Genomic DNA, 115,601 nt, shown 5'->3' with positions numbered 1-115,601 from the left:
AGCTTTAGTACAACTCAGATGATGAACCTTTTCGTGGTGGAATCTACACGAGCATATTCAAGTTCTCTGACTGAACTGCCGGGTTCGAGTCTCTGGCTGCTCATCACATTTACTATCGGATTGTCTAGTGCACTGATTTCCGCTGTGAAGACCTACGAATGCCTCCCGAGAAGAACCACATGGGAAGAAACACTTACGCGGATCCTCTTGCTAAATTTTAGCTAGCTAAACTTTAGTCACTTTAGTAGCTAAAGTTCCAAACACATTGACTAAAAGAAGCTAAAATAGTTTAGTTTCATTAGTCACCCAAGAGTAGCTAAAATAATTTTAACTAGCTAACAGACCCTTAGGGTTGTTCTAAGGTAGAACGTCCACAAATCCTGTTGAGAAGCTTGCAAAACAGTAGAAAGGGATTTGGAGGAGATTATATGGTAAAAGGAGAGTAAAAAAATGATGGCAAAAAGATGAATTTTGTATTGATTCATTGATTGGATCCCTAATTCGATCATGGCCATGAGAAGACTATCCCCGGGTGAGAGGTCCTTGTTTGTTTTTGGTAATTGAGTGACAACTTAGGTGGACTAATAGTGTTTATGTGAGATACATAGGAGATTAGTCCACAGGTGATGATGTGATGATGGAGGAGCTCATTGCATATGAGACATGACATGGAGTCATGTGACCAAGGTGGAGAAGATCAAGATGAGGATTGGCTTGATGGACCGGTTGCAAGAGTGAAGGGCAAGTCGAAGGCTTTGAAGTGAGGGACCGCGTGTGACGGTGAAGCTTGAGCAAGACTTGGCGCCGATGGACCGAGGCAACGGTGAAGAGCAAGTGAGGTCAAGATCGATGAACCAATACGGTCACGTGATGATATGAAGTGGATCATATCATTTTGTGATTGGTTGATGCATGTGTTGCATCAACATTGGAGGAGATGGAATGGAAAGCGCAAGGCAAAGGTATAACCTAGGGCATTTCGATTTCACCGGTCATAGGTGTGTAGAGAAGTTTATGACCGGATTTAGGATAGATGGCCGTACTATCAAGAGGGGCAAACTTGTTTGCATATCGGTCATCTAATGCCACTTGAGCGATCTAACTTTGCATACGTGTTAGGATCGAGTGGCGTGGCAAGTTTGAGAGGCTAACTCCTTTGGGAAAATGTTTATGAAAAGCTAACACACTTGCACATGGTGGTGTACACTTGGTGGTGTTGGCACATTTGCAAAGGAGGTAGAGTTCCAAGTGTTGAGAGAGGTGTGGGTTCGGCGCTTTTGAGAAAATTAAGTGCATATTTTCTATTGCGCCGGTGGGAAATTTGGAGAAGTCGCGGGAGTGTTTCTCAGTTGGAAACACTCACCGGACGCTCTGCGTGGAGGCACCGGACGCTGGCCTTTAGCGTCCGGTGTGCTGTCGGGTGCAGCAAGTGCACCGGACGCACCGGAGAGAGTCCGGTGCTCAGCGTCCGGTGTGCGGGCGGTCTGGCGACCCTCTCTGCGCATGAGTCCGGTGAGCAACGGACGCTCAGGGTGCGTCCGGTGGCTTGCGTCCGGTGATCGTGCGAGTTTGCGGAGCTCTCTGCGCACGAGTCCGGTGTGCACCGGACGCGTCCGGTGTGGACTAGTTGAGCGTCCGGTGGTGCTGTGTCAGGCGCGAGCGCGAGGTAGCCGTTGGCCGCAACGGTCGTTTTCAAACGGCTAGTGACACGTGGCCAACGCCTGAGCACCGGACGCTGGGAGTTGAGCGTCCGGTGGCTCCCTGTGAGCGTCCGGTGCCCACGTGTTTTGCCCAGTGAAGGGGCAACGGCTAGTTTAGCCCTTGGGGCTATAAATAGAAGTGGTGGCCAGCCTTGGCTGGTGCTGAGCACCCTTGGGACTTAGTGTCCATGCTTGGGGAGTGCTAGGAAAGCCTCTAACTCACATATGCTTGATAGTGTTCATCCGATTGTGTGAGTGAGCGATTCTAGTGCGTTGCATTGAGAGATTGCATCGAGTGGCACTAGGTGTTCGTGTTGCAAGCCGGTGGTGCTTGTTACTCTTGGAGGTTGCCACCTCCTAGACGGCTTGGTGGCTTGTGACTCCGTAGAAGCACGCAAGGAGATTGTGCGGTGCTCCGGAGAAGAGATTGTGAGGGGTACGGTGCTCACCCCGTGGGGATCGCGAAGAGCAACTCTAGTTGAGTGAAACGTGAAGAGCGACAAGTGGTCCGGCCGGGTCAAGTGCTAGAGCTTGTGGTAAGCACTCCACGTGGGAGAGTGTGACTTGCGGGTCACCACTAGCAAGAGGACCGGCGGCAACCTTGGAGCTTGTCTCAACGGGGACGTAGCTTGGTGGCAACCAAGTGAACCTCGGGAGAAAATCATCGTTTCAACATTTGTTCTTCCCGTTGGTTTGCAAGTCCCTAACACAAGCTTGTTCTTACATTCATATATTTGTGCTTGTGTAGTTGCTCTTGTAACTAGTTAGCTTGTGTAGCTTGCTAGTTACCTTCTTGCTTGTGTAGCTAGAAGTAGTTCCCTTGCGTGACTAATTTGGTTTGTGTAACCTTGTTAGTCACTTTGCTTAGTTTGTGTAGCTAAGTAAGTTGCGCTCTCTAATTTGGCATTAGTTGCCTTGTTATTGAGCTTGCTAGTGAGCTTAGGCTTTGTGCGCTTTGCCTCACTAGTTTGTGTAGGAGCTCCCCCAGTTTGCAAAGTACTAGTGGCATAGGTTTGTGTGACCTTGCTCCTAGAATTGGTTAGGTGAGCTCTTGCTAAGGTAGCACCTTGCTTGCTTGTTTAGGATCTTTTCAAGGTGCTAGAGAACTTAGATAGAGGGGTGTAGTCTTGGCTAGACCGATAGTTTTAATTCCGCATTTGTTTCGGTTAGCCGGCGCGTTATTTTTTTTAGAAAGGACTATTCACCCCTCCTCTAGTCCGCCATCTCGACCCTTCACCGGGGTAAAGTTCAGATATATAATATGAATATTTTTACAATGGTTGGAGAGACGATGAGAAGCAATTTGTGTGTCTATGACCGGTGGACCCAGAGCATGAAAAGCGATGTGAGGCGATGAGAGGCGATTGGTGTGTCTATGGTCGGTGGGCCATAAGCGTCCCGTCGCCTCCCATCGCCTCCGAAATTGAGAGGATTAGGGCTCTAATTAGAGGTGTGGTAATTCCTTTTTTTGTAGTTTTGTATTTTAACAAAGGGTAAAAAGGTAAATGCATAATTGTAAAATGTGTAGTACAGTTGTGTATGTATAATTGAAGTAATATAGTTTGATGAGATTCTAAATAGAATAACATTTTATTTCTAGGGTTCATCAGGCCACAACGGTGCCGATGACATCCAGACCGCCGCATCCTCCTCTGCCGCTGCCTAGGTCCCGCCGACGCTCCCGACCTCGCGCGAGGACATCCAGGACGTCGTTGTCAAGGCCGGCGAGCTGCGGGCAAGGAGGGGGAGTTGGATCCGAAGACGCGATGTACGTGAAGAAGCCGACGGCGGCGGCGGTCTCGCCCGCACCCAAGCCGTCGCCCCACCACCGTTCCTGGATCGTCTCCGGCACCGTTGTCTGTCGTCGGGAGGACCTCGACGCACTGCGTCGGTCCTGCATCGTCTCCGGCGAGATCCAGGCCTGACCCCTCCTGACCAACCATCAGCTCCCCAACCAGGCACATGGAGGCCGCGGCGAGTACCGGCCCTCCTTCGTGGACGACCTCCTCCTCGCCTTCTTCCGGAGGAACATGGTGGAGGTGAGCTCCACTCCATTCACCGATTCCTTCCTTCCCTCCTCCGGTTAGCTGATGCTAAACATGTTACTAGCTTCTTTTTCCTTAAGACAAAATGCTAGAACTGTACTATTATCTGACCGGTAACACATTGGATTGAATCTCACATTGGATTGAATGTCACATTGAATCTCACATTGGATTATCTGACTGGTAACTGTGTCTGAAAACTAAGACAACATTGAATCTCACATTGGATTGAATCTACAAAATGGCCATTTAGTTTTGTTAAAGTCTGAGCTGAATGCTCAATTTGGTAACAAAGTATTTGTTTTCAATCAATTTGGCCATTCACCTTGGCCGCCCATGTAGGTCAAACCAAGCAGTCCCTAGCCGGATGCAGTAGCCACGCCATCGGCTTACCTGAGCTTCATTCTGCACTGAGCAAACGTCAAACATGCAACAACGTAGTAGGTAAGCATTTTTATTTTAATTTCAGTAATTCAGTATCTCATATTTTGTTGTTTTGGTCTGACATTGTGCTTGAGCTATGGTTACTCTGCACCGCCCTCCCTCCCTTGTCATCATGAATTGATGCTCAAGTAGTTTGATCTGAGTTTTAGTTTGCATCACTTTGCTATAGTGACATGATCTGAGTTTTAGCTGCTATATAGTACTGTTGTTGGGGAAGAGATCATTATTGGCCAAACCATGAAACCAGCTTGGGCAGCACGGTAGTCATAGGATAGCAGCTAATTAGGTCCTTTTGTTGTGTCTCCATTAGTTGATTGCCTGATGGATGCTACCTTTGGGTTCCTGAAATGCTGAGATGTTTAACTCAAAAATGTGTTTAGTAGCTTAAACTAAGTGTAGGCCCGTAAGTGCATTAGTGTAAAACCAGCTTCTGTTTAGATGGTGAAAGGGCTTGATTGCCTGATGGATGGTACCTTTTAATGGGATATGTCAATAATTGGTCCTAGCTCTGTGTTAGCTAAAGACTAATTATTTTATTTTCTACGTCGTTGTGTCTATGTCGCAGGTGTTGGAAGAGCTGAAACAGCTAGAAGATGCCAAATATGGTTCACCATTCAGATGTCGCCCCAAATACGCCAATGAGTTCAACCTTTACCACGACGCTCACTTGGAGCAACAGCAGCATCCCCATTGGCAGGATATCGCACTGCACAAGTGCGCTAGAACTGGATTTAGAGAGGCCACACCCTGTAGGTTGTATATTTGTTGGTTCAAAGCAGTGAGCGCTGAGCAGTGTTGTATAACTTTTACTTCCACTCATGTTTTGGAGATTGTGTATGGCAGTTGAATATGACCATGTGAACCTATGAGATACATTTATGTGGCATCAATGAATATCACCATTCAGATTTTGCCAAATATGGTTCACATTTAACTTTGACTTGATCTCTTTTTTTGCTGCAATGGAATTTCACAATTGAGTTGCACAATTATCAACAGCAGAATAGATGAATGTGGCAACCATACATCATCGTTTTTGTTCAAAACGACGTTTGTAGAGTATGTCATCGAAACAATCATATTTTGACAAATGAACACGAAGCATATTAGCTGTCGTAGCAGAACATGGTATTCATAAGTTATTCGATACTTTGGAACAATAAGCATGTCTTGCAGTCTCGTTATTCATAGTATGTTTAAGTGCCACAAGAAATCTAAAAATTCAGAGAAACACAAAGTAATGTTGCTCTCTAAAACTTTATTTTTGAAAGAGTTGTTCCATAAAACATCACTTTTTGTGATGTTTCTTTGGCTTGGCATCCCCTTTTCAAGCTTCTCGATCTTCGCTTCCATGGTGAGAACCTTGTTTTCAAGGTAATTGATTTGTTTAACCATGGTGGCCGAGTTCTCTTGGAGCGTCTGGATACGAAGGTCCTGCATGATTGGGCAAAACCCGAGCTATGGAAGATAAAGTTAATTAATTAGATAAAATTCATGAATGATTGCGGACTGCTTGGATATGCTTACTTACTAACAGGTAAATTTGTATAAAAAACATGATAATCTATGCGGCCAGATCTAACAACATGTAGCAATAAAATAGCACGTACATCTTCGGGTGACGAGGCGTCTGAGCTGGAATCAGATGTGCACGCACAGCAGGGAAAACCTCGATTGATCTTGCAGTCATGGCAGTTCCTATCGTAGTCGCTCCTCAGGTCGTATCGCTTGTTGACGCGGGAATTTGTGTTCTTAAATGGATCATTGTTCATCGCCTTCAAGGATGATGCCGCATCCCCCTTGTTCTTAGCGGCCGAGCGTGGATTCCCGGCGGCTTTTCGTGTTTTGGTCATCTCGCGCCGAGTTGAATCCCGGCGACTCTTCTCGGACGGAGGACGAGCAGGGGAGATGACGAGGAGGAGGATAGAAAGGAAGAGAGAATTCTACGTATTAAACAAGTAGAGATCCTATCCAAGAGATAAAGCAAGTAGAGATATATCAGGAAAGAGAGATACGATCCTATAATTTAGGAGGAAGAGGAGGTTATTTCCGTTTTAAAAAAAAATCAGAGCACGGTATAATCACGGTCGTTCCTATAATCACGCTCGGCAGTGTTTTTTTTTTATCACGCTCGGTATTGGTTAGCAGGCAGTTTCCAAGAGCACCCCAGCGGCCCAGCCCATGTAAGGCCATCAGACATGCTGCACGCCTTAAGTTTATTTTTATTTGCCATTATTTATGAAGAAAAAAATAAATTACCCGTTCATGCATGTAGTATATTATTTTTTAAAAAATGGCACTTCACACTCGTTTTAAAATTAATTATATTAACTTATACTTCCAATTTGTGATCATTTAGTGCACTTATTGTCCTAACACGATACATACTCAATGGATACTCTTACGTTTGTCTATGTAGTGTCAAAAACCTAACTTGGAAGAAAGTGAATTGATCACTCTCATGTGTCACCAGAGTGAACCACTCTGACGTGTCGTCCGAGTTGAATAATAGGCTAATAACATAATAAGACAGTGAATTGATCACTCTCATGTCTCATGTCGCCGCTATCATGTGTCGTCCCAATCCGGACCTCTCTAAGATTAGCGACGATGAAAAATAAATATATTACATAGGATTGGATATAAAAGCTCATAGCCTCTCTACCAGCAGTTTTAACAAGAAATCAATTTTGCAATAAATGGTTTGTAAAAAAACAAATTACTAAAAATAATTCAATTTCAAAAATAAATGGTTTGGCAAAAAAATAAATTATTGTAAATAATTCAATTTTTAAATAGATTGTTTGGGAAAAAATAAATTATACAAAAAATGTCAAATTTAAAATAAATAGATTGGCAAAAAATTATATTAACTTATACTTCCAATTTGTGATCTTTTAGTGGTTCGATCCCATGTCTTGACTGAGTGGACTTATTGTCCTAACACGATACATACTCAATGGATACTCTCACATTTGTCTATGTAGTGTCATAAATCTAACTTGCAAGGAAGTGAATCGATCACTCTCATGTGTCACCAGAGTGAACCACTCTGACGTGTCGTCCGAGTTGAATAATAGGCTAATAACACAATAAGACAGTGAATTGATCACTCTCATGTCTCATGTGAGTGGACTAGTACTCTTAGCCCTAACATGTCGCCACTATCATGTGTCGTCCCAATCCGGACCTCTCTAAGATTAGCGATGATAAAAAATAAATACATTACAAGGTTTGGATATAAAAGCTCATAGCCTCACTACCGGCAGTTTTAACAAGAAATCAATTTTGCAATGAATGGTTTGAAAAAAATTCAAATTACTAAAAATAATTCAAGTTCAAAATAAATGGTTTGGCAAAAAATAAATGATTGTAAATAATTCAATTTTAAAATAGATGGTTTGGGAAAAAATAAATTATACCAAAAATTTCAAATTTAAAATAAATAGAATAGATTGGCAAAAAATTATTTATGGCCCAAATAAAAAAAATGGAACCCGTGGGCAAAGGAGATGGCACAAGCTAGGTCAGGCTCTACCATAAAGGGAGCCCAACAACAAGCCAAACCAGCCCAATCGGCCCACGTGATTCGTTTTTCTGATCCAATCTGACAGTGTAATATACAAGAGTTCGGAAGTTGCCGGGGGTCCTGCGATTTTAAGCTGAGTTCTTCGTTGGATTGCAAGCGAGGTGGGACTAAACATTTGGCGCAGACTGCTGTGCCTTGGCTTGGTCAGGACCACGCAATGGGCCTTGGTCCAGCCGCGGCCCGCTATCTCCTCTGTGGAATCAACATCCTGTGCTTGCGGCAGCACTGGACCATAACTGTTGCCTCCGTTATCTCCTCCATTTGGTGGGATCATAGCAGCTTCCTCATGCAGAACATGTTTCAGACGCTCATATGCTTCAGGTGACCGAGATGCTACAAAGGATGTCGTGTGACTGATATTGCGTAGCTCACGGTACCTCTGTAGGCTATCAGAGTAGTCATACATGGTGCTCTTCCTTATAGGAGCGAATGCAGCTTTGGCGCCCCTTGTCCACCTTTTCAAAACACAACATCCTGGAAGCTCGCGATCTTCGCGATAGCCCAATACAAAGAAGATGTGTGAGCAGGGGGTTCCAAGGGATTGTAACTTAAGACAAGAACAAGATATTCCCTTCACATTGCCTTCATCTACACATATCTCGCATTTCACAAAGTATTTTCTACCTCCTTTATCAACCTTTAGCCATCTAGGTGCTCAATCATAAAACACTTGCTGGCTGCTCTTATGCTGAACTGCACCTTGGAAAAAACTCCTGGTGTGAACGATTTCGCAGCCTCTTTCTCAATAATTGAAGCATCTGGTTGTAAGCATGGCTCAGAATTCTCTGCTTCAAAATCCAGATGCGCTTCATTACTACGCAGCCGTGAAAGGCAGTGGTCAAAGTGTTGTACCAGCTCAAACAGTGTCATTTTACGATCTAGATGTACCTGAAGCCTAGAGTTTAGGCTCTCACTCCGTTGGTTGCTCCTCAGTCCTAAATAGCAGTTACCAGCATGATACGCAGCACACCAGATTTCCCTCCTCTCATACATCTGATACAGCCATGACTCCTTATCTGTAACATTATGTTTATCCAAGAATTCTAGCCATTTCCTCTCAACCTCTTCTATGGACCAACAGTCATAAAGAAAATGTCTGAAATCATCCTTGACACCATCTTCGTGCAGATTACGCACAATGTTCTGCTCAATATGCCATATGCATAGCCTGTGCGATGAATTCGGCCACACCAGCCTGATTGCTCTCTGCATAGCAAGATCTCCATCAGTGATCACAGAAACCGGATGCTTCTGAGCCATGGCATCAGAGAATGTCCTTAGCATCCACACATAGGACTCAATTGTCTCCTGTGCAATAATTCCACATGCAAAGAGAACGGTGCTGCCATGGTGATTCACCCCAACAAAAGGAACAAGGGGCAGGTTGTATCGATTAGTTTTGTACGTGCTATCAAATACGACGACATCACCAAATGCTGCATAATCAAACCGACATTGACAGTCACACCAGAGTAGTCCCTTCAGGTGCCCTTCCCCATCAGTCTTGTATTGGAAAAAGAAATCAGGATCCCTACATTTGCATTCCGTGAGGTAACTGATGACTGTTTGAGCATCACCAGCGGCAACTGTCTCCACCTTATTGCGATGGCAGAAATTGTACAGGTCCCTCATTGTATATCCAACCTTATCGTACCCACCATACTGCTTTTGCATAATATCCATTATCTGGTATTTACGGATCCCAGAAATCTGCATCTCCAAAATCTCAGCTTTTTGATCATCGCTGATTCTTCTATGTGAACGCAGCAGACAAGCAACGTCTGGTTCCGCCATCGGATGGTTGTGTTCACCGATGAAATCCTTCACATACCACTGCCCTGTGCTCTGATCCCGTGCAATCACAAGTTTAGCACGACATCCAACACGAGTAATATTCTGTGGTTTCCGCTTCTTACTCTCCCTCTTCAGCTCCTTCTCTTCTCGGAAACCTTCACGACTGCAGACAAACTTCCGAAGGGTAATCTCATTATGGCCACTATCCCACTCACAGTAGCTTCTCCTAACACTAAATCCTTTCTCCTTACCATATTTGTTATAAAACTGAAATGCTTCTTCTTCATTACCAAACATATGCCTAACAATTTCATTGTACTCCAGTAAAGAATCAAGACCCGACATTTCCTCCTACCTCAATCAGCAACATTAAACAAATTAAAATTCCACAAAACAAACTAAAGAAATCGAACAAAGACATGGTCGTAGCGGCGCAACAGAAAGCCTCATGTCCATGTTAACATTTTCAATTAAAAAAGAAATAAGTATGCCACGCTGAAACAATACTAGTGCTTGCTATAAACCAATATAAATAGTAACAAGGATAAAAAAATTACTCTAAAAACTAGACCAAGCGACCTGCTAAGAGTAATTAAAGAGCAAATAGAGTTAAGTGCACAGCAAGATGCATGAATGACAATATGCAAAACCTCTACATCAACAGATAGGCTTGCACACTATATAACAAATCAGTGAATGATACCAGGGCTTCTTAAGATTGTCTGTGGCCTACTTATATGTGCATAGTCTGAGAGAGTACCACTAGTTCCTATATGATTATAGAACCTTAAGTATCATGTATCCATGTAGCTTGTGGCTCAGTCCTGCCCCATAGTGGTCATGTTTGGCATGATAGCTAACAGCCTTGTGGCCTAGCTGCTCAATCAGTTGGATTTTATGTCCAGTCATATTTATATGCCTAAAGACCTAAACCTTTGTACTAGAGTAGTAATCTGGTCCTTGAAGTTGAACGACTAGGAAGCTGTGGAAATGCTAGTTCATGTCATCTCTGCATGCTTGAATAATTCTAATAGTTTGTTCAGATAAATGTAGTAAGTTGAAATAGCATATGGTTTAGAAAACTGTCATTTCACACTTATTCTTCATCAATCCATCTCTTTTTAGAAAACCTCTGCATCAACATATAGGCTTGCACACCATATTATTATTTTTAATTTCATGAGCCCACAATGTACTACTGGTTCTTTAATAGCACAAAAAAACATGGAGGCCATGGAACAATAATTTAATAACATAAACACACACATCTTTCAGACATTTCTCCTCTCTGAATATAAACAAGCCACTGATTATCAATAGATATTTATTGCAAACATTCTGTGCTAAATCATGCATTGTCAAATGGGTTTCGGTACCTATTGGCATGAATTGACGATAGTGGCGCAGCGGTTCCGGTGTCGCTAGCGGACAGGTCGCGCCGGTCTCTGTAGGCCGGGTTGTTTTAGAGGGGAAATCCACCGACGACCGACGAGCAAGGACAATGGTGAGGAAGGAGGGAGGAGCGAAGGGATCCCTAGGCCTCACGCGGGGGAGGGCAGGCCAGCGGCGGCGGCGCTGCACGAGGGCCGGGCCAAGGCAGGCCACACAATGGCGAGGGCGACGCAGCGATGAAGCAGGGAGCCTGCGGCGCTGCACGAGGGCCTCCGGCTCGACGCTGTGCGGTGGTAGGGAGCAGGGCGGCGGCAGCAGTGGCAGGGAGCAGGGCGGCGGCGCTGGCCTCCGACGCAACTGTGTGCGGCGGCAGCAGTGGCAGGGAGCAGGGCTGCGGCGGCAGCAGGGGCGAGAGCGATTTGGGGCCGTGGGCCGTCGGGGGGAGGGGGTGTGCGTGGTGGGGGTGAGGAAGTGAGATGGAGAAATGACCCTTTTGTCCTTCAACGAATTAAATCAATACAAATGATTATTTTGCGGAGGCGATGGGAAGCGATTGGAAGCGATTCCAACCATTGTAAAAGGTCTCAATATAATATAAATATGAAAACTCAACCCCAAAACAAACATGAAAATTAAGTCCAACTCGGACCCGATCTGAAGTACACGCACCGAACCGTCTAGCATAAGGCACTGGACTATAGGTGCTTGTATTTGATGCGACCTGTCGGTTTTGGGTGCGAATATGTGTACCATGTCGAAATGTAAAAATAGTAACTACGACCAATTTTTCCATGTATGCATCTCATTAGCATAAATCCATGCATTCACAAGACAAGCAGATCCCTTCCGGTTTGCTTTAGCTCCTGTCCATACTTGCTCTGTCTAAATGATGAACTGCTCGTTACTTCACTTTGACAGCCCATATGTGCAGTTCAACCTAAATAATGAACATAGGTGCATGAAAATTCCCCTTTCCCATTTTCCTCCATATTCCTGCACTTCCGTGGCATAGACGTTTTTGTAGGCTGAAAAAAAAATTGTGTTTCCTGCTGTTAGTTGGTACCTTACAAGAGGGTCATGCAAAATCCATGAACGCGAGAGAGAGAGAGAGAGAGGGCTAACGTTTTCAGGAAGGTGGTTGCTTCTATGCAAAGGAAGAACTGCTCTGCAATAGGTCTAGACATAGAACCTGTCAGCAAAACAAATAGTGTAATGCAGCCAGTTGGATCAGATGAAACCCTTGTTTCATACGAACTGGGCTACCCAGCCGCAACTGGTAGCTAGAGCATGACGCAAAGCGAGTGACGAGATGACTTGTTCGTTGACATCCTTTGTCCAAAGCATGCACGCATGGGATGGGAATTTGTTAGATGGAACCGAAAGCATGTGAGCAAGATATGCTACAAATGTCAGGCTTGCAATTGCCAAGAACTTCCTTGGGAGTTGGGAAGACTCACAGGTCTTTTTTGGACCAAGTCCATAAGGATCTGTGGCCCATTCATGGCTGAAGGCTCAAGGCAGCGTACATCTTTGTTTGGATCAATGCATATTCAAAACTCTAAGGGCACTCACAATGCAGACTCTATCATGGAGTCTAAAGTTATTTATTACCTCGAACAATGTGAATTTGGAGTCTAAATAAGACTTGGAGTCTTAGTTTTTCTACCTCTTTCTTCAATAAATATGGTGCCACATCAGCAAAATACCATAAATAATATGTAATTAATTGTCTTGGACTCTGTGATAGAGTCTTGCATTGTGAGTGCCCTAATGCTCCATTGCTCCCTCTTCGAGATTTCCTAGGGTACAAATCGGCCGGCTAATCACGTGTACTGGCATTTATTCTTGGGCTTCACTCGACCCCGACAGCTCAATGGCAATTACACTGTCCATTTGCACTGGTGCTAGTACGTAAGGAGTTACGTAGGAAAACTAATGTCATACGCCCTATCGGCCATACTCAATATAATATATAATGTGATTCTCAAGGGGTGGTTGACTCTGGTTGTCTACGGTTCCACAAGTCAATTCGCGCCAGCACAACACAATCACATAGAGATGCCTATCAAACAAGAGATGAGATCATGAAATTCTCAACTACCAACGATGGCATGGGGTGAAACATTCCACATAGGTGCAACCAACCCACCACATTCCATGGTCATTCCCCCAAACTAAAACACAAGACTACAGAAATGTACATCGGTGTTGTTTCTACAAGGCATGCGTCAGCTTTACCTACATCCACCCCGGTAGCAATGGTACATGTACAACCAATCTGGGGGCAAATTCTGCCCACAGAACCGCTCTAATAAGATTCAAGAATCAAAAACAAATGATGGTATCGGCATGGCACCAATCATGTTTGCAGGCCACAGAAGATGAAGGCATGAATCAGGCTCTGTGCCTTCTTTGTTTGTTCGGGATCCCCACATATAACAACTATTGAGTTTGTGTCGCCAGGTTTCGGATCATGAACTGTAATTGAAGCACCTGACATCTGGAAAATAAACATTACCAAAGAGCTTTAGGACTTTGGATAATCCAGAAAGAACTAAAAATTTACGACATGATTACAGGGGGGTGTTTAACTAGTACGATCCTACAAATAAATACGACTATGCATGGACTACATTCTAGCAAAAGGACAAACTGACATGGTGACAGGGGGTTTCTTTAACTTGATGATCAAGTTAAAAGCTGTGCGGCATATCCTTGTTGCTTTGATGAGCACAAGGCAACAAGAGACGAGCATAGATTAACTGGATGTTAGATAAATAAAAGAAAAGACTATGTACCTGTCTTATTTCTTCAATTTCACTGCCACTGTTTCCACAAACAAAGCCTATATACTTGCAAGGAATAACAACTTCAGTTGTTGTACTTGTTGGTGTAGCCACTTGGTTTTCACTGGTGAAGTAAAACAGACAAACAGTCAGTATTTAGGATAGAAACCCTAATTTTTAGAAGAAAGTTTATAAGAACTATAATCCAAAAGAGAAGCGTCAAACATGAAAAGAACACTTAGCAGTTAGCTTACCTTGCCACTGGTCCCTTTCTCAAATCTGTGGCTAGCACTGCATCAGGCATGTTTCTGGGAGCTTCACTGTTTGTCCTCGGTGCCTGTCCATGAAAACGAACTTAATTCTAAGCAATTCAACCACTACAGCCCCTAAATTGGAACGAAATGCTATGTGAAAATGGTAACAGCCTAGTAGTACAGAATTCTATAAACTCTGACAATAGCCATTCCAAATTAGGCTGCAAATGTCAAAAACTAATAAAGAAGGCATTTGTGAACACCGCAGCTAAAAGAAGTGGTAAACACCAGTCCCCTATAATCCCCCACGTTAAAAATTCTTCTGAAAATGAACACATGCAGCTTACCTCAGGAGGCCAGGTTCTTGGTGAAGGCTGTTCTAGAAAAGGGCGAGGACCTCCTTGTTCACCACCATACGAGTATGGCATCCTATCAGCACCCATATATTCCATCGAATGTACAGGAGGTGGTCGATGATCACCCGTTTCGAAGTGGCCCATGGGAGCATCAGGTCTGAAAGAATGCATAGGGTATGGAGGCATACCCCCACTGGGATGTAGGTGCGGCGGAGGTGGTTCTTGTCTTGATTGGTGAACTGGGATGTTTCCAACAGGTGGGTATGGAGGCATGCCTCCACTGGGGTGTGGCTTGGGAAGGATGACATCCCTAATCCTTCCAGTTATATGGAGTAATGCATCCTGAATGGATTGGAAGCTACCAGTGACCTGCGAAAGAGGCACTCCAGATGAGAATAATATGTTTCCCTTTGCAAGATCTTTACTTGTTCATCACCTGATCAAACACTAGTATGAATAATCAAGTACTTTTTTTAAGGGACAATTCAGGTGAAATTTAGAAAACTAATTGATTTAGGCAATGTATAGCGTGCATCATTTTGACATGGAGGATCACTACAGTACAACAAAGATTGGAAAAATTAGCACAAAAGAATTACAAAATATGCAATAATGTAAAAGAAAAGAAAGCCAATTCTTCTTAAAGGATTCCTGCTTTGAACCATGCATTGTTTTTCCATAGAAAAAGCATTCTAGATATTCAAGAACTGGACATCTTAAACTATTAGCTGTAAAACTCATTGCTAGTAAATGATCTTCACCGTATAAACCTATGTGGCTTGAAGGATAACATAGCACAACAGGCAAACTATTTAATGTCATTCAAATCACGTCAGAGCTTATTGGCATTTTCCATCAAGTGTTTTTAGTTATCCAACTTTGCATTTATACCACACAACTAGATTAAAAAACACCCTCCAATCTGATGCAGCAAGTAGCTTCCATGAATATTAGTGAAACCTTCAAAAGGTCAAGCAGACTTACGTACAACTGTACCATAGAATGCATAGAGTACAGCATCGTTTCTAAAGATTCAGAACAAAAAATAGGGTGGTTTACTACAACTGTGGTATACCTGAACCATCTCATCATTTCGCTGTGCGCATCTTGGAATTTGTTCATTCCCAAAAATTCGAATGCTAGCTCCTGTAATCTTTCTCATCTCTGTAATAATGGATCCACCTTTTCCTAGCAGGCAACCAATATGTTGTGATGGAACGAGAAGCCTTGCAGGTGTAGGAGAACTTCTATCCATAGATGCCTCTGAGATCCTAGAGTACACCCGAACAACTGCATCTTGCGCTGGAGAATGCATCATGTCAGAATTCTGCACCAAGAGACACACATGCATCAACCACTATTACAGACAGCAGATAATATAATTCTTAGGGAAAAAATTAATCCCAAATCCCTATTATAATTTGGCAGAATATAGTGATTGATGTCACTAGCCAGGCATTTGGGTGACATGACAGTTCTCGAAGAGGAACATACACAAACACCAAATTACCATAAAAAAACTCTTGTTCAATTGTTCCTCATAAGGAAAACAAAGATTTGTGATCACTTCAGACAAGACACTGAAACAGGAGTAAAACCTTTTTTGGCCCATAGACATACCTCACGTGCAGATATCGCAACAACACGCTCATCTGAATCAGCAACAAGCTCTAAAATCTTTATACAAGCACCAGTTTCACTTTGCAATGCCCGAATAGTGGAACCACCTTTTCCAATTATGCTGCCCACCATTTCATTCAGAATTATCATCCTGAACACTATCTCTTGTTCAAAAAAGAATCTAGGACCAGGGGCACCAGCATTATTTGGATAATTCCTTGTGTGGTAATCAGGTATGTGTGGTGGTAAATAACTTCTTTGAGAATGAGGATCCATGCCAGGCGGACATCCAGGACCACTACCTGGAGGCCCAAATGGTCTTCCCATCGGAATATTATGTGTGTCTGGCCTAGGATTATCTTGGAGGCAGGTTGAAACTGCTAACAGTGCTTTCCGTACTTGAGGAAAGCTCCCACTTATCTAACAAAAAAAGGTTATCATATCAGAAAGACCTGGATTTTGAAGATTAAATAGCCAAGTGAAAGAAAGATTAAATAGCCCCTAGAATGAAAAACTTGAACTATGGATTGCCCAACTACTGAACTTTCTGACAGCAAAGTATAAAATAGGAAATATTACAAAAGTTAGCTGATTTCAATCTAATCTACTCATATGTTCTGATAGGCATATGAGCAGATTACTAGGGTGGTGCTGAACCTATTCTGTTATATGCTATACAAAGCACCATGCTCTCGAAGTATTGTCTTTTCACAATTCTGTCCTATCAGTCTATCACAGCGCTGTACTTGATATCATTTTCTGATTCACAAATCACAAGAAAGCATCAATATTTCCACCAATATCACAAGCATTTGCTAGCCCACCAATATCACAAGCATTTACTAGACAGGGAATTCCAAGTTTCCAGCTCAAGGTGGTCTAATTTCCACGAAGCAAAATTGAAGCATCTGTGTTAAATCAAGAAGGGCAGACGTACATGGATAAGCTCATCCCCCGGCGGCGCGAAAGGGGGCAGCTGCTCCCTATTCCGGAACACCCTGATCTGGGCGCCACTCTCCTGCCTCATCCGCTCTACCGTCTTACCGCCCTTCCCCAGGACGCATCCCACCTGCCCACCGGCGGCCAGCATCCGGCAGCCCACGGCGCCCGTCACCTCCCTCTCCTCCTCTTCCCCTCCCATCGCCTCGTCGCCCTCGACTCTGTGGCCCACCACGTGCTCCCACGCCCTGACCGCCGCGGCGGGGGCGTCCGGCCCGGAGATGACGAGCACGGCCTCATCCCCCACGGGGGGCTGGTCCACGTGGAGGTCCCGTGAGGGGCGGAGCGCGGCGGCGCGGCTGGAGGGGCAGAGCAAGCGGAGCGTGGTGGTAGGGCGCCTGGTGGAGGGGGAAGGGGTCGAGGAGGAGGAAGAAGAGGAAGCGGCGGCGCCGGCGCCGGCCGGGGTGGAGAGGACTTCCATGGGGATTGGACGGTTAAGCTAAAACCCTACTGCTACTTGTGTCTATGTTCGCTGATCGCCGCAATTTGTTACGGCAACTGCCGTGGCGGAGCGCACGGATTCGCACCGTCCGATCGAACATGGACGGCACAGTAATGTCGAACACACTATGGATTTCTTGATCATCTGCAGCCTTCAACATTGACACCATGATGATGTTATGGTACCCTAGTGTGTTGATGAAACTAAGATTCCATGCACACGAGCCTATTTCGTTTGAGCTTATCTGTCGAATCTTCTAGTCATTCAATAATATTTTTCTCTTACAATAAGCTAGCGAATAGTACTTTGCTTTTTAGCCAAGCGAACAAGATCTACATGTTCTCATGTTTACACAAAAATATCACCTATAACATAGGAAAACAATGTTTGTTCACTAAAAAGTAGTGCTGAAGTAGTGCGGCAGAATATGGCTATAATATTTTTTTCCATTTTGTAGTGATGACTAGAACTAGTTCGATAATGGGACCAAGAGAATTGGTCTCCCTCTTTACACCCTTCTCCAAATTGCTGTCAGATTCAGTGTTGGAGGGTTTCTCACTGTCACCAGCGATGAGCCACCAAAAACAAGAAAGAATAATGAGGTGGAGGTGCCATAAACAAATAAGATAAGACGAAGGAAAGAAGCGCTTACAACTTGTCAAAGCAAAGGGGAGGAAACTTATAAATAGCAAAATTCAAGTGCCAACACCAGAGTTTCTTACCTTGTGAGTCCCAATTACTTGCATAGGAGGACGAATTTCTTGCATGGGCGGGCGATAAAATGGTCCATTTCTATGGCAATTCTTCATGTTCTCAAAGGTATATCTAGCGGGATCTAGCAATCTTGATTGCGGAACACCCGGGTTACTTATCTTGTGAGTCCCAATTTCTTGCATAGGCGGACGAATTTCTTGAACCGACGGACGATAGAATGGCCCACTTCTATGGTGATTCTCCATGATCTCAAAGGTATTTCTATCCTGATCTGGCAGTCCTGATTGCGAAACATCCGAGTTTCTTACCTTGTCAGTCCCAATTTCTTGCATAGGCGGACGAATTTCTTGCACAGGCGGACGATAGAATGGTCCACTTATATGGTGGTTCTCCATGCTCTGAAAAGTATATCTAGTCAGATCTGGCAATGCTGATTGTGAAACACCCAAGTTTCTTACCTTATCAGTCCCAATTTCTTGCATAGGCGGACGAATTTTTTGCACAGGCGGACGATAGAATGGTCCACTTCTGTGGTGATTTTCCATGCTCACAAAGGTATATCTAGACGGATCTGGCAATCCTGATTGCGGAACACTCGAGTTTCTTACCTTGTCCGTCCCAATTTCTTGCATAGGCGGACGAATTTCTTGCATAGGTGGACGATAGAATGGTCTACTTCCATGGCGATTCTCCATGCTCTGAAAGGTATATCTAGCTGGATCTGGTAATCTTGATTGTGGACTCTAAGATGTAGAAATCGATTGTGAGAGCAAATACAAGGGAGGGTGGTAGGCAGCGGCACACAAACAAGGCAAGACAAAGACAAGGGAAGATTGTTTAGAGGTATATGCCAAGTGGTTTGTAAGGTAGGCGGCAGCCGCCACAATGAAAGTTAGGGTTAGGGAGGAAGAAAGAAGAGGATGCCATATATAAAGGGGAAAGAGATCACATGATCAAGATCTAACGGTGGGAATTTAGAAGAGATGAAGATCTGACGGTAGGAATTTAGAATAGATACGACATTCCAGTTGCACTTATTACTTTAGGTTTTATGGAATAATTTTGCTTCTAATGTTGATCTCTATTCACATATATAGACAAATTTCAAGCATTACATTATATTGGTCACTTTTTACACTCTTGGATAGCTAATTCTTCATCCAGTGGGTTAGTCTATAGTTCACACACCTTGAGTTTGCATGGAACGGGATTAGTAAAAATTCAAGCAATTTATCCCTAATATTAAAGAGAAAGAGGTTCTTCCAACAGTCATTTTGACTTTTCAGAATACTCTCACACTTCTCCATTTATCGTATGTGATTTAGACTCACGAATCATGGTTATATGAGTTAGAACAACATGTATCCAATGACTGTAATGAGTTGGATTCCAATTTGAGTCAAACGACGATACATAGTTCAATTTCAAGATCTATTAAGGACAAAGTTAAATCATTTATTTTAAATATTTGTTCAACATGTGTTCAAAATCAATAGTTAAATCACAAAGCTAAAAAAATCAAGGGTCAAATAGCAATTGGCTTTCAAAGTGGCAAGAACACCAATCTTCAAAAATAAAAATATAGATCTCTTGGTGCCGAGAATTTGTAGCTCCGAGAAATCATGTAGCTAAATATGAAGATATGGAGAGAATTTAGATCATTTATTTTGTTTTAAATTTAGTCTAGATATTACTATTTAAAGAACTTTAATTTAATCTACAAACTTCTTAATAAATTCGGCCTGGATCTTCCAGATATCCTAGAGCTAGAACTATACAAAATAGGTCCTAAATAAAAGTTTGACCCATCAAGCCACTATTCGGGTAAGGATGGCAGCGGAGTGGTTTCGGGTCAGATATTCGCGGGTTTTCGATTCTCGTGGGTTCAGATTTGGGGATGATTTTTCATCTACGGTTTTTGGGTTCAGGGCCCCGAAACTTATCGGGTTCGGTTTCGGGTTTGGTTTTCCACCCGTGGATATCCAATGGATTTCCGAAATAAATTATTAGAATTAAATTTCATATTTTATAATATACTAATAATAACTTGTTTACTTAGATTATTAAATTATTCTAAGCTAACTCATGAAAGTATTTATTTTTTATTTCCTCTTATTTATACATGTAAATATGTGTATATATATCATGTATATGTTTATAGAAAGTTCTTATTGCTATTACTATGTTGCCATAGAAAGCGGTTTTCGGGTATTCATTCGTGTTTCGGATATCCACGGGTTTGGTTTTGGGGATAGATTATCAATCGGTGTTCGGTGTGGTTTCGAGTTTTAATTTCGGGTTTCGAGTTTGGGTGCGCAGAGACTTCACCCGATCCAAATCCACAACGTCGCCATCCTTACTTTTGGGTGGGAATGACAATTTGCGTTCATATGACTAGAGCCTCTACCTCAACAAACTACAACGAGCCTTTTGATTATTGTCATTTGTTTTCTAAGACTAGAGAAGTGTAGTGGAGTTCTTATATATTTCATAGGAAACTCATTTATCTTACAACAAAAACAATTATAATACCCCAGCCCATTAGCAGCTTGTAGTAGTTGTGAAGTTAGTCTGTGTAGCCCAGGTGCCTCATGTATGGTTATGGTTGGTAGGTTTAGTACTACCTTAGAAGTTTAAGAGAGTGAGAGCCAACTTATAAGCCTTGTCATTCTAAATGTAGCACTTGTAGCACGAAGCGAGAACGAAAGTGTAAGAGAGGTGCTATACGTATGCAGGCATGTTCCACGTGCGGAGTATGGCCATATAAGTAGTTTTTGGACGCGGAGTGTTACAAACATCTGCCTCATGTGTGGTTGTGGCACCATATAAGCAGTTTTGGGACGCGGGGTGTTACAGACATCTGCCTCATGTGTGGTTGTAGCAGTTTTTGGACGCGGGATGTTACAAACATCTATATGTGTGGTTTTGGTTGGTAGGTTTAGTACCATCTTTTCATGTGTGGTTGTGGTTGGTGGGTTTAGTACCACCTTGAAGTTTAGGAGGGTGAAGGTCAACTTATAAGCCTTGTCGTTTCAAACGTAGCATATTCGGGTTAACCTTTTTACACAAAGCACATTTGTATGTGTGGTTGTGGTTGGTGGGTTTAGTACCACCTTAAAATTTAGGTGGGTGAAGGTCAACTTATAAGCCTTGTCGTTTGAAATGTAGCATATTCGGGTTAACCTTTTTATACAAAGCGAGAATAACGCCATAAAATTAACATTGTCCTCACCAATAGTTAATAGATCGCTTTTATGATACTCTTTTACACAAAGCGATGACGACACTATAAAATTAGCATCCTCCTCACCAATGGTTAATATGTCAATTTTACGATACATTGGTACGAGATAACTCTCCTCAAAGCACGTCACTTACATTTATATCATTGTTTAGAAAAATCAGTGCATAGTGGGCATATTGTACACTAACGTCATGCCCAGATCACAAATTGAAGGTAACACCCTCTAGTAAGTTTTTTCCTGGCTGTCTTAATTAGCATTTTGGCGAAAACATCTAGAACAAGATTAAAGACCAAAGGGAAGGATACCTTATCTCAACTCTTTGCTCGGATTAAAGGCAACGCGTTGATAAAAATATTATCTTAACTCTTTGCTCGGGTTAAGAACTATTTTTCATCATTCAATAAAAAAAGTGACCACTTCTATAATGTAGCCTCTCCATCTGGCAACAAAAGTCTCTCGAAGTCGATCAGCATATCTTCAAGGAACTGCCAACTCTGTATCATATGCTTGATAAAAAAAAAATACTGTATCATATATTTTTTTCATGATTTTTTTTTTACATTTTTAGAGAGATCCACATTCGAGTAAACCTAGGAGTTGTCAAACTGAAACCTAGGACAATATCGCTGAGGGACATGTTTCACATGCTCTTATGCATTTGAGATGTGATCTGCTGTCCAACAAAATATACAAATTAAGGTGTATATGCACATCAAAAAAAAACTTTTATAGGTGTAGGCATTTTGACCAGCGTCTTGCTAATGCTTGCAAAAGATTAACGAAGAAAAGGTGAGCGGTGATTCACCGAGGCAAAGATGATGCAATCATGAACACACGATACATGTACGCGCGCCGGTGCACTGTGCGGCGTGGAGCGTGCGTGGGCCGTGGCCGGACGTGGTAGACCCGCAGCGCGCACCCTCTTTCACGTTTCGATCGGGCACAAAACGGACGGCTGCAATGATAGCACGCTAGCTGGGCGCGTGCATTTTGGCCCCATGCACCTCAGGGATAACACTGCCACTGCAGGGCTCATCCATTTCGGTCAGCATACGTCGGCTTCAGTACTTGCCAGCACACAGCCTACTCAGCGCCAAGAGGCCTATCTTCTTTGCTCAGTCAGTGCTTATCAAGCTATCAAACGGGCAAAGTTGTTGCACATTTTCTAGGACGGTTTTTTCGAACGCCGGGAATTTATATACATCGTAGTTCTTACTTTTTATGACTGTCAGTACAAAAATTCTCCTACGTGTTGGGCCTTGAGTTTCGGATAGGAGTATTTGTCGATTCTTCATCTGTACCATTCATTTTCTTTTGTAATGTATGATCGATGTGGTTTTAGAAAAGCCAAGATCCATCATGCCTAGAAGATGGGGATCTCCTGTTGCTAATTAAGCAATAAGACACGACAAGCTTCTTTGTCCCCTCCGTGCGCTGTCTTGTGTGTCTCTCTCACTCTCACCAAGTCTAGCTAGTCTAGTCTAGTCCTACATTACACTAGCTAGCTCTCCCTAGCACAGCGAGCAGCACAGCCACGCACAGCGGTCAGTCGCCTCGAGGAGCTTGTCGAGAGCGCGACCGCGAGGAGGAGGGAGCATCAAGCAAGCAAGCAAGCGCCATGGCGGCGGCGTCCAACGGCGAGGGCGGCCACGGCCAAGGCCGGTTCGACGTGATCGTGGTGGGCGCGGGCATCATGGGCAGCTGCGCGGCGTACGCGGCGTCCTCCCGCGGCGCGCGCGTGCTGCTCCTGGAGCGGTTCGACCTGCTCCACCACAGGGGCTCCTCGCACGGCGAGTCGCGCACCATCCGCGCCACCTACCCGCAGGCGCACTACCCGCCCATGGTGCGCCTGTCGCGCCGCCTCTGGGACGAGGCCCAGGCCGACGCCGGGTACGCCGTGCTCACGCCCACCCCGCACCTCGACCTGGGCCCGGCGGACGACCCGGCGCTCGTCGCCGCCATCAGGAACGGCGGCGCCACCGAGGTCGCCCTCGCCGCCGCCGCAGCCGGGGATGATGAGTCGGCGTCGGCGTCCTGGCCCTGGGCGGGCGTGTTCAGGGTCCCCGACGGGTGGACGGCGGCGCCGAGCGAGCTGGGCGGGGTCATGAAGGCCACCAAGGCCGTGGCCATGTTCCAGGCGCTCGCCGTCAAGAAGGGCGCCGTCCTCAGGGACAGGGCTGAGGTGGTGGACGTCACCACCAGCTCCAAGCGAGGTGAAGGTGAGCGCGCGCTTTGTCTCGTGCACTGTCTTCTTCCTCGCTCCACGTACCGTACCCGAACTAATTCTCTTGGAAGCATGCGCCATGCGCGGATGCGCGCCTCGCTCCTGCATGTGAGTGACCGTGACGCTCTGACGAGTCACTGGCAAGCTAGCAAGCAAGCAAGATGGAGTTGGGTGTGACTTGTGAGCTCGATCGTCATCTGCCTCTAGGTTCACACACGTTCCTTTTGCTGTCATGGTGTACGTACGGATGGCTCTGCCATGCATTTCGCGTCTAACCAATTAATCATCTGCGTGCGTAGCGCGTGAAGCATATATATCCTTCGTGACTCATCAAGAGTTAGCAACTTAGCATATATAGTTGTAAGTAGCATGCGCAATGTAAAATAGTAAGTCGATGCGAAGGATTTGGACGAGGGGCGGTGTTTAGGGTGCATTTGTCCTTATAGAGCTTGTAGTTTTTTGCAAATTCCTTTGGAACCTTAACTAGAGTCTAGAGGTTTCAAAATTTTGAAAACTTGATGAAGATATATCGGTCTGTGACTGTGTACGTGTTCTCATCATGATTCATGATATATAAGCCTGCACACATTGACGTCACACTAGCTCCTTTGCAATGTTGATCTGCCACCAAGCAACTCCGTTCTCTTTTTACATCATTTTGAGTAAAGAGTAAATATCATCACTAAGAAAAGTTGTAGCTAGAACATATGCGTCGTTGTTACAATAAGTAGCAACATATCACAGAAAATGTACGATCACTCGCAAAATGCAATTTAAACATGTTGCGCCTTTTCTCTTTCCCTTTTAAGTGGAAATTGTACAACTATTGCTGCACCGTATCTCTGTGTACATGATTGCCAATTATTGTAACAGATATTCCCGTTCAGTGCACTCGCTCCTTTTGTTTTATAATAGTATCGTTTGTGGAATCTGTACCAATACAGCACCAAACGACAGTCCAACAAACAAGTCCTTGAATGCTAGTACTATTGTTTGAACGGCACAATAATTCAGTTTATCTTTTCTTTCTGCTTATACTCTCTCTCCATTCTAAATTATAAGTTTTTCTAGCTACATAGTTTTTCTAGACATACATTATATTTTTGTTATGTATCTAGAAATATCCTACGACTTATAATAATTTGGAACGAATGAAGTACGCAATCGAAATGCATATATACAAAGTGATGAAAAAAATCCATAGAAAAACTAGAGCTCTCTGAATCTTTACATACTTCTTGTGCTCCATCAGGAGAGGGGTCAATAATCTCGGTGAGGACGTCGAGCGGCGAGGAGTTCCATGGCACCAAATGCATAGTGACAGTGGGCGCTTGGACGAGCAAGCTGATCAGGTCGGTAAGCGGCCTGGACCTTCCCGTGCAGCCGGTGCACACGCTCATCTGCTACTGGAAGGTGAAGCCGGGGCACGAGCAGGAGCTGACCCCGGAGGCCGGCTTCCCGACGTTCGCCAGCTACGGCGACCCCTACATCTACGGCACCCCGTCGATGGAGTTCCCGGGGCTGATCAAGATCGCCATGCACGGCGGGCCGCCCTGCGACCCGGACGGCAGGGACTGGTCCACGGGCGGCCTGGTGGAGCCCGTGGCGCGGTGGATCGACGCCGTCATGCCGGACCACGTCGACACCGCCGGCGGGCCGGTCATCCGGCAGTGCTGCATGTACTCCGTCACCCCCGACGACGACTACGTGGTCGACTTCCTCGGCGGGGAGTTCGGCAAGGACGTCGTCGTCGGCGCCGGGTTCTCTGGCCATGGCTTCAAGATGGGCCCGGCCGTCGGGAGGATCCTGGCCGAGATGGCCTTGGACGGGGTGGCCAGGACGGCGGCCGACGCCGGAGTAGACCTCCGCCCCTTAAGGATCGGCCGGTTTGCGGAAAATCCCAAAGGAAACCTGTAGGACTCGTTCAAGGCTGATGGCAACCGCGGGTGGCTTGCTGGATCGGCGACGGGGCTCCATTTCATGTTTTTATGTCAGAAAAAGTGTGTTCTTGCCATCTCGTTCCCTTGTTTATTGTCCTTTTGGATTCTTGGATTTTCAAAGATTGAAGTGGGCGCATCTCCTCAGTTTGTTGTAGTCTTGCAGACGAATGTTAATAAACTGGTCTGATCAGCTGTATTATATTATTGATAGCAAATCAAGTTCGTTATTGTGCAGAATCCTTTTATTTTTCCCTGTCTTTCACTTTGGTTCACATAGCGCAATCACTTGGCGTAGCGACCTATATCTTTAGTCAAGTATAATCATGGAATCTCCTTGATCTAAAAAACTATTAATGGATTCCACTTGATCTAAAAAACTATTCATGGAATCCACTTGATCTAAGAAACTATTCATGGAATCCAGCACGAAAGAGACCTGCCCCTCAGCCATTTGCCCGATACAGACGGTACAATGGAAGGACAGTGAAGGAATGTGCTCGAATTCAGATACCTCCAAAAAACACGTCTTTCTGACCCGTGACCAATGAAAAAAAGAACAGTGGAGGAGTCAATTGTGTTGATCCATGACTTGGTGAAAAGATGAACACAAAGTATAGTCTTCATTCTACTATACGGCTGATGATGTAATGTCTAGTTGATCCTTGGCCATAATCAAGTCGCTCAGGCCAACCACACGCACTGCTTGTCCGATTAGGTGGCATCTCCATCTTCCCTAAAAAAAAGGCTGCATCTCCATCACGATTACAGGGATGGCAATGGCACAGCAGGTCCGGAATCTCCTGTTGATTGTCTGTTTGCCGTTGGTTGTCGTTTTTCCTTTGGGCCTTGTTTAGTTCCAAAATTTTTGGCAAAATGAGCACTGTAGTAATTTCGTTTGTATTTGACAAATATTGTTCAATCATGGACTAACTAGGCTCAAAAGATTCGTCTCGTCAATTCTGACCAAACTGTGCAATTAGTTTTTATTTTTATCTATATTTAATACTTCATGCATACGTCTAAAGATTCGATGTGACGGAGAATCTGAAAAATTTTGTAAAATTTTTGGGGAACTAAACAAGGCTGGTACAAAGTCCCGGTCAAGTCGATTGTGCCACTCTGAGCACGTACGTGATGCCTGAATTTCGCCTCTGAAAAATACTGCTAGCGCCATTGCCATCCATCTCTCCGAGACCTTGACCAATGACTCCGAAGGTTACTCCAGGTCGTGAAAGGAGATGATGCACTGTTACTGTTCGTCAGGCCTTTGTGGATAATATATGCTCCCAGCCTCCAGATATTGGATCAAATGATAAGGTATTCGACCCGGCTCAGGAGACGTGTCCAAGTCTCCAAGCTTTGCGCTGTCGTCTCTGTGATATGATCCCGCAAAGTACTCATAAAGCAAGCATCAGTGATCAAGCTAATTCTTTCAGGCCTTGTTTAGTTCACCCAAAAATCTAAAAATTTTTAAGATTTCTCATCACATCGAATCTTGTGGCACATGCATAAACATTAAATATAGATAAAAATAAAAACTAATTACACACGCGAGACGAAACTTTTAAGCCTCATTACTCCATGATTGGACAATATTTGTCAAATAAAAACGAAAGTGCTATAATGATATTTTTCTAAAAATTTTGGAACTAAACAAGACCTCAGTTGATCATGAGTACGAGACTAAGAGTGTGGGCGCGTGGATATATATATATATAGAGAGAGAGAGAGAGCGTGACGTTTGGAAAGACGCAGCCTTTGGAGCTATGTTGAATTCCAGCGTGTTCCTCAGCAACCTTATGGCGTGCTACCCGTGTCCGACACATGATGGATGAGCTGATAGCCAGGTCTTTTTTCTGCTAGATTGCATAGACAAGACTGAGATACTTAGCAGCTAAAGCGACAATGTTGCGATGTGATGTGAGCCAAAATGGAAGAGCAAAGGGGTGTGGAAGAACTGAACATGCATGCGGATGTTTTGACAGCAAATGATCTGAAACGGCATATCGCAAAGTTCACAACAGATACCTTTAGGCATTGTTTGGATGTTGTCGGATTCACTTCAATTCATATATGTTGGTGTGGGTTAGGGTGGAATTTAGTTCAAGTTCCACTTCAATCCACCTCAACACATGTGGATTGATGTGAATACGACTACATCCAAACAAGACCTTATGAGTTTCTGAAATGGTCATCTATAGCTGAATGCCGTATAACTGAATACTGAATACAGGTGAGCTGGTATGGTAGGTTTTGCTAAGCATGCAGAGCAGATGCACCTTTTTTTTTTGTAAACATGGAGAGCAGATGCACTTCAATTTTGCAAGACTCGAGAAACATAATGGAGGTATATAGAAAGTCTCACAATGCCATGTTCAAAAGATTATCACAGTGAACAGACTTTGACACATGATTCATGGAAGGAGAGCTTGTATTGAGATAACTCTAAAGACTGTTGGAGGTAGGATCCCCAGCAGGGCACGGTGTTCATCCTGCATTAACAATCTCAAGAACCCTTGAGGTTCCCCTTCGGGTTGTCCACAAACCTGTCAATGCTGAAGTACCCGAGCTCCAAACCAGCCCCCACAGCGGTGCCCGCCTCCCCGTCCATAGCCATCTCGGCCAAGATCCTTCCAACGGCCGGTGCCATCTTGAATCCGTGGCCGGAGAACCCGGCGCCGACGACAACATCCTTCCCGAAATCACCGCCCAAGAAGTCCATAACGAAGTCCTCGTCGGGGGTCATGGAGTACATACACGGCACTGCCTTGAGCGGCCGCTCCACGGTGTCGATGTGGTCCGGCATGAAGTCTCGGATCCACCGCGACACGGGCTCCACCAGGGCAGCGTCGTCGTCCGTGGTCATGTCGCCACGGCGGCTGTCCGGATCGCACGGTGACCCGCCGTGCATGGCGATCTTGATCAGGCCCGGGAACTCCATCGACGGGGTGCCGTAGATGATGGGGTCGCTGTAGCTCCCGAACGTTGGGAAGCTGGCTTCCGGGGTCAGCTCTCGCTCGCGGCCGGGCTTCGCCTTCCAGTAACACAGGAGGCTGTGCCATGGTTGCACAGGCAGATCCATGCCGGTGACCGACCTCACCAGCTTGCTCGTCCAGGCACCGACCGTTATGATACTTTTTGCTCCATGGAATTCCTCACCACTCTTTGTCTTCACCAGGATTGATCCATCTGCAAGATAAAATTGTGTGAAAGATTTCAGAGCTATATATAATTGGCTGGTGGAGTATATACTTTTACAATGAAAAGAAATTAAAATCGAATCACACAATCTTAAAACGGCAAAGCAACTTGCGAGAACACAAGAGCATGTAGCACTTGCAATTTACACATCCCCTCAGCCTTCGAAAATCGATTTTTTTTTCAGTCCAATTTAAAAAGATCTACAATCCCAGTATTTGATTGGTACTCTGTTAGATTTTTTATGACTCCACAATCGAGCCAACACAAGAAACAACATGAGCTCATTGCTAGGAACTACTCTACCCCAGGTGCGGTTTGAAATGGGGGAAAATTTGACATTGAAATAAGCTAAAAGTACTTCCATAACAGAGGGCCCTTTTTTGCGAATTACAACGAAGGGCATCTTTAGATCTTTAGGCCAGTTTCAATGGGAATTTCATGTGAGTTTCATTTGCATTAAATAGGTTGCCACATATGATTTTTTGATGACATGACAGTGTATTTAAGAAGAGAGAGAAGAAATAGGCTTCATCTAGATGAAACTCTCTTGGTACGATTACCAACTCTCTATGAGTCTTGAAATTAAATGTCTATGAAACTATGAAATAAAACTCTCCATTGAGAGTGGGTATTTCATCCAAGTTTCATTTCATTTCACATGACATGGCAGCCTTAGAAACAACGCCATAAAACTCCCCACTGAGACTGACCTTGCAACAAATAGCTACTCCTTTTGTTATATGTGTCGTTTATCGTTTTAGCTTTCTATCAAGTATTACAAAGATTCTCTAAACCTATTAACCTAGACATAGAGTGTGTCCACATGCATGCAACATGCTGTGAATCGAGAAACATCCAAATGAAATGCCAAAACAGATATAGTGGTATAGAGGGAATAATCACTAAAAATTAGCTAAGGACAGCTAATACGTCCAACTAATGTCTTACCTATCACCCAACTGACAATTAGCTATTGGCTAGTTTTTTTCTTTCTAACACAGTAAAAGTTAGCTGGATGGAGAATTGTTTAGAGGGTTTAGTACGTGTAGTGACAGTTAGCTGTACAATTCCAATTGAAAATACAGGGAATTGACCATGATAGAAATAAAATTGCAATTGCAAGTGATGGTACGGTACACGGGGGTAAGCACCAAGCGAAAAGCAAAATTTTAAGTATTAGTGAAGTCACTCAGGTTGATCATAAGTTCTTTGCATTTAGTTCGAATTTTGGTTTTCGAACTTGCCAAGAAAATCTTAACCGCCCGCGCTCACCTCGCTTCGTGACATCGATCACCTCCGTCCTGTCCTTCACGACGGCGCCCTTCTTGCTGGCAAGATCCTGGAACATCTTAACCGCCTTGGTCGCCTGTATCACCCCACCGAGCTCGCTCGCCGCCGCCATCCACCCATCGGGCACCCTGAACACGCCGGCCCCCGGCCAGGCCGAGCCCTCGCCGACCACGGTGGCGCCGCCATTCCTGACGGCGGCGAGAAGCGCCGGGTCGTCCCGCGGGCCCAAATCGAGTTGAGGCGTGGGCGTGAGCACGCGGTCCCCAGCCTCGGCCTGGGCCTCGTCCCAGAGGCGGCGCGCCAGGCGCAGCATGGGCGCGTAGTAAGCCTTCGCGTAGGTGGAGCGGGTGCCGCGGGACTCGCCGTGCGAGGAGCCGCGGACGTGGAGGCGGTCGAAACGCTCCAGCAGCAGCACGCGCGCGCCGCGGGAGGCCGCCGCGTACGCCGCGCAGCTGCCCATGATGCCCGCTCCCACCACGATCACGTCGAAACGGCGGTGGCCGTCGCCGTCGCCGGCGCCGTCGGAGTCGGACGCCGCCATTACGCACGCTATGCTCGTGATCGCTCTGCTCTCTTTTTTTTCTCGTTTCGCCCTGATATCTGATCGCTCTAGTGGGCTTGTGGGGTTGGTAGCGCAGCCCGGCCCACTTTGGAGCATCTCCAAGAGTTTGCTATTTCTAGCTTGCCAAATTGTGATGTTTGGCAACTCCGTAAAATAAATGGCAAGTGAAATATTAGAGCATCTCCAAGAGTTTGCCAATTTAGACTTACCAAACCACAAAAAATGGGCCCAACAGTAACCGTCAGTGAGACTAGTGTTGCTGACCTGCACAGCAACCAAATTGATCTCTTCACACCGTATCATTGTTGTCTTGTTGACATGAGATGTGCTATAGACAACTCTTGATTAATCCCTCCTGTGTCGTCACCCCAAAGAGACATATCATTGAACATTTTGCAGGCAACTGTCTCAGGCGTCACCACATCAACAGAAATGTCACAAGCAGGAAAAAAAAACCCAGGTCTGTATCCTTGGATTGGATAGTGGAGATGTCCATCACCAGTTGGTATACTACAATCATAAAGTAGGACTCAGAAATATCACGCCATATATTAAGGTTGCTCCTCTGCTTGGATGGCGGCTTCAAATGGATCAAGTATCCTCCTCTGCTTCGACTGGACGGACACCTGCTGCGGCCGGCAGGGAGCAGGTGCCGGTGCTTGCGGAGGCATGTGGCAGGCGCGTACCGCCGGTGGAGTCGGCAACGGCACCTGCTGTTTGGGTGGCCGCGGTGGCGCGCGGTTGTGCCGGTCCGAAGTACAACTTCTGAGCAGCGGTGAGCGGCGATTTGATCGGAGCTGGCGGCGCCGGAGGCTTTGGTGCCGGCGAACCGCGGAGAGGCGCGCACGGCTGTGGCGGTCCGAAGTACAACTTCTGAGCAGCGGTGAGCGGCGATCTGATCGGAGCTGATGGCGTCGGCGTCGGTGTCGATGTCGCCGGCCGCGGCGGCGTCCATGCTCCTGTGCGCGTCGGTGGCGCTCATACTCTGCGGATCCGTCACCTTCGCCATCGGCTTCTTCCTCATGCCATGGGTCGCCGGCCTCGCGCTCCTCTTCGGCTTCGCCGGCGCCGTCCACACCCTCTCCTCGGGGCTCTTCCTCTGCACCAACACCAAGCAGCCCCCGGCCGCTGCCGCCGCGGCGGTCCCTTGCAAGCACCCGCGGGGACGGATCATCGGGCCCCCGACCACAACCCCAGTGATGCGCTCCGAAGCTGGGTTTTCCGGCGGCGACATCGGCTTCCTAGGGAACGCGCGAACAGAATCACCGCGTGGGTGATTTGGCGAAGGAATCCGCCGCGCGGAAAACTGCACGCGCGGAGGAAGGTTTTGGCAAGTGAAGGATTTTGGCAAGTGCGAATAGCAAATTGTTGGAGAACGTTTTTTGCAACTTTTGCCAAATTTTGTAGTATACCAAGTGGAATAGCAAACTCTTGGAGATGCTCTAACAGAGTTACAGAGTTTGACACGGGCGTGCTTCGTGCTGACGGCAGAGTACGGAAAACTGAAAAGTGAAGACTGAAAAATCATCTTCTGCAGAAGCAGAAGGAAACATCCTGCGTGAGTTTATCTCAATCTGTATGCAATTAAAATGAATCAATGATTTACAAATCCGTTACAATCTATAGAACAGTTTTCCCTTGTATTCACTAGCATAGCATCTAATCCACTAGTTAGACAGACAATTTTACAACCGCTATTCCGCTAATAACACGAATTGAAGCCAATGCCAGAAAAGACTTAATCTGTCTCTTGGGTCTTTTCCTCTCGATCCATAATTGCTACCATGTGTTAGCTGAGCTCAGATGTTCCATTTCTTCACTAAATTGCCAAATTCTTCGAGAAGGCAATGCACGAACAAGGTCAACCGAGCGCCGTCAGAAAAAGAAGACGAGCACCAGCAGTAGCAGGAGCCACGGCTGGCTGTATCGTGTGCTCGCTGACGAGGTTGTCGTCGTCGGCACACGAGAACCTCCGCCGCCGTAGTTGTAGATCGGCGGTTTGAAGCCGCCGTTGTTGTAAATCGGCGGCGCATTGCCATTGCCGGTGCTCTGGCCGTCGTCTATCTGTGCTCCGAGAAACTTCGCATCCGACCTCTTTATCCTGCAGAAACAGGTGATGAGAACAACCAAGCAAATGCATGCGTGATGACATGGCCGTTGTACATTGACAATGGCAGGTCAGGTCAATCTGGGGAGGTCTAATGAACACAGAAATTACTCGGAGGTCGGGAGGCAGAAGGCGATGGTGTAGTCCACGGCCCTGCAGGTGAAGGTGCTGGTTCTGTCGTCGTAGGCGTAGCTGTACGCGCGCGGGCACGCCGACTTGAAGATGGACGAGTACACCGTCGGGTGGCACGCGTCCGGCGTCCCGTACGCGCCGCTGCAGCAGTACCTGTCCTGCCCGAACGCCTCGCACGCGCTCCGGCACGCGATGGCGCCGCCGCCGCAGTCCACCTGGAGCTCCCTCGGGCACGCTAACACGGAACGGAAGGCCACGGTCAGTCAGCCGGTAAAAGCTTCTTGTCGCCGGAAGAGTGGCGCGCAGCGGCGGCGGCGGCACTCACAGCGGTTGAGGTCGGCCATGCACCCGGTGGCGTTGCACGCGCCCTGGCGCGCACGCGGGATCGCGACGACCGGCAGGTTGTAGCCGTCGACGAGGCTGACGTCGTAGAAGTCCTGACCGCCGCCCTGCCCCAGGGTGACCTCGAACAGCGTGGCCGGCGGCGTGGCGCCGGAGCCGCGGCACTCCATCCGCCCGCCGCAGTCGCCCGTCTGGCACACGCCCGCGCCGTCCGCGTCGAACACGCACCCCGTCCGCGCCCATATCCGCCCCGACCACCCCACCGGCGCCGCGAGCTGGACCGTCTGCCCAGGCTCAAGCCTGAACCCCGTCGTGGAAAGCTGCGACGTGCCGGAGCCGGCGAGCGTCCCCGGCCAGATCGGGTGGGAGCAGTAGTTGGAGATAGTGAACGTCATGGCCATCGAGACTTGGTGCCATTGCGCGAACACCAGAGCAAGCAGACACAGCTGACGAGTTCTTCTTGGTTGTTCTCCCATCCTATAGCCGTCAACTGATGTGAATCCGAGGGAGAAAGGGGAAGGCGCTGGAGGCATCCTTGAGAGATTTAAAGCTCGAGGTAGGCAGGCAGGCGACTGATGGCGAGGGAGGCAAGCCAAGTGCTACCAAGACAGCTTTTCTTGGTGAGCTTGGTTTAGCATGTCGCATGGATGGGGTGGCCTGGGAAAGAAGAAATACCTTTTGGGATGCGGCAAGCTGATGATGTTAACATGATGAGTTGTTTTGCCCATGCTGATAAAGCTTGTGATTGTGTATATGCCTTAATTCCTGGCCAGATATACTTTGTGGTTGCCGGTCTGAACCAATCCACGGTGTCTATAGAGGCTGAACATTACTGAAAACTGAACTTTTGTCTGATGAAATAGGACAGGTTGCAATTATCAGTACTGCTGGACGCGCAGAGTAACATTGGATGCAGGAATTGATCATCATAAATGTTGGAATATTGCAGCGTCAATCCCTACCTTGTTAGTCAGACTTGCAGTTCTCTTGCACTACACTGGAATCATGGCATCCAGGAATTTCAGTTTCTTTGGTGGTATAAATTCATATGTAACAAGCCTTCAATCAAATTCCATGTGTTTTGGGCATAGCCTGTGAATTATGAATCTACCATACAATCCTGAGAAGATACTTCAGGAGGCAAACATGGCTACGACAGTAAAACTTAGAACTACAAGTAAGGAATCCCACAAGAAAGCATCTGCGTGAAAAACAGGCACAAGGATGACGTTTCACGTAGCCGCATCAGTCTGATTGGACAAGACATAAAATAGATCATACAGGATCTAGCAAACTTATATTATGCTTTCCCTGAAGAAATTGTTAGTGCTACTAGGTAGAGCATCTCGCCTATCTTCGAAGTCACCTCAGCATGCATAGCATCGTTTCATAAGAGAGCAAACATATTAGCAGTCTCAATTTAAACAAGCGTCCAGAAAGTGATCACAAAGAATTCATCAAGGCTCGACTTATCATGCATATTCCATTTCACATGCAAATCTTATTAGCCAAGTATAGAGAACTTAAATGCAAGGCAGAGCTCCTGCCCTTTTTCTTTCAAAAAGCGCAGAGAATACTAGAGACCACAAGCTGATGGTGCTGCAGAACAAAAGCTAAAGATGCATACAATGGCATTGGTTTTACATTTTCTATGAGAACAAACAATGGCACTGCCATTTTTTAGAAGAAAATCGGATGAAAGATTACCTGTCTAAAAGTTTTGCCACATTGTACTAGTACTCAAGTCTTGTCAGAAGCACAACAAACAAGTTTTCTTTTGCAGCACCACTACATATGCTAAATAGAAAATACATCATATTTTCATATGCTAATATAAGAGGCTTATGAAGCCACCTCATCTGTAGGCTCTTCAGCGTCGCCTTCAGGAGCATTGGAGTCATCGACAATTGTGACGCCCTCGAGATCCAAGGGGCGCCCAGTCATTGGATGAATGGGGCGCCTATCGCGTGGCCCACCCTTCCGTGCCATAGCTAGCATTGGAGGTGGTGGCAGAAGTCCGGCACGAAAGAGAATACTCTGCACAGGATCTGATGGCTGTGCCCCAACTGACAGCCAATACCTACAGCAGAAGAAAGTTGTTCTTTGTTACATGGACTTCAATGCAGGAAATAAATAAAGGAAAAAAAAACAGCTCGACGTAACTTTTTCTTAAAGAAACATACTTAAATATAACTTGACTAAAGATATCAATGTTGATAAAATTCCCTATTTGACACTAGAAAAAACTTCTCCTTCCCTATTTGACATCGAAACTTAAAATCTTCCCTACCAGTCACCTATTTCAATTTTGTTCCCTGTTTAATACTTCCATTACCTTTTGGCTATAACGACGTTAAGTCCAAGGTAAAAAGACCATCTTACCCCTCCAATGTGTTTTTCTAGATGGTGCTGTGTTCAGGTGTACCGAAAAAAAACATATGCAAATAAATAAATGAGACAAAAAATATGCAGCAACATGACATAGCACACATGAAAACACACTGCAGTAGGGGTAAATGGTCTTTTCACTTTGGACTTATGTAAGTGTCAAATCGGGAACAAAATATGAAAAGGTAACAGGTAGAGAAGATTTAAGTTTCGGTGTTAAATAGGGAAGAAGTTTTTCTAGTGTCAAATAGAGAATTTTCTCATGTTGATATGCTTGAAGATTCTTGACCAAATGATAAAACATTGAAAGTAGATGATATAGGACCAAAGACGTTATCCATACTTCCAAGTGCATCTTACACACTCCACATATAAATTTTACTTTCTTAACCTATCATCTTGATTCTTTCCACTTGAGTTTCACTAGAAAAAAAGAAACAAATGTACTTCCCAGAGAGAGGTCGGTACAGCAATGCTTGGCAATTGGTACAGCATAATCAACTAGAAGGGTGAAGCTCCGGCCTTCCTAACATCCGCAATTGTAAGGTCTACCACCCTAAGCTACGTATGGTTAATATGACTGTCTGAATTAATCCCTGTTAAATTTTTTATATGCTTGTAGAACCAACAATCCCACGTTTAGTTCTAAAATGCTTGACTGAAGATATACGAGTTAAATTTTGACTAGGTGCAATAATAGCTGCAACAAACCCAAATTTAAGCAAGTGAAACTTACTTCACCCGGTCGAATTTCAGGCCCATCCTCTTGCCTCCATCCTTCCCTGCACACGACAACGAGGAAAAAAGATCCATCTTTCATAAGGTATTCGGGCCTTGTTTAGTTCACCCCAAAAACCAAAAAAAATTTCAAGAATCTTGCGGCACATGCATGGAGCACTAAATATAGATGAAAATTAAAACTAATTGCACAAGATGAACCTTTTAAGCCTAGTTACTCCATAATTGGACAATGTTTATCAAATAAAAACGAAAATGCTAGCCCGAAAACCAAAAAGTTTTCGGAAGTAAACAAGGCCTCAGTAACCAATAAGCAGGCCAATAGCAGCAGCAGAAAATGGTGCTTGAGGCGGCAAATAAGTGGATCAGTCAATCTTTAAGGGAGAAATCGAGGGCACGCGACTAGAGAGGAAGGAGGGCAGTAGCGTAACCCAACCTGGGAGCGGGTTGTAGTAGCCGAGGACTTCGAGGTGCTTGCCGTCGCGCGGGGAGCGGCTGTCGGCGGCCATCACCCGGTAGAAGGGCCGGTTCCGGCACCCGAACCGCGCCAGACGGATCCGTACCACCATGGCTCTAGCTTCCTCAGTTTCCTATCCGCCGCCGCCGCGCCTGTCCTAGCTCCTCCGGCTGCTGTGCTGTCGTGTGGGCCAAAGGGTTCAATCAAGGGAGATGGGACGATGCCAGTGAGACCAACAGAGTGGGCTTCAATATGGGCTGGGCCTGTACGCGTCCTCGGCTTAAAGGCTTCCCAATTAGTTACTGTTGGGCCAAAAAGGGTGGCACCCAGAGTTCCTATGCTAACTTTGGGCCCACTCAAATATATCCCCAGTTTCTGTCCTTTTTCTTGATAGTTTTGTGATTCCTTTTGCATTGACAAAATAATCTGTGATACTAACATTGTATTGTGTCCTTGATAAAAGTTGAAATTCAAAAAAGGAATTGTTTTGATTAAACATCTCTTTCTCAACACAGCAACTCGAAGTATTAATCTTATGTTTAGGATACCAAGAAGGCAAGAAATCACATCATATCAATATATTATAATATGTATCAATAAACTCTATCAATACCCCCTTATTTTATATGTTCAAAACCAAAATAATAGTAACCAATCCTATAAATGTATGCAGTTCCTCAAGAATTAACTATTCTTCTTAATCGACCATTTCTTATGTATATAGAGAACGTCTCTAAAAATTTGCAAATAAATATGTTAATAATTAATTGAATTTAAAAAGGTGTCATCTTGGCACAAATCATTATATTCATAAGAGTTGGATCACAATTTGTATCAACTAAAAAAACAGTAGGAATTCCCAAAATAGAATGTTCCTGAAGGGCTATATACTCTTTTTTGTTGGTCGGTCAAGGACGATGACAGTGCCAAGCAACCTCATCATACATTTGATCCCATAGAGATATCTTTGCAAGGTAGATAAATTTATCTTTAATTTTTGCATCTATGTTTTGGAAGATTTTGGAATTTTCTCATTTTTCTTTTGCTCTTTAGTCTCTAAATTTAGAAAGTCTAGTTTTGGTAATCGATCAATTCACTAGCATACAATTGGACCACTTTTTATTAATAATGATAACAAGACCTTGTTACAACTAATTTTACTAAATCCGATACTCTTCTTTTGCACCAATAATTAATAAACTTTTTTCTTGACTTGTTGCATTAAAAACTAAACCACAAGCTTTTGATAAAAACGAGTTGTTGTAGCAAGATTTGTAATATGAGTACATTTATGCTTTGCCAAGATGTAAGGCACCATTTAGGATTTCATTTCTTAATGCCATTATGAAAATGAACTCTAGCTCTATCCTCTGTTTCAAATTGATGTTTCAATATCTCCTTGTTGTTTTGTCTGCACTTTCTTTTTAATTTTTCTTTTTGTCTCACCACTACAAAATTGATTTATTTCTAAGATTAACAGAGATTCGAAATAGCTTGAAATAAATAATTATCGTTCCAACTGAACCTTCTATTCATAATTGACCATTGATACACTATATGGTATAAACATAGCTTTAATGAATTAATTGACTTGTTTTACTTAACAAAATTAAATTACAAATTAAATGTAGAACCTATTAGCATTCTAACATCAAAAGTTTTACAATCAGAAGAAAGTAATTTATGGCCTTGTTTACTTCCTACCAAAAACCCAAAATTTTTCAAGATTCTCCGTCACATCGAATCTTTAGACGTATGCATGGAGTATTAAATATAAGTGAAAATAAAAACTAATTACACAGTTTGGTCGAAATTGACAAGACAAATCTTTTGAGCCTAGTTAGTCCATGGTTGGACAATAATTACCACAAACAAACGAAAAAACTACAGTGTAACGAAATGTTTTGGTTGAGGAACTAAACACGGCCTATATGTAGAAACAAAATATCTCCCATTTTAGGCATGATATTTTTTTTCAATTTTGAAACAAAGGCTCATGTTTTGTGGGAAACGTTCTTGAATCCAGTACCAACAAGTAAATACCCCCGATTCAACCAAAGCTCACCCCGCTCTTTTTCCCCACAATAGTCCTAGGCGTTCCATTTTCTAAAACACTTACTTTTGATGGTACTTAGCATATAATAATCTCTATGTCTAGTTAAAGGATCTAGAACCCAAGTATGTGTTTTGGTGAGTTTTGATGATTAATAATAACCGGATGTGCAAACTGTGAGAGCATATTCTATCGGATTTGTTGGGTCTCTTCGAGTCTTGATAGTTGGTGTGATTATCATGGAAAGAAGCTGGTCGGCTTTCTATGTCTTCTCAGCCTGTTCAATTACTCTAACACTCACTAGTACGTGTAGCTGGTCGGCCATGTTACCATGTAGCCCGGGTAATGGTCGTATAGCTCCATGTTAACGGTTTAGCGTTTTGGTGAACATTGCCTCTAGATGAGTTTAAAACGACAGCAACCCCCTCGTGTCCTGCGAGAAACAACGGGTCGAGCCAGCGCAACGGCAGAATTTTTCTCGACCGTGCCATTGACACGTATTTCTCTAAGAGAAAGTATAGTAGTTATAGATAAGTCCGGAACGATAATGGCATATTACCAAACCAACTCATCACCTCACCCAGAAAACTAACTTCCTATTACACAAAACAAAACTAGTAGTTTGCGACCTGCAGGTGAGCCCAAAACTCAACCCAAAAAAACAGTGGTGAGTATCATCCAAACCCTATTAGTGACAGTAGATGCCTATATCCTGCCCCGATCCAGTCGTTGGCTTCCTCCACTATTTTGTGCACCAGATGTAGCGCCGGTGTGGCCTGGTGTCCAAAGTTCTGTCATTGTGTTCTTTCCAGATCATCCAACTAACGAGAAAGCACATTGAATCGAAACCCCTTTGCGACGCCTTGAGGTGAATGGCAGAATGGCAGCTCGTAGGGAAACATTGGTGCTGGTCTTTGGCACTAGCTGGAGTGAGCATATATCTTTACCTTACCTCTCCGCTAATCACTCACTCCAAGCGATTTGTCATGTTTGGTCAGAGACATGTTTTTCCTGCCTGAAGGACAGAAGCACAAATGCAGGTTAACCTTTGTCCAAGAATACGAGATGGGAAAATTATTGAACAAAAAACAATTGGCTTTCTTGTTCGCATTGACATTGTTCTCTAGCAAATGGCAATGTCATCATTGTTGCTGTCTAACAAGTGTCAAGATGCCTGATTCTATGCATGTTTTTCTTACCTACGAACACCTAAAAGCGAAATGACTAGCTAGCAAGGACAGCCGTTTCTTGCTGTGATCAACAACTAAGAGGAAATCTGTTGATAAACTAGAAACTCCTAGCAGCATTGGCTTCAAAGACACTGTCTAATCACTGATGCATTGTCTGCATCCCGGAAAACCTACACACTCGAGCGATACCTGTCAGAAGAAAAATATGGATTTAGTCATCTGAATACATTAAAAGTGTAATTCTTCAACAAAACCAACTTTTCATCGCATAAATTTGCCTAATATGAGTCAGAACAATATTTCCCCAGCAATCAAGAAATTCAAGAGGATGCTTTGCAAAGCAAAACTTGTGTCATTGGTTCATCTAACTTCCTAGTTAATCGTAGTTGTGAATTACAGTTGTCTAGACAACACAAAAGATCCATCAAGTCAGAAACAGACTATAATCAATAAACACATTCTGAAGAAACCGCACATAGTGTGCATGTTCTATGCATGCAAAGGCCACAGTATAAATCAATATTTGCAGATCAGATGAGGTAAAGTTCAAAGAAACCAGACCAGGACCAGGTAAAAAATGTAGCAATACCAATTAGATCCTAGGCAGGACAAACTATTTGGATACTTATAAAGGCACCTGTGCTTCTATGATAAAATCTGAGCCAATTGTACCGATTGTGAAAACTGAAAATTTCTTAACAGAAGGTGTGAAGGAACACCTTTCAGTTTATATGTACAATTCTAAATCAGGAAGATGAAAATTATACAAACTCTAGTTTCAGTTTCTTCTTTGTTCCTGTTTGAAGGGGTTCATATACAGAACACCTAGAAATTATACCCAGAGCAGGAGACTCAATTAAACGACATTCTGAAATCTGAAGCGACAGACACTAGCTTCCATACTTCCAGAATGCTTCAATTGCTACAACAGTGAGTGTACCATTGAACAAGAGAGATGATTGACCCCTCTCCCCACAACAGAGCAGAGCTGCATTATACCTACAATTACTTAGGGCATATATTTCACTAGTAACTGATATTAACATTTATAGTAAGAAACAATGCTACTTGGTGGCTGTGAAATGTTGTTTTTGTTGCAAGTGCAGCTTCTAACCAAGCAAAGTGCAGTGGGAACAACACTCGTGGCATGTGGATCAAACAAGATAGCAAAACAGTATTACATACAAGAAATATGCATTCCTTTGTAGTGACGGAGAAAACAAACTTGTACCCATCTTTCTTAATCATGGAAGGTACTGTACGCCTGTGGAGTGAATTCATCTAGAAGAAATATAGCTTCTAGCTACATACTTCAATTTTCCAATCAGATGACCAATGTGGAATGTGTAATTTTATAGGCCAGTTAGTTCTGCTATGAATATATGAATGCTTAGCTAACAAATCTTGGTCATGGAGTAAGGATGTCGACAATAAGTGATTGCGTGCCTAAGTTTCTTACAAACAACTTTGATGTGAATGGATTAATTGATTTAGTCGTTGTTTGGACACTGACATTGAATGACATTACAAGTTTATCAGCAACCCAAATTGACGCGTTTCCATCAATCAGTCACCAAGAGTAGTTACGGGTCAATCTCTCTCACATATCAATGACGCAGTATTGATCTATTCAACTTCAAAGAGCACAGCTAAGGCCCGTTCCTACTCTGCAGTTTACTCCAGCAATGTCTTTAGCATCCAGTTTAATAATGATGTGAACACAAACGTGACACTGTGTAATTTCATATTATGAAGTGCTTCACAAGTAAACCTTTTTTAATTTTGCAGAAAGATCTTTCACTAAAGATTGGAACTTATCTACACATTACTGCTGCAGATCAGGGGGCAACTACCCAAAAATAATTGTCGATTGCAAGAATAGATGAGTCGTTAAGGTTTTGCTGTGCACATGGTTACCTTGAGAAAATGGTTGGATTGCCTTTGAACCATTCGCGGTATAGTATGTCTACTGGCACAAAATATGAAAGTTCAAAATGCAGAGGAAAGTAACCATACTTTCCATTGATGTGCATCCAGATGGATGGGGAACAGCTTCAAATGTTTGAATCCAGAAGATGAGGATCTCATTTCTTTTTTACAAATGTAAAATTTTGCTCCAATTTGAACAGGTAAGAAAATGATACTGAAACAGAGAAAATCATTTAAAATTTTGAGTGTCAACAATCTGAACGTTCATTTTTTTCTTGATATTTGTACAGGTTTGTTAAAACTTCCAGAAACAGAGATAGTCATTTTGTGCCTCCACCACAAGTCTAGATCTTAGGCTTCTGTGATGTTTTTTTCTGTAAGCATAGACCTGACTATCTGAGTACCTACATTTAATCCCTTGGTTGTCAGTTCACTTTGTTTTACTTCAAAAGGATTTTTTTTAATTAACACATGTTCCTTAAGAATAACCAAAAAATTAGAAAATGTGCTTGCACCATGATAGGCACCAAATACAAACTGCTCCTACTGACAAAATTTCAATTATATTTCATCTTTTCCAGCAAAAAATTCAAGGCACAAGATTGAATAGTTTAAATTATAAAACCACTGAAGAATGTGTCCAGCAAAGGTACCATACTAGAGTAACTGTATCCAAGTTGGCATCAATCCAAGATATTGGTGAATTATCGAATTGCAACTATTCTATTGTCAGAAAACTGCCAAGACGTTTCCGAAATCCAAGCACATTGATTTGTTCTTTTGGAGTTTAAGTAACATCAGAACTTCCTTCGTTTAAGATGTGGCTACACAAAACAGATATGAAGAAGTTCCGCCCTTGAGCAAGACACTATTCATCTTGAGTTTACAAACTCATTGTAAACAAAAATATATATTTCACATTTAACTAAAAGACATGAACATTAAATTGTTATAAGGAGCTTTTGACATTAGCATAAATCAATCATACATGATACAAACTAATTCCACCAGCAGAAGCAAAAGATTGATATATTACCTGATCAGGAATGGGAGGTTGTCTTAAGTCTGTACCTCACTTTCTAGAGAAGCCCTCTTGCTGCCCTTAGAGCACCCAACAGTCTGAAACTAGTCAGCAAGCAGTGACCATCAAGCTGAAGATAGAAAGTTATTTAGTTGGCTGATCAATTATTAGGCCACCAAATGCAAGCTTTAAAAAAGAACTGACAGCTGTCACTAGTGTTTAAGGCAAGCAATAGATTAGAACTAAATAATATGTACAACATAAAATTAATATCAATAATAACAATATGCAGCCCAACTGAATCTTTCTTGTTTTTGCTAGAGTACTATACCAATGCTTTTCCTATTGACAAAAAAATCATTTCTCTCAACAACAACAACAACCAAAAAAAAAATCACGTCCAGAATCAGGTGAAGCAACTCAAATGAGAAATATTCTGAAAATTCAACCACCTATTGTAACAAGGTTTCAGCTGATTCAACGAGTTCAAATTACGTTTGTCATTCCAGGAACACAAATTAAATTTCATAACACTTTGTCCAAAATAATGTCATATCTCTAACTGGTCCAGTAAATTCTGCACCACTGCTGCTTGCTGGCTTGCCACAGATGCTTTAAGCAGATGCCCAAAAGGTTTGGATCATAACTGCTGAATTCATTGAGCCATATAAAAAAAATTGCTATTGTATACAAAATTTGTAGTCAATGTTCAAAATGTAAAATGGGCAGAATCCTATGCTGAGAAGCTACATAAAAGAAGTTATACATGATTATGTGTTTCCATAGGCAGTGGGGTCAACAATGCAACACCTCATAGCCATTAGCACCTCAGCATGCAAAAAAAAAAAAAAAAAAAGAATCTATTATGGTGAGTCGCATGAGCACCCTTTTCCTTCTTCTTTTGAACAAAATACAATTATTTGGGCAACTAGAATAGCTCAATGTACTACGAAATCGGCACTGCAAAAGACCACTATTCAAACTATATTCCAGTGATATATACTTAAAAAAAATAGAAACTGCAACCTACGACTCTATCTGTCACACAGATGGCAGGAGGTCAGGAGCTCTGCCTCTTCATTCAATAAGGAATAAATTTAAAATGTTACAGCCACCCCATGTTTAGACACCAAGAAACACCAACTACGACCCAAAACTGTCACACAAAACACAAAAGCACCCTGAACCTGGGACACACCATGGCGCCAGCCACAAGAAACTCTTGCGATCATTTGACATCGACAAATGAGAATTTCCTTCTACAAGACAGCATCACGTTGGATTAAGTAAAAGGATTAAACATGAAGCTTCCAACTATAATATAGTCCAATGTCCACGCTCCTCACGTAATTCTACAAGGACATCGCTGATTATGATGGGATACGGCAATGTGAACATGATCTTTGAAGCTTTCCGCCTGTTAGCAGTCTTCCAGGAAAGCATATAATAGATGAGGGAGGTAGAAGCTACCTTTCACGAGTCATGAGACTGTTTTCATCACTAGTGGCAATTAGCTCTGTTTCTATATCCCTTGATCTTTGCAGTGTTAGTTATATTTCTTTTCTTGCACTCAACCACCATTAACTTCCATACTCAGCCAAATGGAACAGCACAATAACCTCCTGCATAGTAAAAATCTTAAATGGCTTGATAAAATATTCAAAATCCTAAATGAATTCGAGATGATCTGAAGATTAACATGGTTATTGCAACTACCATCAGACTCCTTTTTGAAACCTATATGAAGCAATGAGAAAAAATGTATTCATCCACACCATTCTTATCCTATCAAGGTTTTTGCAATGACTGGGTTTGAACAAGTTTCACAGACATTCCTATCATGCAAAGCAGTCAACTAAAATGTAACATCCTGGCCCCCTTTTAGGTGTGCAGTTTCAATGGAAGATATCCATACGTGTGGAGAATTGCAGATTTTGGCTGCGGAAAGATTGATGGTGGTACAAAGCTTCCATGTACTTTCTGCTGCTGAAGTGCATCACAAGTAATGGGTGATTCATTGAAACCAATCTTACTAATGTCAAAGGGTTGGTTTGCCAGATGCGGAGTTTCGCTAACGACAATTTGTTAGTGGTGGCATAGCGATGACAGGATGATACTCAAAAAGGATTTTTCAACCAAACTAACATTCCTGCACAATTTTTTGACCTGTAACGCTTGTGAAAATTGGGCGTTATTAATTAAACAGTGCATTTGGAAAAGCTGAATCCTACAGTAAGCCATAGGGCAGTGCAGTTGGAAAAGCCCAATCCTACACTAAGCCATAGGGCATTACAACTTACACAAATCCCTTCTGGTCTACGAGTAATCAAAAGATGAAGAGATTGCTTATAGTAAGCCCTAACAAAATCACGGAGTGAAAGCTGAATCCCACAGTAAGCCATAGGGCAGTGCAGTTGGAAAAGCCGAATCCTACACTAAGCCATAGGGCATTACAACTTACACAAATCCTACGAGTAGTCAAAAGATGCAGATTGCTTATAATAAGCCGTAACAAAATCACAAAGTGCTACCCTTTCTACAGCGAAATAGAAACATTGCAATCTGCCCACCACCAACAATAGTGGCAGGCCGGCAGCGGAGACCGCGCACCTTTCCGCCGTTGCAATCTACCAGGGCGCGCTGCCGTGCCTCCTGCGGAGACATGCTTCTCACGGGCCAGAGGCTTGCTCCACAGCGAGCCTGGCTCCGCCGGTGGCTCCGCCCGACGCGTCCGGCGAGGGAGCCCGCCGGCGCTGGGGCAGTGGGGGCATGGACGCGCGCGGTGGGGTTGGGATGCGAATTGGTTCGGTCGGAGTGTGAAGTTCGGGTGCGGACAGGGGTCCGGTCAACTTGGAATTTCTGTCAAATCCAATTTCTCAAAAAGGAAAATCTGAACATCAATAAATCAACACAGAAAATTACTCCGTTTGTTCGAAATCATAGTTCACCTTAAATTTCTCCAAAGTCAAGATTTTTTTGAATTTGCCCAAATTTATAGAAAAAAATGGACAAACATCTAGGAGACTACAACAAATTAGTATTCATAAAATGTTTAAACTTGTAAATGTTTATATAATTTTCTAATAAACTGATCAAAGTTAGAATGGTTTGACTTATGTTAAAGCTAAAACAAATACTCCCTCCACTCTAAAGTGTAGGTCATTTAGTTTTGTTATTAAGTCAAATAAATTTAACCAAGCTCATAGAAAAATATATTAACGTCTACGAATCTAGTTTAATATGTAGATGTTTGTGCATTGTTTCTACAAATTTAGTCAAAGTTAGATAAATTTAACCCAAAACGAAGCTAAAACAACCTACAGTTTAGAATGGGAAAGTATGAATTAAAATGGTTGGAGCAGCGAAGAATCCAGCGTTATTCTGAGTTGACAATGTTGTGCACCTCACGTGGTGAGCCCAAAAGAAGAAGCCGTCCATAAAAAAAATGCCTTTTTGTTGAACTGCCTGATTTGCATTTTGCAAAGTTGGGCCCAGATTTTTCCATAGTCAAGTACATTTTCAAGGTTCATAGCAGCCAGTCCTGGGAGCAAATACAAGTTGCACCATGTTGTCATATTTTATCTTCAATGACAGTGAAGCTGCAGCTCAGGATATGCCAAGAGAGGGCGAGAAAACTGAACCCACAAGAAACCAATCCTAAACTTAGGAAATGATCAAACCTGGAAAGAAAACCAAGAGGGATTTTGGCCCACAAGAACTTTTACCTATTCCTGTTAATCACACTCCAATGCAATAACATCAGCAACCAACCTTTTCGAATCATCAATTCCTCAACTTTATTTTCATGGGGCCATTTTCAGAGAACAGTAATATCAATAGTTGTTCGTAGGCAGGCAGCAACCAGTCTTCTCAGACCGCTGCATGTTGCTTTGATTATACCCATGAGAACCACGCATGGTTCATTAAGAGAAACAGGTTACTTACTTCAGGCGTTTAATGATCCGATCGCTTGAGTTATTAGTTATTGCTACAAGAAATTCAGAAACTCCAGACACAACCAAAACCAGTATCTTTCAGCAGAGATTTAGTCAATGTACAGATATTCAGCTCTACTCAACTATCAGTGTCTGCACCCCCGGACAATTTAGTGCAAAGAAAATGAGAGGGCCTAAACATGACAAAACCGGGTATTTTTTTTCTGAACGAATATAAGTATGACAGAACTGGTCAGACTCAGAGAGCACTGCAATTTGGGTGGTCAACATGAACAAGAGCCCTAGATTTAGGCAAGAATATTAAAGAAGAACTGTTTTTAAGGGAATAATCTGAGGTGCTGTACTGCTGTGGCATGTGAGTGATGACTAATATTCAGGTTATTAGAACCTGTGCCTTTTGGCCAAGCCAACCGTCCTGCTTGAATTGCTGTCCTCCTATATACTACACCCCTCAGTCAAGATTGCATCCTGCTGTCATTGTCTTGATATTCACAAGACCTGAATCAGTCTGATGGACTGCCACAATGCAAGGTAGTGTCTTTCTGTCTTTCAAGTGGACAAGATCGATGACAGTTTGGTATACTCTGTTTCCAACCTTTGAGCTGATCAACATGGTGCTTGCCACTCCTGCATCCCTCTGCTAATGGGCACAATTCAAGTCCCATTAAGGCACTAACCACACATGATCTTTGAGTTGCCGAGCCTTAAGGATTACTAGTATCATAACAAACTGCATGCGCCAATTGCAAAAGGAAACGAAAATTCTCGATTTTTTATTACAAAGAACAAACAGGCCGGCTCAACTCTTTGTCTGAATCCACAAAATTCAAATTGTGCCACAAACAGCAACTAGCCATTTCTGTGCCAATGATTAAGGAAGACCAAAGGAAAAGACACCACGAGCTAGCTACAAAGTGAACAATAACGCAAGGGAATAATCCTAGAGTAGGCTTGTACTGTGTAGATGACTGTGAAGTGCTCAACAGTTTGCTGCTGCAATTTGTTTTCTACGCGTTGGTTGGGGTCACAGGGAACCCAGGCCCGGCGCCCCTGCCTGACTGCCGCTCCTCCTCTCCTACTACCCCGGCCCGGCCGGGTCAAGGGGAGCGCGGGCCCCTGCGGACGTGGCCGTATCTGGAGCCCGGGCCCACCCCGCACGTGTCCTGTTTTGTTTTTCCAATGCGGTTTGCTGCTAGAGTTTTGCTGTGCTCGAGTACTGCTGCTCGGTCTCTCTTCGTTGCCGCGTCCATCTATCGCCAGGTGTTTCAAAATTCCGTGTCCAATCCTTTGTAATTAAGTTTGTATAACCTCTCCACTCGGAGTATATATATGTAAACTAATTCAGTTACGTTGCAATCGGTCGAAATGGTACATGTACTATTGACTTCCGTTATGAAATTCTGTTCAGATAGCGGCTATACTTGCGTATACGTATGTATGTGTGTGTTATCTCCCTGCGGTAGTTTTGCCTATATTTCTTTTCTAGGTCAAATGATGAGTTGATTTTTTGTCAAGGATTTCGTAACGCGTTCAGTTTTCAAGAGGTAATTTTGTCGTGGATTTCGTACGACCAATTGAGTGATGGGAGTATGGGACTCAGCTAGATAATTGATCATTTGGTATATGCACATGCAAACGGCAAAAATCTATGGCAGCTAATAGCCAGAACATACTTACGTGATGTTTATTATTTTGAACACACACGGCCGGTGAGCTGAGCTCCATATATATATAGATAGAATGCAATTGTTAACTGCTGCAAGCTATTGAGCTGCATGGGTACAGCTCAATCGAAGCTATATATGAAAGAGTATATATATTATATTAACCAATAATTATATATCTCATAATAAATTAAATTGACTACTAGCAGCTAGCAAGAAATGGCGCGGCCATGAAAAGGCGTGGCGTACTGCAGACTACTGGCTAGTACGACGTACGGTCATATCCCTGGGGCACTGTTGCGATGAAGATGACACGGCGAGTTGAAAGCTACAACGGCGAGCGCGTGGAACAAGACGCGCGCGACATGCGACGACGCATGCACACACACACACCCGGCCCGGCGGCCCGCCACAGCAGCTTGTAGCTCACGACCCCTGGTAGGTAAAAGCTTCTCCAAGGCGTCTCGCGCTCGCTCGTCAAGCCCGCCCTCATGGCGCTGGCGGCCCCCCTATATCTCTGCCCCTCTTGCGTGAAAAAACACCCCAGATATCTCAGAAAGGGCAAGGAAAGTTTAACCAGCAGCTGGGGAGCGAGCTAGCGAGCTGCCGTGTGTGCAGTGTGTTCTTCCTCCTCCTCCTGTCGTCGCCTATAGCTAGCGGCTCCTTATCAAAACCCTTTTTGTCAAATCATTTCGTTCTTGAATCCGTTATAGCTGCCTGCTGCCGTCCTCTTCAAGTAGTGCAACAAGAAACCGGAAGAAAACCGAAGAAGCTTTATCTTTTGCGGCAGGGTAGGGTTAGGGTTTTTTCGGTTCTGATCTTGTAGATCATCTGAGTAGTATGGAAGCAGGAGGAGGTGGTGGAGGGGGAGGGGGAGAGTCGAAGAAGAAGGAGGAGAGCTTGCCGCCGGGCTTCAGGTTCCACCCAACGGACGAGGAGCTCATCACGTACTACCTGCGGCAGAAGATCGCCGACGGCAGCTTCACGGCGAGGGCCATCGCCGAGGTCGACCTCAACAAGTGCGAGCCGTGGGATCTCCCGGGTAAGGATCGGAAAACAATTGTATATATATACACGCACATGTATGCATGCATATATACTCACGATCAAATGAACTCCATATATATAAATGATTGATCATCAAAATTCAGCTACACTTTTTTCTTAACAATAACATCCGCGTGTTTAGCAATCCATAATTATTATATACTACTTTGCTCTCTCTCTCTCTCTCTCTCTTTCATTTTTAGGGAAGAATTGCATATTTATCTACACATAAAAATCTGGTGCATCATATATATGTTATTGTTTACTTATTTGTTATATCCACCGAACCAAATATAGATAGAACACCTATAGGTACGTGTAGATGTGGGCATGGTTAATTTCCAAGCATCTACCTTACCTAGGAAAAGAGTTTTCCAATTGCCATGCTTTTGGTGCAAGTTTTTCAAAAGCTAGAAAAAGCCTCAAACCACCACTACTCGTTCAGATCGATATCCTACATGAATGGGTCTCAAAGTTTTCTTTATTTGTTAAGTTTTTTATACTCTTGCTGTCTAATCTGTCGTCCTTAGTTTAGCTTGGTTTGCTATACCTATAATCTATGTTAAATGTGTATTTTGTCTCATCTTCGTCTCTTTGCATGCATATTTTCTCTTCTAAAAGAGGTATATGGAGATTTCAAGCTCTCATGGAGTCATGGTCTTAATTAGTTATTTGTTCTCAAAGGCACAACTATTTTTCATCCTTGATTTTACTTTAATTCTCAGTATATCTAATTCGAAATTATTGGCGACACTGGTGAACGACTGGATGTGTCATTAATAATACACCTTCTCTATATCTTAGGTGCCTGATTTTTTCTGTTGTTCAGAAATCAGAAAACATGCAATTTTGTCATTGTTTGGCTATAGAAAAAAATATTTTTATCTCTTGTGAATTGTTCGTTTCATTGTAATACCAATTGTCTCTTGTTAGTTGTTGCCTGAAATTTTTAAAAAATTGAGGCACCTAAAATATAGCAACTACTCCCTCCATCCCAAATTGTAAGTCATTTCAAGAATCTTGGAGAGTCAAACTTTTCTAAGTTTGACCAAATTTATATGATAAAATAATAATAATTATGATACCAACTAAGTTTCATTAGATTCTTCCTTAATTATATTTTCATAGTATATATACTCACTTTACGTTACAAATCTTAGTATTTCTCTCTATAATTTTGGTCAAACGTGAAAATGTTTTGACTCTCCAAGATTCTTGGAATGACTTAGAATGTAGGGAGTACCTAATAATGTTGTTTTACATCTTCGTGTCAACAAATATGTCCACTATAGCAATATAAACTATCTGCAAGATATGGCAAAATTGTATAAATTGTTTTTCATGGTCTTGATGGTCAAAGTCTTTTTAAATGGGTGTATTGCATATAGAACTCAGATGACAATATTTTGTGAGAGTGGATGAAGCATTTTTTTTAGAGGAAGATATCTACGCTTATATATTTTATTTAAGTTCTAGATCCAAATATATACTTATAATTTGTCCGTCCAGAAAAAGTAAAATCCAGAGAATAATAGTGAGATCAAGTTGGATACCATGATATACTATCTCTTGTACATGTCGTTTTGGAGTTTGGACATGCTTGCCGACTTGTGCTCTCTTGATCACTGGACCGTAGAGTGAGAGAACTGCTCAGCCCAAAGTTTTTCAACTTTAACTCTTAATAACTAATACCTCCGTGTGGAAAAGAATGCAATTCTAGTTCCGTCTTTAGTGAAACTATTTAGAGTTTAACCAAATTCATAAAAAAAGAGCATTACTATTTGACACTAAATAGACGTATTATGAAAATATATTTCATAGCGAATCTAAAGATACTTGTATGGTATCACGAACATTGATATATTTCTGTATAAACTTGGTCAAACTCAATATGGTTTGGCTCGATACTGATATATTTTTGTATAAATTTGGTCAAACTCAATATGGTTTGGCTCGATACTAAACTAGAATTAATAGAACTAGATTCTTTTCTTTTCTTTTCTTTTCTTTTCTTTTCTGGAAGGTGGGCATAGACCGGAAACATGAATTTTACTATGGATACCTTATGATAATATACTTCTCATGGGCTATCATCAATATATATATAACTGGTTAAAAGTTAGCATTGAAAAATAAAGTTGCATTTATTTATTCACGAAAAAAGAAATTTGTATTTATTTGTTAAACTGATGCCAGAGAGAAAGCGAAGCTGGGAGAAAAAGAGTGGTATTTCTTCAGCCTATAAGAGACCGAAAGTACCCAACATAAAGTTGCATTTATTTATTCACGAAAAAAGAAATTTGTATTTATTTGTTAAACTGATGCCAGAGAAAGCGAAGCTGGGAGAAAAAGAGTGGTATTTCTTCAGCCTAAGAGACCGAAAGTACCCAACAGGCGTTCGAACAAACCGTGCCACTAACGCCGGATATTGGAAGACAACGGGGAAAGATAAGGAAATCTACACCGGTCAGCTACCGGCCACGCCAGAGCTAGTAGGGATGAAGAAAACCCTGGTGTTCTACAAGGGAAGAGCTCCTCGGGGCGAGAAGACAAACTGGGTCATGCATGAGTATCGCCTGCACTCCAAATCAGTCCCCAAATCTAACAAGGTGCGCTAAATTTCACGAAGTTAATTTAATTTTGATCCTAATAGATAGACAAAATTAATTAATGAAGATGTTTTATTTGATGATTTGTATGGCACGCATGCAGGATGAGTGGGTGGTGTGCCGGGTGTTCGCCAAGAGCGCCGGCGCCAAGAAGTACCCGTCCAACAACGCGCACTCGCGGTCGTCGCACCACCACCACCCGTACGCGCTGGACATGGTGCCACCGCTCCTGCCCACGCTGCTGCAGCACGACCCCTTCGCGCGCCACCACGGCCACCACCACCACCACCCGTACATGACCCCGGCCGACCTGGCCGAGCTCGCGCGCTTCGCCCGCGGCACGCCGGGGCTGCACCCGCACATCCAGCCGCACCCCGGGACGTCGGCGGCGGCGGCGGCGTACATGAACCCCGCCGTGGCAGCAGCTGCGCCACCGTCGTTCACGCTCTCTGGCAGTGGGCTCAACCTGAACCTCGGCGCCTCGCCGGCCATGCCATCGCCGCCGCAAGCACTCCACGCGATGTCGATGGCGATGGGCGGCCAGACGGGTAACCATCATCAGGTGATGGCAGGTGAGCACCAGCACCAGCACCATCAGCAGCAGATGGCGACGGCGGCGGGGCTCGGCGGCTGCGTCATCGTGCCCGGAGCGGACGGAGGGTTCGGCGCGGACGCGGCCGGGGGCCGGTACCAGAGCTTGGACGTGGAGCAGCTGGTGGAGAGGTACTGGCCTGCCGGCTACCAGGTCTAGTAGCTGTGTGGATGGCTGCCCGAAGTGCCGCGAGCGACGTGACAACGTAATGTTGGTCTATGGATCATGTAGGAGGACAAGATTTGAGGTGTCTTTAATGTAGTCCGTTGTTGTATCAGTACCAGTAGCTGAAAATTATTCTCTCTCTTTTTTTCAGTTTTTTGTTGTGCTGTAATGTTGTCTAGGGATTATTATTAGCTGTTGTCTCTTGGCTTTGTAGAAATCGGAGCAGGATAGGTTGATAACATGCATGAGCTCATACAGGGCTCTGTGTACTACTCGTCCGTGCGATTGTTTCTTATAAGACCTTGTTAGTTCAAAAAAAATTGCAAAATTTTTCAGATTTTTCGTCACATCGAATCTTACGACACATTCATAAAACATTAAATATATATAAAAAATAACTAATTAGACAGTTATTTATAATTTGCGAGACGAATTTTTTGAGCTTAGCTAGTTTAGAATTGGACAATATTTGTCAAATACTAGCGAAAATGTTATCGTGTTCATTTTGCATTTTTTTTTGAAACTAAACAAGACCTAAATGTGCATGTTTTCTTCAAACCTAACAGTACCTAAACTTTGAATTTTGAGCTATGGTTTACGTGACTTGGCGTTACAGGAATGGACGAATGGTCATCACGAAACCGCCCGGCCCAGTGGTGGCAAAATTTCTCTTCGACAAGACAAGACAGCTGGGACGACAGCAGGGGAGCCCGCCTGCCGGATTTGCTCCAACACCGGGACATGCCCGCAGCTTTGATTTGGATTTTTTTCCCCTTGAAGAAACATCAAGCAGATTCGAGGTAGATTAGGGGCTTACTTTCTCCCATCCCAGAATAGATGACGTGACTCTATCTAATGATATTAATTATATATTATAAATATCATTATTTTTCATATATAATTAGACAAAGTTTTAAAAAATTGACTTATCGGGAAGCACAGACTCACAGCTAACACAAATATATACGGAGTACTATGTGCAGCAACACGCTGTTGGGTGCTTTGTAAAAAAAAAATACCATGGTTTTGTAAAATACTTTGGTTTTGAAGTGCCATGAAATATTTGGATCGTACATTCAAAAACTATAGTGTTTTAAAACTGTAGCCTTTTTGAAGTTTTAATAACTCCACTCTAGACCTCTTTTCCATGTCTCTTGTTTCTAAAAACTATGTTTCTAGGTACTAGAGGTCCTCCAAACCACAGCATCCAAGTGTCGAAGATAAACTTTTACAGCGAGTGGAAGCTACAGCTGAAGTGATCAACAAATGGGAGACAAAATAACTACGGAGTACACAAGCTCAAACACATGCACAATGCTACAACAAATAACCTATGAAATTAACACCCACAAATTTAAGCTCGCGGTCCCTGATCTGATGAAAAACACAACCACCACCACAACTCTTCCCACACAATGGGGGCAGAAACCCAGTTCTTGTGTGTATTGTAGTTCATAGATACACAGCAAGGTTCAGCGATGGCGGATCAAAGTGTCTATACCTGACAACGAACTCATCAGTGAAAGGTAACATGGTCAAACTTCCATGATCTGCATGGTACAAAATCAAATACTCAAGTCAAGAACTCAAAATGCCCTGGAAAGCCAAACAATATTTATACAACAATAAAATCATTTTGTTTTCAAACCAGCAAACAAAATGGATCTGTATTACAGGGAACCAATAATGGCCGTACCTTCTTCAACTATAATATGGCACACCAAAGACAGCGTTTATCAATGGTTTATTTCTCAGCATGCCGGCGCTTATGTCTACGATGACCATGGTTGGCATTACTGCTCCGTGATGTTTTCTTCTTTTGCTTCTTGATACTACAAGCAAATGAAAATATTCCAATTAGGTGGCAAACGAAGTCAATTTGTATAAAGTGACGCTATTAAAACAAGCATCTAAAACTAGCTAGTGAGAAAAGAAAACACAAACCCGAATATTTCAATTAGGAGTGTGTACAAAATAAAGACAGGCATAACCAACAAAGCAGAAGCCTGTAAAGAGAGACAATATGTAAGCCTGTTCGTATGTACAAAACAGCAAGATAAAGTAAAAATAAATTTTAAAAAATAACTGATGGTTATTAGTTGGTGCCTACCAGATACCACACCAACTCCTCAGTTACAAATTGTTTTGTAAATTCATGTTGGTGAAGGTAATCTGAGATAGTTGCCTGAGCCTGGAAAAAAAATGGTTGAGATTCTTGCATATGATTATTGATCTGAGAATTTGATTATAGTAGTACCAAATGCAAAATGTTTAGGATCAATGAAAAACGAAAGAGTTAATTAAATTTATGGACAGTAATCTATCATACAGATGGGAAAATGTATTGCATTTAGCAGTAGTTATGATATGTTTACTAACACAAAAGAAAGTAATCAAAGACCTCAGCAACCAATTAATAATCAATAGTTTTGACACATAACAAAAAGGGGGGGGGGGAGGGGGGGACACTTGACCTCAGTGTTAAGGTTTTTCAGCAGAGAATACAGCAGAAGCTACATGAAATACTGGTGAATGGATATAAAAGAACATAAGAACTAAGCTCAACTAAAAGTGCGCGAGAAATCCAGCCATGGTTTTCAAATTTGGAAGCAATAAACATAGACAAATAAGAACTACAAGCACAAATATAGATAGCAATTGAATATTAAGAGGGACCAAAAATCTTGACTGGTGATGGGAAAAGGAAACAACAAATACCTGCTGATGATATGTAGTAGCTGTCTCAAGAAACTGCCCATATACATGGCGTGCTCTTTTAGTATAGGGCTTGAGAGTAGTTCTAATTTTCTTGACATGTGGTTTAGTAGCTGTAGCAATTTGATCAATATATGGTTTGGATAATTTCTTGGCTTCCTGAAAAACATAGGACCAAACAATTATATATCAATGATTTTGCAGGATTACCTGGTGAAAAAACTGTGCTACGGAACCATAAAATCTTAAATGCTGGAGATGCACCTGGAAATACGGGTCAGCAACTTGATGTGCATTTACAAGATGAGGCCTGATGAAGTCACTTGATGTTTGATAAACCTCCAATGATTTCTCTGAGACCATTTGGACATAAGGCTTTGCATTTTTCTTCAAGTTAACCAATTTTTCTTTAGCGACAGGCATCCATTTCTTCAAGAAGGGAAATGCCATTTTTAGTGGAAAATGAATCAAGATGCCAAAAAATAGAAATATTATGAAAATATATGGCACGATACCATGCTATGTTGTAGTTTTAACATTTCAAATACATTTTATTCAACTACAGATTCACAAACATGATACATGTCAGGAATTTGCTACAGATGCATGAAGATATGATTCATATTTAATGCTCCAAAAACACCTGCTACATCATATTTCAGTAACTACAGATTCAGGAATTTGTAAGAAGTAAGAATATTACTGTCTTAGCAGTTTCCAGATGGGGCTCAGCCCATTTCTTTGCCTGTGCTGATTTTTCTGATGCCTGCAAATTTAGTTCACAGGGTATAAATGTTAAATGGGTAGATAAAGTGTCAATTTACAGAAGTTTCATCCATAAATAAAAAGAACTATAAAAAATATACACGGCACCTTCTGCAAGAAGCTGTCAAAGGCAGGTTTCCCATGTTCATTCCAGTAATTTGACATCACCTCCTGCATAGTAACACAACAGATGTGATGAGAGAAAGCAACTAAAGAGGAATAGTCTTTAGGTCCACTCGTACCATAGTGTGGGCTGCATGTGTTGCTAACCATGGTGGCAACCAGGCTCCATGAACCTGCCAAAGAAAAAACATTCAGTATTAATATGCATTGCAATAATCATAAAAAAAGAGCAGCGCGCGCAGGGCGGGGGGGGGGGGGGGGGGGGGGGCATGAAACACATAGGAGGATCGTGTTCAACTGCTCATAGCAACTACATGCCCAAGAACTGGAGTATGGTAGGGTTTACCAAAAAGGGACTTTATTATTCCATTCAGCTTCCTCACAATCAAGCAGTTCAGTTGAAAAGTTAAGTTCCATTGAATTGTGTTGTCACGAAGGTCATTGGAACACATCACCAAGATGCGAAGCCGATATACTTACTACTAAACGTTTACAATCAATTTACATCAACCTCACGAACATGAATTTACTATTATATGCAAGTTCATCACAAATTCACAATTAGAGCAACTGAGCTGACAAACTAAGTTGCATTCGAATTATGTTTTTAAAAGATTGATATACTGCACCAAGATGTGAATCAAATAGTTTCACCAAAAAAACTTGCAATGAATTTACAACGACCTGGCAAACCTTGATAGGATAGCAGAGAGTTAAATACATATTTACCTCTCCCAGCTGTTTAGCTTTTCTGGTTGCTTCCAACTGCACCTTCATCAGCTCCTCCTAGAGACATAAGAAACAAAGGTTGAATGGAATGCAAACATGCTACATCAGAACAAAGCATCACAGTAGTCACATATTCTCAAACCTCAGCAACTTTAAGAGCATGTTCAGTCTTCTGAATCCTGCACTTTTGATCACTGCTTGTCCTCTGGAGCTATTAAGAAAAGTATAGAAGTAAGGACACTGCTCGGTGCTTGCTAAATAAAAATGGAGTAAAACCCTTTTTTTTCCCCTTTTGAGAGGCTTACCCTACTTACACAGAAACTGTAACAGGTGACAAGAATGAAAGAAAGCACACAGGATCTGAGTTAGAGGCAAATTTGGGTGCCTATTTTCTTAATATAAAGCACACCTACTTCCTCCTAGGATAGTCTCTCTTTTTTCATTCCATGGAACTCTGACAACTATCAAAACTTCTCCTATCAAGTGCTACAATCACTAGTGATAAGAGGAATTCAACCACAAATTTTCATGACTCATCACTCATGTGTAGTATAGTTACATATTCACTTACAATTAACATGGACAGAGAAAAAAATGGGGAACTTTTCAACACCTATCATACCACTGCCAGTAATGGAATCTCACATGAGGAAAAAATAGCAGTAAGCATAACACAGAAAGCACGCACTCTGTTCAACCACAGAAAATTCATCATGACCGCTAATCAACGAAGAGTAATTGCAAATTTAGTGAAGTAGAGAAAAATTGTAGTCTAATGTAGTAGAAAAGAAGATAACTCCGCAACCACAGCTTACTTTCTCCAGCTTCATATTCAGTTCTTGCACCTTCTTATCAGCATCGCCAGCCCTAGCCTCCAGAGCTGCTTTTTTTATTTTTTGTTCTGTAATATCTTTCTTGAGCTTCTCGATCTGGAAGAAGTTAGATCAGAAACCACAATATTCTGTCACAGTAACAGTTCATGGAATTCTACCAGCCCACTACCTGCTTCTCGAGCTCAATAGCCCGTGCATTGGCCTTGCTAGCCTGCTCCTCTGCAGCTAAAGACCCCTTGGCCTGTATAGGCAGCAGGTATTAATATTACTACTCCAATAAGGTATAAAACAATGCTTCAATAGTATATTCATTGTTATTAAATCACCTGGAGGGAAGTTACTTCATTCTGCGTAGTAGCTATCTTCTGTGACTTTTCCTTGACAATCATATCCAGTGTTTCAATTGCATCATTCTTGGTCTTCAACTCCAGGTTCTGCTCTGCAATGCGCGACTCTGCAGAACGAAAACAATCATGCCAGTTTCTCAGTATTCAAAATCTGAAGAAGAAAAACGACAAATCATTCTGTCATGATTAGAAGTTGGTTCAAATTTGCACTCAGCTACAAAAGCTATTTCCCCCAGATTGCTTCAATCTCAGACTAAAGCTGAAACTGCAGCTTACAAAACACGACAAATTGGTATGAGCATAATGCGCTCTAACTTGCAAGGGGAATGTAGGCACATTGACAAGACTTTTGCTCTAAATTGCAAGGTTTGAACAGAATCATTTGAAATCGTGTCAAGTTGAAACGTACACCCAGGGAAACAGCAGCCAAACCATCAGGTACTCACCAAATCCCTCCCCAAACCGAACTCGTCTTATCTCGCATTACCCCGTTCCGTCACAACATAATTTTGAATTTCCACCTAAACCTAGCGAGTCAACTAAACCCCACCGACGACGCAGCAGAACAGCACGAAGCGGAGCCGGAATCCGGTAAGCGAGCACGCACCTAACGCGGAGATCTTCGCCCTGAGCTGCCCCAGCTCGGCGGCCAGCACCGCCGCCTCCTTGGCCCTGGCGTTCGCCGCGATCTCATCCGCCGCCGGCGCCACGCCCTCAACCGCCGCGTCCTGCGCCGCCACCGGCCCCGCGACGAGCAGAAGCAGACCCATCAGCAGCGCCGGCGCCGCGACGAAGAGCCGCCTCGCGATCCGCATCCTCACGAGGCGAGCAGGGCACGAACCACGAGTTCCTCGCTCGCCTCGGCGCCGAGGTGAGAAGTCGTGGGAGACAACCACGAGGAAGGGAGAAGTCGTGAGGTCTGAGGTGACAGGGCGGCGTGCCGGTCGCTCGCCTACTTCTTCTACTTCTACTCGCCAGTCGTCTACTCGCCCCAAGCCCCCAACCCCAAGCCACACGTCATGGCGCGCTGCTTCGTCCAAGAGGGATGCACGTGGGCGCGGCTGCCTCGGCCGGTCGGCCGGCCCTGGCTGCCTGGCTGGCCGCGGAAGGGACGACGAGGTGGGTGTCACGTGGTCGCCGTGCCCGTGCCCCGTCGTGCCCCGTGCCGGCCGAGCTGTTTTTTCTTTTTAGGCCTTGTTTAGTTCCCCAGAAATTTTACAAAATTTTTCAGATTCTCCGTCCCATCGAATCTTTAGATGTATGTATGAAGTATTAAATATAGATAAAAATAAAAACTAATTGCACAGTTTGGTCGAAATTGACGAGACGAATCTTTTGAGCCTAGTTAGTCCATGATTGGACAATATTTGTCAAATACAAACGAAATTGCTACAGTGCTCATTTTGCCAAAAATTTTGGAACTAAACAAGGCCTTAGACCTTGTTTACTTCCCACAAAATTTTGCAAAATTTTTCACATTCCCCGTCACATCGAATCTTTAGACGTATGCATGGAGTATTAAATATAAACGAAAATAAAAACTAATTGCACAGTTTGGTCGAAATTGACGAGACTAATCTTTTGAGTCTAGTTAGTCCATGATTAGACAATATTTATCAAATACAAACGAAAGTGCTACCGTGTCCATTTCCCAAAATTTTTCGGAACTAAACAAGGCCGAAATGCCGTGGTGTTGTGCGGTGGGGGCCATGCGAGTATGCGACGAATTGATGCCGGCCATAAAGCCAGTCCGTGGGTGGGCCTCAGAGGCTCCCAATCAGACAGAGACAGCCCACTACACGCACGGACCGTGGCAAGTGCGCTACAGCCCAACAGGTTGGGCCGGTGAGCCCAGCCCACGCTAGCCCGGTGAGACGGTACGCGCCCCCAGGTCAGGGAAGGATGGTACACGAGAAGACGACAGCGGAAAGCGGAGCCGTCAGTGTCTGCACCTCCTCGGCTCCTCATTTCCACCTCTTCCACCCACCCGACTCGGCGGCCTCCGCTCGTCCGCCCGTTCCTCGCCGGCGCCGTCTCTCCCGCAGACCGGTCTGTGGGTCCAGGGAGCCGCTTCTGCCCACCAGGTACTCGCTTGGTTCTTGCAGCCTGTGGCAGCGTCTGATTTTAGTTCAGCTGTCTGGATGAAGTGTGGTTGTTTGATCCCCATAGACATGCTCCCGCTCGTCCCGGACTCAACCTGAAGTGAGAGTCTTGATCGGATTCCGTGACTTCTGACTTTGTGTGGATTTGTGGCTAGTATAAAGTTTCTTTGTGGTTGTTGTTAGTTGGTCAGTTAGGTACTCAGCTCTGCTCGGTCGGTGCACCTTGTTTGTATGTGTATGTTCAGGTGATGTTCTTCTTGTTTCTCATAGGGGTCAATCTTGGTAAGCTTTCATTTAGCCTTATAGGACCGGTGCTTGACCAAGATGACTATCGTGGCTAGTCGTTGTACTTACGGGGTCTCATATTTGTTGGTGTGGATGTATTGGAAGCCAGCCCACTACTGGAATTTGATTCCTCTAATTTTGATCAGTCATAACCTTTTCAGATTGAGTGATTAACATAGGATTCTTATGGTATGCTCATTTTGTTGATCGGTGTGGCACTGTTTTTAGACTGTAGTGCCAACTGCACAACTACCATACGTGTCTAGCCTAACTGTAGTTGTAGGAAGACAGGGAGTTGAGTTATGTTCTTTAGTTGCAAAGGGCACTGATTCTTGGCTTCTTGGGCATAGATTCAGCAAATAATTTGGAACATTTGAACTTTTTTTTACAGGTTCACTTTGCTTTATTAGGTTACTAATATGAGAAAAGGGAGCTTGCAAATTGCAATCACTTTGTCTTTCACACAAGCGTGGTACAATGCATTTCTGTTTGTAGGAGCATTTTTAGCATGCTGGGCAACTTCCTTGGGTCCCTTTTGCTAAGGGAAGGGCATCGAAAGACAATTTTCTGCTGTTTTGTCCACCATTAATTAAATAGAACACAGGCTGTTAGGTTTTTCCTGCAGACTGCAAATGCAAATTTTATTTATTATCTGATGCATCTTGTTCCAAAGTCTGTACATTTGTTTTTGGCACCTGGCATTCAGTGTATTATGCTGGCAAGCGAATTTTAATGATTTATCTTGATGTTGAACTAGGCATGAAAGCATGTATGCTTAACCTTCATTTCTGTTTGACAGACTTATGGCAGACAGAAGTGATGGGCCAATTGGGAGGCTCCCAGAACATGTTATCGTAGAAATATTCATTCGTTTACCGGTCTATGAGTGGGTGCAATTAGCATGTGTCAACAAGCATTGGGCAAGCATATTTCAAGGAGACTACATGTGGCAAACTGCTATTGCAAGGAACTGGCCGTCTGCTGGTCTCCAAAAACGCTGGCCTGGGCCAATTCCTAGAGGTTCTGCCAGGAGGTGAGTTCTGCAATATAACGTTGTTGTGTCCTACTGTCCTCTCCTAAATGTTGGTGTTGAAAACAGTCAAACTACTGCCAAATGCTGCTCTCTCTAGTTTCCATGAATTCCTGAATTCTGTTCCTTGCCTTATTAGATTACATGTTCTTTGAATTTCATTTTGGCAATTTCACTTTGAAGTGAAGTAACGCAATAAGCTGGCATGTTCTCCCGTTCAGGAAAAAAAAGTAAAAGAAAACAAAGAAGAACTGGCTTATGCAATACATACTCGCTCGATCAGAATTCAGAACTTCACTCTTGGGATATCATCTAGCTCTAGTGTCTTTAACATCCAATGAAAATTGTTTCTTGGGTCCTTTTAGGAGATTTCAAGCACTGTATGTCAGTGAGAACTTAGTACAATCTGGTGGGGAGATTGATGAGCTTGTTGGTCACACTTATCTCTACTTAAAAGAACAGCTTGAGCGCCCTACCATGCCTCCTTCCAGCATACTTCATGGCACCATCATTGGTGAGGTTTTCTGTTCCAACTTGCACAAGAGTGAAGTTCATCTGTTTGTTTTTTTTTCAGTGGCAGTGCGCTTCCAGTGTTTAATGACGATAGTGGATTAGTGGTCAAAGGAATGCTCGAAAGATAAAAAGAAAATGGTATCCTGCAATGAAATCATACCAACTAGTGGAATATTTTGATAGAATATGCCTGGTGCCACAAGAAGAGTTAATGTATAAGCATACTTCGGTATGCTTTAGACAGTATTTATCTGCTCCGGTCTAGGGTATGCTGGATGGATTCTCGAGCAATATGAGGTGTTCATGAGCTATATGTACACCACAGCTTATTAGCAACTGCAGGTGTTTTAGGGTTGTGAGGACAGGACACACTGAGCATTCATGTCCCTTCCCCTGTTTTATATGAGCTGGTTCGGTGGAAATATTGGAGTTCACAGTACTTCTCTGTACTTAATGTAAAGATAATCCTCCCAGAGGATTACTCATGCTTATGCTAACTCTAAATTAACACACCTTTTCTTCTCCTCCGTACAGATCAGTTCATTGCTTGTGGTAATACAGGAGAAAAGGCCCATGATCTTGCTTCAAAAATATGGCTTGCAGTCATTGACAGCTTGGAAGAAAACCAGCAAACTTTCATGGTGTTAAAACGCATTGCACAAGAAGGAGAAGTAAGATAATTTTGTTTGCATTTTCTTTAACTCACAAAAAACAATACCCGCACTTCCCGAGTTACAATGGACACAGGCATAAAATTCCCCAGAAGTACTACTCTGATGCATGGCAGTTCATGTTTTAGTACTGGCATAATAGTATGATAAGGCATATCATAGACAACTTATGATTGACTTTTGGATATGCTAGTATTCATAGCAGATCACTTATGTACTTCTTTCATGTGCAGTTTTTCCTTCCATTTCCATACTCCAGATCATATAAGGTATTGTGGAGGGTGTTTGACAAGCTGTTCACCGACTTCCGTGATTGTTTCAGTGGGGCTGAGTACCATGATGCTCTATCAACTGCTAAGTCTAGGTTTCAGCCGGTGCCTTCTACATGGCTTGGCCATTAATGCACTGTTGTTGCTCCTGTTGTGCACTTTACAAGTATCAGATATTCAGATAAAGTAGTGATACTTTCCACAAGGGCAAGGCCTGATGCAAAAGAGTGGCACTTCCAGTGGACGATTCATGTACATGTAGCATCTTGACAGCTTCAAGAGCATTAAACTGTTGTTTGAGTGGGAATACTCGTGTTCTTTTAAGTCCTTGAAGCTCCTTTGATACAACTCGTCATCTGTACAGTTAGTTCAGTGTATACTGCACTTTCAGCAATACCTGGTTTCAATATTTTGAGCTTCCAATAGTACTGCTGATTTGTTTTTCAGAATAATTTGCCGGATTGTTCTCTCGTCTGCATATAGGCAATCTGGTGTTTGATGTAAGTAAAAGTTCTGGTGGATACATCTAATGTTTTTTCTTATTTCCACATTGTGTTGTACTGAAAAAATTACAGTCTAATGAAGGTAGATTGATTGCAAAACAAGTATATTTCGGCATACCGTGTATTTTAGACTGTTGGGTTAATTACTACTGGACTAGTGTACTCCAGATTAGCGGTGTACGCTACTTTAGGCATGTTTGGATTATTGGATACCGTGGCTAATTGTTAGCTAGCTAACTTTTAGCTCAAGTTAGCTCTAGTGCATCCAAACAGGAGAGCTAATAAGTGGGCTATTTTTTAGCTAAGTCTTCAAGTAGTAGTTGTTAGCCAACTAGCTGGCAAACCATAGCTAATTTGGGTCAACTTCTAGCCTAAACTAGTAACTAGAAGAGTCTAAGACATGTGTATCCAAACTTGTCCTTTACCGGCCGGTCCCCGATTGGGCAATCGGTTCAAAAGCACCTGATCTTACGGCCTTGCCTTTCCTTCTATGGCAAAGCACAGTAATCTATCTATTAAAAACGCAAGCATGTCTTCGCATAACAAGATAAAAGCTCGAAAAAAAGGGAACAGCCAAGACAGCTTGCCGTCACAGAACGAAAATCCTGTGCACCATTCTTCTTTCCAGCGCACTTCACAAGCAATGCAACTGTGCATTGCTAGCTTGTGCAGCAGATCATCCCCCCAAATCACGCTCATGGCATGAGGACGTACAGTCCGTAACGACCTTCTCGCAATGTCCCCAGCCTGTCGCAAGTTACCGACGACTACAAGTACTTGCACATTCCACTGTCATCGCGCCCCCGTGCATGCACCATCGCCGATCGCCGTCCTCCTCCTCCTCCTCCTCCCCCACAGGCCAAGCCAAAGCTCCAGCAATGGCGAGGTCTCCCCTGCTTCTCGTGCTGCTGGCTGCCGTCTGGGCATGCGGCGCGGCGGCCCTGGCGCGTGCCGACCCGATGCTGGAGAGGTTCGAGCAGTGGATGGGCAGGCATGGCCGGCTGTACGCCGACGCCGGGGAGAAGCAGAGGCGGCTCGAGGTGTACCGGAGGAACGTTGCGCTGGTCGAGACGTTCAACTCCATGAGCAACGGCGGGTACAGGCTGGCCGACAACAAGTTCGCCGACCTGACGAACGAGGAGTTCAGGGCCAAGATGCTGGGCTTCGGACGGCCGCCGCCTCACGGCAGAGCCACCGGGCACACCACGACGCCAGGCACCGTGGCTTGTGTTTGTATTCTCTTTCTCTCTCTGAAACTATGAGCTTGCATCGTCAGTAATAACAGGCATCACAGCAGAGCATCAGTGACTGTAGTCGTTGAAAATTTCGCAGCTCATAATTTCCCATGATGTGTTGTGCTGGTTGTAGATTGGCAGTGGACTGGGCCGACGTTATTCTGATGAACTGCCGAAAAGCGTGGATTGGCGAGAGAAAGGAGCTGTGGCGCCGGTGAAGAACCAGGGGGAGTGTGGTGAGTGATAGCATCAGTGAAAAAAATGGTCTGAAGAATGGTGGATGCGACGTCTGTTTTGGTGGGACTTTGCGTGTCGTGCAGGCTCTTGCTGGGCGTTCTCCGCCGTGGCGGCCATCGAGGGCATCAACCAGATCAAGAACGGGAAGCTGGTGTCCCTGTCGGAGCAGGAGCTGGTGGACTGCGACACCAAGGCCATCGGCTGCGCCGGCGGATACATGAGCTGGGCCTTTGAGTTCGTCATGAATAACAGTGGCCTCACCACCGAACGGAACTACCCTTACCAAGGTACGTACGCACATGGAAACCGGAAAACTCATGCTCTTCCATTTGACTGCACCAAGGGATCAAGCACTTGCGATTCGCGTGCAGGGATGAACGGCGCCTGCCAGACGCCGAAGCTGAAGGAGAGCGCGGTGAGCATCTCCGGGTACGTGAACGTGACGGCCAGCAGCGAGCCGGACCTCCTGCGGGCCGCCGCAGCGCAGCCGGTGTCCGTGGCCGTGGACGCCGGCAGCTTCGTGTGGCAGCTCTACGGCGGCGGGGTGTTCACGGGGCCCTGCACCGCCGACCTGAACCACGGCGTCACGGTGGTCGGGTACGGGGAGACCCAGCGGGACACGGACGGCGACGGTACCGGCGTGCCCGGGCAGAAGTACTGGATCGTCAAGAACTCGTGGGGGCCCGAGTGGGGCGACGCCGGCTACATCCTCATGCAGCGCGAGGCCAGCGTCGCGTCCGGCCTCTGCGGCATCGCTCTGCTCCCGAGCTACCCGGTCATGTGAGCCGGCTGCCGGCGTTGAGACCTGCAGCTCTCTAAGACCAGCCAGTCATGATGTTGGGCATCTTTTGAACAAAGGGCGTTCCTCTTTTCGGACAAGATGCTGTTTTATTTTGGCGATCGATAAGGTTACAGGTACAAAGATCGTGTCATAAACCTGGCAGATTCCATGAGCAGAAGAAATCACAACAGGACTGCTGAAACAACGCTCTTAAATATCAGGAGAAGTTACAGAATTACATTTTTTTTTCTACTTATATAAGAACCACAAAACCGAAGTTCTTGTGAACTAGGTCTCCAATTTCTAAGAGTGTTATCGTGGCCAGTTATAAATAATACAATTAGAAATGTGTAAAGTTTCTGGTCACTCAAACAGGCTACAACAAAAACTGGAAGACGCAGAGTACTGCTTCCCAGAAGCACAACCGTTCATGTTATTTCTTGAGCAACTTTTTCAACACATCTTCTGCGTGCTTCTCCATCTTAGGTAGAGCCCAGTCATGCTGGATGATATCCAGGCTGTCTTTCTCTGCACCCAAACTCTGGAAATGGCCAATCAAAAAAGGTAAGGTCTCAATCTTATTATGTCAGAAGTTTAGAACAGATAACTATTGACACACAAGATGTGATGTTAAAAAACAAATGCAAGAATTGTACATATCAAGAAATCTGGTGTGGGTAACTATTGCAGCAAGACACCAACAACTAAGTGCAGAATAGAAACAACAACGGAAACTTCTGAGTTCATAAACTCCCAAGATGCAAAAATAAGATGCCAAAAGCTGAGCAAAGGAGCCATCTTGTTCTTGCCGTATGAGATGTCTGACACCAGAGCAAGAGGAAATCAACTACAATTTGAACTGTACAACAGGATCCTTGGAACAACATTCGTAGGAGGTTGTTGATTGACTGTAACTGCATACCATAACGACTTACGATACATGCAACTAAAAATTCATTCACGAATGCTCCACCTAACCACAAACTTCTATGTAAGATGAATTAATCTAATCTTTAAGAATGCTGAATTAAATACGAGACTGGCAAAAAAAAAGGAAGGACTAAATGCTAAGCAAAGGCGCAGAGCCTGTTTTTGTTTCTTTTGAATGCGAAAAAAAAGTGTTCCGCGATGTACCATGAATCACCATGTATCAATCAAAAACAAGCACCATGAATTGCATAAAGAACAGAGAGCATCTTACCATTGTTGGATTAAATCCAAATCCACCGCCCATTTGCATCATCTTTTGTGCATCATCAGTTGCTGCATACCCAGGAAAAGATAATCAAACCACCAGGCAACGCAAAAACAATAAACAAACACCACTACAAGTTTTTCCATAAACATATAAAGGTGAGTATCATTACCGTTCTCTTCACCAAGGATCAGACTGAAAAGACCCCTCAAGCCGAATAAATTGAGGAAATACCTATCAATAACAGCAAACATTAGATTATAGAGCTCCTAGACACTATATCATCAAGGTAATTCCTTGACACAAAGATAATAATTTTATACATACCATGAACGGCTGCTAACATAGCTGACATCAACAGTGCTCAGGTCAATCCCATTTTGCAGCATTCCCCTGAATCTCTGAGTCAATGGAAAGGGAATTTTCGCTGAAAAGAGAGTGGCATATATGTGAGCATGCTTCAACTACATACAATTGGAGGTAACACATGATAACAGAAACAGCAGAAGTAAATAATACACATGGGTATATGTCTGCTCTATTACATGAAATCTGCCAACTACTAATTTCATCAGAAGTATTTAATTCTTAAACAATGCATCTCAAGTTTTATTGGGATCACAAGCCAGGAGTTGAAAAATGCTAGATTGAGAGCGTAACCACAAAATAGCATTTTACCCTATCATTTTTCAATTAAAAAGTGAAAAAAAAAATGGCGACTTCAGCACATAGTTTTGGTATCAGGTTTCTTCCAAATATTGTCATACCAAAATGTATTAAAAAGCATTTCCATCATCTATTGATGGTGCTATAATATAAGTTGAGTTGTGCTTATATACAATAACTTTGCAGACACTTGAAAGGTAGAATTGAGCTTCTGGAATTAACAGTGGTGATCTTATAACATCGTGGAATTAATATAAGGATTAAACTCGTAACTGACATATGAGAATATCAGGTATCTCAAATCATGTATATATTAAGCAAATATGGACATACCTGCAACAAAACCTGAGAAGAAAAAGTTCACCCATGCAAATGTAAGTGTCTGCAAAAAGACAAAACAGCATGTTAATATAGGTAAAATGCCACACAGATAGCCAACTATACTGCAACACAAATAAATCAATGTGCAGAACATAGGACCTGAGGAACTATCATGGATAGATTCTTCTTCATCATGTCCATGGCCATGTTTGGATCTGAAAACATGGCTGCCTGAGCCTTCTGCGCCTCTTCCTTTGGAACATGAAGTAATCCATTTTCCTACAATCACTAGATATTGTAAGCACAATATACACTAGACTACTGGAGAAATCGTGTGGAATAGTCCAAGCAGTGTTTCAAATCATAATAACTAAGCATCATCAGGACCACCGTGGCAATTAGACAACTTTATGATTCCTGTTACCACAACTATTGCTTGTGCACACTCTATCATCACTAAACATTGTAAGCTTAACAGTTTCCCTGATCCTTTCCTAATTAGCCTTGGTGAACTGTTTCGATGCTTCATTTAGAATTATGATTACCTCGTTGGTGTAATAAACCTTGCGTGCCTTGAAAGCCTTGCCCGGTATGAACTGCGCGTTGGTCCTCAGGTTCCTCGCCCTGATGACCACCTGCCTGCGGATCAGCAAAACCATCACGTCAGCTAGTAAATCAACAGCTGAGCGCCAGCAGCTTAAACTCCGATACACTCGCAGATGCAAATTTGACTATAAACTAAGCCCCAAACGAGGTTCCTGGATCTAGATCGCTCGGATCCAGCGAACCCTCCGAGCGAACCGGGGAACAGATCGGGTGGGAATTGGCGTGGGGAGAAGAGAAGTGTCGTACCCTTCCTTAACGAGCTTGGGGTCGGGAGACGGGGAGGTCGGCGGGGAGCGCATGAGCTTGGAGACAAAGTAGCGGAGCACGCCGATGAGGACCATAACCACGGATAGCGGGATCAGGACCCAGTCTCGGATCGCCGTGTCCAGCACCAGCTCCTCCGCCATGGCCGCCGCCGGGTGTGTAGGCCCTAGCTGCGCGGCGGACGGCAGCGGAGAGCAGTCGGAGAGCAGCGCACGGCAACGAGCTCGCCGGGTAGGGTGCGGTGTGTGCGCGTGCGGCGGTGCTGGTGCGGATCGATGGGCCGGCCGAGGCTGAGGTGACGACTATTAGAAAGGAAAAGGAGAAGTCTTCGGTCTTCCGATTCGGTTAAGAATCTAAGGTGGTTTATTGGGTCGGATAGGTTGAGGCCCATTTAGAGGTAATTGAACTTGAACCGCTGAAAATAGGCCCATACTGCATGTATCACGAGCACCCTTTCTTTTCCATTTTTTTCATTCTTTTCGTTGATGCAAAAAAAAATTTGGATTTCGCTACTGTAGTACTTTCATTTATTTGTGGCAAATATTATCTAATTATAGATTAACTAGGGTTAAAAGATTCGTCTCGCGATTTACAGGTAAACTGTGTAATTAGTTTTTATTTTCGTCTATATTTAATTTAATGTTTCATACATGTGCCGTAAGATTCGATGTGATGGAAAATCTTGAAAAATTTTTGGTTTTTGAATTGAACTAAACAAGGCCTTACTCCAATAAAAAAAGAACCCTTTACAATTCTCTTTCTCTATTTAAAAAAAATGAGGAGAAAAAACACCACTCAATTCAGCAGCAGCAAGCAAGCCCACGCTGCCACGCATGGGCAACCACCGTGCCACTGGGAGTGACGCCGAAGCCAATAATGCGCGCATGCCCGCAACCGGGCTGCCCGCCACCGCGAAGCGCCTTCGTCGCCGAACAAGTTGTCGTGGCGACCGCCGCTCTGCTCCTTCGAGCGACCAAGCACGCAGGCGAGAGCTCCTCCGGAAGCCAAGTGCGTCAGCGTCACTGCTCCGCCTCCGCGCGCGCCGCGTCGTGCGCATATATGGATGTCGCGTTAATTTGGGGTGTGCTCGTGTATGTTCAATCCTGCGGCGTTATGGCCGATGATCAAGTAAGGCTTTGTTTAGCTCACCTTAAAAATTAAAAACTTTTCAGAAATTTTCATCATATCTAATTTTGCGGCACATGCATAGAGTACTAAATATAGATAAAAATAAAAAATAATTGCATAATTTACCTGTAATTTGCAAGATGAATCTTATGAACCTAGTTACTCTATAATTAAACAATGTTTGTCAAATACAAACGAAAGTGCTACAGATTGGCAACTAAACAAGGCCCAAGTACAGGGAGAAGCACCCGGTGAATCTGCTGCTGCTTGGCCTCGTCACGCTCTGCTTCATCAGCCTCAGCATCGGCATCACTTGACCAACGGCTTCACCACCAAATGGTATAGTATAGACGCATTGTCACATCCCCGTTGTGTGTGTTTTGTAGTTATTGCTGTAGGTTGTTGTTGATATGATGCACGATGCTGTTATTGATTCGTTGTTTTGTTTTGATGGGATGGGTTGTCACTTCTCACTTGTCAGTTGGTGAGGTATACACAGTGAACATTCACAGTATTGTTTCCGTTTTACACAATTGACATTTGTTTTATTTGTTGTTTAAGATTGGTTTTTAGTTTTTGTTACACATGCATGCATAAAAATCCAGGCTAGCTGGTGTAGGTCAGGAGCTTTTTGTTGCGGCAGTCACTAATAATATAATTTTTCATCTAGATGATGATTAAGCCTTTGTTGCTTCATCTCCTTAGCAACTCGACAATAGAAGAAAATCTACATGCAGAAACCCTTACTGTATCATGACATACCTTAAGGTTAAGTGTGAGTTTGCTTGTGTCTTCATGGCTGTTGGCTTTCATGCAATGCTGAAATGTTATTTGTATCTCTCCATCTAATGTTTTATGGAGGTTTGTTGTCTTATTTAATGATCTGCAATTTTTATATGTTAACAGGAAGGGGGGTTTTGCAAATGTATGGTCCTTACAGGAGCTGCTATGATTAACCTCATCATCTACTCCCTCCGTCCCAAATTAAGTGTCGTTTTCGTTTTCCGAGAAATAACTCTAACTAAATATATAGTAAAAAATAATAATATTTATAATACATAATTAATATCATTGGAAAGATCTTTAAGTCTAGTTTTTTAACAAATTTATTTAGAGATATAAATATTGCACGTATTTTCTACAAATTGAATCAAACTTGTGGCACGAAAACCTAAAACGATACTCTTTTTGAGACGGAGGGAGTACACGTTATGGGCAGCCATGAGGCAGTACCAAGTCACCCCCTACTGCCCCTTCCTCCGCCAAATGACTCTAGCTCAGTTGTTTAGAGCTTTCCAGCGGCACTCCTCAGGTCGTGAGTTCGAATTCTCGTGAGAGTGAACTTCAAGCCGGATGTAAATAAAAATTCCCTTGTTGGCGTAGCCAGAGTTTGGAGTTCCGATCGCTTTTTCTCAGGTTCTCTGCCATATCGGTGTACCCAGACCTCATCAACCTTCCCGTCTCTTTATCGTTGTTTGGCACCCTATAAACAATATTTTTTTTACAACCCCTATAAACGATATTGTTAGTCATACAAATGTACCCAATGGTTTTACATAATCTTAGTATTAGACCTATATAAGGTCTCTTTATTGTTGTTTGGCACCCTATAAACAATATTGTTAGTCATACAAATGTACCCAATGGTTTTCAGTAATCTTAGTATTAGACCTGTATAAGGTAATCTCTGCATAAGGGCACTCACAATGCAGACTCTATCACAGAGTCTAAAGTTATTTATTACCTCGAACAATGTGGACTTGGAGTCTAAATAAGACTTGGAGTCTTATTTTTTCTACCTCTTTCTTCAATAAATATGCTGCCACATCAGCAAAATACCATAAATAATATGTAATTAATTGTCTTAGACTCTGTGATAGAGTCTTGCATTGTGAGTGCCCTAAGGCAGTTAAGCCACGAGTCAAACGCTAACCACTAACACTATACGCTACTCATTCGTTTCCGAGTTGTTTGTCTTCAATTGGTTGTAGGAGCAATAAAGAAGATATTAAGGGAGTCCATATCCACTTCTCGACGAGTTTCGTCTAAGCTTGGACAGCTACACCAATGGTGATGACATAGCATAACCAGAGAAGATACACTTAGCGGTTCCACTTGTATAGGATACATAGATATAGATTAGGAGTTCATGAAATCCGTCTCTTAACATAACAAAAATCAATCAGATATTCAGAATTGATTACGCAACAAATGCTTCCACTCAGCCAAAAAGATAAACACATCCTATCTACCCATTCGGCACAGGCGGGACTCCAAAACTGAAAATGGATCAGAAATCCCAACAAAGGAGCAAACTCATCTACGGCAACGCCTCCATTGTTAAAAAAAAAAAACAGTTTGTTCGCTAAGCGCGCGGCTTGTCCCTGTCAGCCAGAAGAATATCCTTCCATGTCTCGTAGAACACCCAGGTGATGCCGGAATTCGGCATAACCTTCAGGCAGCTCGCCCCCCACCCACGGTAAAGCCCCAGGAACCCCTCTTCCCGGATCACCTCTGACAAAGCAGCAATCATGTTAGGCGGGCACTTCCCCTGCAGAGCGCCGACCATCAGCCGCTTCCTTGCTACTTCCAGCGGGAAGCTGATTGTGCTTGCAGTGAGACCTGTGTATCCAAAAGTAAAATGTCAGTCCTATTTGCTCAGACTCCAAGTTATCATGAAACGGAATGGCCCCGACTTTTCTATCTCGTCATCAATTTAAGACAAAATGTTGAAGTAGTAAGCTACAGCCACAGGTGACTGGCTGAAACTAGATGCAATGAGATGAGATGCTGATTCATTTACCTGAAAGAGCCCCAATAACAAGAAGCTCAGGGCGACTCAAAGATGACTTCTTATGCAAGCGGCAGTAAGAGGTCTTGATTGTATCATACATAAAAAAGTAGCATGTGCTGTAAGGAAGCATGCCAATTAGTGTTGGACAGAGGCCAGCATAGAGACCACGTATACCATCAGTCCGATAGATCTTGCTGAAGGCAAGGCTAATGCTTGGATAAACCTCTCGATTGATAGTCAAGCGATCCTGTCAGAACATAAATAATGTGACATTAAGTAACAATGTAATAAGACTTTCACAGTTGAATCTATGGATGAAGAACTAGCACTATCTGTCAACAAGGACTCTATTTAGCAAGTACCTTGATAACTTCGAGAGGATGACATGCCAATGTGCCAGCTATTCCAGCAGCAGCACCGGCAATAGCAACTGGAGATAAGAAGTGAAGTGGAAGCTCGATTTTCAGATTACCAAGTTGTATCTTTGGGCATCCATCCTCTTTCCATTTCTCTTGAGCTTCTGTCATGCTCCTCTTGACACATTCAAATGTTCCGAGTTCAACTGCTTGTGTTGGAATAATGCGGAGCATGTTGATTGTATTTCCTGCCCAAAGCCCTTGCCACCCATTTTGTCCAATGATCTCCACCAAACTACCAAAAATATGCCTAGATCCTACTCCTACAACCATTCTTGTCCTGAAATTAGTACACGATGGTATATGTGACCATTCCTTTTGCTTTAATCAATAGATAATTATGAAACTATTTGTATTATATTGAAACAAATCAGCCAACAGCACAGTTGAAATAACTTTCAAATTTTTCAAAATAATGTCTGCTGCGCACAAAACAAAACAATATATTTATACATGACAAAACTCCTCCCTTTTTCACCGATACTCCCTTCATCCTGAAGCATTAAAAACTTGTCCCAAATTATAAAGGATTTTATATTAATTAACCCCCCCCCCCCCCCCCACTTATCGCCCCCAGGCCCCAATCACATGCTTACCTACCAGTAATGTCTATTGTCAACCCAACCACTAGGATCAAAATACGGCAAGCACAATATCTCCCCATGATTAAGAGAGGTTGCATTTGTCATTTGTTTTACCCCAAAGTCTGTCCTAGAATTCCTAGCACACCTTATATTTCAGGATAGAGGGAGTACAGAGTTTTGGTTATATGCAGCAGTAATATAATGAGAAACTGCATGGAGAGACAGAGAGAGAGAGAGAGAGAGAGAGAGAGAGAACTGTTAGATTACTCTAGTATCCAGTGCTAGTATCTTTTTGGTTATTGTGCTAGTCATTTACTGCTACTTTACTTTTACTTAGCTGTGCGCCACCCTATGTGGCTATGTGTTCTGGCCCCTTGGGCCTCTATATATTGTAATCCTCTGTGTAAACACTCTATCAATTCAATCTAAACCTATTGCCATTCTGCCTTCATGGTATCACACGCCTAGGTCGGGTCCTGTGACCGACCTCTCCCTCTCCCGCACACCTCTCCTCTGCTTTTCCTCTCGGCAGCCGCGCCTATGGCCACCAACGGCGACTCCAGCGCCAGCGCTTCCGCGCAGGCTGCCCTCACCGCCGCCACCGCTGCTCAGCTGCGCGACGACGCCATCTCCGCCGCCAAGCGCCTCGAGGCGGAAGCCGCCGCTGCTCGCGCGGCCAATGACACCCGCGCCGAACAACTCCAAGCAGAGGCGGCTCTCCTCCAGTCCGCCGCCGACGCCCAAGAGCGCGTCCGCGCCGCCGCCGCCACCCTGTCCAAGGAGCGGGCGCAGGCCGACGCCCTGGAGGCGCAGGCAGCCGCCATCCGCGAGCGGCTGCGCCTGGAAGCCGCCCGCGATGACGAACCTGAAGATGGCGACGCCGATTCCATCTCCTCTGAGGCCACCGCCGTCGCGCACCTGCACAGCCAGGCCTGCGCGGTTCAGAACATCAAAAACCTGATCCCCATCGTCCTCGACCTCAAGTCCTTCCACTACTCCAAGTGGCGCGGCTACCATCTCCTCGCCCTCGGACGGTACTCCCTGAAGGATCATGTCCTCAGTGATGAGTCCTGCTCCTCTGACCCGGCCTGGAACCGCATGGACTGCGTCGTGGTCTCCTGGATTTTCAACACCATCTCCACCGAGCTCCTCGACATCATTCACGCTCACGACGGCGTCTCTGCTCGGGCGGCCTGGCTCGGCATTGAACAGCAGTTCCTAGGGAACCGTGAGTCCCGAGCGCTGCTCCTCGATGCGGAATTTCGCAACCTCAACCAGGGCGACCTTTCTGTTGATGACTATTGCCGCAAGATGAAGGGCATGGCTGATTCCCCCGCTGACCTTGGTGAACCAGTCAGCGATCGCACCCTGGTACTCAACGTACTGCGGGGTCTCAATGAACGGTTCCAATTCATGGTGCAGCTCATCACGCGACAAAAGCCGTTCCCTTCGTTTGCTGATGTTCGTGCTGATCTTCGTCTCGCCGACCTCAACATGGGTCAGTCCTCGGGGACTCCTACTGCCTTCCTCGCCTCTTCGTCCAGCAAGTCGCCCCCTGCTGCACCAGCACCCAGCCCTGCCCCTCCAAAGCGAGTTGTTTTACAAATTGGATGTGTAAGGGGCCTAATACCAGAAACATCTATAGCACATCACTAAGGTAGTGCTCTGGAGAAACTAAGTAATTTGTGAATTATCGGTATATGTCATCTTTCAGAACAAAAGCATCATGCAAAAGATAAATGTGCTATGGGTAATTATCTGGTTGGTGGCATATCTCATCTATGAAGTGCATCATAAGAAGCAACGAAGACCAAGATTAAAGTTTCAATGTTGAGCAAACTAGCTGTAGGATTTGCATCTACAGTTGTAATGCATAAATAAATTAACTGGTCAAGTGCAAAGGTTAAAGGTAGAGATAAAAGTTAGTATACTACCTGATAGTCTCTAGAGGGGCAAGAATAGCCTTTGACATAGCACCAGCTAGTGCTCCACTGGCAAATTCTCTGGCCTCTCTGCTCTCCAAAATAGTCTGCAGTGAGTTAGATAAAAGGGAAGGCCTCAAATAATCAGTCAAAAAATCATCACTAGCTTCAAAGTTTAAATTATAAGGCATCTACGAGAATAGGAATCGAAGCAACTTCTCTATGGAAAGCCTACTTGCAACTGCAAGTGCTTTGGCATTGTATGGTTGTCAATTTACCAAAGAATGAAAAGGGCAAGGGGAACAGAGACAGCTGAATTTTTATGAGTAAACATCTTTAAAGTATGTGGATGAAGACCACAGAACGCATGAACAGAGAAGGACAGATACCATGCCATCTGTGAAAGAGACATTTTGTCCAGACCTGTAACGGTTATCTCAAACCAAACCATACTTTTTTCTAACTTGATTTAACATACGGTTTTTCCATTTGATTTCTGGAAGCCTTTTTGACCTTCTCTTCAAGGTTTTCAATCTTAACCAGCTAGTATGGGTGTAAAGAGTCTGTAGAGTAAAAGTTATTTCTCTTAACCAGTGAGTACAAAATATTAGTATTTCGAACTATGCTTACGTTTGGGATTCGATAACCAACTATCGACCTTGGTTGAGGAAAACCCAGAAAAAAGGAAAGGTGCATGCACATCTATTGTATGCCCGATGTAGTCCTAACTCAGTAACTCCTAAAGATAGTATAGCATCATCCATACCTTAATTGTTGCACATCAATGGAAGTTGAACAGAAGGTCTATGACTCAAAAAAAAAGTTGGAAACAATTATTTGGATGAAGCCACCGAGAAGAATTGTAAGCATAAAAGATAGAACCGTAGAAGCACAGCCCTTATCGACAGGAGGCGCCTACAGTTGACAAGACTACTGGTGCCTCTGCCTCAGTTAGGCCAACTCTGCAACGCGCAGCAAGTTATACATGCAAAACGGTGAGAAAAAATCTCGCTTTATCAAACACAGTTCGCATACGTAGCACTTCAGCAGCAAAAAGGCATGCACTTGTGAAAACGTAGGAATCTGAAACTCGGTGATGAATCATCGCATCGAAGGCCAGAAACTAAACCACGCAACCAATGGGGGGAAGCACAGTACGCCAGTTTCAATTAGTTTCAGGAAAAAAAAAAGTAACCGGCCAAAATCGAAATCCGCGTCCCTTCCCCATCGCTCCAGAAACATGGAAACCACGTCAAATCAGGTGGGGATTTCTTTACCCTCACGGCCCCTCCGACGTCCGGTAGCCTGACGCCGATGGCCTCCGCGACCTTGGCGCCATCGAGGCCGTCGTCCGTAGGCAGCGCCATGACGAGCAGCTCCTTGTAGCCGCCCCCGCCTCCTGCCCCTGCGCCAGGGCCGGCGAAGCCCACGCTAGCGAGCGATAGCTTCCCGCCGCCGCGCGACGCATCCTGGTAGCCCATGGCGGCGCCGCCGCCGCGTGACCGCTTCCCTCGCGGTGCTGCTTTTGGATTTTGGGAGTGGAGGAGTTAATAACGGGGATGCAGGGGGGCGAGTGCAAACGTTGTCCCTGCTGCGCACAGCGCACTGCTTTGCTTTGCGGTCCCGGGTGGGCGGGGTGATGTACTGATGTGTGAATGACCGAAGTGTGGAGGATACGATCGCAAAAGAGATGAAGCAAAGAGTGTGCACGACTGTTTTTGGGCACGAGTGCGAATGTTCGGGCTCCTCGCGAGTCCCGACTGCCGAGCCCCGGTTTTCATACGTAGCAGTACAATACAGGGGCCAAAATTTGGAGCCGGATTCAGTGACTTTGCTCTGTAACGTCACGTTGTAACTTTTCTGTTGATCTGGTGCCTCCATTCAAAATCCAACGCACAAAGTGATTTTAAGCATAAACAATTACCAAAGTTGGCCATTTCAGCCTGGGCAACTGCCGCTGGGCGCTCGCGCGTTCTGGCGGCGGCAGAGCACGACGTGGCGGAGGTGACGATGTTGATGCGGAATAGCATGGCCGGCGTTGTTGGCGCTTTGGCGATGTTCCCAACCCGTGCGTTCGTCGGCGCCTGGATCCTAGTGGGCTGACTTTCTCACGCAAGCGCACATCTCCTCGCCGTGTGTGTCGTGGCGCGAGAGGGCTGCACGACGAGCGTGCGTGGCCGAGGCAGAGGCACGGTGGCTGTTACCCGCTCGTACACGCGTGGGCCGCCGTCTACCCGCCCGCTCTCGCGTGGTCACTGGCAATGTCCTTGCTCTCACCGGTGCTCTTACCTTCCACTTCTCCCGACTTCCGAGCTCGCGGTCGCTGCTCCGTGGTGCTCGCGCTCGCCGTTGGCGCTGTCCTCCGCGTGCGGTGCCTAGCGCCAGCTCGGAGCGTCATACTGCAGGCGGGTTTGCGAGCGTGATGGCTGAACCAACGCATGTCAGCTTTGCCACTCTCAACGCAGAGCTCCAGCACGTCTCTTGCTCTGTCCAGGAGGCTGGCCAGGAACTGATGTCAATTTAACTGCAAGTAGCATACGCTCAGAGTCCCACAATACAAGCACACATTGCAAATGGTCATACGCATAATGGATTAAACCAATTACTCGATTTGTATAATAGACTCAAGGTGTATCAAGTGCACAAGCAACGCGAATGTCTGTGTCTCCAAGTTCGTCAGCGCAACCACTTCCCTCTCCTCAAGGGCCTTGCGGCGTGGGTCTTCTTCTCCAAGGGCGGCTCGGCCAAGCAGCACAGGAGGCGGCGCCGAGCAAGCGTGACGGAGCGCGAGCAGACGCGGACGCGTCTAACCCTGCTGGTGCTGGAGGGCAGCATGGCGGCCTGGGAGGCCGGTGCGCTGGAAAGGCCCCGTCGGCGTCACAACCTTGGAGTGTTCTCGCGACCGGCGGCTCCAGCTTCTGCAGCTCTGCTTGCCTCGTTAAAAAAATATCGAGATTGTGCTTTGATTGGTCGCAAGCCACGAGAGCCCTTCGATCTCGCTTAGACGTCAGATATCCATAGGAAAGTTACGTTGTGACTTCCTTGAGTAAAGTCACTGAATCCACGTCCCCAAAATTTTAGCTAAAATTTTCGTCTCAACTAATATTCGTCTAGACTCTTTTTTAGATTGGTTTATTTGTTCATATCTAAATTTAAATCTAAGCCAGACACGAGCAAGCACGTACTAGATTGAATTGGTCAGAGCGGACGTCGTGGTCGAAGCGGACGTCGTGCTTGGACCCTCCACCGTCGGATGAGCCTTGGTGGGTTGCGTTGAGCGGCCCACGCTCCTAGTGAGAGGAGGCAGATGCTGTGCAATCTGCTAGAGCTCCTTCACAACATCGCGTGGAGCAGGAGCCCGTGCTCCCGGCTCCCGTGGCTCGGCGCCTGGCCGGAGAGCGCACTCCTTGGCGGTGTCACGCGGAGTACGAGCCCGTGCTCCTAGCTCCCGTGGCCCGACGGACGGTGATCTCGGCACAGGGGACTCGATGGAGGGTGGCGAAGGGGACTGGATGGAGGGCGGGCGCGACGACGACTTTGGGGATCTCCGTGTAGGGAACCGGATGAAGAAAAGGAGAGAAGGGTACGGCGTACCAGCAATGACATGAGACGACGTGGCCTCCTGACGTCGAACAACGACGAGGACGCTGGGGTCGAGCGACGTGGCCTTCCCACGTCAACCGGCAGCAGCGAGTCCTCTCTGCGTCGGCCGGCAGCGGCCACGCTGAGGTGGAGCGGCGTGGTGTCTCATGATAGCAGTGTTGATTCGACGGCGGGCGGGCTAGGACCCGAGCGCGTCCTCGACTGATGAAAAGCCTCCACTATCTTCACTCACACAACGGGCAGGCTGACGGTGACAACGAGGTGGTGGTAGCTGAGCAGGAGATGATGATGCGCATCGGGGAGTAAGCAGGAGGAGGAGGCGGCCATGGTTGTCGTTGTGGTTTGGGTGAGTCCGAGGATTCACGGATGGACAAGGCCAGACCAAAAAAAAATACCGGACCAAAAAACGACGGAAATTTTGTCTCTTTATTATTAAGGGTATAGATATGTAAAACATAATAAGTAGGTACTTACCATTTTTGTCGCTATTGTTCATCCTGTTTGAAAAATTATGTCTCCTGTTACAACACACGGGCACGTTTGCTAGTATAATACTTATTTGTCACTCGAGCAGCGCTAGAGGTAAAAGATTTAATACTTATTTTTGATCTTTTTCGACAATAAGACAAAAGATAAATCTTTTTACAAATAGATCTTGAGGAGAGAGGATAACCAAATTTAGGTTATGCTTCCCCTAGTAACTAAAATATGAACTTTATTGAAAGCTATAGCTATTGTAGTAGAGACTTATTTGTGACGATAAATGAATCTTGCTCCTCTTACAATCTAATATACAGTTTAAATTTTATTAGGTAAACATATAGTATATTTATGTCTGATTAGTGACCGAGCTTTGTAAAGGCGAAATTAGACGTTCACCTCCTTGCCTTCGAGGAAATAACGGTGAACATGCTTTGTGAATCTTTGGAATTTGATTGTGATTTGAAGAAAAATGAGAAAAGACTAGCATAGTTCTGATTGTAACTTGACTGCAATAAAAGGAGAAAAAGACTTAGTATTAGAAGCAGTGTGTGTCTGTCATTGTCGGTTGCGATAATAGTGGTAGTTTCTGAAATTGCCCTCACTAATTTCATCCTCTTTCACTATATATTTGTATGTGACAAAAACATTGTTCTTTATAATACTAGGTTGGAATGTTTTTCTAAGTTTTTGGAAGAGCGTCCAACAATTTTAGATGAAACTCGTCTCTACTCCTTTTCTCTCTCCTCTCTACAAATTTAGTGCTATGTTAGGAAAATTGTTTGTATGCCATCTCATTTTATGATAGTGAAACAGTATTATTAGAGGATCCGTATCATTTAAGGCCTTTAATAGATTATAAGTTAGGTCCCTCCTATGTGTCATAAGGCCAGTTCCTTTGTGTATAAGCATGTCTCTGAAGTGGCTCCACCTTACACAATATATATACATAAAAACCTCCAACTCTAAATATTTAGCGATAAAAATGTTATGGTTTTAGAGTTGTACAGTCAAAACCAAATCGGGCAATAGTTGGATGACCAAAAGTAGTCATCTCTCTTGATTATTTCACATTTTATGTCTAATAAAGGTGCTTTCAAGCTACTGAAATCAATAATGTACAACTTTATTGATACATGCAACATTTTGCATATTATCATATAAGTTAAAAATAATCTAAGCTTGATCCTAAATTTGTCTAAAGAAAGAAATGAGAACAATATTACTATCTAATATTGGTCGTTCGATCATGTTCAAAAAAGTAATTTGAGCATGTACTAAATTTTGGAGAGATTTTTTCTATGAACACTATGACTTATGGGGTGTAGATGCACCATGCATAATATTTGTCTAGAGTGCAAACCCAACATTCTGTTCACTAGCAGCCTAACATATATGGGAAGGCTATAACTTTTTCGTTCAGGTTTGATTGGGATCCGTGAGTACTTGATGGTCCACGAATCTAGCCTACTTTTTATAATGTTAGTAAGGTATTGCAATTATCATGACATGTTGTTTCTATTAGGGTTAGGTGTTACGTCATCTATTATCAAGTTTTTGCCTTTGTAATCATCCATCCTTGGGACCCTGTACCTCATTGAGTGTGACCGAACCAGGTAGAGCATGCCCAAGGGTGCCTTAGGACATCCACCCTTTGGCTTTCGTCTCCTCAATAGCCACAACTATATGTTATTATTATACACTTTGATATCAGTAGTTTTGAAGTGGAATTTTATTGAGCTCTAGTTTTCCATCATGAAACGAAAATTCTTCATAGTACTTATGATGTCGAGTCTAATTACTATGAATCAAGGCCCTTATTACTGTTATATTCAACCACGTCAATTCGTCCATTCAAATTTAGAACTTCAACATTTGTATCCCATATAATTCATTCATTTTTGCAAACTTTATTGCATGTTCTTATGTTCTTGCTAGTGATCTTTGATTTGTATGGAGGAAAAGCCTTCTGGCAAGTTCAATCGTGTTGTGCATGGTCGATAAACAACAGAGCATTGTTATAACGGTTGTAGGGATTCAAAACATACTTGATTAGAAACCCATATTGTGAATATTGAGTTCACTAATAAAATCAACCATGTCTACTAGAAGATCAGGCCAATAACTTTGTCAGCTGATATCAAAGCTTATTAATGTTACTTCTCTATTTTGCAAATAACCATGTTTCCTCAAAACAAAACTATAGAATCTTGTCATGATATAAGATTAGTGTTATGTTAGTCCTCTAGTTGATCACAGTGTGGCATCAGTGAAGGAGCTTAGATCACTACCTAAGCCATTTAGTTTTTCAATTGAGCAAGCCTTGCATTCTGGTGCCATCAGAGAGGTGAGCAACAGAGTTTGGTTCTGATAGGCACACACATGGAAAAGTTTAAATAGGGTATTAGAGCTCTCAGATGACCCCGTCGGAGCTTCGCACTAGGGCCTAGTTACAGAGGGGGTGTTTTGGCACGGTTGGAATTTAACGCTCAATGAAAATGTTCAATTATCTCCCCGGAGACCTAGCACCAGAGCTTCAAGCATAGTGATGATTAGTTTTGACAATGCCAGTGGTCGTTGTCTAGTTGAGGGAACTCTAGTGATCAACCAGAGATCTTCTATAGGGTGTCATTCTCAACCCACCAAGTTGGTAATGACTAGTTCCTTGAATAGGTTTATAAATAGAGTGTGTGACTAAGCAAGTTAGAACTTTTTGGACTCTCTTGCTGATATATACATATGTTAGAGCTCAACAAGCGCCTCTACTCTTATTTGCTTGCTTGTGGTTGCATATTTGGAGTGCTTGGAGGGATCTTAGTGCATTAGCTTTGTGATAGCATCTTGTGGCACTAAAGATCATGTTGACTGAGGATTTTTTTGTTAGTTTTGGTGGTTGCCATCACCTAGACGACTTAGAGCAACGACACTCAGTCAAAGCTACCATCATGCAGAGAAACAAACAAACCTAAGGGATACGTGACGTGGCTATAACGTGTTACTTTGTATAAGACATATGGTGGAATTTAAGATAGGACCCATGCAAAAAACTAAATTATTTATGCCATTACCAATATTTGCATAAACACCATCTTCTTCTTCCTTAGCCCTTGCTCATGGCCTCCTGCAACCAACATGCCTTTCACCTCTCATCTTCTTCCTCTATTCTCCATAGAAACAAGCATAATAGGCATCCACTCCCTTCCAAGCTCCATCTCCTCCTACTTTCTCTCAAAATAAGATTCACTTCATCTTTTGTAACCTTTGACAACGTCCATGCCTCCATGGCTTTGAGCCTCCACCTAGATCAACACGAGTATATATGAAAGAGGCGCACACACCTCCTAGTGTTGCAGTGCTATGGCCTATTGCTAAGCGAATATATATAGAGTGGATGATAAATGTGACAATCAAATGTGACCAGTGAAACAATATCATGTATTTTGTCTATTATTTATTTATGCGGTATTGGACGAGGTCTAGGTTAAGGCCCTGTTTAGATCCTATGACAAAACTTTAGTCCTGTACTTTTAACCTTCTTTTGTCATGAGGATCCAAGTGGGCTAAAAATGAGCAAATCTATAAATCTAAAGAGTAGTCCATTTGCTCCCCAAGAGGCCCAAAATTAGGTTAAAAAGTCTTAGGGGGGAGCTGGACATCCCATACCCCCACCCTCCTAATGCCCTTTGGCCCCTGCCCCTCTGCGCCCATCTCCTCTCCACACCCTCCTCCTCACCACCAGTGACGACGCCCATATCCTCCTATGTGTCCTCCTCCTCACCATCGATGGCAGGCTTCTATTCCTCACCATTGGCAGCAGGTCCTAGTAGATCTACATTGTAGGCGCCCAACGCACCCTGGACAGCGTACAACGACCTCCTTCTCGTATCCTCCCTCGCGCCCTCTTCGTCCCCGGTTAGTGCATAGCGGCGGTGACACCCTTTTTTCCCCATTGGCGAAGCGACCTATCTACAACAGATCTATGCGCAACCACCTCTTCCCTGATCGGCAACACGCGACATCCCCATGGTGGCACTTGACCTACTCCACTGGCAGCAGCGGTGCACCCTTCTGCAACCGGCGCAATGGCTTCCTTTTCCTTGACCGACGGCAACATCGACTCTTGTCCTCGACCAGGACAATATGATATGGCCGATGGTGTCGCAGACCACAAACCGGATGCCCAGTGATGCATTTATGGTGGCTTTTCCATCGCCGTGCATGTGCATGGCTTAATTAAATGAGAGGCAAATCAATCGTTGTAGAATAGAGGACTAAACTTTTACCATAGATCCGAATACCATAACAATACTGAAGTTTATGGTAAATGGATTCAAACACAACCTAAGGCCCGTGCATTAGGTTTCCTAGCTAGGTGAACCATATCATCATGCATCCCTAATAAGTTCGGTATTTTCCTGACGCTATATATGATGCCTTGTGTGTGCGCTTAACATTACAAACCTTACTCACAAACCAAGACATTAGGCCACTCACAATGCAAGACTCTATTACAGAGTCCAAGACACTTAATTACATATTATTTATGGTATTTTGCTGATGTGGCAGCATATTTATCGAAGAAATAGGTAAAAAAATAAGACTCCAAGTCTTATTTAGACTCTAAATCCACATTGTTCGAGGTAATAAATAACTTTAGACTCTATGATAGAGTCTGTATTGTGAGTGCCCTTAATAACACACGAGAAAAGGGAAAAAAAAACAGTAACACTAATTCGGCAACAGCGCCAGGCGCGAGAACGCTCGTCGTACTTCCCCAAACTGGCGGGCACGGAGGGGCGGTTCCGAGCAAGAGGCCGCCACTGCCTATAACTTCGCCCGGCAGATACCTTCCGCAAATCCTTCCGTTCCGAAACTGCACTCCGGCGCTCTCGCATTCCCGTATCTATCGCGCGCGCGCGCTCGCCGCCTCGCCGGAACCCTAGAACCCCCGCCGGGCCGGCGCCGATCACGGACCGCCGCCGTCCGCGGCGATGGCGGCGGCGCGGCGGCTCGACCTGGCCGAGCGATGGCGCGGGATCCAGGAGGACGAGGACGCCGATGACGGAGGCGAGCCGTCCGCCGCCAAGCACCGCCGACTCATCCGCGCCAAGGAGGAGTGGTAAGCGTGGCTGAGGCCGTCTTAGTCTCCCCCTCATCGTCCCCCCCGCTTCGCGTCGCTCTTAATCTTAAGGTGGCGTGGCGGTTGGTACGACGCGTAATCGGCCGCGGGTTTAGGGTTGTCGTCGTGGGTTTAGGATTGCACTGAGATTGTGATTCGAGCAGCTTGCTGGACCTTAATAAGCTCGAGGTTTGCTTTGGGAAGTTGGAATAGTGCAACGCGAATGTAGTATGTGTAAGGATGGGGGTGGCCCTCCAAATGGATACTCGCGGTTCTTCTCTGTAACTAAATGAACTAAATAGACATTTAGTTCATAGAGAAGAACCGCGGGTATCCATTTGGAGCACCGTCCCCATTCTTAAGTATGTGCCTATGGCTTCTCTCTTTCTTCTCACATTACTTGCAGATTTCAGGTTCTATTAATGTCATGAATGCAATCATTGTTGTAACAGAATCCATGCTGTTGGATATATAGTGGCAGTATTTTTATGTTGCGTTTGGCTTGGGGACATAGTTGATAGGAATTAGATTTTGTGAAGCCTAACTTTTTATTAAACGGTCATTGCAGACATAGTTTGACATTTGTAATGTGCTCAAAAGTAGACCATTCGACACAATATTTACAGTAAGGATTTTTTTTTTGAAAAAAAATATAGAAACTTCTTTTTTTTTTTTAAAAAAAAACACTCGACCTGCATGTGAAAGACCGTCCCTGTGGGTGAAAGCTGATGTAATTTGTGGCTGCGAATAAAAGACATCTATCTGAATTTGACTTGTGTCGGAACAACAAAAGCATTTAGATTCTAGTTTTGTGATGCTCCCTCTTATTTCCCCTTGTTATCCCATTGAGATGAGATATTTTACATTCATGTTTGTCTAATCACCTGCAGGTTTTCACATTGCTATACCTTTCTGATAAATTTACCAAAAGAAGATCATATTTGGTGTGGATATGCTGATATAATGAGCCCCTTCTTGGAGACATTCCATGGCTTCTTCGACGATGAAGATGAGAACTCATCTCTTCGAATATTATGGAGAAGAGTTTCCCGAGAAATGGGCATTTGCACACAATGTGTATGTGAACACCACCAGGCACAAGGATTTTTCGATACCGAATATCAGTCAGATACTGTTGATCCCCTTCTGAAATTATTGCGGCTTCTTGATGAAGAGAGGGTAACAGGACATCTTATTCAGATCAACACAAAGATTCAGCTCAAGGAATATGACCCTTCATGCCATGGTGCAGAAGTTGTTAGCATAATGTTCGAAGTATGCTCCATTCATGTGATGCCTTTTCAGTTTCTCTTTTTGCAACAAAATTTCTAAAACTGTGGGGATCTCCCCCACAGTTTTTGCTGTAAAAAAAATCGGTTTCCTCTTGTAAAACATGGATTTCTTCTACTGACCTTTTTTCTTGAGAAGTATGAGCATGAACAATGATTTATAACTTGAGGTACCATTGGGATTGAAAAGGACTAACAGTTAGTGAAACTATAGGCATGTTTAGTGTACAAAAGCTGTATAAATGTATCGATGTTACACAGATCTTTTAACACAACATTTATTTGTAGCAATTGATGATATTTCATAAAATTAACAGATGGTCCAAGTATATTTTTAAAGGATTTTCAAATCCTATAATACGCCCAATAAAAAGAAATGTAGGGAGTAGTAATAGGTCACAACACCTGCATAGAGTACATAAAGATAAACTGTCAATTATTTGCTTACCATCATTGCATAATCTGTGCAGCTGATTTTGTTTTTGTTATTAGGTGAAGATTGACACCCATTGGTTGCATATATATTCCAACAAATTAATCAAATGCAATTGCTATATTTACGACACATAGGACGCATAATTAGCCTGTGCATATGCTGTACTGTGTTAATGGGCAGTAAATGACAGCTTTTTTCCCTTTTCTTTTGTTGTGTACTGCTGCCGATGAACCTGGTCCTTTTATTTTTAAAACAAGTAACCATTACAGACTCTTGTTTCCTTTTTCGTTCTTTGAGATATTTAAAACCACTCCCACAGTTTCTTAAGTACGGTAACAATCATAACATACTCTTTCCTTCATATTTGCAGGTTTTGATGTATCCTGTTCTATTAGATGACCAATCATTGGCTAATCAGTTTCAGATGTTCATTGAAAAAATTGATGAGACGTATGAAGTGAGCCTTTCAACTAATCAGCAATACCCTGTAAGCTAACTTTTTCCCTTGACCCTGCTCAAAGCGCAGCTAACAATGTCTAAGTTGAGTATTGGAGCCTTAAAACATGGATATGTTCTGAATAATCAAGCCGTTCATGATACATATTTCTCACCATTATTTTAGTCTATTGCTCAAATAGTACTGTTAAGATTCTCCACCTGTATCTTACAATGTTTTTAAAACTTTCAAATCTAGGGTGTCTATGCCCTACTTTTCTTCAAAAGTTGTAAAGCTCGGGCTATTGGGCTTCGATTAGCTCGATCAATGGGGAAACTGAGGTAATGCACTTTCCACTTGCCTGTCCATCTTAAGCCAAGAAACTTACTAGACATTTCTGAAGGATGTACTAGATAGGAATATTCATCTACTCAATTGTGCAATTTGGGATTTAGTTAGGCAGGGTGGCCGGGTGGTGAAATTGCACTAGGATCTGTTAACCGTGTTGATAGTTTCTGTTTTTTGTCAACCATATTGTTTATTAGCACTTGCACTTCATACTTGAAGTATTAATACCTATGGAATATATATTGTCATGTCCTTAAGTGGTAGTGACCCTAAATCAGGGGCGGAGCTAGAGAAATATGGAGGGTGGCCATGCTGGTAAATGTCAAAGGAACAGTGTGATTTAATAGTACTATGGGCAAGGTTAACATTATAAAATATTGAAAACAAGCATATTAGTGTACATTATTAATAATAAAATAGTGGTAATTGTGCTTACCATTTACCAGAGTAGAGTTAGGGGATGCTACAACTAGAAACAATAGATTATCAATATTGGAAAAATGCAATCCTCGACCACAAGATACTCAATCATTTAGTTTTAAGAAAAGATTTTATAGAATGATTTCTTGCACTAACCCAGTATCGTGCTTTTCTTTTGAAAACTCTCTCCATCTGTATCCCAGCGGCAGCAAGAATATACAAATTATGAAATACTTCCTCCATCCCGAAACAAATAACTTTCTAGAAATTTTAAGATAAATTAAGGATGCTGACAAAAGACACATATACCCTCATCTCCTTCCTTTCTTGAAGGATATCTCCTAAATTGTGTCTCATTTTTTGTAGAACTTTTTTTTTGTTAAATTTTTAATCTTGGAAAGTTATTTATTTTGGGACGAAGAGAGTGTCATACAAATAATAAAAAACCTATCAACCTAACCATAGAATCTGGACAAGGACAAAGACAAACAACCAAGAACCATAAAACTGAAAGCAAATTGGATGCTTAGATTGATGGAAATTGAAAGAGTTAAGAGAATCTTTGAAATTTCTTATTGATTTGTCTTGTGATCGGTGATGAGTAAAAGAGATTGCTTGGATGCCTCATCTCCTACGCGTTGATCACTTAGACAATAGTGCCACGTGAGCGGTGCAGCCAGCGGCGGCTGACGACCACCGAAGTTTCCTCCTGCGATGCAAGAGGCTAGGAAGGAGAAGGCATGCGTCAGGGGCAAGGCGTCTGAGTGTCAGGGACAAGTTGATTGTGCGTGGATTTATTTTGTGCGTAGGCTGCCTAGTGCTTGCTGGGGAGTTGCTCGGTTGTTTAAACTTTCTCCATTGGCTGACCTGGGCTGTGGGTGCAAACATTTGGGTTTTGTGTGTCGTGTGCATGTGGGTGTGTGTGTGTGTGGGGGGGGGGGGGTGCAAATAGGGTAGAAATCTGATAGCTATAACTTGTTTTCAATTTTTTCCTGGGTGTGGACGCACCCACATGGCCATATATACATCCGCCCCTGCCCTAAATGGTCATGATAGCAAGAGCAAATCAGTTTATTTTTCATCTATAGAAAGCTTATGGCGTTGCATTTATTTATGCATGTATTCTCTATTTTCCCTGACTTTGAACTCATGCACAATTTTTAGGATACTCATAAATTTGTTAAAACCACCTCAGTTGTTTCATCTATTTAGTTGTTCCTCAACTCTTGGTAATATTGCTGTTGCACAAATGCTTCTTTCCTCTGCTTTCAATACTCCCTTTCCATATTATAACCGAAAATCATTCTCCCATCTTTTCCTGCTTCTCTATCCACACCAAGCCATCCTTTGAAGAATCCAATTAATTAACAGCCTTATATTCAATGAAACTATTGCTGTATAGTGTATACAACTCACTATTTAACTCTATGAGCAATTGCTCTAATGATGTTTCGGCATAGGCATGTTGAGTCTTGTTTCAACTTAGTTGGGATTAACATGTTGTGTTTTGTCAACCAGGCCCAGTTTAAGTATAAAGTGAAGGCCGAACTGGCCAACTGTATTAGATTAATTGAATTGATTACAGGGGGATACACACATATATATAGCAGAGTACATGGGCCTGAGGAGGCCAACAGCCAGCCCAATAGGGAAGGCGCAAGCTAATTCTAACACCCCCCCGCAGTCAGAACGGTAGCTGGCTGGACGTTCAGACTGGAGCGAAAATCAGTGAAGACGGATGAAGGAAGACCCTTGGTGAAGACGTCAGCAAATTGGGATGTGGTGGGGACATGGAGGACCCGAACAGCCCCAATGGCAACGCGTTCCCGTACGAAGTGGAGATCGATCTCCACGTGTTTGGTACGCTGGTGTTGTACGGGGTTGGTGGAGAGGTAGACGGCGCTGACATTGTCGCAATAGACGAGGCAGGCTGATGACATGGGGTGATGAAGTTCCTGGAGGAGTTGATGTAGCCAGGTAGCTTCAGCAACGCCATTTGCAACTGCACGATATTCAGCCTCCGCACTGGAGCGGGAGACGGTGGGCTGCCGCTTGGATGACCAGGAGACGAGGCTGCTGCTGAGGAAGACTGCATAGCCCGAGGTAGAACGGCGGGTGTCTGGACAGCCAGCCCAGTCAGCGTCGGTGTAGACAGTGAGCTGTGACGGAGATGACCTCGGAATGACCAGGCCATAGTCCAAGGTGCCCTTGAGGTAGCGGAGGATCCTTTTGGCAGCAGTGAGATGACTTTCTCGAGGGTCGTGCATGTGGAGGCAGATTTGCTGGACGGCATATGCAATGTCTGGCCTGGTGAAGGTCAAGTACTGGAGAGCCCCTGCGAGGCTGCGGTATGCTGTAGGATGTGTAACAGAGGGGCCATCAGAGGCAGAGACCTTGGCACAAGTGTCGACCGGGGTGGAACAAGGCTTGCAATCACTCATGCCATTGCGGGTGATGATGTCCAAAGTGTACTGCCGTTGAGAGAGAAAGAGGGAGTTGCCCTGCTGCTCAACGTGCATGCCGAGGAAGTGATGAAGTGGACCAAGATCCTTCATAGCAAATGCCTTTTTCAGAGCCTCAATAACACGGTGGAGGAGCTGTTGTGAGGATGCTGTTAGGACAATGTCATCCACATAGAGGAGCAAGTAAGAACATTGTTGAGGCGAAAGGGACCCGGGAGGGTCGAGTAACCAGTGCCAACTACAGGAAGAGTGGCGCCGTTGCCAACAACAATGGAGGAGGGAAAAACAGAAGAGGATGAGGGAGTGACCATACCAGGACTGGAGGCGATATGGGAGGTGGCTCCAGAGTCAACAACCCAGTCGGAGTTGCACGGAGGGGTGAGAGTCACCGTGCTGAACGCGTTAGCAAGGGACTGCGGATCCCAGGGCTCCAAACAGGGGGCTGCTGCATACCAAGGCCTGCTGGGGGGGGAGCAGCATGTTGCAGAGGAAGTGGCGCCATGGCAGGGTGATGAAGCCCAGCCATGAGGGCCTGCTGTTGGTGCAGACCGGCCATGTGGGCCTGCTGGTGGTGCTGCGGAAAACCGGGACGTGGAGAAGGAGCGCGAGGGCCACCAGGCCACATTTGGATGGAGCCTGTCCATGGGTTGAAGAGGGACGGCCACTGGGAGCCGCCGTGCGAACTGTTCTGGCCGTCCTGGGCGCCCTGGGAACCACCTTGGCCACGCCCACCGCGGCGGCGCCGGCCACGACCACCACCAGAGGAGGTGCCCCCAGGGAAGGGATGGCCTGGGGGAGTGCGAGCGGGTGCTGTTGAGGAGGTAGGTGGCCTGCTAGTCGAGGAAGCGACGAGAGCAGAAGGAGGCGCCGAGGGCGGGGCCATGTTGAGCTCAGCCAAGCGAAGATCAGCATGGACGTCGCCGAAGGAGGGGAACGGGCGCTGGCGTGTGACGAGCTGAGCCATGAATTGAAAACGCTCGTTGAGGCCCCGCAAGACATTCAACACCAGGGTGCGGTCGTTGACAGGTTCGCCAAGATCAGCGAGGGCGTCAGCCTTGCTCTTCATCTTGCGGCAGTACTCGTCGACGGAGAGCGCCCCTTGAGTGAGGTTGCGGAACTCCGCATCAAGGAGCAGAGCCCGAGACTCACGGTTGTTTAGGAACTGCTGCTCGATCCCGAGCCAGGCAGCCCGAGCAGTGGTGCCGCCATGTTCGTGGACGATGTCCAGGAGGTCCGGAGAGATGCTGTTGAACAGCCATGAGAGGACCACATAATCCATGCGCGCCCAGGCCGAGTCATCGAGCGGAGGGTTGTCGCTAAGGACATGGTCCTTCAGGGCATACCGGCCAAGGGTGAGGAGGAGGTATTCGCGCCACTTGGAATAGTTGGAGGACTGGATGTCAAGGACGATGGGCACCAGGTTGCGGATGTTCTGCACTGCAGCAGCTTGGCGGTGCAGGTGGGCGACAGCTTCAGTTTCGGAGTAGACGGAGCGGTCGTCATCGTTCCGGAGAGCCTCGGCGCGAAGACGCTCGCGGAGGGCCGCTGCCTGCTGCTCCAGAGCGTCCGCCTGTGCACGCTCCGCAGCGAGGGCGGCAGCGGCGGTGCGAACGCGCTCCTGGGCAGCGGCAGCGGTCTTGAGGAGGTTAATTTCCTCCTGAAGTTGCTGGCGGCGCTCGACGTTATCGGTGTGGACGGAGGCGGCTTCTTCTTCCAGGATCTTGGCCGCGGCGAGGGCTTCATCGCGACGCTGAGCCGCAGAGGCAGCAGCATCTCCAGAGGAGGCGGGTGAGAGGGAAGAAGCCATGGAGGGCGGCGGAGCAGGGAGAAGGAGGCAGCGCGCGCGAGGGAGGCTGCGCGCGGCGATGAGTTTCGCGGCGCGCGAGGAGTCGGGCGCAGCCCGAGGAGGGGGCGCGGCACACGAAGGGAGCGGAAGCGCGTGAAGGGGTCGCACAGGACCCGATCAGGCGATTGATACCATGAAGGCCGAACTGGCCAACTGTATTAGATTAATTGAATTGATTACAGGGGGATACACACATATATATAGCAGAGTACATGGGCCTGAGGAGGCCAACAGCCAGCCCAATAGGGAAGGCGCAAGCTAATTCTAACATAAAGTCATCACATGTAAATATGTTCACAATAATTTGCAGGAGAGCAGTTGATTTGGAGCCATTGCAACCTTTATTACAGAAGTATATTACCTTTTTGGAAGCGGAAGTTCTTCCATCTACTTCAGAACATTCGAGACCAAGGGTGCAGCTCAAAAGAGCTGACATATGGCTTGGATTTAAATCACTGTATGTAAGTTTAAAACATGGCTCACTGCATATGTATTCTATAAACATCATGCCTGTTAATTTGTTGACTTGGTTGTTTCAGCCTTGGATTTCTTGAGGCTCCAGCTTTTGAAGATGGAGTTCTGGAAAAGTACCCATTCCTGAATATTGTACTTAACCATGTCAGCGATGACACATCTGATTTGTCGTGTGCTGTAAGCTGCCTCAAGGCTTCATTTGAAATGCTTGGTAAGTGTGCTGAGTTTCTTTGGACCTGCGATGCTTGCACTGTTGCAAGATTTACATTCGCTTGTTGTAGGTTGCAAGCTTTGGCTGAGAACAACACTATCACCTAGTGTTATGCGGAACACATTATTGGGTCACTGTTTTCATACACGCAATGAGAAAAGTCACAAAGAAATTTTTGATCTTTTCCTCCCATTTCTTCAGGCATGTTTCTTATTCCTTTACTTGACTGTCCTCAATCTGGGAAACATTTATGTAAATATGACAGATTAGTTATCTGTATGCAGTCACTTGAAGCGCTACAAGACGGTGAACATGAAAAGCAAAGGAGGAACATTTTGTATTTTCTTCTTCATCAAGTTACCCGGAGTAATAATTTCAGTGCTCTAATGAGAAAAACTGCAACTAAGGTTAGCTTGGTGTTTTTTTGCCTTCAAGTTATTTGAGTTTCCATTTAAATCCCCTCACAATTTTGTTTCCTGTATTCCCTCATTTTCTTTTCTGGCTATTGAGTGCCACCTTTCTAGGACATACCTCTTGTGTTAGTTTGAAAGGTCATCCACAATGGCAACATACACACTTTTGTGTGGTGATTTCCTTTTGTTTCAGAAGATGTATGCAATAGCATGATCTTTGGAACAAATTAATCATGATTGACCTTGTCAACTTGCCATCTTAATAACACACTATTCAGGATCATTGAGTTTTGGTACATTTGGTGATGAAGTGGTTGAAGTATCTTGGTGTTTTAAAGTAAACCATCCTTTAATAAATTCTGTCACAGGAGGTTTAAACCACTGTTTAGTGGGAAAACAGCTAACCAAGCTACCAAAGGATTTTGTTTATGTTTTTGAAATTGTATGTTGGTTCTCATTTCATTTACTGATGTTGCAAAAATCATACACTGTTATTGGTTGGTGTTAGTGACGTTTTTTTCTTCCTAATTCTCTTTACCTTCCAGATTGCACTTCTTATTGTACAAAGAGGCTACACAATGAGTCCTCCATGCCCACCTTCAGAATGCGCCCATATGTGGTAATGAGCACGGATGCTTATTCTGACAATAGTTTATGTATTTGATTGCTCATTATGATGTATTGAGGTCATCTGTAATAGTTCATGATGATGCTATTTAATAGAAGCAGAGAGGAAACCACTGATTTGTTGCCCACATAGTATCTCATAGCAGATATGCTTTTAATGTTTCTTGGATTGTTATGTTTTTGTGATGCCATGCATGCTTTTGTTAAGTGCTACATTATTGGTTAACATTGTTCCTTATCTTTAATTTTAAATTTCTTATTCAGCTGCCTTGTTTCTAAATTAATCAGTATGAAAATAGTATGGTGCCCTAGGACATGTGCTGTCAAACTGTTTTCACTCTGAACTAATCTTAGTTAGCATGTAGATTGGCCATATGGGAAGTAGGATTATAAAATGGGCCTGGGTTTACAGGTTGAGCAGGGTTTGCAACACTACACACATGTAACCAGGTGTGTGTCAACTGTCAAGTGGTTTACATTGGTTGTTCATGAGTTGAATTGTCATCTGAGCTAGGTGTTTTTTCTTCCAGTTTACTGATTTTAATTTGATGAGCCACGTGAGTGAAATAACCTCATCCAACCCAAACTATTCTCTGTCTATCTCTTACTGACTGTGACTGCTCACACATATTTCCGACTAGGCAATTCATTAAGCTGAATAATATAGTGGATTAATATTTGTTAGTTTATTTCAAACAAACTAATGTTTGTGCTGCTTCTGGATTGTCATTTTCTGATTTTTTTTGGACAACGTGCCTGAGCACGTTTTCTCCTTTGAGTTTTACTTCATTAATCTATTGTTTTCAGGCATCTTATGATCTTTATTTTTTTAATAGGGGCCCATCTTTGATCAGTTCGATAGAGGATACATCCTTACATGATTCATTGCGGCAACCTGCACTTGTTCTCATCTATATTATCATAATTTCTGATGCTTCTGCTTTGATTTACTATAAATTGAAGTATGGAGCTGTTCAAAAGGTCAATGTAAGCAATTCTGTCATGTTTGCTGATGACGACGATGAGTTACCTTTCTCGCATGATGCTGAAGAGAAGTCTCAAAGTTGTTGGAACGACTTCAATGTTCTGAACAAGTTGGCAAGTCGGGAATGCAAGGATTGGAAATGCGTGCCTTTGTTGTGGTATCTTACAATGGTTCAGTTGGAACCCTCTAAGCTACCCATAGCATTTTCAAAAGCAGTCCTTTGGGGGTTATCTCATATTTCTATTTTAGAGCCTGGATTAGCTACAGAGTGGTCAGTGCCTGTGAATGCTTGGTTATCATCACATGCTGGAGAAGTTTCCTCAACATTTACATGGCAAGTTCCAAATGGTGCTGATGATGGTGGTGGTGGGAAGGATTGTATTAATGCTGTCAAGGTGTCACAGTTTTGCACTCTCTTACTGAGAATATTTAAAAGGTTGGTTCTATTTTATTAAATCTACATCTTTCATCTGATTCGATCTATTTAGTTTTTTTTCAAATGCTATATTGATATCTTGCATTGGCAATTTGGCATATCATTTACTGATTTCATACCTTAAGTCCTAAGTATTTCTACCAGAATGTCATACTTTGAAATTAATATCTTTTAGGTTAGCCATTCACGTCATGACACAAATTGAACAACGTGGGCTCCAAAAGCAGTGGACTTGGGAACCAATGATGGGAGAAAGTTTGATATTGGTGCTAGTTGATAATAACGAGGTAAGGTTACTTCCATTATGTTTTATAATCCTACTCATTGCATCTAACTGCTCAGTATTACTCATTACTCTACTTATTATAGCATGTGCGTCAAGTTGGGAGAGCTATCTTGGAACATGTATCCCAAGCACGGGGTTTGACTTCTGGGCTTCAATTTCTGTGCTCGAGTGCATCTTCACTCACTGCTGTTTTTCTGGGTCTAAGATATGTAGTCCAACTGGTAAAATTTTAGACTCTCCTTGTCTCTGGCATTTATCATCATTTTGGACTTTGGAATTGAAGCATGAATCCAAGTTTGAAATTCGCTTGGTTGGTGTTAGACTGTCTGTTTCTTGCAGTTACTGGAGGAATACCACCAGAAACTATTTGGTCATATTTAAAATCTGTTTTTCTTGAACACGTAGGAGAGCTGTGTTTCATTGTATTAAAGAACCCTGAGTACACACATACTGATACCACTAAGTCTGATTTTTGTACAAACAGTTTTGGGATGGGAATTATGGTATCTCTTAGAGCATCTCCGAGAGTTCCCAATAAAGCATCCCAATCCAGGATTTTTGGCAAGAATGGAAAAAACCCATCTCCAGTTCCCAATCCCACCTCCCAGTCTTTTGGCACTTGGAAAAAAAAATCATCGAACACACGGATATTCCGCAGATTGCCTGACGCGCGTATCCCCTCCTGCCACTATCCAAAGGCGCGTGTCTTTCGGCCAATCTAGAGGTGGAAGGGAGGGAAAAGAATAAAGAGTAGGAAAAGGTTGCTGATGCAAATGTACGAGAGAGAAAGAATATATAAAAGTGGTTAGGATAATTTAGAAATAGTATGAGATTCCTGATGTAAAATTGTCTTCTATATTTTAGAAGTGAATTATTGGAAACTGTTGGAGATGATCTTATTTACTCCTCCCTATACTTTTTGGTGACTTGGAAAACTCTATGGTTTTGGGAAGAAATTCTTAGGAACTCTTGGAGATGCTCTTAGTTCTAAAGGGCAGTAGTGCTATTCAATTTGAGGATCAAGGAGAACATGTTTTTTCACTTACCTATTCATTCAGCTGTATCCTTTTTCCCTCCTTGAGTAGGAAATAGTTAATGATAATATTATCTTCTTCTTTGGAATATCCAGGTGGGAAGAAGATCAGTTTTGGCAGATTTTCATAGTCTTCATCACTTGTTTTTTGTCATATGCAAACTACTTAAGGAGGTTGTCGTTCAAAGGCCTCAAAATGCACAGCCAGCAAAACCTTCAGAAGGGGGTTTCTTGCGACAACCCTCTTCAAGTATCCTAGCTAGTCCACCAGAACATGCTGTGGATATTACTAACTGGGAGAAGTTCTGCACGTTGCTTTCTGCAACTCTCTGGCCTTTTATTTCCACATGCCTAAGAGAAGGAAAGGAGCTAATAGGTCTCAAACAGTGTCAGGTAAATCTCTAGCTGTGTTTCTTATGAAGTTTAACAACATTGTTCATGTTGTTATTTCCACCTATTATACCTTCATATCTAACTTTTGTTTCAGATATCTTGTGTTCGTTTGCTTGAGTTGCTTCCTTTGGTCTATGAGAGGATCAACACAAATTGCCGTACCCAATCTTGCAGTACGATGACAGTGTTTCAGGATCCTATGGATATTTCATGGTTTATTCACTTGGTTCACTGGGGAAAATCATCTCTCCTTGTGATTATCAGACATTGGAAACAGTGCATGCTCTCTTTATTGAAAGAACTAAAATGTTCACATAGCGGTACCATTCAATGCTACATTGAAGATCTTGACAATATCATTTCACATGGTTAGAGATATAAAGAATGCTCAAATCTTTGAATCTGTTTAAAGTTTCAAAAAGAAAAAAAATTGTAACACTTTTGCCTTTTTTCAGATGCAGATGCAGTCAATATCAAAGAACTTGAAGAGAGAGTTTCAAATCTTAAACTTGTACTGTCCAAGGAGGCTGCCACAAAAACTGAAAGGGGAAGGTTAATGTTCAAAGAACCAATTGTTAGTGTTCCCTCTCCAGTTCAGGAGAGACATTCTGGCATGGAAAGTTTTGTGGATGTTGAAAGCACAAAGTCCTCCCATTCACCAGATGTTCAGGAAATAATTCTCCTTTCAGACAGTGAGGATAATTTACTGGCACCTGATGTGTCCAGTGAGGAGGTTTTGTCATCAGTTATTGAGAATGATGCATCCACTGCTTCTGATATGTTGAAAGAGGCTACACCTCTTGAACAAATAACACTGAACGATGATAGACACGTACCTTTAGAACCACAGATATGCCATCCTGTTAGTAATATTAGTGCCTCTTCTAAACCTGTGTCAACAGATAGTAGGGACAACATTGCTGCCACAAAAGGGTTACTTGGAATGGAAAAACCGAGGCTGCCAATGAACACAAAAAATAATTCCACTTCATCTAAAGTGGTTAAATCATCTGTTGCTGGCGCTTCTCAACAACTGCGTCCTAAATTGTTGTCAGATACAGAAAAATTTAAATCTATCTTCAGGGATATATCTGATGATGAAGATGATCCTTTAGACCATGCACTTGATAATTACCGAAGGCCACAGATTCTTTCAAGAAAGCCTAGTATATTAGTTCCTAAGAGACAAGTTGTTCAGCTTCCAGTGCCTGTTGGAAGAAAACCAGGTTCTGGCAGCAGGGTTACAACTACTCGGCGACTTCAACCACCTAAACTGGGTAGCTGGTTTAGAAACATATTGGAAATGGACTACTTCGCTGTTGTTGGGTTATCTTCTTCTGAGATAGTAAAAAAACCCGCTTTAAAAGAAGTTCCGGTATGTTTTGATTCACCAGCTCAATATGTTGAGATTTTCCAGCCATTAGTTCTAGAAGAGTTCAAGGCTCAGTTGCAAAATGCTTATGTTGAGACCCCTCCTGATGACATGATGTGTGGAAGCATATCTATCCTCTCAGTTGAAAGAGTTGATGATTTCCTTATTGTCCGTGCCCGCCCTGAGCATAGCCAGTCAATCAAATTCAGAGGTTGCTCAGAGAATGATTTAGTACTACTCACGAAAGATCCACTGAAGAACCAAGGACAGCAAGTCCATGTGCTTGGGAAGGTACGGTTGTTCCCATAATTGTTTGCCAGTCCAATGAAATATACTCTTTAAGTGTTGTCAAATATTTTTCTATTCTTTCAGGTGGACCGGCGTGAGAGTGACAAAAATAAGGCATTGATTTTTGTGATGAAGTTCTTCCTTTCTAGTGACAATGCACGTCTAAATAAAGTGAAACGACTTCTTGTTGAAAGAAGTAAGTGGTTCTTGAATCGGGTTATGAGCATGACCCCCCAAATTCGTGAATTCAGTGCTCTGTCGTCGTTACATGATATCCCAGTGCTTCCGGCAATCTTGAATCCTGTTTCTTGTGCTGCAAGCCATCATAAATCTGGAAAAGTGTACCTTGATCGACTTGCACACCCTATGAGGAAAACATTAGAGTCATCATACAATGATAGCCAGCTCCAAGCTGTAAGCATTGCCATTGGGTCAACAAGCTCTAAAGCAAATTTTGATCTGTCCCTTATTCAGGGCCCTCCAGGTTTGTCCTTCCATGATGTTTATGTGCAATTTTGTGTAACTCTAACCACCATGTGTAAGAAGTGTAAATATTTGTACTCGCTTTTTCTACAGGTACAGGTAAAACAAGAACAATCGTAGCAATTGTAAGTGCATTGCTATCTTTACATGCAGGTGGCCCTTACAAGTCACAGAGAAATGAGTACGTGGGTAGTACTGATTTTACCAAGCCAAGAGCAAAGATTAGCCAATCTACTGCAGTAACTAGAGCTTGGCAGGATGCAGCCATTGCTAAACAACTTGAAAAGGATTCTCAGAAAGAATGTCCTCGAGCGACAGAGCGGTTTGCGAAAGGAAGGGCTTTAGTTTGTGCGCAGTCAAATGCTGCAGTTGATGAGCTTGTGTCAAGGCTCAGTGAGGGATTGTACGGTGTTGATGGAAAGCTGTATAAGCCTTACATAGTGAGGGTTGGTAATGCAAAGACAGTCCATTCTAATTCATTGCCTTTCTTCATTGACACACTTGTTGAGCAAAGATTATCAGATCAGTTGAAGATTAATAATGATGGCAAAAAATCATCTGATGCTGAATCCTCTAGTTCACTTAGGTCTAAATTGGAGAAGGTCGTGGACAGAATTAGATATTATGAATCAAGGCGAAAACTAATTGAGTCCGATAAAAGTGAAGATGGTTCTCCTGTACCTGATGAAGATGAGGTAGATGAAGTTTCTGATGAAGCACTTGGTGGAAAGCTTAACTTTTTGTATGCACAGAAAAGGCTAGTTTCTGCAGAACTTGCCGCTGCTCATGCTCGTGAAAAGAAAATAGCTGATGAAAACAAGTTTCTAAAGCACAAGGTACGGAAGTCGATTCTTGGAGAGGCAGAAATAATTGTGACTACACTTAGTGGGTGTGGAGGTGACATTTATGGAGTTTGCTCGGAAACTGCTTCATCTAATAAATATGGTACTTTTTCGGAGCATGCTCTGTTTGATGTTGTTGTAATTGATGAAGCTGCACAGGTATTTTCTTAGCACTTACTGGGTTCTGTTTTGTTCTACCTCTATTTTTCTAACATAAGTTTGTCTTGATTTCCTCTCTGTAGGCCCTTGAGCCTGCAACCCTAATTCCCCTTCAGGTTCTGAAATCAAGAGGAACTAAATGTATTATGGTATTGTGTTACTTTATACTTTTTGGCGATACATCTATTTTGAATTACACTGAAGATATAGAGATTTTGCACTTATTTACTAAAAAATGTTCCTTTTGAAGGTTGGTGATCCAAAGCAACTACCTGCTACTGTGATGTCTGGATTGGCTAGCAAGTTTCTTTATGAGTGCAGCATGTTTGAACGCCTACAAAGAGCTGGTTATCCAGTGATTATGCTCACCAAACAGGTTGTTTATTATTGCATTATGTTTCTTTCTATAACACAGCTTAGATTTGTGTATCACCTCTGCATGATTGGCATGCCTTGCTCCTCAGGGGATTCCTGAGGAAGGGCTGCGGCCTTTTCAGTTTCCTTATATTCTTTACTGATAAGGCCTTCTATTGCTGGGCCATCCAAACAGTTTATGCTGTCTTCTGTTTTGTGCTATATGATCGGATTCTAGTGCATGAATAGCTTTGTGCAATCGTAATGATCTTAATACTGAACAGTAACAACCTTGACGACATGATTAAATGGAGTAACAATATTCAAATTTCTCTTTATCATGAATTTGCACAGCTAGACCCTTATTTTCTCAAATTTTTTCTTTATTTATTGATTTGCTATTGCTAGATATGTATGCAAAATGTGAAATAGCAGTAAACTTTAATGCTAATTCCTAGCTGATTATTTCTTTTGACCTGTCTGCAGTATCGCATGCATCCAGAGATTAGCAGATTTCCATCTTTACATTTCTACGAAAATAAACTGCTTGATGGTGCTGAGGTGGCAGATAAATCGGCTTCATTTCATGTTCATAAGTGTCTTGGTCCATACATGTTTTTTGATATTGCTGACGGTCGTGAACATTGTGGAAGAAATGCTGCTACACAGTCACTCTGTAACGAGTTTGAAGCTGACGCAGCTCTTGAAATATTGTCATTTCTGAAGAACAGGTGAGGGTATTGTCTCTCTACCTGCTCATGTTTACTATTGTGCAGGAATCTAAGGCTCGATACTTTCTTTGTGAACAGATATCCATTGGAGTTTGCCTCTAGGAAAATAGGGGTCATTACTCCGTATAGAAGCCAGCTCTCTTTACTGCGTTCAAAGTTCACTTCCTCTTTTGGGCCTGAGATTGTTTCTGAGATGGAAATAAACACTGTGGATGGATTTCAAGGTCGTGAAGTTGATATCTTGCTGTTGTCAACTGTTAGAGCCTCAAATTCTTCAGGTGATAGGCATCACACTGGTGAAGCACGCAGCATTGGGTTTGTTGCAGATGTTAGACGTATGAATGTGGCACTAACACGTGCCAGGATTTCTCTATGGATTGTTGGAAATGCAAGAACTTTACGGATTAATTCACACTGGGATTCCTTAGTACGTGATGCTGAAGAAAGGAATCTGTTTGTCTCAATTAAACGACCATATGGTTCGATGTTTGAAAAGGGCCAACCTCATTCCAGAGATACTCATAGATATCACACTAGTCATCTTAAGCAGAAGGATAACAAAAAAGCTGCTTTGATGAGCTCAAAGAGAATTGATGGTCAACTCCAGGAGCAACCAGCGCATGCTATAAGGAATGAAGAAAAAGAAAGTCTATCAAAAGAACAATCAAAAGGGACATCATCATGGGACCAAAAGATTCCTAGAGCTCAAGAGTCCGTTATGAGATCTAGTGAAGACAAGTCACAGAAGCATAGTGGTAATATGAGAGTCACCAAGTGTTCAATGCAAGAAAACATGGATCAGGATTCTGTTATCAGAAAACAAATGGTTGGTAAAAATTTGGCTGTGCATAATGATAAACATCTGGAACTTTCTAAAGGCTTGGTTAAACGAGGTGATGAGGGCTCTTGTGTCACAAGGAAGACAGAATTGAATATACCTGTGGAGCAGAATCTTTGTAAGGAAACTAATAAAGCTTCAACTGACCAAGAGTTGTTTCAGAATTCAAAGGTGAGGACACATAATAAAAAGAGTACCAGCGAAAACAGCAAGAAAGATGTTTCTCCACCAGCAGATCCTGATCTGCAGAAGTTGATACAAGAGGCAAAAGGAGCAAGGAGGGTTTCTGAGAAACCTAGATGTGATAATTCAAATCATGCAATTTTGGATCCAGCGAAAAAGAATGATGGTGCTTATCCACCAACGGACCCTGATATGAAGAAAGCTAATAAGGCCAGAGGAGCTAGGAAGTTTTCTGAGCTACCAAGACCTGGGAATTTAACTCAAGTGGGTCTTGCACGTCCATCTCATTTTGATGAAGCAAGTAGCCATGTGCCAGAACTCAAGAAAAGCCGATCCAGTAAGTTAAATGGTCAAAAAGATTTGGTTGCAGAAAGGAAACGACAGCGTGAGGATGTCAACACTTTGCTTTCTTCAGCTCTTATACCATCAATGAAACCTTCCTCAACTCGTCATACTAAGAAACAGAAATGAGAAGACTCCAGCAAAGGCAAGTTTCATGATACATTAACTTTTTGCTATGGATAAAACATAACTAGTTTTATGTCTTTTTTGCTAGTCAGTGCAAGACTTCAAAAGTTGTTTATCGATGTTTGTGCTTTATGTGCATGTCTTTAGTATAGTTGAAGGCTGCACATGGATTTTTTACTTCAGTATGCTAGTTGCCTGATTTTTTGTTGCTTAAATGAAGCTTTGTATTGGTACTAAGTTTCCATCTCTTCGTATTTGTGTTTGGATTTACTTCAATTGTTTTGATATGCTATTCTGAAGCTAACACACTTATCTGAAATTGTAATCAGGTGGCTAATCTCGTGGGTATGGCACCTTTTGTGAAGCAATTTTGGTAGCAATGGTGCTTGGATTATGAGTTTCCATATTCCAAAGCAATATAGTAGAGGAAAGCTAGCTGCCTGTTATCTGGGAGCTATATGTGTAGCAACTGACAAACATCCAGTGCCCCCAAGGAGCCCTCCATCCATACAGTAGCAACTGATTTTTCCAAGTACTGGAATTTTTTGGACAGCTGTAAATTGTTTCTTACGTCATTTTCTTTCCCATTTTCATCCGTTTGGATGCGAGCAAAAAGGGAGCATACAGACAAATAGAGCAATCATACTGCTTGTTGAAGCGCAAGCCAATTTTGCAATGTACATATTTGTAAATAACACCTTCGTAGCAAGAACGCAGATTAGCATTTGAACATGTCTGGTGGTGTCCTTAAAATGGAATGGTTATAGCTTGTGTGCGGTGTGCAGCCAAATTACGGCCGAGGCTCTTGGCCCTCGCGTCTGAGTCTGTCTCCATGGGGTTCTCGTTGCCTCTAGTGGTGATGTCTCATAAGCCATGATAAAAAGTACTGTTGGTTGATTTGTTGTGAGAGAAAAACACTGCTGAATGGCTGACAGATTTGGCTAATAAGTTCAAGCGAACAAGATGCACCATTAATCCTCACCATTGCTGTCATCTGAGTCTGTCAGAAAAAATCAGCAAGTCTGGCTTCAGCCTCACTGCCTCAGCATCTCCCACGGGGGCCATAAAAGTGGTAGAAGTCTACCTCATCGAGTGTCATAAAAGTGTGGCTAAAGTCATACAGTGGTAGAATGACTTCGAGTTTTTGCTTGCCGATGGAAACAGTTCCATTAAGAAATTGCCACGTTTATTTGCAAAAGCAAATGTTGTTTTCTTATACAACGCTAAAAATTATGATTGTACTGCGGGCATATGACTTCAGCAATTTCATAGTTCCATAAGATTTCGCAAAGTTGTCCGGCCCGAGTACGATCGTTACTCTATCCCAAAATAAACAACTTTCTGTAAAATTTCAGGTAGATCAAGGATGCTGCTAAATGACATGGATCCTCATCTCTTTTCCTTTTTCGAAGAATATATCTTAGATCTGGCATTTATCGTTTACATGCACCTATGATTAGCTCCATGTGTTTTGTATAATGTTAATTTTTGTAGATAAATTTTAAATATTTGAAGTTATTTGTTTTCTGACGGAGAGAGTAAGCTATTCATAAGATTTCCTAGATCAGAGCTATATTTTGTAATTTTCCTTACGACAATACTCTTTTCGTCCCAAAATAAACGTACATCTTGCACTTTAAGGATTCAAACAAACTTAAGTTTGGCCAAATCTATATTGTCATTAAATTAATCATATCATATATTTTTATACTAATCATATTTACAGATATAAATGTTAATACTATTTTTTTTATAAATCTAGTCAAAATTTAAATTTGTTTCATTCTTCGAAGTGTGAGATGTGCATTTATCTTAGGATTGAGGGAGTATATTTTCTTTTCTTTTTTAAAAAGCCTTGTCCTGGTATGTGCCTGCGTGTTGACGCTGCGCATGGTAATGGACGACAGCCCTGATACACGACAGCTGACATGCACTCACTGACATTGTACAATTCTACATTGCGCATGCTAACAGCCACCAACACATGCTGTCTTTCCGCTGCTTCAACCGCCATGGCCAAAAAAAATGTCAAGATAAACCAGACAAAGGGATAGGAAGTGATAAAGCCAACTAGGAATATGTGTTGTAGTGGCACACCACACACTTAGCTTCTGTCAACTTGTCGAGCACCAGGAGCAGCAAAGGCAAAGCAACCGAACCGGCACCGCATGGGTATGTGTATGGGTTCCATGTCATCGATCCATGCAACCAAAGGTTTGTTTTCCTAGTACATCATCAGCTACGACGGCTAGCCCGACAAATAAACGACTTCACATCACAGACCCTTGCGCGCGCGGCAACAGTCTCAACTGAATCAAATATACAGGTCACATGCATGGTTTGTTCAGGACAAGTCCGCCGGCAGCTTCCGACGACATGCTTATGCTTGCTTGGACGAGATCGATTTGATTCAGACGACATGCGTGCAGTCGCTCCCGTTCATCTCGGCAGATTTGCCGCTGACGACGACGCAGCCGCTGTGGCCCCTGAGATTGACGACGTCGAGGCTGTAGAGTATGGGGACCATGACCATGGACGACAGGAAGGCGAGGAGCGGGCCGAAGATCCAGAGCAGGAGGGGCACGCCGGCGTAGAAGAGCCTGTTGCCGACGAGGTTGAGCGTGAAGCCGCGCTCCAGGACGTCGCCGATGTAGTCCCTGGTGGGCGGCAGCGGGAGGCCGCCGGCGGCGGGGAGGGAGGAGGAGGAGGCGTCGGAGTCGGAGTCGTCGGCGCCGGCGGCGAAGTGGCAGCCGGAGGTGTTGATGAGGAAGCTGGCCTGGTTGAGGAAGCAGATGGCGAGGGAGTGGCAGAGGAAGGCGAAGAGGAAGAGCAGCATGAGCGCCACGTACTTGAGCGCCATCATGTACTCGCCGTGCGCGCCGAACACGGCGTCGCTCAGCGGCTTCTTGATGGTGTAGGTGCTGCTCAGCACCGCCGCCACGCCCGTGCAGAAGAGGATCGCCGTCGTCGCCATCAGCGTCGACCCCATGATCACGTTCCGCACCGACTGCACCACCGTCACCGCGTTCTTGGCGTTGTCCTGCAAATTAAAGAACACGCACGCATCATCCCCCGGCCGGCCGGCACACACACGCGAGAGCTAGCGTCAGAGCCAACTATGAAAGAACAAAAAAAAATTCACAAACAATGCGCCGCGCGTGGGTGACGTGACGTAGCGCGCGCGCGCGTGTATATATATATATATATATATATATATATATATATATATATATATATATATATATATATATACCTTCATCATGGCGATGGCCCAGACGCGGCGCGCGGCGGCGTTGATGCCGACGGCCGTGCGCAGCGGGCGGAGGCGGACCTCGCGCCACAGCCAGGCGTGGTACGCCATGGGGAGGAGCAGGCTGAGCGGGATGAGCACCAGGTCCAAGAAGCTGTCCCTCCACTCCATGATCTCGACCGACCCGAACGAGCAGAGAGCAAGCACGCAACGGGACGACGAAGAACGAATGCTTGGCTAAGCGTCGGATTAGTTGGGGGCAACGACGTTGCTTTTTACGATCGATCAGCTGGCGTCTGCTGGAGCTGTCTGTGTGCGGGCCGGGCGCCGATATATATAGAGCAGCAACGGCCGAATTCCACACACACACACAGAGTCACAAAGGAGAGATACGGTGAAGAGCTAGTGGCATCTTACACAAAGCCCACAAACTTTAGCAGCGAGCAATCAGTAGCTAAAAGTAGCAACACAAAAACCGGCCATGGCCAGAGTATGTAGTAGTAAGCTTTTTTTTTTTTTTGGTGAAAACCAGAGTACTACTGCTCCAGTAATTCAGTGCAAATTCTGCGCGCGCATGCCCGGCCGCCCGCCGGATAAGCAGGTAGGCTGAACGAATGCCATCTCCTCGGTCGCGTATCCGCCATGGAGCCATGGGGGGCGCACGGCCGGATCGCGTGACCCTTTGTTCGTCACGGACGTCGTCGGTTTTGGCTGGCAACCGAATGGCCGGACCCCATGTTTGGCTCCGGGTGGGTTTCCTTTCAGCTCTCTCATGTATACGCACGTTTCGCCTTTCCGTTCCTGGCAGTGGCATCAGGTGATGTAACACGGTCTACACCTGGACATTCTGCTACGACGACTACACGAGGTGCTTGCTTGGATTCAGGGGACTGCGGCTCCGAGATTTTTTTTTTGTTTGTTTGTTTTCGGGCCACGTGGTTCAAATCTGAATCTGAACTGAATATATAGAGATGGGCAGTTCTTGCCTAGTACGTATGTGTCAGTGTCACTGCAAGAACAAAACAGGAAGATTCAAAGAAATGAAAAAAAAATATACTAGCTAGCTAGCTAGCTAGACGAGTGATGCATGCAGAGGAGGGTGCGCCACGAACGTTGGCTGGGGAAATTGGGATCCTAGTCGGCTAGTCGCCTTCCTACTTTGGGCCTTGTTTAGTTCCCAAAAAATTTTGCAAAATTTTTCAGATTCTCCGTCACATCGAATCTTTAGACACATGCATGAAGTATTAAATATAGATAAAAATATAAACTAATTGCACAGTTTGGTCGAAATTGACGAGACGAATCTTTTGAATGTAGTTAGTCTATGATTGGATAATATTTGTCAAATACAAACGAAAAAGCTACAGTGTCGATTTTGCAAAATATTTTGGAACTAAACAAGGCCTTGGTCGCGACCAGGACGGTGGTCGCCCTGGGATCACTCGATCATGATGCAGCTAGCTGCTGCTGCCTCACTCGTCAGTCGTCACTAACTCTCCGATCCATCGTAGTAGTATCCCCGACCCGCCGGAGCCTGTGCGATCGAGTGCGGTGGACCAGGACCACGGTCCATCATGCATGCATGTTCAAAGCCGGCGGCCAGGGCGAATTGAATTAACCGTGTATATGCCGGGATTCGGGAGAGATGGATATGACAGTAGTGTTCGCCGTGTGCTTCTGGAGATCAGCGCGCGCAACACGCAAGACGTACGCGTTGGAGGAGGAGGAGTCTTCCGGGAACGCGGTACGCAACAAGACGCATCGGCGCTTTGCATTGCCTGGCCGCTCTAGGGCTTCGACGTTAAGAAATTGATTATTGTCAACAAGGAAGATAATATATAGTAGATTGGAAAAACATGATATAAGAAACAATAGTAGATGATGTATTTGGTAACTTCGATTATATGTTGTAAATCGAACATCATCGCTTATATTTATTTATTTATAGGACGTCTAGTCTTCTTTGGTTGGGGGCACAAATAAACCGTAAACCATATACGGTAAACTCATCCGTGTATTTACAAGGTGCATGCAAATCAAAATCGCTAGACCTTTTACTTGTTCGTAGGGTTCAAGATGAAAAAACTGCAAACAAGTATAATATATACAACAAATGAATAGTAAAAATCAATCTCAAAATTTACATAGACTTCGGCTTCCCAATAAATGTTAGCTTCTTTGTCTTTTTACAAACAATGCATAAATTGACAGAAACTTATACAATCTATATAAAATCAAAATCAAATCTAGAAATTATAATTCAAAAGTATGTTATAGGCGTGTAAGGTGTCATTGCGCGTGAAATAAAAATCCTAAAAAATTTATAGGACGTCTAGTCTTCTTTGGTTGGGGGCACAAAATAAACCATAAACCATACAAACGTATTTCTACTGAACCAATTACATGAGAAAGCTTCTACTCAGGTAGTCAAATTACGTGTGCATGCATACGAAATAACAACTTCCGTTGCGCAGTTAATTTAACTCCTTTAGGACTCTCTCTTAATCACACGGCACGGCATGCATGCATGTTTAGCATACATATTCTGCATATTTAATCCTGTTCGGACTCCATCTTTCTCTACTAAATCATTGTGGGCGGATGCATTGCAAAATCTTTTGTGCCGTGCTGCTCCTGAACCCTTGTTGCCGTACGTGCCCGAGAGACCTCTGTGAACGCCATACATACCAAGGCACGCGTACACGGCCGCCGGATCGCATGACTCTCTTTGTTCGTTATAGTTATACGGACGTCGTTGGTTTTGGCTTGCGACCCAATGGCCGCCACCACGTTTGGTCCGGATGGAGATTTTCTTTCAGCTCCTCCTGGCTATAGCTAGCTCTCAACGTTTCGCCTTTCCGGTCCCGGCAGTGGTGGCACGTGATGTAAAACCTGACATTAATTCTGTTTGTGACAGGAGGGTGCTTGGATTGAGGGGACTGGCCGGCCGGACTGCTCCTCGCTGATTGTTGTAAGAGAAAAATACTATTGAATGTGGTATGAGTAATTCTCGGCTTTTTGCCTAGGCCTTGTTTAGTTGTATTTTTTTTTTTAAATAGACACTGTAGCATTTTCGTTTATATTTGACAAATATTATCTAATCGTAGAATAACTAAACACTATAATTAGTTTTTTATCTATATTTAATGTTCTATGCATGTACCGTACGATTCGATATGACGGAAAATCTTGAAAATTTTTTTTAGGTTTTGGATGAACTAAGTAAGGCCTTACTGTGTGCCACGCACGAACGTTGGTTTGGGGTTGTCCTAGTCGCCCGCCTTCCTACTTTGGTCGCGACCATGACAGTGGTCGCCCTGGGATCACTCGATCAGCGTAGCTGCCTCACTCGTCAGTCGTCACTAACTCGATCGATCGCCATCCCGGCCGGAGTGTGCCTGTGGGACGACTGTGATGGACCATGATCCATCATGCACACGTCCAAAGCCGGCGGCCGGCGGCCAGGCCGAACCGGATGCCCGGGATTCGGGAGATCGATACGATAGCTTGCAAGTATACGACGCATGCAGACTATGCAGTCGCAGACGATGTGGGCCGCGCGCGCTGTCCGTCCGGTCGTTTTTTCGTGCGTGTCTGCGTTGGCGGCCAATTGCCGGGGGGCAGCTCCGTCCCAACCCGGCATCCTATTCCCGGTATTCTGGTATGCGAAAGCTACGTGTCATGGTGTGTGGCAGCACTATTGCATTGGTAGTACTACGTACGCGCGAAAGCAAACCCGGCCTATTTTGCTTTAGGGTCTCTTTGGGTGGGACTCTGGGCAACCACATGTCCATTTAGATGGAATTCTCTCATGATCAGTTCATGATTATTATTGATTTTAATCGCTATGAACTGCTTTTATAGCAGTACTGTAGCAGAAGGTAGTGAAACGTACGCTTCACCCGATTTCTCCTCCTTGTTAGTTCATTTTGATCTGGGAGCGCAAAATGGCTTCTGCTATAGTGCCTGCTACAAGTTAGCATACATATTTCTTTTGCCAGCTCTTCATCTCCGTTTCTCTTCTCTCTCTCTAGTCAAGATTAACATGATCACATTATTAGTAGGATCTCGCTTGAGGTTACCTATATGTTACTAATTCCTTGGAGGAGTTGATGGTTCCATTAGAGAAGCTCAAACTTATGGGGGAAGCTCGCGGTTTTGGCGTATTTACTTTTTATACAATGATACCAGAAACCATCTTCTTCCTCTAACAACTAGCAGTACCAAATGGACACTACTCTTGCATGAATCGACCAAATGATGAAACAACCATCAACTGAATGCAGGCATACATGATTGTGTGACATTTTTGGAAACACGTATATATATAACCTTCCGATAAAAGCTTTATCCATATTTATTACCTTGCTAAATACACACTTGTCCAGATTCATAGCTAGAATGCTACTTTTTTTTTAGGATGGATGATGTAGACATTTATCATATATATGCTGATGACATAGCAGCTTACTTAAAAAGAAAGAGAAAATGGGTTTTATTTAGATGAAACACTATGAACAACTTTTATATACTCTCCATGCGTTCCAAATCGTAAGTTGTTTTGATTTTTCTGCTTCTGCTACGATACATAATAAAAGATATGTCTGACTTATAGTTTGGAATGGGGAGAGAACAGATAACTCATTGAATTTTATATGGTTTGAGCATCATAGCAAAGTAAACTATTATGGTTATCGATCATGTCGTGTTATATATATTGCGAAGTGACACGGAGGAAGTGATACTTAAAACACCACTCAAGCACAGAATCCAGGAGAAAAGGGAGCAGCAGCTTATACAAATGGGCACTGGCTTGCACGCACCCACCCCGATCGAGAGGTAGCTAAGCGGAGGACACGAACCTGGCCGGGGCGTCGTCCCGGTACAACCCCGGCCGCCCCGTGCATGGCATGGGAGCATCACGCATGGCCACGGCGGCCCTCACTCACCTACCTGCTAGCAGAGCTGGTGTGCAGTCGACTAGCAGCTACTAGACAACCTGCTTTCATTTGCTTGCGTAGCGCAGGGCTAATCAGTGCTCCTGCTTTATTTTCAGTGGAAAAAAACAAATCCCCGGCAAGATAAGGCGGGGACTTTGCTCCCGTTGGCCGCTGCAAACACCACTAATTACTTCACAGAGTGCTTTTCTCGTCTCACCCCTTTCTTTACCAAGTGTCTTTCTCAGCTCGATACCCCTTTAATTTGAGGATGTACTCCTAAAATCCCAATGCTTCGTCCGGGGGGAATCACAGGCACCGGAAGAATAAGGCCGTAGCTAAAGTAGTAAACACATTGACTAACAGGAGCTAAAATAATTTAGTTCTATTAGTTATCCAAGAGTAGCTAAAATAATTTTAGCTAGCTAAAATTTAGCAAGAAGAACCAAACAGACCCTAAATCAGTGGCCTGTGATGCCTACTACCGGCCGGCCTTTTCCTACAGTATAATGGACATATACCGATCCATTTTTTTTATTTTCTTTTTCATGTGTTCTACTCCACGCACCACTGTAAAAAAAACCTTAAGTGTTGAGGAGTCAAACAATTTTTAGGTTTCGCTAAATCTATATAGAAAACTACTAATTTATATGATATCAAATAAGCATTATAGGTGACGGCACGAGGGCGACAACAGAAATAGTTGTTAGCAATGTTGATTTTTTGATAAAGGAAAAGGAAAACAATGACATTTTGTCAATTTGTTAGGTTAAATCATCAAGCAACGGTGACGCTACTTTGACAAAAGAAAAAAAATATCTGGCCACCTCTGGTGTTGCCAACGCAATAACGACCGATCAATGAGGCGAGGAATGATTCACTAGCTAGGCGACCGTGAATTCATGGAAGCGGGAGTAAATTGAGGAAATGATGGGTGGAAATGGATGTCTAGTTATCTGTTTTGTTCGAATTCATTATCCGATAAAATTTAAGTATGAAACTACATTCAATTTGGATCTTGTTACGAAGGGCGTCCCCGACAAAAGACCAAATTGTTAGCCTGAGCTAAATTCTATTGGCCGAAAAGGAAACCACGCATTGCGCTGATGAGAGAGAAATAGCATGTCTTGCAAATAGTTCAAAAGTTCTCTCTCACGTTTGGTTTTGCTCTGTGTTATGATATACATTTTTATTTTACATCGCTAGCAATCGGCCGAAAAGGAAACCACGCATTGCGCTGATAAGAGAGAAATAGCTTGTCTTGCAAATAGTTTCAAAAGTTCTCTCTCACGCTAGGTTTTGCTCTGTGTTATGATACACATTTTTATTTTACATCGCTAGCAATTTCTTTACCGATTGTTGGGATGCTCTATTAATTCCTATTTTGTATTAGAAAAATCATGGAATATCTAATTTTATATGTATATGTAAGAATTATACATATGATGAAACTATTTAAAATTTATCTCTATGAGAAATGATTTACACTAATGATATAAAATATAATATTTAAATATAGTTATTAAGTTTTTAATTAAATATTGTTTTGATTTAGGTTCAATTTTATATATTGGTAGTTATAAATTATATTTCAATGCATTATTTTATTTTTTATTGTTTAACAATATTTTTATGTACTTTAATTTATTAATTACTTAATAAATGCTTTTGTATATGTTTGAAATAATTATTTTGTACTCCCTCTTTTTCAAACTATAAGTTATTTTGATTTTTTTGGTAAATAGATTTTGTATGTCTCTACATATATATTATATCTAGATAAATAGCAAAATAAATTATGAGTGTACCAAAAAAGTCAAAACAACTTATAATTTAGGACAAGAGGAGTATATATTTTCATTTTTGTAAATTTACCTATTAAAATATTTAGTTGATGAATACGATGTGATACGTGTGTTAAGGCACTCATAATACAGAAACTATGGTAGTTTCTATAGATGTTAATTATACTGCCACGTAGGCAATTTGCTGATATGGCAAGTGATTTAACGAAGAGAGAGAACAAAAATCCAAAAAACCATGTCTAACTAAGAAACTGGGTTTTCACGGTTATCATTGGACAAGAAACTACTCGTAAGTCGTAACCCATTTGGAGAGCGAATATGGTTTCTATTACTAGTTACTCCCTCTGTCCCAAAATAAATGTCGTTTGTGCTTCCCAAGAAATAACTTTGACTAAATATATAATAAAAAGTATTAATATTTATAGTACATAATTAGTATCATTTGAAAGATCTTTAAGTGTAGTTTTGTAACAAATTTATTTAGAGATATAAATATTGCACATATTTTCTACAAATTGAGTCAAACTTGTGGTACAAAAATCTAAAACGACACTCTTTTGGGGATGGAGGGAGTATGTCATATGTTGTAGAAAATCTTGCACTGGAAAGAATGATTTCTTGGTACGATGTCCTGTGTTATAGAAACTATTAATAGTTTCATACATTGAGAGTGCTCTTACTTACTCTTACTTTAATCTTTATGTGCATAGTGATATTGTTTTTTCAAACTATTGATAAAGAAAGATATTTAATTTTAAGAAAAGAACATGAAAAAACATGGACACAACAAGAACAAGAACGTGAAAACCAAAATTATGGACTCATCTCTTTAATCCTAGAGTACAACGTGAAAAAAGGTCTGACTTCCCACAAAAATCTCAGCACATATGTTCATATGTGGACCTCATGAGCAAGAGCCAATGGAGGGAAAACCTAAGGAAAAGGAAAAAATGCTCAAGAGGTGAGGCTAGTTGGATCAGTCCTCATCTTATTTATAAGCTATTACACATGACCAACTTGCCTCTAGATATTTTGAGCCAGATCACTTGACCGGTGGGTGTTACGGTCCAACTCAAGATAGAAGCATCCAATGGCCACGTGCCCTTCATGACTCGCCGATGCTAGGGGGCCGTACGGCGGGTGCCCCCCCCCCCCCCCCCCCCCCCCCGCGCTGATCATGAAACCTCCTTGCCTACTATCACTATGTCAGTTACGACCGGTGATAGTTATTACTTCCTTTCACTGAAATACAAAAGTTTTATCCTAATTCAAACTGTGTTAACTTTTATCAAAATGATAGAAAGAAAAAATAAAAATAATATCTATAACATCAAATTAGCATCACAGTTTATATTTTTATGTAATAGATATTTATATTCTTCTCTATAAATTAGGTCAAAATTAGTATAGGTCGTGTGATTATGAATTCTTCGTTCTTCGTCGCTTTATGGAAGAAAGGAGATACGGGCGTTTTTCTTTTCTGCATTCATCGAGACTGGGTTTTTGTACCACTCGGGTGACCGTCGCCCGTTAGGTAGCATCCGACCTTGTGGTTTCCAACCGTGTATTGGGCCGGGCTAAAGGACTGGTCCCAACAGTGGGCCTGAAACTCGATCGCGAGATTATAGCCCTTTGGACTTCGCTATCGCAGCATCCGTTTCATTTTTATTTCGCGAATACGCAGACACACTCACGCTTTTTATGCGTGGATTTGGCTCCACGGACAAGAAGAAGAGAAAAGGAGGATTCCGTCACAAAAAAAATGAAAAAAAAAAAGGGGAACATATGGTGGTAGCTTGACACATACTAAGCGCTCAACATCAGATCACCCCTGCTGGTCTTTGGCCTTCACGATCGATCATTTGTTAAGGCCCGAGTTCGCTGAAGCTTTAGATCGGTTCCTTTCGGATTTTCCAGACACTACAATAATATAAGAGAGTTCCTTTTATCTCTCCTTTTTTAAAAGCTTAGTCTATTATATTAAAATCATTATTATTTTGACGTGTTTGGGCTTCTCTACACGCATTGTAGGCTGTAGTAATAAGAAATCAAAACTAGATAAAATCCAACTCCAAGCAATGACGTTAGAGCATCTCCAAAGGTTTTGCATTTGAGGTTTGCATTTGAGTAATTTGCCAAAAAGCTCCAAAAGAGTTATCCAACGGTTTTGCATTTAGAGTTTCCAATTTGGGCAACTTGGCAAATGAGGGAGCAAACTTGGCAAAAATGCCAAGTTGTGGTTGGCTTTGCAAACTCAATCACGCGAGCAAAGTCACGCGCGAGAAAAGCGCGCGCGCCTGGAGACCCTCTATTTTTATCATTTGCCCAGTCCAAATACCAATTCCTTTGGAGATGACCTATTTTTATCATTTGCATTTTGTTATGAGAGTTTGCAAACAACAACAAATACCAAGTCAATTTGCCAAAGCCTTTAGAGATGCTCTTAAGGTCTCTATGGATCAGTCATTTTTCTATAAAGATATGAGGGGATAAGGTAGAATTTGTGACTCTCTCTCTCTCTCAAATTTGAGACCTCGGTGGGAGCCTGAGGTCCCATTTTGGTTGCTCGTAGA

At 43.6% G+C, this 115,601-nt stretch overlaps 15 protein-coding genes and 1 long non-coding RNA gene across 19 annotated transcripts; 6 read left to right on the top strand and 10 right to left on the bottom strand.

Annotated features, from left to right (window-relative positions):
- On the bottom strand, window positions 8,418-9,917 carry LOC8055892 (protein FAR1-RELATED SEQUENCE 5). The gene has a single exon (XM_002460426.1). It carries the CDS (start codon window positions 9,915-9,917, stop codon window positions 8,418-8,420), a length of 1,500 nt encoding a protein of 499 aa, XP_002460471.1.
- On the bottom strand, window positions 13,030-19,034 carry LOC8054759 (KH domain-containing protein HEN4). 3 transcript variants are annotated; one of them, XM_021454970.1, is made up of 8 exons: window positions 18,594-19,034; window positions 18,144-18,533; window positions 15,981-16,400; window positions 15,436-15,687; window positions 14,352-14,729; window positions 14,005-14,087; window positions 13,763-13,874; window positions 13,030-13,464 (listed from the first exon to the last, which is right to left on the bottom strand). In XM_021454970.1, the coding sequence occupies exons 1-8, from the start codon at window positions 18,828-18,830 to the stop codon at window positions 13,324-13,326; spliced, it is 2,013 nt and encodes a 670-aa protein (XP_021310645.1). In that variant the 5' UTR covers window positions 18,831-19,034; the 3' UTR covers window positions 13,030-13,323. The 3 variants fall into 3 exon arrangements, with proteins under 3 accessions (XP_021310645.1, XP_002460470.2, XP_021310646.1); XM_002460425.2 differs by lacking the exons at window positions 18,144-18,533; window positions 18,594-19,034 and adding an exon at window positions 16,918-17,452 and having other exon boundaries at window positions 13,055-13,464; XM_021454971.1 differs by lacking the exons at window positions 15,981-16,400; window positions 18,144-18,533; window positions 18,594-19,034 and adding an exon at window positions 16,918-17,452 and having other exon boundaries at window positions 13,055-13,464.
- Window positions 22,766-25,781, top strand: LOC8055891 (probable sarcosine oxidase). Its single transcript, XM_002462561.2, has 2 exons — window positions 22,766-23,599; window positions 24,857-25,781. Exons 1-2 carry the CDS (start codon window positions 22,999-23,001, stop codon window positions 25,519-25,521), a joined length of 1,266 nt encoding a protein of 421 aa, XP_002462606.1. The 5' UTR covers window positions 22,766-22,998; the 3' UTR covers window positions 25,522-25,781.
- On the bottom strand, window positions 27,863-30,919 carry LOC8054758 (probable sarcosine oxidase). Its single transcript, XM_002460424.2, has 2 exons — window positions 30,018-30,919; window positions 27,863-28,733 (listed from the first exon to the last, which is right to left on the bottom strand). The coding sequence occupies exons 1-2, from the start codon at window positions 30,898-30,900 to the stop codon at window positions 28,051-28,053; spliced, it is 1,566 nt and encodes a 521-aa protein (XP_002460469.2). The 5' UTR covers window positions 30,901-30,919; the 3' UTR covers window positions 27,863-28,050.
- LOC8055890 lies at window positions 31,104-32,218 on the top strand. Its single transcript, XM_021454374.1, has one exon. It carries the CDS (start codon window positions 31,506-31,508, stop codon window positions 31,872-31,874), a length of 369 nt encoding a protein of 122 aa, XP_021310049.1. The 5' UTR covers window positions 31,104-31,505; the 3' UTR covers window positions 31,875-32,218.
- LOC8055889 (thaumatin-like protein 1b) lies at window positions 32,337-34,555 on the bottom strand. The gene is made up of 3 exons (XM_002460423.2): window positions 33,162-34,555; window positions 32,816-33,071; window positions 32,337-32,698 (listed from the first exon to the last, which is right to left on the bottom strand). The coding sequence occupies exons 1-3, from the start codon at window positions 33,709-33,711 to the stop codon at window positions 32,473-32,475; spliced, it is 1,032 nt and encodes a 343-aa protein (XP_002460468.1). The 5' UTR covers window positions 33,712-34,555; the 3' UTR covers window positions 32,337-32,472.
- Window positions 34,696-36,962, bottom strand: LOC8054757 (30S ribosomal protein S16-2, chloroplastic/mitochondrial). Its single transcript, XM_002460422.2, has 3 exons — window positions 36,741-36,962; window positions 36,303-36,348; window positions 34,696-35,258 (listed from the first exon to the last, which is right to left on the bottom strand). Exons 1-3 carry the CDS (start codon window positions 36,871-36,873, stop codon window positions 35,021-35,023), a joined length of 417 nt encoding a protein of 138 aa, XP_002460467.1. The 5' UTR covers window positions 36,874-36,962; the 3' UTR covers window positions 34,696-35,020.
- On the bottom strand, window positions 39,892-45,767 carry LOC110433150. The gene is made up of 4 exons (XR_002450548.1): window positions 45,565-45,767; window positions 44,425-44,576; window positions 42,970-43,084; window positions 39,892-40,193 (listed from the first exon to the last, which is right to left on the bottom strand). It is a non-coding gene; the product is annotated as an uncharacterized LOC110433150 (long non-coding RNA).
- Window positions 49,075-53,322, top strand: LOC8054756 (NAC domain-containing protein 100). Its single transcript, XM_002462559.2, has 3 exons — window positions 49,075-49,616; window positions 51,950-52,230; window positions 52,334-53,322. Exons 1-3 carry the CDS (start codon window positions 49,415-49,417, stop codon window positions 52,979-52,981), a joined length of 1,131 nt encoding a protein of 376 aa, XP_002462604.1. The 5' UTR covers window positions 49,075-49,414; the 3' UTR covers window positions 52,982-53,322.
- On the bottom strand, window positions 54,095-59,628 carry LOC110433019. 2 transcript variants are annotated; one of them, XM_021454563.1, is made up of 15 exons: window positions 59,107-59,628; window positions 58,479-58,606; window positions 58,322-58,393; window positions 58,135-58,248; window positions 57,462-57,524; window positions 57,320-57,376; window positions 56,710-56,763; window positions 56,576-56,638; window positions 56,406-56,468; window positions 55,967-56,131; window positions 55,706-55,861; window positions 55,098-55,178; window positions 54,932-54,993; window positions 54,684-54,819; window positions 54,095-54,537 (listed from the first exon to the last, which is right to left on the bottom strand). In XM_021454563.1, exons 1-14 carry the CDS (start codon window positions 59,312-59,314, stop codon window positions 54,732-54,734), a joined length of 1,374 nt encoding a protein of 457 aa, XP_021310238.1. In that variant the 5' UTR covers window positions 59,315-59,628; the 3' UTR covers window positions 54,095-54,537; window positions 54,684-54,731. The 2 variants fall into 2 exon arrangements, with proteins under 2 accessions (XP_021310238.1, XP_021310237.1); XM_021454562.1 differs by having other exon boundaries at window positions 57,462-57,530; window positions 59,107-59,625.
- On the top strand, window positions 60,425-63,971 carry LOC8054755. The gene is made up of 5 exons (XM_002462558.2): window positions 60,425-60,583; window positions 61,686-61,919; window positions 62,282-62,430; window positions 62,964-63,100; window positions 63,334-63,971. Exons 2-5 carry the CDS (start codon window positions 61,690-61,692, stop codon window positions 63,499-63,501), a joined length of 684 nt encoding a protein of 227 aa, XP_002462603.2. The 5' UTR covers window positions 60,425-60,583; window positions 61,686-61,689; the 3' UTR covers window positions 63,502-63,971.
- LOC8055888 (ervatamin-B) lies at window positions 64,458-66,174 on the top strand. The gene is made up of 4 exons (XM_021453143.1): window positions 64,458-65,101; window positions 65,241-65,343; window positions 65,428-65,631; window positions 65,716-66,174. The coding sequence occupies exons 1-4, from the start codon at window positions 64,682-64,684 to the stop codon at window positions 66,126-66,128; spliced, it is 1,140 nt and encodes a 379-aa protein (XP_021308818.1). The 5' UTR covers window positions 64,458-64,681; the 3' UTR covers window positions 66,129-66,174.
- Window positions 66,316-69,509, bottom strand: LOC110432525 (ER membrane protein complex subunit 3). The gene is made up of 8 exons (XM_021453144.1): window positions 69,160-69,509; window positions 68,853-68,946; window positions 68,467-68,586; window positions 68,320-68,368; window positions 67,648-67,747; window positions 67,493-67,554; window positions 67,327-67,388; window positions 66,316-66,666 (listed from the first exon to the last, which is right to left on the bottom strand). Exons 1-8 carry the CDS (start codon window positions 69,318-69,320, stop codon window positions 66,559-66,561), a joined length of 756 nt encoding a protein of 251 aa, XP_021308819.1. The 5' UTR covers window positions 69,321-69,509; the 3' UTR covers window positions 66,316-66,558.
- Window positions 72,392-77,765, bottom strand: LOC8054754 (probable mitochondrial adenine nucleotide transporter BTL1). The gene is made up of 5 exons (XM_002460421.2): window positions 77,299-77,765; window positions 76,034-76,128; window positions 73,462-73,795; window positions 73,109-73,346; window positions 72,392-72,927 (listed from the first exon to the last, which is right to left on the bottom strand). The coding sequence occupies exons 1-5, from the start codon at window positions 77,500-77,502 to the stop codon at window positions 72,671-72,673; spliced, it is 1,128 nt and encodes a 375-aa protein (XP_002460466.1). The 5' UTR covers window positions 77,503-77,765; the 3' UTR covers window positions 72,392-72,670.
- Window positions 84,838-104,239, top strand: LOC8055887. Its single transcript, XM_002462555.2, has 22 exons — window positions 84,838-85,223; window positions 86,114-86,498; window positions 87,319-87,435; window positions 87,643-87,725; window positions 92,771-92,917; window positions 93,000-93,145; window positions 93,216-93,346; window positions 93,430-93,552; window positions 94,104-94,177; window positions 95,022-95,606; window positions 95,782-95,893; window positions 95,976-96,113; window positions 97,022-97,318; window positions 97,413-97,686; window positions 97,774-98,981; window positions 99,063-99,462; window positions 99,555-100,462; window positions 100,546-100,611; window positions 100,713-100,838; window positions 101,303-101,547; window positions 101,626-103,055; window positions 103,366-104,239. The coding sequence occupies exons 1-21, from the start codon at window positions 85,096-85,098 to the stop codon at window positions 103,037-103,039; spliced, it is 7,107 nt and encodes a 2,368-aa protein (XP_002462600.2). The 5' UTR covers window positions 84,838-85,095; the 3' UTR covers window positions 103,040-103,055; window positions 103,366-104,239.
- Window positions 105,088-106,607, bottom strand: LOC8055886. Its single transcript, XM_002460420.2, has 2 exons — window positions 106,290-106,607; window positions 105,088-106,076 (listed from the first exon to the last, which is right to left on the bottom strand). The coding sequence occupies exons 1-2, from the start codon at window positions 106,455-106,457 to the stop codon at window positions 105,447-105,449; spliced, it is 798 nt and encodes a 265-aa protein (XP_002460465.1). The 5' UTR covers window positions 106,458-106,607; the 3' UTR covers window positions 105,088-105,446.

The sequence above is a fragment of the Sorghum bicolor genome, chromosome 2, assembly GCF_000003195.3.
Source record: "Sorghum bicolor cultivar BTx623 chromosome 2, Sorghum_bicolor_NCBIv3, whole genome shotgun sequence".
Lineage (NCBI taxonomy): Eukaryota > Viridiplantae > Streptophyta > Magnoliopsida > Poales > Poaceae > Sorghum > Sorghum bicolor.
Note: the sequence above shows the minus strand (reverse complement) of the source record. Positions and strands in the feature narration are given on the sequence as shown.

What these genes read in the sequence shown, in the direction of transcription:
- LOC8055887 (XM_002462555.2), top strand. Translation starts at nt 85,096, where the DNA reads ATGGCGGCGGCGCGGCGGCTCGACCTGGCCGAGCGATGGCGCGGGATC. An exon ending in TTTTCCTCCCATTTCTTCAG is followed by an intron (nt 93,347 to 93,429) that starts GCATGTTTCTTA and finishes ATCTGTATGCAG; the next exon opens with TCACTTGAAGCGCTACAAGA. An exon ending in TAAGATATGTAGTCCAACTG is followed by an intron (nt 96,114 to 97,021) that starts GTAAAATTTTAG and finishes TGGAATATCCAG; the next exon opens with GTGGGAAGAAGATCAGTTTT.
- LOC8055886 (XM_002460420.2), bottom strand. Translation starts at nt 106,457, where the DNA reads ATGGAGTGGAGGGACAGCTTCTTGGACCTGGTGCTCATCCCGCTCAGC. An exon ending in GGGCCATCGCCATGATGAAG is followed by an intron (nt 106,077 to 106,289) that starts GTATATATATAT and finishes TTTAATTTGCAG; the next exon opens with GACAACGCCAAGAACGCGGT.
- LOC8054758 (XM_002460424.2), bottom strand. Translation starts at nt 30,900, where the DNA reads ATGATACGGTGTGAAGAGATCAATTTGGTTGCTGTGCAGGTCAGCAAC. An exon ending in GATCGATGTCACGAAGCGAG is followed by an intron (nt 28,734 to 30,017) that starts GTGAGCGCGGGC and finishes TTTATCTTGCAG; the next exon opens with ATGGATCAATCCTGGTGAAG.
- LOC8054754 (XM_002460421.2), bottom strand. Translation starts at nt 77,502, where the DNA reads ATGGGCTACCAGGATGCGTCGCGCGGCGGCGGGAAGCTATCGCTCGCT. An exon ending in ACGTCGGAGGGGCCGTGAGG is followed by an intron (nt 76,129 to 77,298) that starts GTAAAGAAATCC and finishes AACTCACTGCAG; the next exon opens with ACTATTTTGGAGAGCAGAGA. An exon ending in GCCCCTCTAGAGACTATCAG is followed by an intron (nt 73,796 to 76,033) that starts GTAGTATACTAA and finishes TACTAATTTCAG; the next exon opens with GACAAGAATGGTTGTAGGAG.
- LOC8055892 (XM_002460426.1), bottom strand. Translation starts at nt 9,917, where the DNA reads ATGTCGGGTCTTGATTCTTTACTGGAGTACAATGAAATTGTTAGGCAT.
- LOC8055888 (XM_021453143.1), top strand. Translation starts at nt 64,682, where the DNA reads ATGCACCATCGCCGATCGCCGTCCTCCTCCTCCTCCTCCTCCCCCACA. An exon ending in GAAGAACCAGGGGGAGTGTG is followed by an intron (nt 65,344 to 65,427) that starts GTGAGTGATAGC and finishes CGTGTCGTGCAG; the next exon opens with GCTCTTGCTGGGCGTTCTCC. An exon ending in ACGGAACTACCCTTACCAAG is followed by an intron (nt 65,632 to 65,715) that starts GTACGTACGCAC and finishes ATTCGCGTGCAG; the next exon opens with GGATGAACGGCGCCTGCCAG.
- LOC8055890 (XM_021454374.1), top strand. Translation starts at nt 31,506, where the DNA reads ATGGCGTCGGCGTCGGTGTCGATGTCGCCGGCCGCGGCGGCGTCCATG.
- LOC8055891 (XM_002462561.2), top strand. Translation starts at nt 22,999, where the DNA reads ATGGCGGCGGCGTCCAACGGCGAGGGCGGCCACGGCCAAGGCCGGTTC. An exon ending in CAGCTCCAAGCGAGGTGAAG is followed by an intron (nt 23,600 to 24,856) that starts GTGAGCGCGCGC and finishes GTGCTCCATCAG; the next exon opens with GAGAGGGGTCAATAATCTCG.
- LOC8055889 (XM_002460423.2), bottom strand. Translation starts at nt 33,711, where the DNA reads ATGCCTCCAGCGCCTTCCCCTTTCTCCCTCGGATTCACATCAGTTGAC. An exon ending in CATGGCCGACCTCAACCGCT is followed by an intron (nt 33,072 to 33,161) that starts GTGAGTGCCGCC and finishes GTTCCGTGTTAG; the next exon opens with CGTGCCCGAGGGAGCTCCAG. An exon ending in TTCTGCCTCCCGACCTCCGA is followed by an intron (nt 32,699 to 32,815) that starts GTAATTTCTGTG and finishes CTGTTTCTGCAG; the next exon opens with GATAAAGAGGTCGGATGCGA.
- LOC110432525 (XM_021453144.1), bottom strand. Translation starts at nt 69,320, where the DNA reads ATGGCGGAGGAGCTGGTGCTGGACACGGCGATCCGAGACTGGGTCCTG. An exon ending in CCCAAGCTCGTTAAGGAAGG is followed by an intron (nt 68,947 to 69,159) that starts GTACGACACTTC and finishes GCTGATCCGCAG; the next exon opens with GCAGGTGGTCATCAGGGCGA. An exon ending in TATGTTAGCAGCCGTTCATG is followed by an intron (nt 67,555 to 67,647) that starts GTATGTATAAAA and finishes TGTTATTGATAG; the next exon opens with GTATTTCCTCAATTTATTCG.
- LOC8054755 (XM_002462558.2), top strand. Translation starts at nt 61,690, where the DNA reads ATGGCAGACAGAAGTGATGGGCCAATTGGGAGGCTCCCAGAACATGTT. An exon ending in CCTAGAGGTTCTGCCAGGAG is followed by an intron (nt 61,920 to 62,281) that starts GTGAGTTCTGCA and finishes GGGTCCTTTTAG; the next exon opens with GAGATTTCAAGCACTGTATG. An exon ending in ACTTCATGGCACCATCATTG is followed by an intron (nt 62,431 to 62,963) that starts GTGAGGTTTTCT and finishes TCCTCCGTACAG; the next exon opens with ATCAGTTCATTGCTTGTGGT.
- LOC8054757 (XM_002460422.2), bottom strand. Translation starts at nt 36,873, where the DNA reads ATGGTGGTACGGATCCGTCTGGCGCGGTTCGGGTGCCGGAACCGGCCC. An exon ending in CTACTACAACCCGCTCCCAG is followed by an intron (nt 36,349 to 36,740) that starts GTTGGGTTACGC and finishes TGTCGTGTGCAG; the next exon opens with GGAAGGATGGAGGCAAGAGG. An exon ending in CTGAAATTCGACCGGGTGAA is followed by an intron (nt 35,259 to 36,302) that starts GTAAGTTTCACT and finishes CTTCTGCTGTAG; the next exon opens with GTATTGGCTGTCAGTTGGGG.
- LOC110433019 (XM_021454562.1), bottom strand. Translation starts at nt 59,314, where the DNA reads ATGCGGATCGCGAGGCGGCTCTTCGTCGCGGCGCCGGCGCTGCTGATG. An exon ending in TGAATATGAAGCTGGAGAAA is followed by an intron (nt 57,531 to 58,134) that starts GTAAGCTGTGGT and finishes TTTTCTTAATAG; the next exon opens with CTCCAGAGGACAAGCAGTGA. An exon ending in CACATGCAGCCCACACTATG is followed by an intron (nt 56,639 to 56,709) that starts GTACGAGTGGAC and finishes GTTACTATGCAG; the next exon opens with GAGGTGATGTCAAATTACTG.
- LOC8054756 (XM_002462559.2), top strand. Translation starts at nt 49,415, where the DNA reads ATGGAAGCAGGAGGAGGTGGTGGAGGGGGAGGGGGAGAGTCGAAGAAG. An exon ending in CGAGCCGTGGGATCTCCCGG is followed by an intron (nt 49,617 to 51,949) that starts GTAAGGATCGGA and finishes AACTGATGCCAG; the next exon opens with AGAAAGCGAAGCTGGGAGAA. An exon ending in CAGTCCCCAAATCTAACAAG is followed by an intron (nt 52,231 to 52,333) that starts GTGCGCTAAATT and finishes GCACGCATGCAG; the next exon opens with GATGAGTGGGTGGTGTGCCG.
- LOC8054759 (XM_021454970.1), bottom strand. Translation starts at nt 18,830, where the DNA reads ATGGAGAATCGCCATGGAAGTAGACCATTCTATCGTCCACCTATGCAA. An exon ending in AAGTAATTGGGACTCACAAG is followed by an intron (nt 16,401 to 18,143) that starts GTAAGAAACTCT and finishes TTTTTTTGTTAG; the next exon opens with ATAAGTGGGAGCTTTCCTCA. An exon ending in CAAGAACCTGGCCTCCTGAG is followed by an intron (nt 14,088 to 14,351) that starts GTAAGCTGCATG and finishes TTTCATGGACAG; the next exon opens with GCACCGAGGACAAACAGTGA.